The sequence below is a fragment of the Leptodactylus fuscus genome, chromosome 9 (assembly GCF_031893055.1).
Source record: "Leptodactylus fuscus isolate aLepFus1 chromosome 9, aLepFus1.hap2, whole genome shotgun sequence".
In the NCBI taxonomy this organism is placed as follows: Eukaryota; Metazoa; Chordata; class Amphibia; order Anura; family Leptodactylidae; genus Leptodactylus; species Leptodactylus fuscus.
Window position 1 is genome coordinate 20,275,676 of NC_134273.1, and position 143,829 is coordinate 20,419,504.

Here is a 143,829-nt window from a genome sequence, read left to right on the forward strand (position 1 = left end):
GCGCTGCAGGAAAAACTGATGTGTTGCCGCCGGGGTTTTTCCCGCAGCGCTTTTTGCTTTGTCTTGCTACATGGGGCTTTAGGCTGACGCTAGGTTCACACTAGCGTTCGGCAGTCCGTTCTCAGCTTTCCGTCTTCTGCATGTAGAAGACAGAAAGCTGTCAGACCGGGTGCGGCGGTGTGCGTTTTATGCTCTCCGCCGCAAAACTGTTTAACCGCTAAGGACAGATGAGTATTCTTTTTTTATTTATTTGTTTTTTTATTTTACACCTCCCTCCCACCACATGAGTTGCTCCAATTCCTGGACAACCACTTTAAAGGATTTATCCATCTTTCTAATATTGATGGTCTGTCCTTAGGATAGGCCATCAATATTACATCTGCGATGATACAACAGCCAGGACCTCTGCAGATCAGCTTTTCCAGGACACTTCAGCTACGGGTAATGGTAACATTTCTAGGAGCCATGCTGTTCACTTGCCATACAGGCTGTAGCAGTAGGTATATGTAGTGCGCATGGTATAGTGCGTGAGTAGCATGGCTCCCAACATGTTATTACCTTTAACCGCCCTGTCTCGGTACCGCTGATCTGCAGGGTCCTGGCGGTGGGCCCCTAGAAACAATTCCACTGGTGGGCCCTAGACATCCCAGTCCGACCCTGCCCTGGTCTATCCTATAGATAAGTAATGGGTATTTAAAAAGATCCATTTGCGGTCAGACAACCCCTTTAATAACTGTGCACTTTTTTAGTGTTTTTTTGTACTTATGGTAGTTTAAGAGCCCTGTTTTAATATGTTATCAAAATGATTTTCTTGCTGTATTTTCATGACAAATAGAATTAATCACCTTTTTCAGAATGTTTTCCTTTATCAGTTTTATTTGACATACCGTATTTTCCGGACTATAAGGCGCACATAAAATACTTCGATTTCCTCAGAAATCGAAAGTGCGCCTTATAGTCCGGTGCGCCTTATATAAGGCTTGAAGCGGCGGCACGCGAGGAGTTAAGCGGCGGCACGCGAGGAGTTAAGCGGCGGCCGCCGGCAAAGTCTGCATGCCGCTTCCATACATTGCAATGGGAGCGCGCTATTCAAATAGTATTCGTTCATCTCTAACTATTTGAATAGCGCGCTCTCATTGTAATGTATGGAAGCGGCATGCAGACTTTGCCGGCGGCCGCTGCTTAAAGAGATTCTACTAGAGATGAGCGAGTACTGTTCGGATCAGCCGATCCGAACAGTACTCGCTCAACTCTAGATTCTACCATTAAAAGAACCTCTTCCCCCTAACCACGTCGGAATAGCCTTAAAAGACTATTCGTCTCTTACCTTTCCCATAGCCAGCGCCGCCTTCTCCCTGAGCTGTGTTCGCGCCTTCCGTGTCGTCTTCTTTGGGCCTCATGGATGACGCATGCGCAGTCGGCTCTGGCTGCGAGAGCCTGTTAGAGCCGACTGCGCATGCGTCATCCATGAGGCCCAAAGAAGACAGAGACGGAGCTGCGGAAGAAGGCGGCGCTGGCTATGGTAAAAAGGTAAGGAGATTATTCCGACGTGATCAAGAAGGAAGTTCTTTAACTCCTCGTGTGCCGAGCGCTTCCATTCATTTCAATGGAAGCGTACCATTGAAATGAATAGAAGCGGCTGGCACGCGGGGGGTTAAGCGGCCGCCAGCAAAGTCTGCCGGCCGCCGCTTTCAATCATATAAGGCGCACCGGACAGCGCTGCGCCTTGTAGTCCGGTGCGCCTTATATATGGACCTAGGCAGGACTATAAGGCGCTCATGGGTAATGCGCCTTATAGTCCGGTGTGCCTTATAGTCCGCAAAATACGGTAAATGGTACTTCTATTTTTTTTCCAGATTAACACCAAACTAAAGTATTAAAATTGGTTTGCTTTGATGTGTAGGTTATTTTGATACAGTATATAATACGGGTTCCCACATGTAACTGCTTTTTAAGCAGACAGGGTCACCGTCTTTTGGGTCCCCATGTCGACCTGAAGGACCAAAACACGAACGCTAGTGTGAACCTATTGTCAAAGCTGCAGCAACTCAATGCTTTCAAGAAGAGAAACATTTGTAGATACAATAAGAACAACATATGAAGTCAGAGAGCAGAACCCCTGGGTGCCCCCACCATTGCACCTTCTATCAACACCAGAAGTGTCGCTGTAAACAATCAGGAATTTAACTGTGAATGAGATGTGTATAAAACACGGCCCACCCAGAAACAGCTTACATACACAGAGATAAGTGTTTGGAAAACTGCAGAGCGCAAAAGGAAACATTTACATACTGAGGACAGACGCAAGTGCTGGATCCGAGGCTGAACGGAACATGGATGATACCTGTGTGTCGCCCATGACTTCATTAACAGTAAGTCCAGGCCGCAATATGGGCAGATATAGGACTTGTGCCAAGTTTTTCTCCTTACACACACCTATGATAATACACGGGGGTTTATATGGGACCATTCCAATATCACAACATCCAAAATCATAACCAGCACACTGATAATGCACACAGTCATGTGTATGGAGCCTGAGATGGAACATGTAAATTGTTGTGACTGTCCCTATCACCGCCATTACCAAATAAGCAAAGGAAATGTGCACACAACATTACAGTACAGTGTTGGCCAAAAGTATTGGCACCCCTGCAATTCTGTCAGATAATACTCGTGTTCTTCCAGAAAATGACTGCAAGCACAAACTCTTTGGTAATATCTTCATTTATTTTACTTGCAATGAAAAAAACACAAAAGAGAATGAAAAAAAAAAAGCCAAATCATTAATCATTTTACACAAAACTCCAAAAATGGGCCGGACAGAAGTATTGGCCCCCTCAGCCTAATACTTGGTAGCACAACCTTTAGACACAATAACTGCGAACAACCGCTTCCGCTAACCAGCAATGAGTTTCTTACAAGGCTCTGCTGGAATTTTAGACCATTCTTCTTTGGCAAACTGCTCCAGGTCCAACCTGAGATGTGAAGGGGGCCTTCTCCAAACTGCCATCAAGAGATCTCTACCCCACCGGTGTTCTATGGGATTCAGGGCTGGACTCATTGCTGCCACTTTACAAGTCTCCAGGGCTTTCTCTCACCACCATTTTCTAGTGCTGACCTGAAGTGTGTTTTGGGTCATTGTCCTGCAACCCCAAAACATCAGGGACCCTCCGCCATGTTTGACTGTAGGGACCGTGTTCTTTTCTTTGAAGGCCTCTTTTTTTCCTGTAAACTCTATGTTGAGGCCTTTTCCTACTTTTGTCTCATCTGACCAGAGAACATTCTTCCAAAACGTTTTTGGCTTTCTCAGGTAAGTTTTGGCAAACTCCAGCCTGGCTTTTTTATGTCTCTGGGTAAGAAGTGGGGTCTTCCTGGGTCTCCTACCATACAGTCCCTTTCATTCAGACGCCGACAGATAGTACGGGGTGACGCTGTTGTACCCTCGGACTGCAGGGCAGCTTGAACTTGTTTGGATGTTAGTCTGTTACACAAATTAGAGAAGCATCACATATTTTTTTTCAAACAGCCCAATACTTTTGTCCACCCCCTTTTTTATGTTTGGTGTGGAATTATATCCAATTTGGCTTTTTGACAATTCTTTTTGTGGTTTTCCATTGAAGATAAATTAACTGAAGATAATAATAATATGAAAGAATTTGTGATTGCAATCATTTTCTGGAAGAAAATCAGTATTATCTGACAGAATTGCAGGGGTGCCAATACTTTTGGCCAACACTGTAATCTTTTTACTTGATAACGTGTAGGCCTCAACTATACACCCTATGCAATCTATCCCGCTACCCCAATCTCTTGTATAACTCACCTCGTGCATTATTAATAATAACAAAAGAACAATTGTGGTTTCTTTCTATCTGTTAACAAAAAATTATACTTATACTGAAAAGTCTTCTCTTTCTGTTTCTATGACAGAGCGTTCTATAAGGACATAATTCTAGATAAGGCCGTGTGCACACGACTGTATTCTGTCCAGGAATTGCTGTCTACATTTCTTAGGCTGAGCACAGCTGTTTGTATTGTAGTGGCAGGGGTGCAGCTACTGGGGTGCAGTTGCTACCAAGCTTAGGAATCCCAAAAGTCCATTCTGCCATATAAAACATAAATATATCTCTCTGGACCAGACATTATCTCTCTGTTGGCCAGGGTTCCAGAATGTTTAGCGGCCGTAGCCTCCTTTCTCTCCTCCCGCTTTCTCAAACTCAACATGGAGAAAACAGAATTCATCATCTTCGACCCACCTTGTACGGCCCCCCACTTGACCCATCTATCAAAGTTAATGTACCCATGCTTACCCCTGTCCCACGGGTCCGTTGCCTTGGGATAACCCTGGACTATGACCTATCCTTCAAGTCAGACGTTCAAACCCTCAACACCTCCTGCCGCCTCCAACTCAAGAACATCCATCGAATCCTTGCTATACAAATAAACATTAATAATTCATAATAAATATCCTTAAAGGGGATTGTCCAGGCTGTATTTTTTTTAAATTAGTCTGGAGGAGGTGAAACAAAACCCCACATACTCACCTGCCCCCAGTGATCCAGAGTCCTCCCAGCGTGGTTCGATCCTGATGCTCTGCTGACTTCTTTTGCGGATGTGATCGCCAGCCATGACATCCCATGTCCCTTCCCAGTCAGTCTCAGCAGTCAAGTGTTTGTTTTTTTCACCTTCCCCAAGCTAATGAAAAAAAATATATATATTTAACCTGACATTAAGGCTGAAGCCTCGTTCTGTGGAAACTCTGCTTTTTTTTTTTTGTTCAGATTTTGCTGTAGTTTTTTGATCTACAGCTAGGATTGGGTTGAGTAGAAGGTAGAAGTGCAATAACTTCCTATATATTTCCCATTCTTATTGAAGCCATTATTGGATTTGGATAAAAAGACAAAAAAAAAACCACAGCATAATCTGCAACAAAAAAGCTGTTTTTCCGCAACGTATGGCCTCTGCCTAAAGGGGTTTTACGGGACTAAAATATTGATGGCTTATCCTTAGGATATGTCATCAATATCTTATTGGCATGGGTCTGACACTTGGGATTTCTGCCGATCATCTGTTTCATGAGGCAGCAGCATTCACAAGAGCAGTGTCCTCCTTTAAGTGCCAAAAATGTTCATAGGTTGCTTGGTATAACTGTAGCTCAGTCCCATTCAAGAGGGAAGGTATTTACCTGTCTGTCCCATCATTCTTTGGTTCTGACATCCCTACTTGACCCTGTCACTTTCCATGTCTGTTTTGCATCCATTTTGCATGCTACGTTTTTCTTGTTTTGATGGCCAAATGTTATCCATTTGGCATCTGTTTATAGCAGTCTGTAAAACAAACGGATGAACTTTAGGTTTCTGCCTTTTTTGACCCAACCCACTGTTCGTTTTGGATCCACTAAAAAATGGATCTATTGATTTCTATTGGGCCTGTTTTGCTGTCAAAAGAGATAAAGTCAGGCCTCGTTCACATCTGCGATTGATATTCCGTTCGGGGGAGTCTGCATGGGGACCCCCCTGAACGGAATACCAAATGCATTTGCAAGTGGTGAGCAGTGAAAGCACACGGTTTCCCATAGACTATAATGGGGTCCGTGTGCTTGCCGCGAGATCCGCGCAGGGAACATGCGGACAGGAAAGTACTTCACAATCTTTCCCCTCTGCATGACTCGTGCAGAGATCTCGCGGCAAGCACAGGGACCCCATTATAGTCTACGGGAAACCGTGTGCTTTCACTGCTCTCCACTTGCAAATGCGTTTGGTACTCCCTGAACAGATTACCAAACGCAGAGTGAACCAAGGTTCAGAGCAAGTCAGGTTTTTTGGTGGCTAGGATAAATGGCTGTACAATGCAAGTTGCAAAAAAGTTAATAAGGCCTTAGGCTCACACTTGTGCTAGGCTCTCTATCAATCTGGTCCATCCAGGGGTCCTGAATGATGTAGGGCCCGTTTGCAAAAACAGAGGTTCCCTGCAAACATCATAGACTATAATGGGGTCCCCCGGGTTTCTGCTATTTTTAGACTGAAACCGTGCAGGACTCTCTGTCCGCTGATTTTTGAGAGTCTGTGGTGAAGTCTCTTACACAAATGTGAACCTAGCCTTAGCGTGATGGATTGGTTGTTAAACTATATAACATTTTTTAAGTTTTTTAATTTTTTTTTTTATTGTGGTAAAACATAATCCACACGATATAAGTATGGCATATACTATATACACTATATAAGTATGGTATTGTTGTAATGGCGGTATAATGTCCAAAAGAAAGCCTCTAAATTAATGACAGAATTGGGATTATTTATAGGACATTAATCGTAATTAAAAAAAAATACAACTCGCCATGCACAAGAACAAGCCGTCCTATGGCGATGTTGACAAAACGATAAAAAAAAGTGTGCCTCTTGTGTGGTGGGGTGTTGGAGGGTAAATGTTAGTCAGGCCTCACTGTATATAGCTATATGCCTGTATATATCTATATACAGACGAGGTTCATGTGATTAGATGACTTTAACGTTAAACCGAATGTAGTTTTTAGCAAACAATGCATCTTTATTAGTATTTCTACACACACGCACGCCAAGCGCCGCCATCTTCCCTCCCCAAAGCCCGCCAAAACCATTCCTGTCAGGAAGTGGCGCGGTCACGTGACTTTTCGTCCGCCGTCGCGAGATTTCCTCAGCCAGCCGTGGGAGGATTCTCCCCCGGCTCTCGCGAGATCTGACGTCGCGGGGTTACGAGCGAGGACTCTGGGCGCCATCTTCTCTCTGCCCTCACACACGGCGCGGCGACTCACACACGGATCACCAAGGCTGCGAGCTGCGCTGATATGGCAGACTATTCTACCGTACCACCACCCAACTCGGGCTCCGGCGGGGCCGTCAATGACGCCTTTAAGGACGCGCTACAGAGAGCGAGACAGGTGAGCGCGGGACTGGGAGCGAGGGCGAGCGGAGACGGGAAGAGGCCCGGGCCAGGCCGCAAGGGTGAAAGCAGGCCGCCATAGGAGTAGTGTGTGGGCCGTGCCTGCTCCATGCTGTATCGGGGGGAGGGGAGACCTGTGCCTACACACATATAATATATAATTAATATAATGTGTGTATATATATATATATATATATATGTGTGTGTGTATATATATATATATATATATATATACACACACACACATTCTGTGAGGTGACTATATCCAGATACAGTAATGTACGTGTAATAGATGGGGCCTGTTTACTCATCCTTTTGCAGACAAAAACCTATAGTGCAATACTTAAAATAATATAGTTATAATATACAATTTTATTTTTGTATACACTTGAGTATAAGCCGAATTTTTGAGCACAGTTTTTGTGCTGAAAAAGCTCCCCTCGGCTTATACTTAAGTCAAGAATTTTTTTTTTTTATTTTTTCTTGGGGGGGAGGGGGGGTCTATGACCAGCCGCAGTGGTAATGTATAGAATCTCCCATAAAATATTGAAGGAAAAAAAGCTTTAAAAATATATAAATAAAAGTTGTAAATCCCTCCTTTCCCTAGAATATATATAAAGGTAGAAAATGACTGAAACACATAAGGTATCCCTGTGTCTGACAGTGCCCGGTCTACTGAATATAGGGGATCTGCAGTGCTCCTGTTCCATCGGGAAGGGGTTAACAGATCCCCCTATATTCAGCCAGGCTGAATTCCAAGTGGGGGAGAAAAAAAAAAAACAGTCCTCAAGCTCGGGGAAGGGGCAGACAGACAACCAAAACACCCCCTCCCCTTCCCCAGCACCTACTGTACCTAAAAACCATTTTAATTTTTTAAATTTTCCAGTAGCTGCTGCATTCCACCCCCCAGGCTTATACTCGAGTCAATATGTTTCCCAGTTTTTTGTGGTAAAATTAAGGGGGGGTCGGCTTATACTCTAGTATATACGGGTATGTGTATATATTTTCTTTTAATATTTTTTATATGTATAGTGTGAATTTTCTGGAGCACGTGTGCTTATGTGATCCCTTTGTCTCTTGGCTGAGGGACAAGGCATCACGTCATCACTATGGTGGGGTTATAGTGTAAAGGTTTTCCTGAATTTTATTAAGACTTGATACTCCCCATATACAAGGTCTCCAGGAAACCTTTTTCTTTTTCTAAACCTCTCTGGGCCTTTAGATACCACGCCTGGGTCATGTGATGGGCGGTTTTGCTTCCTTTCCCCCACTATTTACTTGTAGTATGGGGGCCTTCACTAAAGTATTGTTTCCTCTATAGTACTTACCTGTGAATGAGAGGATTTGGAGCGCAACCTAGGGTGAATACTTGCTCCATCATCTAAAAACCTTTGGACCAAGCAAGTTTTAAGACACCCCCCCCCCCCCCCCCTAGACAACCCCTTTAAGGCTAAAGGTCCACGTTGGGGAAACGCAGCTTTTTTTGTTGCAGATTTTGCTGCGTTTTTTCGAGCCAAAGGCAGGAGTAGATTGAGCAGAGCATAGAATTATAAGAACTACCTACATGTTTCCCGTTCCTTTTGTAGCCATTTTTGGCATTGGCTCAAAAAACCCCATCAAAATCTGCAACAAAAAAAAAGCTGCGTTTCCGCAATGTGGGGCTTTAGCCTAAACCTTGAGGGACTCCCAGTGTTTGGAACTTGGGCCTACAGTTTTGGAGTTCCAGTTGCTATTCCTGTTATCTATTTCATGCTGACGTTGGTATTCAGAGGAATAAGTGACAGGAAATCCCAAATCCTCCATGTCCGCTATGTTCTCTACAAATGTACTGCAGAAACACTAAAGGGCACATCTTATTAAATGGCATTTAGTGACAGTTTTTGTTGCTTGTTCAATTCTTCTGCCGCCTTTATACTGTCTGCGAAGAGCACGTTGTGGGTAGGGCCATCTGCCATTGTAGATTTGCTATAGTTTATGCCAGGTTTTTGGCGTAAATGATGCCTGAAATCTCTGCCAGCTATGAGCTGGTGTAGGTGTACTATGCTGCCTTGTAGATCTGGCGAATCTTCCAGCGGTGCAAGATTAACCCCTACTCTGCTAATCCAGCCCAGAGGTCCATGTATGATTTTTAATGAGCCATGCACATACAAACTGGTCCTTTAACATGATGGTTGTATGTCTGTGAAACTATAACGTGCAATAGACAATAGGCATCACTGGAAATATCCGCTATAAATATCCCACCACCCCCCTCCCCAGTAAGCTCACTGGACCTCTGCTCAGAATGTGGGGTCCGATTTCTAGTGAGGCTTTGTTCTTAGTTTCAGTGCGCCAACTCCAACACCACCTGTCGTACCTCTTCTCTGTCGGGTCTGCCGTGGCAAAAATGCTGCAAGTAAACAGTACATGGAACAGGGGGGGGGGGGGGCAGATGTGCTTTGTTGCAGGCTGCATTAGCATTATGCTGAAAATCACTTGTCCTCTGCAACCTATTTGAAACGTCAGAACGTTTTTGTCTGGGTTTCCCTTTATGTAGTGCATGCCCCTGTATTACAAGAATAGGAATAGCGCCATGAAATGTCCTAGAAAGTTAGCACTGTATGAAGTGAATGCTTATATACAGTTGTTTGATCATCGATATCACTATGGGATTGTAAAGGATTTTGGTTTGAACCATCCTTTTCATGGGGTCCTTGACAATAAATAGCTCGGTGTCCCTCAGTGACCAGTTGAAATCCTTCTTTTTCCATTGCTTCGTACCAAGTCAACTCAATGTAGCTTTCAACTGCGGAAAGTACCCGCTTCATGTAGCTGTTATCTGTAGTGATGACCAGTCATCCTATTGGGCCAATTTATCTCACTGGCTGCTAAAAAGGTTACTCCGTATTAGTTACTTAATTTCCCTTTTGCAGTACAAGAACAATTAGTGTTCAGTTTCCCCCCCACCACCACAGGAAAAGGGAAGTCTTACTCAGTGCTATACAAATCAATAGGCTGTCTGTTTAATGGCGGGCAGGCTCGGTCCACCAGAGTAAGAGGTGCTCTTTGTGGCAGAAGTGAGGGCTATTGACTCAGAATAAAAAATGTTCACTTTGGGAAACACGTTTTCATGTACAACGTCTTTAACCGCCTTCTGTTTCCCCCCCACAGATTGCTGCAAAAATTGGCGGTGATGCTGGGCCACCAGCAGTTAACACCAATGATTATGGCTTTGCCGGGCAAAAGAGGCCACTAGATGACGGAGGTGCGTTTGTAGATGAGGAACTTGCTTCATATTCACGTAGGTTAATACAATGGGTTGGTACAAAGGAAGTCTTTGGTACTGTATTTGATTTCTTTCAATCTCACCTGATGTATATAGACTTCCTGCTCACTTTCTTGTCTGTGCTGTTATTTCTTCTCACTGATGTCCTGAGGTCTTCATATACGAATGCTTTCATGTATGGAGTGTTTTTTTTCATCTTATATTGTGTTGTATTATGTTTTGAATCTTGGTGTAAAAAAAAAAGTTTCTAAAGCTGATATTAACGCTGAACTTCTTGTTGTACGGTATATTGCCTGTCTTGTATATTTTAAAGACCTGTTTTTCTCCCATTTTGTTGCCAATTTAATAAGAGAAAATTGTATCCCTTGTTTAGATCAACCAGAAGCAAAGAAAGTTGCTCCTACTAATGACTGTAAGTAGTAAATGTCTGCAGGTAAAGAGGAATTAGTATTTATTTAATGATTCATCTAATAAAAACTTTCCCCTTTCTTTAAAGCGTTCCAACCATCGATGCCACCCATGCACCAGCAACAGAGGTGAGTTGTATGACCCTGCAGGTTATTCTCAAATAAACGTATGGGATTGTAGGGTTATAGATTGGACTGATGTCTTCATCCAACCTCATCTACTATGTAACTTTGTAAATGCTTCTGCATGTGAAGAGATTCAAGTTGTATACCGTAGTATGATGATCAAATCATTTCAGCTTCCCATGACAAAAGAAAGCTCTTTTTTTGACAATAGAACATAGTAACTCATCTGTGATTTAAAAGGGTTTTCAGAACCTTTTTAATTGATGACGTACCCTGAGACCCTCAATCCCTCCTTATGCATCATCTGGTTGAAGCTGTAACAGCGCTCCCTTAGCGCTGCTTCGTCTACAAGCCATATCCCATTCATTGGGCTCATCTTGGTGAGTGTGCTGAGTTTTAATACCAAGCACAATCACCATACCAATGTACAACACTGCGCTTGGTAAGAGGTCGCAGCCTTATAAACATCTTATTAGCCGGGAGCCTGGAGGTCAGACCTCTGCTGATCTTTAATTGATGGCCTATCCTTAGAATGGGTAATCAATTATAAATGCCGGAAACCTCTTTGAGGGGCAGGTTCACATCTGCGCCCCGGTCTCCGCTTTCAGGTTTCTGTCTACTGCCGACAGGAGACGGAAATCGGCAGTCACCTTTCACACCCTTTCATTTGAATGAAACCCACAAAGACCGGGCGCAGGTGTGAACCTGCCCTAAGACATTTTAAAGTTTTTAATTATTTTTGGTGGCAGGTTTTTAAAATCTGTTTGGTTTTTTTTCAGGGCTGTTTTAACAGAAGAGTACAAGGTTCCAGATGGAATGGTTGGATTCAGTAAGTAGGCTATAATGTCATTCTTTGCTTTAAGGGTTTGTGTGGCCTACATAGTTTTCACAAAGCTACGACTTCCCCCTCCCCCCTGATGATGTGTTTTTTTCCTCTTTTTAGTAATTGGCAGAGGTGGTGAACAGATATCACGCATTCAGCAAGAATCTGGTTGCAAGATTCAAATAGCTCCAGGTAAGTTTATTTCTTCAGAACTCTTCAAAACCGGTTAGTGCTTTAGGTGAAGCCTTTTCCTAGAGTCTTGATGCTTTTTCATGAGAAAACACTCCTATTAAGTTGGATACTATTAAAAATAGAGGCGGCTGCAAATTATCATCTAGGATTAGGGAACTGTAAATGGCTTTACGCCCAGAATTGCTTTAGGATAGAAATTTTTCTTGCATGAAACCAAATGACAAGAAATAAGCAGCGGGAAGAGAAAAGGCCGAGGCACTTGCAAGGAAATATACAACTCCTTAGTGCTTGAAAGTTTGGTGCGTGTTTATAAAAGTGTTGCTTTCTGTACAGCAGAGTAGCAGTTGCCCATAATAAATATACAGTTTTAGTCAGTGTGAAGGGACCTCTAATGCTTTGTGGTTACGTCCTGCTGAATAATCGCAGTGTTTTACAATACTTGCAAAATGGATGGGATTCATGCAAATCCCCCCTCCACTTTGTGGAAAAAAAATCGCAGCGCGGAAATGATGCAACTTCCAAAACCGGTGCGGTTTTCAAAATCGCTGCATGTCAATTATATCTACGGGAACACCGGCGGCTTCCCTGTTGATATAATGGTAACAAAGTCAGCGGAGGAAAACTTCATGAACTTTCTGTTCACAGCGCTGCGGGAAGAACCACAATGCGTTCACGTCGCGGTTGTACCCGCAGTGCTTTAGCGCTGCGTCTCCGGCCCGTGGGGCCGTAGCCTAAAGAAGACCTTTCATGTTCTCCGGCACATGTTTTATATATTGCCAGAAAGCCAATGGTTCATTGAATTCAGTGCACAGTCGTCTTTCCAGTTGTGTGCCCCGGGGCTGCAGATATCGGTGCCATTAGCTTTGGCACTGATATCTCCCCACTATCTGAAAGATGTTCCTGATAGTCTAGCTGGGCTGTGAGGAACACCCCCCGACAGCACTGGTCCATAGCCCTGTATATATAAAACCGCATGTGCAGGGCCTCTATTTTATTACTGCTACAACTCTGAGCATTATTACATTTCTAAACAGGTAATCTGTTTTCTGTGGTGTAATCAAATTTGATGTTTCCTATCTATTTAATATTTTTTACTTTTAGGTTTTACCCTATTCCTTATATTGCTTTGGCACATTAATAAATAGAACATTGTGTTTCCTATTTCAGATAGTGGTGGTATGCCAGACAGGTCCTGCATGTTAACAGGCACCCCTGATTCTGTTCAGTAAGTAAAATGCCTTCTGACTTATTATGTCCATTTCATTGAGAGTCTTAAAAGTAATGGTTTTATTTTCCCCCTTCAAAGAGCTGCAAAGAGATTACTAGATCAGATAGTGGAAAAGGGAAGGCCTACACCTTACCATCACGGAGACGGGCCAGGAAATACAGTTCAGGAGATCATGATTCCTGCCAGTAAGGCTGGTTTGGTTATTGGAAAAGGTGGCGAGACAATTAAGCAGTTGCAGGTACGCCGGTATACTGGTAGTCCATATTTTATTAGATGATTTTTAGACTTTGATTAACCTTTACTGTATAATTCATAACAGGAGCGTGCAGGGGTTAAAATGGTGATGATTCAGGATGGACCTCAAAACACAGGAGCAGACAAGCCATTGAGAATTACCGGGGATCCATACAAAGTACAGGTAAGAAACTGAAAATCTAAATCAACCTAGATCAGGGGTAGGGAGCGTACGGCTCTCCAGATGTTGCAAAACTACAACTCCCAGCATGTATGCTGTGCTCTGCTGTTCTCGGAACTCCCATGGAAGTGAATGGAGCATGTTGGGAGTTGTAGTTTCACAGCAGCTGGAGAGCCGAAGGTTCCCTACCCCTGAGCTAGATAATGTTTAACATGTGGATGCAGGTGTTAATGATTTTATTCATTTTTTTCTCCCTCTGTACAGCAAGCAAAAGATATGGTATTAGAATTAATACGTGATCAAGGAGGTTTCAGGGAAGCAAGAAATGAGTACGGTTCAAGAATAGGTGGCAATGAAGGAATAGATGTAAGTATGCTTTATATTTACTTCAGGGTAAAACATGAAGGAGGGATCTAAAGGAGTTGCGAGACATGTGTGATACAGTCTGACAGGTCACCCTGTTATTGACTTTTAGCCCCTGAACAAAATGGGTGCGGGTCTCTAAGGCAGCATATCGTAAGACGCTGGAAATTATGCTTTTGGCTAAGTCCACACATTACAAAAACACTGTTTTTGGCCTTTGTGGGGGAAAATTGGACTTTTACAGTCGCTGAAGTCAGTGTGATTTCACTTAATCTCATCCACACATTGCTAAAAAGAAAAAAAAAATTAAATTCTGTGAAAATGAAACATAATCTTACCTGTAGAGACTGGGTTTTTCCACCATAGACTTGTAGGAAGGTGAAAATGCAAGCGGCTTCTGCAATACTTTAACCCTTTCCCGACATCCGCCGTAATAGTACGGCGCATGTCGGGTTTTTAACTATGGCGGCCGTCATAGATGCCGGGTGTCTACTGTGTTACCCCAGACCGATCGGAGGCATTAACCTCTCCGGCCCTGTGGTCAAAGGCGCCATTTTCCTGGCGGCGCATGGGCTCTGCCATTTTGCCGGTAATCGCCGGCACCTGGAGCAAGCGCCAGGGCTGACGTCACGTTTCCATGACAGCCGGGAGCCTTGGCTTGTCTGCAGTGATTTCCTTTTGCAGGCTGGTCTATGCACCCTGCAAAAGAAATGATGATTTTTTTGCAATGCATTAGTAAATGCAAAAAAAAAAAAAAAGTAAAAAAAATATTTTTTTTTAAAAAGTATTAAAAATTGAACTCACCCCCCTTCCCTAGAACAGATATAAAAGTAGTTAAATACTGTGAAACACATACATGTTCGGTATCCCTGTGTCCGAAATCGCCCGTTCTACAAATCTATAAAAATATTTTTCCTGTTCGGTAAACGCTGCAGCGGGAAAAATAGTCAAAAGTGCCAAACCACCGTTTTTTCACTGTTTTAATTCTGATAAAAATTTTTTATTAAAAGTGATCAAAGCAATAGCATTTCCCAAAAATGGTAGAACTAAAAAGTACACCTGGTCCCGCAAAATAAGATGTCCTATGCATCCCTGTACGTGGTAGTATAAAAAAATTAGGGCTGTCAGAATATGGCGACTTTTAGAAAAAAAAAAAAAAAAGTAACAGTTTTGGATTTTTTTTTAAGGGGTTAAAATGTATTAAAACCATATAAATTTGGTATCCCTGGAATCGTACCGAAACACAGAATACAGGGGACATGTCATTTTGGCTGCACAGTGAACGCCGTAAAACCGAAGAACCTGTAAGAAAGCTGCAGAAATTCATTTTTTCTTCAAATTCACCCCAAATTCAAATTCACCCCATTCTGAATTTTTTCCAGTATACCAGTACATTATACAGAATAATTAATGGCGGCATCATGAAGAAAAATTTGTCCCGCAAAGATTAAGACCTCATATTGCTCTGGGAGCGGAGAAATAAAAAAGTTATGGAGTTTAGAAGGAGGGCAGTCAAAAACGAAAATCAAAAAATGCCATCGGCGGGAAGGGGTTAAATAATAAAAAAAAAATCACTAAATGTTTTACATTGGGTAATCGTTGCATATATCTTTCAGGTCCCAATACCGCGCTTTGCAGTAGGAATTGTAATAGGCAGAAACGGTGAAATGATCAAGAAAATCCAGAACGATGCTGGTGTTAGGATACAGTTTAAACCAGGTATGTGAATTTCTGGGCATTGATCGGGTTACTTGGCGTGTGCAGGTTTTCTAACAGACATTCACTGTTGCAGATGATGGATCAACTCCAGAAAGAATAGCACAGATAAGTGGTCCTCCGGACAGGTGTCAGCATGCAGCCGAGATCATAACAGACTTGCTACGAAGTGTTCAGGTTTGTCTTTTTCTTTTCCTTTTTATTTATATTTTTTGTTTTGGAACTATTTTAACAAGAAATGAAACTCGTTTCTGCAATATGAAAAAAGGCTCAGGTTGTGCATGCGAGACAAAAGTAAACATGTCAGAAGAAAAAGTAGCCTAGCTAGTAATCTGTTTGGGGAGTCCGCATGGGGACCCCAACAGAATACCGAACGCATTGGCAAGCGGTGAGCTTATGAGAGCACACAGACCCCATAGACTATCATGGGGTCCGTATGCTTTCCGCGTGGTGACAGAAAAGTACTTCATGATCTACTTTCATGTCTGCATGACTCATCTGGGCAGTACACGGACCCCTTTATAGTCTATGGAGTCCGTTTGCTTTCCACTTGTCAATTCGTTCGGTATCCCGTTCGGGGGTCCCCATGAGGACTCCCTGAACAGATTACCCAACACAGATGTGAACCAGGCATCACAGTTTTGTGTTGGCCATTGCTTAGACCTCTGCAGTTGGTATTTAAATGTTCAGTATTTGCAAATTGTCAGAATCAATCTAATTTACTTTGTGTTTCTTTTTGTATTACTTCAGTCTGGAAATGGTGGTGGTCCTGGTCCAGGAGGAAGGGGAAGGGGCAGAGGACAAGGAAACTGGAACATGGGCCCTCCAGGCGGACTTCAAGAATTCAATTTCTTTGTCCTGACAGTAAAAACTGGACTGATAATTGGAAAAGGTTTTGCTCTATTTTTAAATCTAATTTTTTTTTTTTTTTTAATTGACTTCTATAATGTTTTAGTGCCCCGTTAAAGAGCCTCTCCTTTACTACACTTCCTATTTTTGCAGACACAGCTACCCATGTAACATAGTTGCATTGTACCATGGAGTATAATTTCAGTAAGAAGAGACTTTATAGTGCCGGGGGTGTAATATAATGTTTATTGAAACTATACAGGGAGCTGCGGCAGCACTCGGACCCTTCCGCGTAGACTGTACAGCAAGAAATCTCTTCCTCGGTCTAGTTTTTTAGCCAGTGGCCTGTCCATGTCCTCTTTTTAAATTCTACTATAACATGGGTTTGATGTCATTTGTGCACTTTTTTTTACAGGTGGTGAAACTATTAAGAGCATAAGCCAACAGTCTGGAGCCAGGATAGAGCTGCAGAGGAACCCTCCGCCAAATTCCGACCCAAACATGAAGTTATTTACTATTCGTGGATCTCCACAGCAAATAGATTATGCAAGGCAACTTATTGAAGAGAAGATCGGGGTAAGTAAAATGCTAGAAGTGTTAACCAGACTGCAGGGGAAGATTGTAGAGTTTGTGATGAATAATGCGTTTGGGTGTTTGCTAAATCATCTTTTATTTTGTTAGGGTCCAGTAAATCCATTAGGTCCTCCAGTTCCTCATGGCCCTCCAGGTGGTGTCCCTGGACCCCATGGACCTCCAGGACCCCCTGGCCCTGGTGCACCAATGGGACCCTACAATCCTCCACCATACACCCCTGGCCCCCCAGGACCAGCACCACAGTAAGTACATTACCGTTTGGTGCTTCTAATAGATTCTGGTTCATGGATTTTGTGTATATTCACTTAGATTTGTTCTATTCCTTATCTCAGTGGTCCTCCTCAACCATACGCCCCTCAGGGCTGGGGAAATGCATACCCACACTGGCAGCAACCGGCTCCAGCAGATCCAAGTAAGTTGTGTCCAGTGATTGTATGTTCTCCCCATCCCCCCCTCCCCTTTCTATCGAACAGTAAATCTTGGGATGGACACAATACATTGTGTGTAAAATGACACAAATAGGTCTGTGCTTGACATGCACTAACTAGGATCCTCTGTGTTCGCTTAAGTTTGAGTTGTCTTTGGGGGCAGTGGTGGAAATATAATTTACTGCATGTGCTTCATTGCTGTGATCATGACTTTTTTTTTTTTTCTTTTTTTCCCTCCCCTTCTCCTGAGTGTCATGTGTGATCATAATGCTTCATTTGGTGGATACTGGCAGCTGTTGACATGTTTCTTAACATGCTTCAATGCCATCCATTTATGAGCATGGTTTTTGGTTGTTTTTTTTTTTTTTTTTTTTATTAAACACAACTTATTAGGTCCTCTCTCTATTGCTATAAGCCTTCCTTCTCTATCCATTGTTCTGATGCAGAGTTTCTGCAGTTCAGTGATAACCAACCTATTGAAGGTTACCAAGAAAATCATCTTTTAGATTTCCCCAACTTTTTTTTTTTCTTGTCCTGCCTATAAAAGTTGCAATAAATTTAGCGGTGCTTGTATACCAAAGGGAACTTTTAATTTCCAGAGCTGCCTTTGACAATTCTTGAATATCTGTTATGGTCAGGGCAGACCAGAGTAGAGGCCAATGTTGGATGGTGTGAGTAAAAAGTTACCGCTTTAGGCCAGGGGCCCCATGTAGCAAAAAACATGGCGTTTTACAGTCCTGCAGAAAAATACACTCAGTATGGAAATGTCGCTGGTTTCCCCATAGGCATAATGGAAGCAGAAAGCGCTCCAGGAAACAACAGGTTAAATTGCCGCCATGTTTTTTGTTTTTTTTCTGCAGCGCTTTTTTGCCGTGGCCCGCTACATGCAAAAGACCATGTGCATGTAGCTAGGCAGTGATTCATGGCATGGATGGCACATAGATGACATCTGGGTGTTGCCTGTGCCTCCACTGCCCCATTCTCAGCTGTCAAAGAGCTAAGGCCGTATTCACGGGCCCGGGATAACACAGGGGCGTTTGTATGTGGCCATAGAAATGAATGGGTAAGTGTGTAAGCCGTGCAAAAACACGGTTTGCACACAGTTGTGTGCATGGAGCCGAAGTAAGTTTTACTGTTTGTCTGTCCGTGACGGTTAAGACATTTAGGAAGGTGTCAGACTATGGAAAAACAGGATCATGGTTAGGGCTTCCGACTCCGCTCAGTTTTTATATCCGTAAATGTCTGAACTTTATTCAGATTAAAGCAGCATACTGTCTCATGAAGACCTCACGTTCTTATATTGCTGCAGTTTTATTTCCCGGCCAGCAGCTGTTGTATGCCTAGATCCAGTTTGCATCAGGGTTGTAATGTTGGGAGATGGGGGGGGGGGAAATAACTCCGGTTTGCAAACAAACTTATGTCTCTTAAAAATGATTGATATTGTATAATATATGCAGAATCTTTTGCATATTTACTTGCATAGGATTTCCATTGAAAGCTCCTTTTCGAAATTAAAGGCGCTTTAGTTCTTCTGTCTGACCCTGACTGTCAGCCATTTATAAAGGAGTCAGTGGTTTGGGCTATTTGCTCCACATCCCTGGTTCACACTGGATGCATTTACTTGCTGACCATTAAACGTACGGCTGAGCAGAAGCTGCTCTCCATTGTGGTATATAGTGAGGGTCGATGACCAGGATACCGGGGGCCCAGTTCTGACAAAATTACTTTAGCTTTACGTGGCTAGAGGGGTGGGTGGTTTGGCAAGTTTATGTAGACAGACTGCTATTCTTCGGTACACTATAAGAGTGTGATGTTTAATTTCTTAGGTAAAGCAGGAACAGACCCCAATTCTGCAGCTTGGGCAGCTTATTATGCTCACTATTACCAACAGCAAGCACCCCAACCACCTGCAGCTCCATCTGCTGGACCAACTACAAACCAAACTAATGGACAAGGTAGCAAAACCTCCTTAACTCCTCCTTTTTTTTTTTTTTTTTTTTTTTAATTTATTTTTTTTCCTCCTCCTAACTGGCCTTAGTGCGCTGAAGTCCTGTCCCGTCACACAAATCTCTCACTTAATTTCTACTGTCACAAGAATCTTTTAGTCTGAGCAATAACATTCCTGGTATAGGCATCCTAAGGATTGCCTAGGGATCGCCCCCTTTTTAGGTGGCATGTTGACCTTTTTGCACACACCTTACATGCTTTGCATGCACTCATGTGGGACCCTTAACTGCTCCTTTATTTTTTTTTTGATTTTTCACTCAAACGTTCTTGTTGTTTTTCCTGCAACTTATCTTGGTCTAATGCTTTTTATTTAGTCGATCCCCCAGCTGCCTCCCAGACCGGACAGGTGGACTACACAAAAGCTTGGGAAGAGTATTACAAAAAAATGGGTATGTGATAAGTGCGGCTACATGTCAGTTTGCAGTTATGTTGGAAGACTTGGTTCTGACATTTTATTCCTTAATCTAAAGTTTTATTGCTTTTAAACGTAAAAAAATAATTTTTTTCTTCCTTTAAATCTACTTAGGTCAACAAGCACCTCCACAAGATTACTCCAAAGCATGGGAAGAATATTATAAAAAGCAAGGCAAGTATATTGTACAACAAATGGCTTTTTGATACGGACACAATAGAATTAAAGAGATTCTGTCATTTAAAACATGTTAGCATGTAGGAGTAGCCTTTATAAAGTTATTCGCCTCTTACCTTAATCTTGAAGATCTGCCCCGTCATTTTTGAATTTTGCTTCATTGTGCTCTGAGCACAGCGTTGTCATCCTTTCTTCTGCTCCACCATTCTCCGCTTCTTACAGGAGACCACCCCAAAATGGCCAACGGAACTGCCGACTGCACGTATCCGTCGGCCAATTTGTGGTGGTTTTTTACACGCATGCCCCCTCTGCTTTCTGAGCATGATAAAGAAAAATTCAAAAACGGCAGCGTGGACCTTGAAGATAAAGGCGATAGATGTATAGCCCTTTTAGTTTAAGACTTATTTTTTTAATGATAGAGGACCTTTCATGGGTTTGGGCACAGGCAGTTCTATATACTGCTGGAAAGCCGACAGTGCGCTGAATTCAGCGCACTGTCGACTTTCCCGATCTGTGCCCCAGGTAAAGAGCTATCGGTGCCGGTACCGTAGTACTGCTCACAGTACTGGCCCATAGACGAGTACTATCAGGAGGGAAGAAGGACGTTCCTGACAGGCGTTCCTCCCCGCTCACACTGTACGGTGCGATAGGAACTGCTGTGGAGAAGGATGTTCCTGACAGACTGTCAAGAACGCCCTTCTGACTGTAAAGCGCGACGGTGCCGGGACTGATAGCTCTTTACCCGGGGCACAAATCAGGAAAATCGACACTGTGCTGAATTCGGCGCACTGTCGGCTTTCCAGCAGTATATAGAACTGCATGTGCTTAAAGTCATGAAATTTCCTCTTTAAGGGCTAGTTCACATGGGGCAAGTTGGCAGCGGATTTTAACGCGGAATCTGCCTCAAAATCCGCTGCTCCCATTGACTTCAATGGGAGCCGGTCGCTTCTTTTTTTCCCACTGGGTAGTAGCGGGGAAGAAAGCGAGCTGCCCTATTGTTCAGCGGTACGAGGCTCCGGTCCATTCATTTGGGCCTAATCCATCGTGGAATGCCGTGACAATGTGTACATGCACAACTAACCCATGTGAACTAGCCCTAATTGCTTGATGGTCATAAACTTGGGCTGGGTCTAAATCTGCACTGTCTGTCCAGTGTAAATCCATCTGAAATTTCCAGATGCAAAGTTCCGCAAACCCAGCTTTTTATACAGTCTTGTATGTAAAAATTCCATAAATCCATATTTATTTATTTTGGTAATTATCAGGACAAACGGTTCCAGCTGCAGGTGCTGCTCCCCCTGCTGGTCAAGCAGATTACAGTGCGGCCTGGGCAGAGTACTACAGACAGCAAGCTGCCTATTATGCTCAGACAAGTCCACAAGCGATGCCGCAGCACCCACCTGCACCACAGGTAGGAAGTTGAAAATAAATATATATCAGATTGTCTATCTATATATTTGGGGAAATCTATTCTACCCTTGCAAAAAAAAAATATATATCCTACTGTAAAGCTTTCCTGTTCAGCACAATGTTTGTGTGATGACATTTTCCCCTTTTCAGGGCAAATGAAAAACATTACAGGAAGCCGCCAACCATTTTTGTTAACCCCTTTCTCCTTAGGGTCTCTCCTGAGTTGGCTTCCTTTACCAAGGAATTTCTCGTTTAACACTTTGTGTATCTCTTATGTATTTCCTCTGCACAGGGCCAATAATGCGAAGTGGACAGTACAGTATTTGCTTCATTGTGTTGGGGAAAACCTTTGTTAAATGTTTGGATGCAGACGCCTTGATGAAGATCTTAATTGTTTTTTTTTTTTGTTTGGTTTAAAAAAAAAAAAAAATGTTTTTTGAAAAAAAAAATGTACATAAACTCTCACTACTGACGGATAGGAGGCTCTTTCTGTGTAGAAACGAAGACTTGGTTTGTTTTTAGTAATTTAGTGTAGATGTACACATTCCAGCAAATGTATTTGCAACTATTATGTGGTCAATGCTTTGTGATACAAATGTACTTTTTTCAATGTATACTTTATCACTTTTAAAACAACAAAAAACAAAAATTGCCTGTTTTGTGCTTTACAATAAATAATATGAAACCTCCTGTGTCGGTAAGTTGGATATATGTGAGTATTTAAATGCAATCCTGTTTTATGAATTCTTTGCAAAGGACAACCTGCATAGGAAAAGCCTGAATTTTTTTTTTTTTTTTTTTTTACAACAGAAAATGATTGTTCGCTCTGTTTTTTTTTTTTTTTTTTTTTTGACTTCTCAGTTTGTTTTATTATGACCTTAGACAGCATAACCTATATTTTTTGCCTCTGCTTGCATGTATATAACTTTATAGCAGACAGATTTGTGACCACTTGTTCAGACCTTTAAAGTTGTCTCTCCATACCAGTTTACATTTTATGCGCCTGTTTTGTTTTTTCTTGATTTTTGTTTTTTTCATAAATTGACTTATTTACTTACTGACTGTGTGCTGTTCTATTATTTTTTTTTTTATTTTATAACGTAGTAACCAGTTTTATAGAGTTCTTCCATATTCCTATGAAGCAATGAATCTCGAAATTGTGATTTTAGCACAGTACATTGAACTTTGGGGCTGCAGGCTTAGTGTAAATGTGTCTTCACTTGTTGCATTACTGTGTCCTATGGGTAGTCCAGTGCTTTTCTATCGAGTTAGCCATTGTTGTGTATAACAATAGCTCCTGTCGTGCTCCCTCTATACGCACTGTAAGTATTACACATGTTCTGTACTCATTTATATACAGTGCTGTATATTATATCCCACCACTGTGGCTATCTATTTTTTTGTAGGTAAGTATCTTATCTATATGTGGGATTAGCTTCAGAAGGAATGAACCTATTTGAGAATGTAAAACCTACTTAAGACCCTGTGCACACTGCCTTCAAGTCCTAGATTCTGCGTAGGCTGGGAAATGGCTAATGATGTATGTCATAGGGCTTCATCCACACCCTTGACGTGCATGAGTATTTTCCCTTGAACAGTTGTCTACTGTGAAAAAAATCAAAATAGTAATGAGCCCATGGGCAGCCATTTGTTATAGGGTGGCGTATGTCGAATATATACGTCACTCAAATATATAAGGCTGGAGCAGTGTGCACAGAGTTGTCTGGGGAAACTGTAACTGATAACCTAGCAGTAAGGCACCATGAATTATACTTGGAATATATATATAATTTTTGTTTTTGTTGGTCCATTGCATTGTCTGTTTTGACCTTTGCATTCGTAAAAAATGAAGAACTAGTTTATTTGGCAATGTATTCTCTATATAATTCTCTTTTTTGTTTTTACCTGCCTTTGACTTCTCCACTTCTGTCTATGAAACAGGTGGGGGGCATTGAATGACATTCTGCATGACATATTTTTGTCTTGATTAAAGTCACCCGTTTATTGCTATATACCGTTCAGATTCCGTTTCTGACCTTTACAATTGGAGGCTGTCTAATTCATTTCAGGTCAAAAATTTCTATATAGTTGGAAAGAGTTGAAATATTATTACATCAGTGCCTACCCTGATCCTTCCACCTTAGGTTCTGCTGCACAATATGTCAGGTAAGCACAACCTAAGGAAGCAAAACTCGCATTAACATGTTGTCCCATATGTAAGGTTTGTGCTTTTCTTTGCCAAAATCTGCTCCACCATAAAAAAAAAAAAAATGTCTATGGACTCACGTGTTATGTTTTTATTAGGGAGGTTTTGTTTTTTTTTATTTTCTGCAGACATTGTTTTACCTTGTAGCCCAAGCACGTCATGTTTTCTCGCTAGCTTTTCTCTATGCACTTGTGACGCTGACAATACACGATGGCAGACTTCTGGGTTTTTATAATAACTGTCGACTGAGCCAAGTATGATCTTTGTTGTTGCATTTTATTTTCTGAGATCATTTGTTTCGTAAATCCTGAAACAAAATGTAAAACCTGTACGTCTTAAAGAAAGTTTCAAAAATCCTGCCTTCATTTTCACACACAGTGCTGAAGATGCTGCAAATGGTAGCTCTTAATATCAGGTCCTGAGGTAGTTCCCACCCATAAGGAGGAATCCTTTCTGTGTATGCCATTGGTGAGCCGATGAGCATGGACCTAGAAGGGCTCATGTAGAAGGTAACACCCGTAATAATGCATTATAGCGCAGTCTGTTCTGTGATCACTGTTGATGCTTTTTTTTTTCAACTGATTCTTTTATTTTTTTTGCCCTTGAAGTTAATACTTTTGTGCCGTAGTGTTCATATTGTCATCATTCTGTAGATTGTATGAGCCTGATATTATCTGAGGGTATATAGGACTGTTGTAATCTATTTCTGGAGTGCTCAGCCTTTGATTATATTGCTTTGAGGGGGGTGGGAGTCAATTGTTTTTCCTTTTGTCCACTATTCTGTGTATAAGTAACAGTAGGGGATCTCCGTATTTGACTCTTGACACACAATAGGACTGTAATATTAAGAAATGCATTATTTATGCAAGAATGATATACTGTTTATGAAGCTAAAATTGCATCTTTATACAAGTGATCCGTATGAATGACACATTTTATTTATTTTTTGTTTTAAATGGAACCTGTTACCTGGTTTGGGAACCTTAAACCAACAGCATATCTTTATGCTGCTACGGTGTGGAACACCAGACCTAGTATTCTTGGTCCCGTTCATTACTCCGACTTACCTGCGAGTGCTGGATTTCAGTTTTAGCTCCTTCCGACACTTGCGCTTCATACCCTTGAATCAAAGAACCATCACGTAGTAGTAAGGTTATACCATCCTGGGCTCAGAAAATTGGCGGAGAGAGAAATCCTTCACGAAGGATTTTTATATCCACTGGTCACAGTATAAAACAGCGGACCCAATTATAGTCTGTGGGGCCTGCTATTTTAGAGTCTTACGGGTTCCCTGGCAGATCTTAACCAACTAAGAGTATGGCACAAGCGTGAACCTAGCCTTAACTTGTCAATGGAGCAACAGATTGGTGGGGGGGGGGGATCAAGATTACTAGGTTTGGGATCCTAATCCAGCCAGCATAAGTCATTCTGCTGATTTAAAGGGGTTATACAGGACTAGAAGTCATGGCTGCTTCCTTGCAGAGATCTGCAGATTCTCACGCCTGTCACATGGCCATGGTGCGGAGCAGTCCTGTTCATTTGAATCCTGGTTGAAAGGGGTTATCCATGAATGGAGTTCTGGATAACCCCCTTATGGATCCCAACCTGGTGACTTTCTCTTTTAATGTAGCTGTTTTTTTTTCAAATTTACAAGAGAAATGCACAGTAATGTTATCTTTCCTCCTCTGATACACTGCCCTTCCGAAAAGACAAAAGTAATCCTAAAGTTTTGTTTGGGCATCCAGTATAACCTGGAGAATAATCCTCTTACAGGAGGCCCATAAACAGCAGCCTATACCGTACTCTCTGGATGTGTCCGCTGTTGTCTCAGTATCTCCAAGAAATAATTCTGGACCATCTTTTCTCGTATATCTTTATACTGCTCTCTTATTCCTCTTGAGTATTTCAGTCTGACCGGACAGTGTTATCAGGTAGGGACAAACCTCGAAGTGGCAACACAGTTTTTAATTTATTTCCAGGAGGAATAACAGCGCAATGTAGTAATGGAGAGCTTTGAGGAAAGTTACGGCTCCTCTAAGATAACTGGGTCCCAATGTCCGTATTTGAGGCCAGAACTTGCATTCTTCATAGGAGTACATTGGTTATAGATACAGCTGATTCCTTTATATGGGATAGCAGCCATCGTACAGTCTTACTACTGGTTTTCTTGTTGGTATTACTTTTAAGGCCTGTTAAATCTTTATAGAAGACCTTTCATGTGTTTGGGCACAGGCAGTTCTATATACTGCTGGAAAGCTGACAGTGTGCTGAATTCAACGCATTGTCGGCTTTCACGATCTGTGCCCCGGGTGAAGGCTATCGGTACTGTAGCTCTTCACAGACAGAAGGGCGTTCCTGACAGTGTCCTCCTTCACAGCAGCGCCTATAGCTCACAGTGCTGACCCATAGACGAGTACTGTCATGAGGGGAGGGGGCGTTCCTCCCCGCTCAGACTGTACAGCGCTATAGGTGCTGCTGGGAAGGAGGACGTTTCCTGACACTGTCAGGAACGCCTTTCTGACTGTGAAGAGCTACAGTACCGATGGCCTTCACCCGGGGAACAGATCGGGAAAGCCGATGGCTTTTCAGCGGTATATAAAACTGCCTGTGCCCAAGCCCATGAAAGGTCCTCTGTAAGCTCTCTGACTTGCCTATGCAATGTATAACTTCTATATTTAAGTACTTGTTTTGTATCCTCTTAAGGATCGGCCATGAGCACTGGCTCCAGTCCCAATGTCTATTCGGTTTAGTATCCATTCCCACCCTCTTGCTTCTTTGTAACAGATCTGTCTTTTCTACATAAGTAACAATGTAACTTTTGCAGTAAATCTAAAGTTGTAAGGGTTTTGATTTTTTTTTGTGTGTGTGTGGAGGGAGGGGGGTTGTCCCAAACTGCAGCCTTTCATTCTGCTTTCTGTACCAAAGCTAGAAGTAGATGTAGAAGGGAAGTTGGGAAGTACATTCGGAAGTACGATGGAAGACCCGGTACTTCACCTTTCTACTGGATCCAGTTTTGGCTCACAAAGCAGTGATATTTTGTTGTAAAAGTTCAGGCAGTACATAATGATTAAAAAAAAAATGCTGAGTAGGGAAAGTTGATCATAGGGGTCATGTATGTGTAATGGGATATTAAGGGGAACACGATAATGTCTGGTAGAAGAGGGTCAGAGGAGATCGATTCGGTAAGAAGTTATCCCTCCTATGTCCTCCATGACCTGAGGCATCGCTTACAACAAGGGGCGTTCTTGAGAACAGCAAAATTTAGGATGAGGGATAAATTGCTGAACAGTGGGGGGTTAGGTCATGGGGACCCTAATCAAACCTGAGAGGTGGATGCAGAATGCCCTCCATTCTCTTATAATCGCGGTGCAGCTCTGATGGAGATCTCTGCAGCTCCTGTCGAAAGGAATGGACCTTCTGCATCATAAGCAACCTTCACAATGGAGATGAAACCGCCTGGTCTCAGCCGTCAGACTCCCAATGGATCAGCAATTTTAAGGTTTTTTTTTTTTTTTTTTTTTTTTTCATTCCCTACGTAGGACAAGCACATGATAGTGATGTAGTTTTTATTTCTCCTGCAGCCTTCCATACATAACATTGACATTGCTTGTCTTGTTCCATTATTGTAGGTGTCAGTGTTTGGCACTGCTAAATATTAATAGGCTAGGCTACGCTTTAGGATCCATATTATGGCTGCAGGACCCCTGACTCCTCTCCAACCAAACTGTGAATGCTCTGTAGAGCCATGGTGGGATTGGTGCACACACTAAAATCTCATTTTAGGCTCGGCGGTAACTTGTAGAGAATGACTTAACACGCCGCCCAGGTTTCTTAGGTCCAGTATATAGCAGCTTTTTAAAGACAGTATTTTCTGTGAGCCAATGGGACTTTTAGCTTTAGCCTATTGGTTACGATTTTCTCCTTGCCATGCAATGTGATCTTTAGATTGCCAGACTTGCTGCTTTACCTCTTACATTTGTCACCATGCCCTGTACGTTGTGGTCAGCAGTTTCCTGTCTCCCGATCCTGTAATTTACTAACCCGGTAATGTATTTTAGTTTTTTGCTGTGATTTGCTAACACCTAATAGTGTCGTTTCTGTGTGTGGGGGGAGGGGGTATCTTTTACCATTGACAAATGTGCTGTCACATAAACATGTCCTACTCGTGAGACGCATTTCTGACGCACAATGTTCCCTTCGGAAGATACTGGTCCGTGTGTAAAGAAGACTGACGCCAGTATCTTGTTAAAAGCCAGTGTCCTAGTCAGCAGTCGTATGGATGGAGGTAAACCCGTAGTTGACACACAAATGTTTTAAGTTTGTGCTTTTACCAGAAAAAAAAGTTGATTTTTCAGAAAGTGTAAAATTCATCTTGACTGTATTTCTTAAAGACAATAGAACGTGATTAGTTTTCTGGTTGTTTGGTTTCCTGTCAATGCTTTTTTTTTTTTTTTTTTGAGGATTTTCTGGGTCAGGGTTTTTCTTCCGTTTATATAAATACCATGTCTAGTAGCATGATCTAATATTGCATTTGATTAGTGTTTTTAATCCTACGCTAACATTTTGGGAAGGCACAGGCTCGTTCAGACCGCTTTCAACGTTGCTGTGTTATGGGTGAACCCTGTCCCCACTATGGAAACGACACTGCAAGTTCTTGACGTTAGTTGCGTCCGCAGGCATAATGGCGCAACCTTACTGCGGTCTGGATTGGGCCTGGACCATGCTACTTGAGTCCCAACGTTTTGTATAATGTTATGTACAAGGATCATTATCTTTCAGTGTTGAACTAAATGTCCATATACATTAGGCTAATGATGAAAATGGCCGATTTCAACCAAACATGTGAGTGAAATTTACCAATCTCTTCTAGTTGACGCACTGTGATCTCCATTGTGTAGTCTGACGAGAGAACTTTTCATCCGTGATTAATCTTTCATGTAAGGGAGTTATGCCATGAAACCCATTCATTTTTGTTGAAGGACAGATAATAAATTGCTGATCTTTGGGGGAAGGTCTGACCACTAAGGGCGGGTTCACACCTGCGCCCCGGTCTCCGCGTTCAGGTTTCCGTCGTCTGCCTGAGAAACTGGACAGGAGACGGAAACTGGCATTCTCTTTTTCAATCCCGTTCATTGGAATGGGTTTACAAAGTGTCCGCCCGTGAGCGTTTTGTATTCTCCGCCACAAAACCATTTTTTTTTTTTAACCAGACACAGTCGTACATGCAGGACTAAAAAGAAACTTTCGCCGCGGAGACCACAAAACGCCCACGGTCAAAGACTGTCTGCCGGATTTCCATCTCCTGTCGGCAGAAGACGGAAACTGAAAGCGAAGACCGGGCGCACATGTGAACCCGCCCTTAGGATATGCGTATACAGCTGAATCCCTGGTAGACGTATATACGTCCCCACAACCTTTCACCTTAGTGGTAGCGTCAGAGATGGCCAAAGCACAGCACTCCCCCCATTCCCAAGATCGGTGGGGGTCTTGGCAGTCGCCCCCTCTGATCAGGAATTTTATTCATCCTCTACCCTGTTGATACATTTTTCATGACATAATGCCGATGCAATTGAACATGTCTAGTGTAATGGCCGCATCTCTGAAACAATGGATCGCTTGTTCAACCATCAATGTGTATGGCTGCCCTTTAGACTGGAGCTTTATTTATCATTTTTTAATCCAATGTATAAAATGTACATACATACGGTGAGTCAAGTCAGGAGTCCATGTCGTATCGAATATCTTACATGCTGGTTTTAATTGACCATAGTGTTCCATGGAGCGCAGGTCAGACATTGGGAGCCTCAGGAAGTATATATTACTAAGGGTGTGTGTATCTAGGCAGCCGAGCTGTAACCCAGTTAGCAATTGTAGTTCTGTATATATCTAGTGTATGGCCTGACCTTCTTTGTTTATGGACTTGTTTGGGACTTTCCATTGATGGCCTATTCATAGCCCGACACTGAGCATGCTCACTTCTTCCTGACCAGTGTGGTCCTGGGGTTTAGACCTCCTACCGATAGGCCATTGATAGAATATCCTCGACAACTCCCTTTAGGATAAAACTTAGCTGTGCTTCGCTTGTAAAGCGCAAGCCGACCGTGTGCTTGAGTTGTAGTTATCACTTAAAGGGCTGATGCATAGGGGAACCATTCTTCTGATAGGCTAACAATCCTTACCGTAAGGCGGGGACTTCTGAATTTGCTATTTGTGACGTTTCTTTTCCTAAGTCCTAACTTTTTAACCTTAAAATAAATTGAGAAACCACATTTGTATTTCAATTTGCTCATGTATCCCTGAAAAATGTATCTTCCATTTTTATTTTTTTTTGCTGTATGCAACATTGTACTCAATAAACCTGAATATGTTGTCATTTTGTTGTTGTATTTGACTCCTTTCTTGTCTGCTGTCGGGACTTGGTATTAGTGAAGCGATTTTATATTTGCACTTTTCAATCGCTGCAGCATCGCCTGATCTTTAGAGAGTCTGTCAGTGGAGTCCAGCATAGCAAGCAAGCAAGCGGTATCGATCCATTCAGAGGACAGAAAAACTGATTTAGGTGACGTGCAGAGCATTGATGTGCTGATAGATTTGCTTTAACAATAGATATTGCAGGGGGTTGATATATACTATGGAAGGATGAGAGAGATAGATACTGTAGAGGGATGAGGAGACTTATCAGCAGTAACTGCACTTGAAGATTGATTATTATATATTTTTATTCCCATTGTGCAGCTCATGCTGCTTTATCCTCCAGGACGTCCTGGTACCAGAGTTGGTAATCGCAGAGAGAACAGACTTTCCCAACAGGTCCCCAAGACATCAGATGACACAACGGAAGAATAGGAATAAGGAAGTACTCGCTGAATTCTAGGTACATAGTGAAATAAAAATCATAGGACGATTGCTGTAAAGTTTAGACAAATTCTTTATTAGCAAATTGAATCGAAATACTAAAGAATAAGAAGTTGGCAGAAGTTACTTCTCAACATATTTCCCATAGAAAAGTCAGGTTGTGACCTACAAAGGCAACTTAATCCGCTATAAAATACTGCTGTTCTTTACATGGTGCAGGTTTTTCTTTTTCCTGTACAGCCCTCGCCTCACCGTTCAGCCTATAGTCTCAGTGCAGCAATGCATGCAATCTAACGCCAGTACTACAGGAATGGCAGATTAATGCACGGGCGCATCTTGGCGTGTCTTGGCCCACTGAAGGAAGACTGGTTGCAGAGAGGGTCAGAAGGAAGTCTCCAGTTAAAGCAGGATGTTAATAGTCATCAGCTAGAGCAAGAAAAGAGAGCAGAGTAAGAGAAGAGACCCAGCGGGTTAGAAACCATGCAACCAATTCCTAAAGCACTAACTCTTACTTTCAATGCTGAGGATGCAACTGCTGGCAGCCGTGCCCCTGCTGTTCACTACTTTACACATATATTCCCCTTCATCTTCTGGAAAGGTTTCAGGTAGGTAAAGACAGTACGTTTCTCCCCTCTCAATGTACTGATAGTCTTCACAGTCCTGCAACATCTCCCCTTCAAACCACCAGGTTACTTCAGGTTTGGGCTCTCCAGTAATTTTAACTGTAAACCTTACAGGTTCTCCGTCTACGACAGACATGTTCTTTAAGGGTTTCTTAAACCAAGGGGCCCCAGAGCGTGCAAGATCTTCTTCCTCATATTGGGAACCATTGACACTTGCTTCCTCCTCTTCATCATCATCTTTTTTCTGTAAGAAATAGGCATCAGTTGTCATGGACTGAAACGTTATAGGCTTCATTGTACACGGTTATATTTATAGCGCAAGTCCTATATCATATGGCAACGGAGCAGCCAAATACCCTCAGGCTATGCATTTGTGTGTGTTCCTGAATCTTCAGATCTGTGAGAGCTGCACATGGGTGATATTCATGTCACATACACAAACCCAATCCTCAAATCTGACCGGAATAGTGGCTGTTCTGAGTTTTGGCTATGGGCTTATGGACCTGTGATTATACAGTCCTATGTAAGGAGCCATAAGGTCTGGGGACCGATCAGAGGCATTAGAGCTGGTTGTCTACTGCTTAGAAGTGAACAGTGAGTGCTGGGAGATGGAAGTGCACAACTGCTGGAGTGTCAAAGGTTGTCCATCCCTATAGTGACCTTCGGGTTGATCCCACTTTGGTTTAACAACCTTTGACAATCTTCAACTCTTGGCCTTCTCGGCTGGTTTCAGGACTCAGTAGTGAGAAGAGCTGAGAGTTGTAGCTGTGGTGCTAAAGGCTGCCGATCCCTGCTCATCATTCTTTATTTTTAGAGTTGAAAAACCTTTTACATGTGAAGCAACCTCACAAATGAGAATTTCTGCAAGGATGGTTAGTTTCCACCAGTAAGGTCAATAATATATGAAAGCCAACTTTTTTTTTTTGTCAGTGCAAAAATTGTAATTTTAAAAGAACATATGGTAATAGTATGGATCCATAACACAAGACTCCCATATACCTAATCTCACTTTTATCCTCCCTCACCTTGTTTAATATTGCCTTTAGAGAGAATATGCTATAGTATGGGTCACCATAGAACAAGGATTATTCACAACTGCCTGGCATTTAAAAGAAAAAAAAAAGGCTTTGACACATTACATTGCCCATCTCCATGAGCCCTTGATATTCATTGACCTTAACCCTCGTTCACATCTGAGTTTGGGGAGTCTGTATGGAGACTACTGAACGCATTTACAAGTGGTGTGCAGTGAAAGCACACGGATCCTATAGACTATAATGGGGTCCGTGTGCTTGCCACGAGATCTCCGCATGAATCATGCGGACAGGAAAGTAGATTGTGAAGTGCTTTCCTGTCCGCATGTTCCCTGCGGAGATCTGACGGCAAGCACACGGGCCCCATTATCGTCTTTGGGGTCCATGTGCTTTCACTGCACAGCGCTTGCAGTTGCGTTTGGTACTCCATTCTGGGGAGGGTCCCCATGCAGACTCCCCCTAACGGAAAACCAACGCAGATGTGAACGAGCGGTTAGCTGTATATGTTGATGTAGCCCAAATAATGGAGTAATTCCCATTTCAGCAACTGTCTGCAAAAATGGGAATAACTACTTCTTACGGGAACTGTTTTATAGGGTGTTGTGGCAACAAATTTTTTTTAAAAAAACATCCTAATACCGTATATACTCGAGTATAAGCTGACTTTTTCGCCACATTTTTCATGTTTATAAAGCTCTCCTCGGCTTATACACAAGTCAGGGTCCAAGGAGCACAGAAAACTGGAAGGGGGGAGGTCCTTTAGTGCTACTGCTCTGTGATTGGCTTGTCATGAGGTCACGTGACTGTGATGTCATCAAAGGTCTTGTAGCCACTGGTATGTAACGTCTGCAGATAAGATTGAGTCTAAATCCTAGTAGCTCCGCCCACACCAGAGTCCGATCACATGGTCATGACGTCATCAGAGGTCCTTTAGCCCACTAGTATTTAGCATCTACCCTGCAGATGAGTGGCCGGGATTCATTGTGTCTTATGGAAGATGTCTGTTGTATGGAGGAGAGGAAGCTGCAGTAACGTGACACACAGGGACCTTCCTTTAGTTACTCTGCCTATTAATGTCAGGCATTTGGGGTTATTAATTTAGTTTCAGTAACACCACTTGCCTCATATTAATTACAGTTAACCCCATCATGTCCCTCATATTAACCCCTGTGTGCCCCATATAAGGGTTACTAATATGTGAGACACATGAGGGTACTAATGAAGGACCTTAGGCACGCAGGGGGTTAATGTGAGGGACATGATGGGGTTAACTGCTATTACGATGAGGCACCTGGAGTTACTAAGCTGCAATGCATATGACCAGACTTTTTATCTGCAATGGTGGATTCTCCCCCTCCCTCCCTCGAGTCAATAAGTTTTCCCAGCTTTTCGTGGTAAAATTCGGCTTACACTCAAGTATATACGGCATGTTAAATTTAAAATATGAAAATTCCTGTTTTTTTGGGGGGATTTTGTTACCTACAACACAGTATTGTGTATAGCTATATGATATATCCGACGTTGGATTAGGCCATGATCCCCTAGAGAATAAGGGCTCGTTCACATCTGCGTTGTCCTCTCCGTTGTGCAGGTTTCCGTTTCCTGCATAAAACAGAGCAGGATACGGAAACCTGCAGGAGGCTTTCTCACCCATTCATTTGAATGGGTGAGAAAGCTGTCCGGCCGTGAGCGGTAGTGAGCGTTTTGCGCTCTCCGCCGCGAAACCGGGTTTTATAATCCGGACACAGAGTCGGACATGCAGTACTCTGTGTCCGGATTAAAAAATCCGGTTTCGCGGCGGAGAGCATAAAACACTCACCGCCGGACCCGGTCTGTGCCTTGCGTCTTCTGGCATGCAGAAGACGGAAAGCACAGAACGGAAGGCTGAACGGAGGTGTGAACCTAGCGTAACACTGCAGAGTACAGTATTTCTATATGGCTATGGTTTTGTACCTTCTGTAGCGCTGCATCTATTTCCTTCTGTTCAAACTGCATTCTTAGGAGTTTCTGCTCCTCGATTCGTCTTTGTTCTTCCTCTTCCCGGGCTTTCGCCATCTGTTCAAATCGAGCCTTCATATTCACCTTGTGTGAGAATGGGGCATGGCTTCTGGCTACTGGTCGTACATCAACCTCGTCTTCCTGCAATAGAGAACGGCCCATGTAAGTAAAGGGATTAGACCGCGCAGCCGTTTCGCCAGCCCAACCCCATAGCACTGACCTCTTGGAAATGTTCGGCTTCTCTCTCCTTCAGCTCCTCATCCATGGCTTTTCTCCTTAACCTCTCCTCTTCTACTTTTCTTTGTACTTCCTCCTCAGACAGTTTTCCAATTTTCTCAAATTTACTTTTCAAGTTTTTGGCTTGGATGGATCCGGTGCGTTTCAGTTTTATCAGTTCTTCATATTCTGTGCTTAACACCTCATAGCTTTCATTTATTTCTTCCTGCTCCAAAAGAGAAAATGTTATGAGTCAGGCTGAGCAAATACAGCGACGTAGATCAGACGTTCCCTATTGGGAAACAAGTTGCAAATGACTATTATAATTTTTCTTACAATTGGTCTTAGAAATTTTGCAGTTCACAAGGATGTCTAAAGGTTGTGTTACTGCTTCACATCCCAAAGAAATAAAAAGTACTCAAAACCGCATACATACCCCAAACTGTGATCAATAACAACTACACATTGATTCACAGGAAAAAAACAAACTATAGGTGTCAGTTTTTAATTTAAGTTAAAAAAAAAACCTACAAATTTAGTATCAATGTGATCACACTAACCCACATAATAAAGACAACACCATTTTTACTGTACACATTCAGATTTCGTCAGCTCTGACGCCTGCACAGTCTTGCCTTACGGCCTCGAAAATATGGCCACCGGCCGGCATGCGCAGTCGGCTCTACCAGTGTCTTGCTGGCAGAGCAGACTGTGCAGGCGTTAGAGCTGACGAAGAAGGTGTCGCTGGAGCCTGTTCTCGGGCAGCAGTGGTGACACCCCCATCACCGTTTAAGCGCTGGGGCCTACCTTCATTGCTATGGAGAACTCATTAGTATACCGGTAAAAAACGGTATTTCTAAGTAACGGCGTGGCGGAGACCACGTCAAAAGGTAAGAGACGAATAGCCTTTCTAAAGGCTATTCCGACGTCTACACAAAACAGTGTTTTAGTGGTAGAATCCCTTTAAGAAAGGCTATTATTCTCCTACCTTTAGATATCTTTTCCGTGCTGCCGTTCAGTAGAAATCCGGGTTTTCTTCGGTATGCAAATGAGTTCTCTTGCAGCACCAGGGGCGGTCTCCAATGCTGCAAGAGAAATCTCCAGCGACGCCTCCATCTTCTGGAACGCCCTCTCCCTGTGTCTTCTTCCATCTTGGGTTTCAATCTTCTAGGCTTTGGGCAGAGCCAACTGAGCATGCCCAGGCCACAAGAGAATGGCCGCTTACACAGTAAGCTGGTGTAAGCGGCCATTTTCTTGTGGCCTGAGCATGTGCAGTTGGCTCTGCCTGAAGCCTAGAAGATTGAACCCCAGGACGGAAGAAGACACAGGGAGAGGGCGTTCCAGAAGAAGATGGAAGCGGCGTTGGAGAGTTCTCTTGCAGCATTGGATGCCCTCAGTGCTGTTTGAGCGCCGGGGACCGCCCCAGTGCTGTGAGAGAACTCATTTGCATACCGAAGAAAACCCGGATTTCTACAGAATGGCGGTGCGGAGAAGACATCTAAAAGTAAGAGAAGAATAGCCTTAAGGCTATTCCTACGTGTTAGAAAAAAACGCTATCCAATTATAGGATCCCTTTAAATAGGACTTAAGCTGCAGTAACTCAGTTCTACCACTATACAGAGAATGGCGCTGTCTGCTTCTTGATCCATTCCCTGTGAATTAGCTTCAGAAAAAAGGTGTTTGGTGAGGGGGCCGGGTGTCAGATCCCCACTCATCTGATATTAATATCCTATTCTTAGACTAGTTCGTCAATATTTGTAGCCCGGAAAACTTCAAATCTTCCACATCCGGGTAAATTGCTCATTTTCTTCCTTTTGTCCGTCTCTAAATCAAAGAGCACCTACACTTTATCATTAAAAAAGAAGAAAAGTTCTTTTACCCCCACCCTGTCATGTAAAGATTTTTCTCTACAGACTGGTTCAGTAAATGTCCCACCTCTCCCATTTCCTGTCGTAACTGAGCAAACTCTTGCTTCTCAAGTTCCAGCTTTTGTTTTCTTTCCTCTTCTTTTAATCTCTTTTCTTCCTCCATTTTCTGTTTGAGACGTTCCTCAAAATTGATTTCCAGTTTGCCTGGGGCCAGAGACTCTTGAGAAGTGGGTTTGCTTAGTGGTAGGCCTTCCTCGTCTGGTTCCTGGGGAAGAAAATTAATACGACTTGTCATTTATACAGCAGAGACGCGGATGAAGGTTTGAAGAAGGCAATGGAAGATACTCAGAGGAAAGTCTGCACCGAGGTTAGCTGTCCCTGAAGAAATCACCTGTGTGTACAGCAGGATGACCGGAAATAGTATATGATATACATACCTGATTATAATGTTACTGTGAAGGGTTGTTTAGCTGGATGCGATAACTGCAAATACTACAACTACTCTGTATAGTTGGGAAAGTAGTTCTGAACTATTGCAGAAGGCCTAAGGTCATAATCGTGTCACATAGCTGCATTACAAGGATCCCCTGCAGTTCAAGGGAACTAAACAGGGTTTTCGATTTTCTTACAGGGAGTCTGTCTCCAGAACTCAACTCTACGAATAGATAGATAAGGGCTAGTTCATACGGAGATATTTGGACTGCCTCAGGTTCCAGTCCAAAAGCCGGGTAGCCGCGACTGAAAGCTGGTGCACTGCATCAGCATCCAGCCATGCACTCCGCTCTGGAATAGGCCCAATGAATGGGCCTAGTCCGGAAGAGGGAGCGTCTCCGGAGGAGGCGACTCGGCCTGAAGAATGAGCACCTCGCTTCTTTTTTTCCGGGAACCGGAAGAAACGGCTCCCAGAAAAAACTCCTGAGTGGCTCCCATTGATTTCAATGGGCGCCGTCTTTTTGGTTAGGGTTTTGAGGCGGATACGGCCTCAAAATCCTGACCAAAAATCTCTGTGTGAACTTACCCTTAGGGTCAACGAAACAGTGTTTTCCCCCTTTGTGCCAAGATATTGCTGCTTTTATCAATATGCTTATGAGTTGTTTGGAGCAATGAGGGTGTTGCACTTACCTCTTTGGAGCAATGGCAATACCCCTCATTGCTTATTTTACGTATTGACAAAAGCAGCGATATCTCGACAACAGAGGCAGCAATTCCCAAGAGGGAAAACACTTTAATTCAGGTGAGTCTAAGCTATATATCTGCAAGGCTGGGTTGTGATGACAGGCTCCCTTTAAAAAAACACGGCGTCTTAGTCCTGCACCATAAAACACATGCTACAATGATGCCTAAACCTCTACATTGGCAATGCTATGGCGGTATGACACCCAGCTGGGGCCCCCCTCCACAGTAACATGAGGAATACTTGTCTAGCATCCTAGATTGCAAAACCAGATATGTTTTACCAAAACTAGTACAGTTAGCAACTACACATATACTATCTCAATACATATGGAATGTGCTTTATGCAAAAATCGTTCAGCTTAAATAACCTTGAGATTTTTGCACCCCCTCATTGCCGCTGTAAAAGTTGGAAAATGTATATCTTAGAGGAGCATGAGACCTAGAAATAGTGATATTAGAAGGCAGAAGGAATAGGAACATTTTTAGTAATTTTTTTTCTATTTGTTAATCACTAAAGTGATGTAAATTAGTGAGTTAATGTAAGAAATTGACCTTGGGTGAACATATCTTACTTTGCATGCGTCACAACTGTCCAGGTGAGAACACTCCATATCCTGAAGAATATTATCTTGGCCTGGGCTCTTAAAAATAATTTGGAAATTGGTTGTTTGGACAATGAAACAAAAGGATTCCAAATTTGTCACCAAAAATAAAAGATTAGGTCGCCCCGGTAAATTCTCCATGATGACAAAGACTTGTTTACCAGTTTTATTACATTTCATAGAATGTTATTGTGCAGACTCACGCATGACAATCTAAAGTCTGTCCTTCAATGAAGATGCAATGCTTGGAGGGTCAAGGTAAGCACACCACTTTTTTCCCCCCCCCCTAAATATTTTAGGATCAGAAATCCATTAACATATCAAGACCAGTGTTTCTCAAACTTTAAGCCTAAATAATGACAGACCTCAATGAAGACCTCCCATACCTGCCTCAAATATCAGATTCAATACCACCCTTGGTGTTCAGTTAACTTTCGTTTTTTTACATAACATCATATGAGTCTATCTCCCTTCTTTGCCTTAGCTTTTAACAAACTTTGCATAAATCAATGGTACAAGTACAATAAGAGTACAGAGTGAGCAGGAGCTGAGGAGAGACAGAAACTTCCCGTTCTGCTCCTGGAGCCTCTGTCTCTCCTCTTTCTCAGCTCCTGCTCACTCTGTACTCTTATTGGACTTGTACCATTGATATATGCAAAGTTTATTAAAAGCTAAGGTAAAGAAAGAGGTGGATAAAGCACTTGGGGTGAAATAGAAACTTACCGTTCTGCTCCTGGAGCCTCTATTTCACCCCAAGTGCTTTAACCACCTCTTTCTTTACCTTAGCTTTTAATAAACTTTGCATAAATCAAGGGTACAAGTACAATAAGAGTACGGACTGAGCAAGAGCAGAGAAAGAGGAGAAACAGACGCTCCAGAAGCAGAATGAGAAGTTTCTATCTCACCCCAAGTGCTTTATTCACCTCCATCAATGTCCTTCATGACTCTGTTGACCCGGACAATGTTGGGAACTTACTAGAAACTACATACAATTCCCAAAAAGTGAGAGGAGAATGACTAGGTGATTACTGTTGCCTATATTTATAATGGACACAGGGAAGAAAACTGACTGGTAATGGGAGTGAAAGGTGCATGCAATGTGTTTTGGATGTTGCAGGCAGAAAACAAAGGAATCGTATGGCAATGCCCTGGATCCTGTGCAAAAGTAGTGCTGTTAGGGATGAAGCAAGGGGGGGGGGGGAAGAGTATATTTTTGGGGGTGTAAATGGTGCAAAGTAGTTAAAATCTCTGTGGATCTTGCCTCCCTGTCAAACCATATTGAAAAATCCCTTGCCATAAAAGAACTCCAAATTCTATTCTAATTATAAAAGTGTCCAAAGTCTATTGTTTTTTGGGTGACAAAAAAAGGACATAGATATAGATGGGTGAAGTGTGATTTCCTTTATATAAAAGCTCAAAAAAATCCCTAAAATCCTGACTTAGAATCACTGGTCTAGAGTAATGCTATACGATTCACACCTGGGTAATGTATCTGATATCTAGAGAGGCCAGTCTATGCCACATTTGTATTATTTATATGATCACCTGAGACTTACAAAATAAATGGGGGTCATCTGGTAGGGCTCCTCTAATACACCTCACATCTTCCCATAAATAAGGACTCTAGTATACGGATAGGCAACCTTCAGCTCTCCAGCTGCTGTGAAACTACAACTCCCAACTTGCTCCATTCACTTCCATGGGAGTTCAAAGAACAGCAGAGCAAGTATGCATGCTGGGGGTTGTAGTTTTACAACAGCTGTAGTTTTAGGTTGCCTACCCCTGCTCTAGAAGTTTGGATAGTAATACATGTAAATTTAAGGACGTTCTTTTGGAACATAAACTACCACTAGTCCCATATATATGATGGTTGAAATCAAATCAGAGTTAGGGCTCGTTCACATCTGCGGCCCGGCACTCCGTACTTAGGTTTCCGTTTCCTGCCTAAAACACAGGCAGGATACGGAAACCTGCAGGAGTCTCTCTCACCCATTCATTTGAATGGGTGAGAGAGATGTCCGGCCGTGCGCGGCGGTGAGCGTTTTAGGCTCTCCGCCGCGAAACCGGGTTTTATAATCCGGACACAGAGTCGGACATGCAGTACTCTGTGTCCGGATAAAAAAACCCGGTTTCGCGGCGGAGAGCCTAAAACGCTCACCGCCGCGCACGGTCGGACCCGGTCTATGGTTTCCGTCTTCTGGCATGCAGAAGACGGAAACCATAGAACGGAGACCCCAAACGCAGGTGTGAACCCAGCGTCAGGGGTTTTCCAGGACCAGAATATGGACGGTCTAACACAGCACCCAAAACGATCAGCTGATAGAAGGGGCTCCAATACCCGTCCTTGTTTACCAGACAAAGTTCTGTACTTTGTGTAACACTTGTATCTTGTAATATATCTTAGTACTATTTACTAGAATCGGATGGGGTTGCGATAAGTTATATCAGGTGCAGCCACTATTATAAACCATAGAGCTGTGCTTGGTAAACAAAGAAGTGCAGTGGTTTCTTCATTCAACTCATTGGTGGGAACTGTGGGAGTTAGACCACCATCAACCTTATATTTTCTGGTCCTGGAAAGTCACTGCAACACCTAAGATAAATCTTGGTTATAAGTCATTTTAGGCCAAGGCCCCAGGTTGCAGAAATATAATGTTTTTTATTGTTGCAGATTTTGCAATCCACAGCCAGGATTGGATTGAGCAGAAGTAGAAGTATAAGAACTTCCTATAGATTTCCCATTGTAGCCATTTTTGGCTTTGGCTCAAAAAAAACCACAGCAAAATCTGCACCAAAAGAAGCTGCATTTCCACAACGTGGGACCTCAGCATTATTGGGTATTCTGGAATACAGTGTGTCGGGGATACAAACATACCATGTTCTTTCTAGCTTCGGCAAACTGCTTCCTCTCCTCCTCGAGCCTCTTTCGAGCCTCCTCCTCCGCTCTTCTGTGCTCTGCTTCTCGTCTCTGTTTTTCCAGTTCTTCAAAGCTCAACTTCAGTTTTCCAGGGGTAAGATGTTCTTTTTGGAGTTCAAGCCTCTCTTCATCATCATCATCTTCATTGTTGGAAGCCTGCATTACAAAAGTTATATGCTTAGAACCTCTATGTGTTCACATCAGGCCCCGGAAACCATCAGTCCTGCATCTCTACTAAGGGGAAAACGCTGGTTATTTTACTTATGCGTGAACTTGCTCACATAGGAAAATACAGGAATTGGTCACCAAATAGATCTATTTATCCAGCACAGTCATGCTAAATCTACTCATATTGGTCCCTGTACCCAGGGGGGCTCACGGTCTAATTTTCCTCTTAGGCATACACGCACACTATAGACCAGTTTATACAATCGCAAGTTAACCTATATATATATATATATATATATATATATATATATATATATAATTTTTTTGGAAGTGCAAGAATCCCAGACAACCAACAGAAAACTCATGCAAGCACAGGGAGAACATGCACGCCTTGCTTCAATTGGGGTTGACCTAAAAGCTACCACTGGGATTCCTAAATCTTAAAGGGGTTTTCACACTGATGACCTATCCACAGTATATGATCTGTGGTGGTTCCAACACCCAGACCCCACACAGATCAGCTGGTATAGCAGCCTCTAGGTGCCTGAAGCTGCTGGTGGACAAGAAGCTACAATTCCCCAGAACCTATGCTGCTACAACAGCTGATCTGTGCAGGGTCGGTTGTCATCAGTATAGAAAATCCATTTGGGCTAGAAAACCCCATTAACCTAAACTTGCGTACAACCCTTTTCTGATCGGTATTTTGCACTAAAAAAATATAACGTTTCATATACATTAGATTGCTTCTTTTTGATACTTCAACTTGTGTATACTTGTTTTTCATTAAAATAGCTGACCATAGTTTGTGCAAAATTCCTGCTTTTGATATAGGGGGCCTATGAGTTCACTAGGACTATTTACCATCCAATGTTAAAGGTTATTGGTGAATCTATACTTTTACAAATGGATATTGAATTGAACTAGTCCATTATCTAGAGAGAGTTGGATTTGGCTAGCGATGCCATCCTGCCCGGAAGAAAAAGGAAATTCATGCAGGATGGGGGAACATAGAAGGAAACGTTCTCCAAAGACTACACTACCATGCTCTTTCTGGCTTCCGCAAATGCTCTTTTTTCTTCTTCTATCCTCCTCCTCGCTTCCTCCTCTGCTCTCATCCTCTCCTCCTCTTTTCTCTGTTTTTCTAACTCCTCAAAACTCAACTTGAGTTTGCCAGGACGTAATTCTTCTTTGTACGCGTTAAAGTTCTTCTCTTCGTCTTCATCGTCGTTATTGACCTTTAGGAAATAGATGCTGAGAAGTTACATCTCTTCATGGTTAAATCACTTCTCAATGTCATTAAACTGGTTTCTTAGTGTTAAAGGCAAGCTAAGGATCTTGCAGGCCATTCATGCAGGTGGTACCTGTGGAAGGTGACATTACTAGGGTTGCAAAAAAGAAATGGTAAAAATTAGGTTCCTGCGGAGGGGAAGGTTGGTGGTGAGGAGTGCCCAGAAAACCAAGAAATACACACCATAAGTGAACTTATATAAGTGGTTTATAGTTACCATAGTTCAATAAATATTAGTAACTCTACTTAAGGTGTCTCCTTTACAAAATGAGATCTTTCCCTGGTTTCCTCTGGGACCATAAATTGATGACTTTGCTGAAATACTGGGCCGTCTCTGGACATCCTTTGGTTTTCAGATTAGCCCAGGGAACATTGGCTGGTCTACAAAAACCCCTACAGCAACAGGGATAAAACAGTATCTCGTTCCCCCTACACTTATATCAATGGCCTCTTACCTAGCTAACCAGTACCCTGCTCTGCACGAATAAGGGAACAGCTGCCCTTTCCTTCTCGAGAAGACTTGGGTATAGTTTATTTCTCATGTTATGTTGCAAGACCTGTTAAACCATTGACTTAAAGGATAGCTATCCAATAGGGGGCACTAGCGAGGCAGTTTTCTTCCTCTTGGATCTTAGAGAAGAGGTCATTTGTATACTCTTTATCCCGGAGAGCACTAAGGCTCATGCTATGCCAGAAGGAGTAACAATACTCTGCTATGACTTGACTAGAAACTATTAGGGCTAGTTCACACAGAGTTCCACGTGTACATATTCCCTCACGGCATTCAGCGATGGATTGGGCCCAAATGAATGGGCCGGAGTGGCAAGATAGGGCAGCTCACTCCTTTTTTTCCACTACTAGCTAGCGGAAAAAAGAAGCGAGCGGCTCCCATTGAAGTCAATGGGAGCAGCGGATTTCGAGGCGGATTCCGCCTCAAAATCCGCTGCCAACTTGCCCCGTGTCAACTAGCCCTTACCAGACGGCACATTGACCATTTTAACTTTGAGAGAGGGTGGGCGGATTTTTATTAAATGGAATACTTTACAAGAAGCCCAGGAAATGTTTGCCCTGATGGTCACTACTTTATATCATGAAGAATTTCATGAAACACTATAACACTATGTATAAACTGTTGATTTTAGGTGTAGCCTTTGTCCAAATTCAAGAACCTTGAAATTTAGGATGAAGCTTATAAGGACAAGTCAAGAACTGAAACAAAAGGGCAAATGGTCAAACGTATAAGTTTCTCAGATGAATTTGGGAATGGACAATTATGAGGAATAAGCCACCTTAAAACATGTAATAATAATATTGGTGGTCAGTAGGAATAGGGGTGTGGGGGGACAAAGAACTTAATAGTTAAGGACAGTTATTACCACATGTTGCCTCGCTTCCTCAAAGGCTCGCCTCTCTGCCTCTAACCGTTGGCGAGCCTCCTCCTCTGCATGCTTCTTCTGTTGCTCTTGCCTTTGTTTTTCTAGCTCTTCGAAGGTTAATTTTAGTTTTCCAGGAGTCACTTGCTCCTTGCTCTTCTTGTCCTGAGTCTCTGTTTCATCCTTCGAAAAGAAGACGGGTAGGCAGATGGTGTTTATTACATCTTATCATTTCAGTTCTAAAATGTGAAGTTCTTCTTAACAGGACACGACAAAGACATAACCTCAAGGAGTTGGAATTTTCCTCTATTATTTCCCTACGATTGACGTCTAAATCAGATTATAGCCATACTTCTATCGGAGGAACTGGGGTTATGATGACCCAAAACGCCAGCATCTAGACATTACCATAGCCGTGGAACGTCTCTTAGATTCTCGGAATGACTTCCTATGCTCATCATATCTTCTCTTTTTTTCTTCTTCACGTCTTTTTCTTTCATGTTCTTCCCTTTCTTTCTCCAAGTCTTCGAAGTTGACGTTAATTTTTCCCGGCGATCTGACTGGCTTTACTGTTGTGATGTCTACCTCTACTTCTTCTGTTCCTTCCTGTTCAAAATAGACACTTGGCTTGGTTAGTGGATATTCTAGCTTACTATCTATTGTGAAAAGGAAACCCGTGTGCCAAAATGCCATAAACTATTTCTGTGAAAGAAGAAGGTAAGTTGAAACTAAAGAAAGTTATGACAGAACCAGATACCTCAATTCTAAAATTACATCATCAATGTATTGAAAAATTTCCTCATCGGCAAGATCTGAAACTTCAAGAGACTTCAATGATCTTATATGGAAAACTTTTAGGTTTCTTGAGTGGACAGAGCAAGCTCTATTTCCATCTCCCTGTTCCAAAAATCCATTTAATATATGGTCCCCAGATAGGGGACGTATCAGATATTAAACTGATAAGAACAGATACTACACTTGATCTTAGCAAAAAAAACGAAAAACGGTTTCTCGAGATCTGTCCTGTTGTTGGATTTCGACATGTCTGGTCCCTAGTTCTGCTGGGAGATGCTTGTTTTTTCTTTCCATTGGGTAGTTGGGTGAACAGCTAACCCGAATTTATGGCACAAACCATTGAAAAACAAGACTTTTTGGAAAAAAACAAAATACTAAGATTATTACATTATTCTGTTCAGATATTTAAAATCTAAAGGCAAATTCATCCTTTAAAATCTGACAATTTCCTTTTGGCTATCATATATTTGATGATGAAAACCTATGCTAAGCATGGCCAGTCATGGCTTTCTGAGATTATTTTAAGATGGGTTCAGTTATCACAGCAGACCATGACGCATCTGCTGTTTTTCAGAATTCAGAAGTAAACTGCTCTCGAAAACCGCAATGATAATTTTTTTTTAAAGAGATCCTATCATTAAAACACATTTTTGGGGCCTAACATGTAGGAATAGCCTTAAGAAAGGCTATTCTTCCCCTACCTTTAGATGTCTTATCCGCACCGCTGTTCGATATAAATCCCAGTTTTCGTCAGTATGCAAATGAGTTCTCTATATAGAGAACTCTCTAGCACTGCCTCTATCTTCTCCAGGAATGGCCTCTTCACGCATCTTCTTCTGGCGCAGGTGGTCAAACTTCTAGGCCTCGGCAGAGCAGACTGCGCATGCCCGCAGCCACAAAAAAATGTAAACGGCCATTTTCTTGTGGCCCGTAGGTATGTTCAGTCAGTGAGTTGACCACCAGTGCCAGAAGAAGATGGAGGCTTTGCTGGAGAGTTCTCTCGCAGCATTGGGGACGCCCCCAGGGCTGTTTGAGCGCTGGTGCCCGCCCACAGTGCTGCGAGAGAACTCATTTACATATCGACGGAAACCGTGATTTATACTAAATGGTGGCGCGGAGAAGACATCTAAAGGTAGGAGAAGAATAGCCTTTCTTAAAGCTATTCCTACGTGTTAGTCACAAAAAATTGTGTTTTAATGATAGGATCCCTTTAAGTAAATAACAAATCTACTAAATATAACAACTTTGCATTATGTTATACCAGGTGAACTACTTTACGTATCCAGGATGGAGGCCTAAAAATAAAATGTACTATTATCTATTCTGGAAAAACAAGCTTCTCCCCACTGCATTACGTGAGTATTAGTGAAGATGATGATAGAAGGAGAAAAAAAAAAGGATAGAAATTTGAGTTAAATAAATTTCTCATTACCTCCATTTCCGAGTCACTTCCATCACAGTTAATGTCCTCAATCTAGTAAATGAGAATTTTTATATTGTCAAGCTGTTTGCCTTTTAAAATTATTTAAAAAAAATACTGATGCTTGGATCCTCAAAAATGAATATTTAGCTTGAAGAACAGGAGGGGGAAAAGTCACCTAAAAACAAATTCTGCAAGAAAATGTTGGATGTCTCCTGAAAAGAAAAGATTGGAGTCTCTAGAGATGCTTTGGCGCAGTCCAAGATGGCTCCTGCAAACCCTTGTGCATTAATAATAGGCAAGGAATCCAACACTTATCAGACTGTATCATAGCTTAATTTACTTTGCTTCCAATATGGAATAAGAACCTGCAGACCAGTGTCTCGTTCAGTGTCCACGACTTGATACTTGGTAAGGTTTATGGAATATTGTGACCTTGTAGTAATAGACAACTTTTTGAGGTAGTTGTTTAGCCTTCGTGTGAGGTTAACCATTAGGGTGGAGTAATAACCATGATGAGGGTAGTCATATGGGTTATGGCACTCGGGAATGAGGCTATGACAATAATGATAGACATAGTGGTGGGGTTCTGACAGACTGAAGCTATGCTCACATCTATGTCAGGGTGTCTGTTGTTCTGGTCCATTGGAGCACCAAGACAATAGTCCGCTAAAATAGCAGAAACTTATGGAGTCCGACAGACCCCATTGATTATAATTGAGCCTGTTGGCACTGCATGAAAAGGTTGGGCGTGTGTGCGTGATGTTTTTGGCTGACGATTTTAGGCAAACACAGACATGAAGAAAGATATAATGAGTATAGTTTATTTGTCTTTGGCAGCGACTTTCTCCTCTCTCTTACTACACATACACCACTCCAGGTTTCAGACCCTCACAGATCATATACCAATGACCACAGAATAGGTCACCAGTATGACAAATTAATCTTGGGCCAGCAAACCCCTTTAACTGATTGCCACAATAAATGCAGGGCTGCTTTAACCATAGGTGCAACGGTGCAGCAGCATCGGGCCCTATAGTTGTGGGGGGGGGGGGGGGGCCTCAGCTGCCCTAGATCAAGCGGAACAGTCCCATATTTTGGGTGATGTCCTGCTGTTCCAGACGGCACACAGTGGAGCTATTAGCTCTGTGCTCCATTATTCAGCCTTCAGATACTAATGTCCGCAGCAGAGAATCACAATGGGCCCTGAGCCGCAGACATTACAGTCGAATTCTTCAGGGCCATGGGAAGTCAGTGAGTTTTTTTTTTTTTTTTTTTAAGGTAAAATTAGTGCTTGAGGGAGGCAGGAGAAATTAAGTTATGGGTGGGCACTGGGGGCCCACTTTCAAAAAGTTTGCAATGCATTTAAAGGGCCCTGGAATAAATGGAATGCCTATTTGCATATTCTTATCATCTCGTAATAATGGACTGCTAGAAGATTGATATAGAACCAGCCTATAGGGTGAAACATTCGACTTCCACCAGAGTTTAGCGCACTTACTTCAGCTTTCTTGGCCAGTTCACGCTGAATTTTCCTCTTCTCCTTCAAATCTTGCTCGAGCCTCCGTTTCCTCTCTTCTTCCATCCTTTTTCTCTCTTCATCTTGCCTTTGTTTTTCCATTTCTGCAAACTTTCCTTTAACTGTTCCTACAATCCAAATAGATCTGTGCATGAGTGACATCCATTACCATGTACCTAGGAATTATCCAGATATACACCATATTGGACTGAGCAAACAGCTCTGCAAAGGGGGATTTACTTACTGGATGAAGGTCCCTAAAGACTGACAGCTAGCAGAGATCTTGAAAACTATGACGAGTTGATACAAAAAGTATGACTAACCCTTGTTTTAAGGGGATATCTTCACTCCTTAGGGAGAGACCACCATATAGGTGTGTGGAGACTTATTAAGCCTTTAGCACTCCACTTTGCAAGGGACCATGGGAAGAATATGCAAATCTGTCTTCCATGATGTAATTAGGAAGTCAGGTGCCTCAGTGATATAGCCCAATAAAGGCTGCTAAACAAAGGCCTCTTGGAAGGTAAAGCATGATGTTAAAGGGAGCAGCCTTTATTGGGCTATCTCACTGAGATTCTGTCTTCCTAATTACATAACGGAAGACAGGCTTGCACATTCCAGTGAGCGCCCTCTATTGGTTTGCAACACTGAGGCACCTGACTTCCTAATTACATCATGGAAGACAGATTTTCATATTCTTCCCATAACCCCTGTTTTCTGAAACATAAATTCCTTTTAAAGTCAGTATAGGATCTATTTCTGTACTCATCTCATATACAGAAGTCTATGGAGAAGAGGGGCAACACGGTGGCTCAGTGGTTAGCACTGCAGCCTTGCAGCATTGACGTCCTGGGTTCTAATCTACATTAAAAAAAAAAGTCTATGGAGAAGGGAAGAGGCTGTTAATTGATTTATCATGAGGATACAGTGTTAAAAAGAGCTCTCTCACAGTGCAGCAGAGTTTAGCAGCTGCAGTTATTTGTGTGATTTTTCCAGCAGGCCTCCCTTCTCCATAGACTTCTATGTAAGGAAAAAAAAAAAGTTATTCATCCTTATAAGTGGAGAAGGAAACAGATTTCTTGAATAAGACATGTTACAAAGTTTCTTATATTTGCCTGTACTATACATATATGATAAGTTATATATATAATTGGACGTACGTTTAGGCTGGCCATAGGTGTAGGACTATTACAAATCCTACAGATTTTACCATTGGATACTATACAATATTTCTTTTAGGATTTTCAAATATTGGGTTCTGCAATCTGTTCAGAACTCTTTGTGTTTCAGATTTTTTTTCCTCTTTTTAGTGCTAAACACTACAATATTGGAGCATTTAGTTTTATTATCCATTAAAATGTCATCTTTGGCAAAGCATATGCGCAATATTTTCACACTACAGACACCGTGCATGGTAAATATCATTTGGCAAATACGTTTTTATATTATGTGTCCCTTTCCAGCTTGGCAAATACTCCCAATGCTCTCTGTATTGCAATCTTGGCCAGATTAGGCATGCTTAATTTCAATAAGTGACCACTAGGGGGAGATCAAGTTACACATATAGAAAAAGGAGGTGAACAAAAAAAAAATGAAATATATTGATATTGTTTTATTCGACTTACCCGTGAGCTTTGGGACATATCCTTTTTCCACCTGTTTTGGCTGATTTTCTTCTTCATCATCGGACGCTAATAATTCTTTTATCTGGTGGTAAAGAACAAGAAGTATTAGACCATAATGCTATACACAGATGTTCACGGACAAGATAAAAGTAAATGAACCCAGTCTTGTGAATATCAGGGAATAGGCATTGCTTGGTATATGTAACACTTTCTGGTAAGTGTATTGTCAGTGGCGTAAATATCGTGGTAGCAGCTGTCACAGGGCCCGACACCTTAGGGGGCCCCCTCACTAGTTAATATGACAAAAAATAAATAAACAATAAATTTTACTTTTTGAGGCCCGAGGCCACCTGAGGTGTCAGGTTCCGGGCGGTGGAGAGCCTCAGCAGCGTGAGTCCTGACAGTGGGGGAAGGCAGGAGACATCGTGCAGGAAGAAGATAGTGCCGGGATGGAGTGAGCAACGCTGAGGACTTATGGAGAGTGAGTGCAGACTGGTGAGTTTAACCCATGTGTGCAGGGAAGGCTGTCAGCACACAGTACTAGGGATGAAGGGGTTATTACAGTACTTAATACTGTGCTACAGGGGCCACTATAGGGCATAACACTGTGTACAGGGGCCACTATAGGGTATAATACTGTATACAGAAGCCACTATAGGGCATAATACTGTATACAGGAGCCACTATAGGGTATAATACTGTGCTACAGGGGCCATTATAGGGTATAATACTGTATACAGGGGCCACTATAGGGTATAATACTGTATACAGGAGCCACTATAGGGTATAATACTGTATACAGGAGCCACTATAGGGTATAATACTGTGTACAGGAGCCACTATAGGGTATAATACTGTGTACAGGGGCCACTATAGGGTATAATACTGTATACAGGAGCCACTATAGGGTATAATACTTTATACAGGAGCCACTATAGGGTATAATACTGTATACAGGAGCCACTATAGGGTATAATAGTGCAGGCAGGAACACGAGGGAAAAGGGGAGGTCAGTCAGGTCTTTGGAGGGGGGGCCCCCCAATATTCCTAGTTATACCACTATGTATTGTATACTATACACAACATTATAAGGCTGTGTTCACATTTGCATTGGAAGTTCTGCAAAAAAAACCAACATGCAGTCCTGTTTTGCCCAGTAAAAATAATAGGAACCCTTTATAGTCCGTAGCACCCTTTACACAACATTGGCGTCCATCATGTGATGGATCCAGCCCTGCCCTTATTTTTGTTACAGTGTGAACAGAACCTAAAGGCTAACACTCAAGCCAGTCAATCCACAGCAGCACAGAGAACCTCTTGCTTGCGCTTGTTCCAGATCCTCTCTCTGTTGTACTGCTCTTTCCTCCGCTGTTTCTCCTCCGTGCTTCTTCTTTGGCTCCGATCCTCTCTGGCTTTCTGCATGGCTTCAAACTTATTCATTACATCTCCCTTGCCAAGTTTGGGGACGTAGGTTTTTTGGACAGGTTTAGATGTAGAAAGCAGAATCTTGAAGATGAGAAAAACAGGAAAGGAGCGTGACAGATATCGAGGAAGAAAAATAGACAGAAGAAAGTAAAGACAGAAAGTGAGCTGCATTTTCCAGAGCAGGTTATTGGTATGAGGCGAAGGCCCCGCGTAGGAGCCGCAGACAATAAAACGCAATGGAAACGCATCACAGTTTTTCACAAAGTTTTCCTCTGCAGACTTTCTGCCCCTGTTACACCTACACAGAAAACGCCGGCTTCTCCGTAGGTATAATTTACATGCTGCAATTTAATTAACCTTTATGGCCTTCTACATGTCAGCTGAACAGACATGCACACTTGGCTCAACCCACCATGCCTGTGTTATCAGTGGACCAGGGAAGCAAACTTCTGCTAGACACCTGTGACTGTGAATTACAGCCCTTCAGAACAAAGGATGACAGGGACCCTTCTTACCTTAATTTGTCAGTAGAAGTTGGTATATCCCTTTACATATTAAATTGATTAGGCCAGTGATGGCGAACCTTTTAGAGACCGAGTGCCCAAACTGCAACCCAAAACCCACTAATTTATCACAAAGTGGAAATTTAACCTTAATAATGTGTGGATCCACAATTACGGACTTGCAAAATATGGTCATGTGAATGGGGCTTTATAGAGCTTTCTGCTCCACTGTGAACCCCACACAGTCCAAACTGCTTCACAGTGACCCCTACACAGTACAATCTGCTCTGCAGTAGCCCCCACACAGTATAATCTGCTCCACAGTGACCCCTACACAGTATAATCTATTCCATAGTGGCCTTCACACAGTATAATCTGCTCCACAGTAGCTCCCACATAGTATAATCTGTTCCATAGTGACCTCCACACAGTATAATCTGCTGCACGGTGACCTCCCAGCAGTATAATCTGCTGCACAATGACCTCCCAGCAGTATAATCTGCTGCACAGTGGCCTCCACGCAGTATAATCTGTTCCACAGTGGCCCCCACACAGTATAATCTGCTGCACAGTGACCCCCTACACAGTACAATCTGCTGCACAGTGACCCCCACTCAGTATAATCTGTTCCACAGTGGCCCCCACACAGTATAATCTGCTGCACAGTGATCCCCACTCAGTATAATCTGTTCCACAGTGGCCCCCACACAGTATAATCTGCTGCACAGTGATCCCCACACAGTATAATCTGCTCCACAGTGGCCCCCACACAGTATAATCTATTCCACAGATGGGTGCCCAAAGAGAGGGCTCAGAGTGCCACCTCTGGCACCCATGCCATAGGTTCGCCATCACAGGCCATATTAGATCCTATAGGTGACCATGACTAGCACATCAAATACTTATTTAACTCTTTCCTTCACAGAACCATTGTTAAGATATTACGGTCTAAAAGCTTATTATAGCATTACATTACATTACATTAAATGGCATTGTTACCACCTAATATTGTCGTTCCTCTGTTATTCCTCCTATAAATCTATCCATAAATTGACTGAGTGTTACTAGTTATGGAGATTCCCTATAGTCGGATGTTATTCAACCAGTGCTGACTGCACCATTCTATGTAGGGATATGGCAAAAAGAGTGGTAACACCTAGCTGTCAGGGAATTCGTAAATTTACAGTAGGAATAATTTAGGAACGGCACAATGCAGTCAGAAGAAACATGCATTGGAATTGTTATTTCATGAAAAATGTAAATCTATACTGAAACAGACGTTATGACGGATACCTCTATTTATTTTTATGCAGGTGATTTGGAGCCATGTATCAGAAATACAGCTCACATATAGCGGGACATGGTAGGTCGGAAGTGGCAAAGATTTCTATCCTAACTGGTGTGAGTTATAATAAACCTCACCCTGCACATATTCACACAATGTGGCGGGCGAGGATTGGCGCTCATGACGCACATTTGGCATAAGAAAGGGCCTTGTACTCACGTGTACATCAACATCATCACGCAAGTGGTTTTTAGCTTATAGTACAGAGACAAATGTTTGTATAATAAAACAGTCGTACAATTCTCCAATATATTCTCCAATCTGCTTGCTGTCATTGATTCTATTCTTACTGCCAACGGATAAAAATCAGTCCATGGTCATATGATATACGGTTTATAGCCATGTGATATACGGTTTATAGTCATGTGATATACGGTTTATAGCCATGTGATATACGGTTTATAGCCATGTGATATACGGTTTATAGTCATGTGATATACGGTTTATAGCCATGTGATATACGGTTTATAGCCATGTGATATACGGTTTATAGTCATGTGATATACGGTTTATAGCCATGTGATATACGGTTTATAGCCATGTGATATACGGTTTATAGTCATGTGATATACAGTTCATAGCCATGTGTTAAATGAATCATAGCCATGTGATATACGGTTCATAGCCACGTGATATACGGTTCATAGTCACATGATGGATGGTTCATAGCCACGTGATATACGGTTCTTAGTCATGTGATATATGATTCATAGCCATGTGATAAACAGTTCATAGCAATGTGATATACACAGAAACAGACCATGTCCTTAACATGTGAATGACTGGGAAGGAATAGTTGGCATGTGACTACCCTAGTAATAGTGGTCTCACCTATACAACAGAATATATAACACACAATCATACATCATACATCAATAATACACCTACCTCAGTCTTTTGGGCCACGTCATTCATGATTATTTTCCCTTCCCTGCTGTTCCCCCGTAAATCAGATTTCTTTCAAATTCAACCTAAAATTGAAAACCTTTATTAACATTTTTTTTTATTATACAGGTAATCCCAAATCATGAAATGGACATGTCATAATTCACCACGTAATGATTCTCTGGGTAGCCAGAGGCTGGCGAAGGAGCTGGAAGAGACTTAACATTTCTTAACATGCAAGCTCATTTATGGGTAAGATGTCCAATATGTAAACTGGCCATGCCAAAATAGAGACAGGATGTATATTAGAAAGTTACAGCTCATCCCAATGGTTTCCTGAAATATAGCCAAGCCACAAAAACCTGCAGAAAATTGAAAAATAATTGCATGTAGTACCGCTTGTGGCCACTGGGAGTATATATCTGCCATTAAGACTGGTATATAATACTCAGTATATGACAATATGTTATTTTATGCATAAAGTACTCAATAATAAATACAAAATTCTCATTTTATGTCATAGAAGATGGAAATGCACGGCGTGTCTGCTGTTTCACTCTCCTGGATTCCTTTTGAAGGCACTTGGCTCATTGTGAAGCATTAATGAAGAGACAGGACTGAATCTAGGAATGAGGAACCGAGCAGAGAAAGAGATAAAGATACGGCCAAGAATTTATGTCTGCATCACAAGGGGCCCTGCGGAAAGTTCTAGCAATGATGGACGCACGCTGCAGAACCTGATAAGTCTGACCTGTTTTTACATTTCATAGCTGAATGTGTTTTACTTGCCAATAGCAACAAAATGGGCTCTATATTATGTTACACGTCGTAAGGAAAACCAAAAATACGCAGGGGTTAGAGAGCTAAAAATTACATTTTTATATATTTTACCGTTATTATAGTAATTATAGGTATATATACAATTATACACATTTTATAAATATATCTTTATGTATCAAATTTTAAAATAATATTTTTAGCATTCTATCGTTTGCATTATCTTTCATCAGACTACACTAACTGAGGTTCATTCACAGCAGACTGGGTTGGGCTGTACTCCAAAAAAAAAAAAAAAAAGGGACAAGATTGGACGTTCCCTGACACCACTCTTAACATGGTGGCATCTCTAAGGCCGAGGTCACACGGGGTATTTTGGTCAGGATTTTGAGGCCGTATCCGCCTCAAAATCCTAACCAAAAAGACAGCTCCCATTGAAATCAATGGGACCCGCCTAGTCGTTTGTTCCGGCTCCAGGAAAAAAGAAGTGACATGCTCCTTCTTCAGGAGGAGTCGCCTAGCGAATCAGCCTGAAGTCACTCCCTCCTCCTGACTAGGCCCCTTCATTTGGGCCTAATCACTGGCATCCAGTTGCAGCTACTGGTATTTTGGACCAGAACCTGAGGCGGCTTCCGCTTCAGGTTCTGGACCTGAAAACCCCGTGTGAACCCAGCCTAAATCTAGCCAGAGAGTGGCGGATTATAACATGGCCTTTATGGGTGTTCTCCGTGGGCTCATGGCTACTCAACTTTCACAAATGTATGCCACTTAGATGTGGCGCTAAAATGTATTTATTTTGCCTACTTCTACAGTGCCATCATATTCTACTGCGCTTACAGATATACCGGCACGACCAGTCTTCCCATAAGCAAAGGGGCTGCATCATGGTGACTGCCTTCTCCTGGCATAGTGGCGGAGCCTGCCGCTCTTTTACAGTGAAGTCTCCCTCCATTAAAAATATCTTCTGCAGCTCCACTCATCTCATCTCTGGGTTCGCAGCATCCCCGGTGTATCTATTGCATGCACAATTTATAAACCCAACCTAACACTGGGAATTGATGAAGAATAGGGTTGAGCAATCGGGATAGGGAAAGATCGGATTCCAATCGGCGATCGAGTAAATTTCATGATCACAATCGGAATTCCGACCTGATCTTTTCCAGCGGGATAGAGATCGGAGGTTATCTCAAGATCGGCTCAACCCCTAAAAGTGACTTTTCCCATAGAGAAGCATTGACTAGGGTTGAGGATCGGGATCAGAAAAGATCTGATTATGATCGGCAATTGAGCAAATTTCACGATCAAGATCAGCTGGAAAATGATCAGAAATCGGATTTTAAAATGGAGAATTGATGGAGAATGAGCATTCACCTGATAATTCATTTAAGAGGCCCTAAAAACGTAATCCTGGTGGGTGGGGTGGGGGGGGTCATAGTCTTTATTTAGTCCGGGGCCCATCTTAGTCCGCCCCTGGATATAGATATTACAGGAATAGACTATCATTATGGTATCGAGACATTGCTTCCTGACACTGGTTAAAGAGAACCTTTCATGTCCTCATAGATGTGCAGTATTATATACCACTGAATTCAGCGCCCTGTCGGCCTTCCCGGTATGTGCCCCTGTACTGGAGATGTCGGTGTCGTCAGTTTCGGCACGGATATTTCTCCACTATCAGTAAGGCTGGCCTTACAGCTCAGCGTCATCGCCTCCTTCATTCTGTATACACTCACCGGCCACTTTATTAGGTACACCATGCTAGTAACGGGTTGGACCCTCTTTTGCCTTCAGAACTGCCTCAATTCTTCGTGGCATAGATTCAACAAGGTGCTGGAAGCAATCCTCAGAGATTTTGGTCCATATTGACGTCATGGCATCACACAGTTGCCGCAGATTTGTCGGCTGCACATCCATGATGCGAATCTCCCATTCCACCACATCCCAAAGATGCTCTATTGGATTGAGATCTGGTGACTGTGGAGGCCATTGGAGTACAGTGAACTCATTGTCATGTTCAAGAAACCAGTCTGAGATGATTCCAGCTTTATGACATGGCATTGCATTATCCTGCTGAAAGTAGCCATCAGATGTTGGGTACATTGTGGTCATAAAGGGATGGACATGGTCAGCAACAATACTCAGGTAGGCTTTGGTGTTGCAACGATGCTCAATTGGTACCAAGGGGCCCAAAGAGTGCCAAGAAAATATTCCCCACACCATGACACCACCACCCTGAACCGTTGATACAAGGCAGGATGGATCCATGCTTTCATGTTGTTGACGCCAAATTCTGACCCTACCATCCGAATGTCGCAGCAGAAATCGAGACTCATCAGACCAGGCAACGTTTTTCCAATCTTCAATTGTCCAATGTCGATGAGCTTGTGCAAATTGTAGCCTCAGTTTCCTGTTCTTAGCTGAAAGGAGTGGCACCCGGTGTGGTCTTCTGCTGCTGTAGCCCATCTGCCTCAAAGTTCGACGTACTGTGCGTTCAGAGATGCTCTTCTGGCTACCTTGGTTGTAACGGGTGGCTATTTGAGTCACTGTTGCCTTTCTATCAGCTCGAACCAGTCTGGCCATTCTCCTCTGACCTCTGGCATCAACAACGCATTTCCGCCCACAGAACTGCCGCTCACTGGATGTTTTTTCTTTTTCGGACCATTCTCTGTAAACCCTAGAGATGGTTGTGCGTGAAAATCCCAGTAGATCAGCAGTTTCTGAAATACTCAGACCAGCCCTTCTGGCACCAACAACCATGCCACGTTCAAAGGCACTCAAATCACCTTTCTTCCCCATACTGATGCTCAGTTTGAACTGCAGGAGATTGTCTTGACCATGTCTACATGCCTAAATGCACTGAGTTGCCGCCATGTGATTGGCTGATTAGAAATTAAGTGTTTAACGAGCAGTTGGACAGGTGTACCTAATAAAGTGGCCGGTGAGTGTATATCACTACTATTTTTCCAACTGTGTGGAATAGAGCCGTCTATTACTGAATACCATACACAGGCATCCCACAAAACGTACACTGCACAGTATAAACACAGAAAGGGTAAGATCTGCTGCCATATGGCTTTACCAATGGTATACAATACTGTGCAAAAGCTTTAGGCAGGTGCTGAAAAAATGCTGCAAGGCTGGAATGTATTCAGAAATAGAAGGGTTAATGGTTTATTTTTATCAATTAACAAAATGAAGTGAATGAAGAAACGAGTAAATCTCCTCAATGTTTGGTGTGACCTTTGCCCTTTGCCTTCTCGGTACTTACAGACAGTTTTTGGCAGAACTCGGCAAAGGAGGTTGTCCCCACCATCTTGGAGAACTAAGCTCAGATCTCCTGTGGATGCAGGCTTGTCCAATCTGTCTGTCTCTTCAAGTCATGCCAGACAGACTGGATGATGTTGTGATAAGGATCTGTGGGGGCCGGACCATCACTTCCAGGACTCCTCCTCTGAAGGGCAAAGGTCACACCGAATATTGATGGGATTTACTTTTTTCTCCATTCACTTCATTTTGTTAATTGACAAAAATAAACTATTAACCCTTCTATTTCTGAAACCATTCTTAACATGCAGTATTTTTTAACACCTACCTAAAACTTTTGCACAACATTGTATGTTGATCTCCCATTATTTGGAGTGCAGAAGTCTGTGGTGGTCATCCCTTGTAATACACTGAAACTCCAGAAATAGAACACGTACAATTGCACAAATACAGCAAAAGCATTGAAGCTGAATATTCAGAACCTCTTCCCAGAACACAATGACATTTACTGTCCAAACTGAACACGCCATGAGAGACAACATCCAATGGCAACCAGCCGAAAAGGCAAAGCCAAAACTCCTTTGGGCTCTCGCTCTTGACTGAGGTTCTAAAATCCTATATTTGGCTTTGTAAATGAGATCACAAGACCATTAGTTAGATTCCCAAAACGACTGTCCCATGTCATCATTTGTTATGGTTTTATTTAGAGAAACAAAATTTGTAACTAGATGGGGGTTCACCAAAAAAACATCCCATGGGTGCAGGAAACAGCGTAGAGCACAGCAACGAAATCCCCGGCCTGTGCTTTATGCCCTTCTAAAGCAGCAGGTTGGGGTTGTCTGTCCTTGTACAGGGTTTGTCCTGGTATAATATAAGAGCAATAAGCCAGTCAGATGTCCAACCAAGTCTGCGCCCCTCCCTCCACACAAGGAAACTGCAGCATCATATCCCCTCCTCCTCACCAGATCAGTTTTCTGTGTGTGAACCTGACCTTAAACTACCCCTTTCCTTAGGCACTGTTGGGTGCTTGGAGCAGACCATCCTTCTCTCCTATAAGGGAGAGTTTGGGTGGTAATATTCCCGATTATAATACCCGATTTTATTTATCGACCTGCTATAGAAATATGGGTTACTATGTTGTATCTGCTGTGTGATGAGATTTCCCATCTTCAGTAACAATAAATTCTAACATTTCTCCTCTTTTTCTGCACCAGTAGAATCCATAAGCCGGACATTTCCTGCCATTCACTGCAAACCTTGAATTCCTGCGTTATCTCACCAGATTCCTGTCCTCTGACAATCTCATCACTCCGACACTTTTATAGCACTTGCCGTTGCTATTATCGGTGTTGTAAACTATTTTTAATATACCGGTAGTTCATACTGATATAGGAGAGCTGAATGTGTCGTGTAAGTATTCCAGGCCGCATTGGAACAAAACATGGTCTATGTGCAATTCTACATAAAAAAAAAACAAACCAAAAAAACAATACACTAACTGTATAACTAAATTATTTGTGGCAAATGATAATCTCGGCTCTGCTACATTTTAGTCATCAGTTCTGTCACTAGGATAAGATGTCGGGTACCTCAGTAGTGAAACCTATGTGCATGTAGATCAGGGGTAGGCAACCTTTGGACACTCCAGCTGTTGCAAAACTACAACTCCCAGCATGCCTACTTGTTCTACTGTTCTTGGAACTCCCATGGAAGTGAATGGAGCATGCTGGGAGTTGTAGTTTCATAGCAGCTGGAGAGCCGAAGGTTCCCTATCCCTGATATAGATGATACAACATCAATCCACCTCATGCTCGGCTCACACCCATGTCGGTGTTTCCATTCTGGTTCATCAGAGGACCAGAAAAATGGAAAAAGGATTTCATGACTGACACAAACCGCGTCCCAGGGACCTCATTCATTATAATAGAGGCATCGGATGTCCGTCCTTTGTAACTGAAATCACCAGCTAAAAAAGTTGGGCTTGCAGTACTGATTTCTGATGGATCTCCAACCCAGATATGAACCCAGCCCAAGATGGCAAAGCCTCTGGGTCAATGTTAGGCCCCCGACTTTTATAGCAATCCACCAGCACTCTGTTTTTACATTGCAAGGGGACCGATGGAGTGACAGAGATTCTTCTTCCCTCTGTCTAACCACTTAGATGTCAAGGTAAATAACTAAGGGGTTAAATGGCCAGGATCAGACCTAGTATGCAGGGAAAACATAGTATTACATGGCAGCTGTTCAGCTGAATGGCTGTCCATATAATACAAGGTTTACCTGCCAGAATGGAAGATGCTTGCACCTGGCTCATACAGTGGGGGTCTCTGGTGGACCTTATTGGACATATGGACAGAGGGACCATATGGACAACCCCTTTATTACAACAATCCCCTAGTAATAGGCCTGTCACAAGGTGTCCCATTACTGAGACCGTCATTGATCTGTAGGATAACCAAGTGTTTAATTCCCCTGCAGCGCCACCACTGGGTAAACAAAGCATTTACAGTCTTGATTGACTTCAGTGGGCTGGCCATGTAATTTATGGACATGCTGGGTCCTCCAGGAAAAGAGACACTCTTTGTATCTGCTGTCTACTCTGGCTAATATATCCGTATCCTGAATGGCGGCCCCTCTTCTCTGCTGAGCTGATGGTTCCTAGTAGACAACGTTAATTCCCAATGATGTAAAAAGCCGTGTGTCTATTCTCAGCTGTTGTTGTTTTTTCCCCTAACTCCTAGGAACACTTGATCACTGGAGACGCTGTATACATTGTAACAGGAGGACTGCTCATGTGAGTAATACTTCATACCCAGAACAAGTACACTTGATCATAGTCTTACATGGCACACACCACACACTTTTTTTTTTTTTTTTTGTAGATTGTGAGCCCCATATAGTGATCACAATGTACATTTTTTTCCTATCACTATGTCTTTGTAGAATGGGAGGAAAGCCACGTAAACACAGGGAGAACATACAAACTCCTTGCAGATGTTGTTCCTGGCGGAATCCAAACCCAGGACTCCAGCGCTGCAAGGCTACAGTGCTAACCACTGAGTCACCATGTTGCCCATCACACCACACAATTGATATACATCACACCTCCAAAATAACTGGACCAGATGAAGGCTGTCATACAGTTCTGTCATACTTTATAAATGGAGCATTCACGACCCAGCATAATCCGACCATTGGATTAGGCCATAATACAATTCTATTATACTATGGACATAAAACACTACAACCAGTAGGCAAGGCCATAATACAGTTTTGTTGTCTTCTATACATTGAACACCCTGGGGCATGACCAAAACTATAGTTCTTATATTCTCTGTACTTAGAATACGATCTGACCACTGGACACACCCCGAAATTTTATCCCACATGCTGCAGGGGCCACCCAATGGATTGCCGCATACCTATGAGCTGTATAAACTAAATATACCGTCATCACTTCTAGGACTACTTAGCTTACACATCAATACCCAATATCTCCGGGAGGGCATAGTGGCTTATGGGGTCAGCAGTTACATGTCTGCCTCTCTATTTAGGAATGACACCATACTACATGAATGTCACAGTACCTCATCGGGTCACTACTACCGCCATGTCCACATCAAAGACACATTGGCCCAGATTTACTAATAGTTAGACAGTGTAAACTTAGGCAGCCTGAAAATACGCCAGAATATTTTGACACTAGTTTGGCACATTGTGGTGCATTAAGCCATGACCCTTTTTTCTGATATTGCACCCCCACATGTATAACAAGTCAAAATAATTTGGTTTTATTCTTATTTTGAAGATTTTTTCATACCTGCCTAAGGCCGGGGCCCCATGGGCCGTAAATGCCGTGATTTGGCCGCGTGGGAAAAATCGCGCCGTTTTACAATACTTGCAAAGTGGATGGAGAAAAAATAGCGGTTTTGAAAATCATAGCATGTCAATTATATCTACGGAAACGCCGGCGGCTTTCCCATAGATATAATTGTAACAGAAAGTCTGCGGAGGAAAACTCTGAACTTTCTGTTCAAAGCGCTGCGGGAAGAACCGCGATGCTCAATATAAGAAGTAGGGTGGCAATACTAAATGCATACAGGCAATATAACACGGGATTATAGGGTAAACTTCCTGCACCTCACTGGTGGTGCTCACAGTCTGCAAAAGTCCAAATACAGTCCATGGAAGAAAAATAGAAAGAACTGGGCCCTCACCGTGTGAAGTGTGCGGTAAAAAATCCAATCTTTATTTCAAAAATCCATTTTAAAACATTTGCAATGCGTTCACGCCGCGGTTGTTCCCACAGCACTTTAGCGCAGCGGTTCCAGCCCCTGGGGCCTTAGCCTTAAACTTTTGAACAGCATTGTGTGTAATATATCGTTAATGCCACATATTGTCGCGATCTGGGCAAGTAGTATAGACAGCGTCCAAACAACTAGTGTCATAAAGAAACCAGGTAAAGTGTCATAGTTCGCTCAGATACATATATCATGTATAACATAGCGGACAGGAACCCAACTACTCTTTTAGCATATTTTTAAGATTGGTTGTCAAATTTCTTGTTCAACCCTGCAATTATTATTCAAAGACAGTGCCACATCGGTCCACAGGCTGTATGTGGTATTGCAGCTAAGCTTCATTCACTATAATGGAAATAAGCTGCAATACCAGGTGCAAGTTACAGACAAGTGCGGTGCAATTTCTAAAAGAAAGCAGCCATAGTGTTTTGTTTTTTTTCTTATTCTGGACAACCCCTTAGAGATAGAAAAGGCTTTTCATTTCCTCTTGTCTGCTGTGCAGTTCACCCCTGGACCCCAAATCTTACAAGGTAAGCAATATTCTCTTACTGGATATTACAGTCTTGGTATTAGAGAATAAAGTATACAGAAAGAAAACCAAGTCCCCAGGACCAGATGATTTACACCCTAGAGTCCTGAAAGAGATAGCAGAGGAAATAACAGAACCCCTTGCTATAATCTTCGGTAAGTCATGGGAAACAGGAGTGGTCCCTTTAGATTGGAAAAGGGCAAATGTTGTCCCCATCTACAAAAAGGGGAAAAGGGACGATCCAGGAAATTACAGGCCGGTAAGTCTGACCTCGATAGCAGGAAAAATCTTTGAGCAAATTGTCAAGGAACATTTACTTCGGTACCTGGATGGGAAGGCATTAATTAACCAGAGCCAGCACGGCTTTAGGACCAATAAATCTTGTCAGACTAACCTGATTTCCTTCTACAACAAAATCACTGAATGGTTGGACCAAGGGAATGCCGTGGACATAGTATATCTTGACTTCAGTAAGGCATTTGATAAAGTATCACATAACCTTCTTATTGAAAAAATGATTAAGTATGGCTTTGACAAAAAATCAGTTAGGTGGATTCACAACTGGCTTAATGATCGGGCACAACGAGTAATACTAAATGGCTACACATCGAACTGGAAGAAAGTCAAAAGCGGGGTGCCGCAGGGCTCTGTTCTGGGCCCAGTACTTTTTAATATCTTTATAAATGATCTGGACGATGGAATTATTGGGGAACTCATAAAATTTGCAGATGATACGAAGATAGGAGGAATAGCCAACACTAGAGAGGAGAGAGAGTGTATTCAAAAGGACTTAGACACACTGGAACAATGGGCTGAGGCGAACAAAATGGTATTTAACAGGGACAAATGCAAAGTTCTACATCTGGGTAACAGAAATGTAAAAAACATATATAGTATGGGAGGAATAGAACTAAGTGATAGCATAGGGGAAAAGGACTTGGGCATAATAGTAGATCACAAATTCAACATGAGCCAACAGTGCGGTGCTGCTGCAAAAAAGGCTAATAAAATTCTGGGATGTATTAAGACAAGCATTGAATCTAGATCAAGAGAGGTCATTATTCCGCTGTACTCTTCCCTGGTCAGACCACACCTGGAATACTGTGTACAGTTCTGGGCGCCTCAATTCAAGAAAGACATCGATATATTGGAGCAAGTCCAGAGAAGAGCAACCAAAATGGTGGAAGGTCTGCAAACCATGTCCTATGAGGAGCGGCTAAAAGAACTGGGACTGTTTAGTTTGCAGAAGAGAAGGCTGAGGGGAGATTTAATAGCAGTCTACAAATATCTGAAAGGTAGTCACAGTGCAGAGGGATCTCCCCTATTCTCATTAGCGCAAGGAAGTACAAGAAGCAATGGGATCAAACTAAAGGGAAAGAGAAACAGATTAGACATTAGGAAAAACTTTCTGACAGTGAGGGTAGTGAGAGAGTGGAATAGGCTGCCACGGGAGGTGGTGGGCGCTCCATCAATGGAAATCTTCAAGCGGAATCTGGATAAACATATAGCTGGAATGATTTAGGAAAACCTGCACTCGCAGGGGGTTGGACCCGATGGCCCTTGAGGTCCCTTCCAACTCTACCATAAGAATAAGAAAGAATAGCCAAACTTTAGCCACGTTGCATTCATGTTCTGGTTCCAACTTTATAAAAAAAAAATAAAAAATACAGATCCTGTTATTGGCACAAAACATAAGGTATCGGCTGCCAAGGGGAGCATGTAACACATACACGAGTCTGCATTGGGGCGTAGAATAAACATTGAAATATCAATGTATAAAAGATATGATCGTCGCCTGAATTCTCCCCAATGATTTATTTATATGCGAAAAAAAAACAAAAAAATTTGGTGCATGTCATTATTGTGAGTCTATACAAGAAGCTAAAAGTGTATAGAAGGGTCTAGAAAAAACAGAAGCTGTGGGGAGGGGGACGGGGGGTCTCAGCTGTGTGAGGCTGAAAATAGCCAAACTGTACATTGCTGCCTGTGCTGATCTACAGTCTCTCAGACAGGGCAGCGGGCCAGGACAAGCGGCAGCCAGGGCCTCCTCTCATGGGACGGCAGAGAAAAAGCGCAATTAAATTATTAACGTGGTTCAGCAGGTCTACTGGACGTATTCGATAAGCCTGGCGAGTGCCGAAAATTTACAACCCGCAGAAAACAATACAGGAACAATAAACACACATAGAATATATGGCCGTATGTAAGGCCAGGGCTACACGAGGACAAGGGCGATAGATATTGTGAGGCTTGGGCTGGTACACGGCGTCACGTTTCAGGACAAATGATTAAAAATGCGTAAAATGTGAAATATTGAGGCCAAAGACAATGTAAAAGATGGAATAATCCAACATTCTAGAATAAGATCAACCCCGACAAGGAGTTGTGGGAGAGAGCTGCAGCAAAACCATGGTCATGGATTGCCCTTGGGGAAGACAGTAAAAAAGTGACCGTGTGACTACTGCAAAAATTACGACTGACTGCGTCAGAGGGTTTGTAATACGAAGTCTATTCCCATAGTGAACAACTGGAGGCTTATTTTTTTTTTACTTTTGCAATTCCCATAGAGCCCTAAGCTTTCATTCCTGGAGTCTTCTGGGTTCATTATCTCTATAGGATTGAACAGTATGAAAGGGCTTGTACAGGATTTAGGAACTACTCCATATCTACCAAAGGGTTGGATGGGGTTTTGAGGCTCAGCATCCTCTTTAATGCAACTTAGCTGCAGTACCAGACATAACCTTTTGGTTAAGTTCTGCAAGGAGCCATGTTTTCATAATTCTGTGCAATCCCTTTAAAGAGAACTAAACTCTTAGGGTAAGTTCACATTGGGTTTTTTGGTCTGGAGCCTGAGGAGGAGGCCGCCTCAGGTTCCGGACCAAAATATGGGTAGCTGCTCTGGATTAGGCCCAAATGATTGGGCCTAGTCGGGAAGGAGTGTCTTCAAGCGGATTTGCCTCGCGACAAAGAATGAGCATGTTGCTTTCCTTTTTCCGGGAGCTGGAACAAACGGCTCCCGGAAAAAAGGACTGACCGGCTCCCATTAGCCACAAAATGGACTTAAAAAAATAGACGTTGAATCCATGAGGCCGGAATAATAGACAATAGGACTTTATTCACAATACATTAAAAAAAAAATAAAAAATGGAGACCTGTATACACCCGCTGACTTTCATTATTCAGAAAACGGTTGTGTGATGGACGTTTAAAAAACAAATATGTATATTCTTGCACGAGGCCTTATCACAAGGGTAAAGGAACATTCATAAAAATAAGATGAACACCATTTTAATAAAATATTAATGATAAATAAATTACAATTTTTAAAACATTGACGTGTAATTTGGTTTTAGAAAAAAAAACAAAAACTGCCACTTGTCAGCAGATGTCTTAACACAACAAGATGACTGGTACTTACCTTCTGAATCACCCATCTCTCCGGTGCTCAGTGTCCTCATTGGTGTTTATTGATGAGGTCATGTCGCTGGCACGCGACCACTGCGGTCAATCACTGGTCTTAGTGGTGTACTGGTAAAGATCAGTGATGGGCTGCAGACCTGTCAGCAAACACCAATGTGGGCCAACGGGATTCAGAAGGTAAGTACCACTTGGTTCTTATTTTAAAGACATCCGATACCTCTGCCCAGTTTCTTTCTGAAACCGAAAAATCACTTAATCCGGAAAAAGTGACAGTCTAAGATCTTGTCATCTAAATATAAGTCCTCTTCTATATAGCCATGTTATGAATGTATGTTGTACATATCCAAACTATGGGCCTACACTGTAACTCACAGAACGCCAGTTCTATGCCCTGTATGTTCTGTGTTTTGCCTCCTTTGCTGGCCTATAGAATACAATGGCAGAATCAGTTTTCCAATTATTCTCTCCAACTTGTCAAAAGCCAAAAATGTGACAATGCATCCTGGTAGGCAGCGAGACACAAAAATGTTCTCCCCTGTAACTTCTTTAGTGCTCCAGTACATGTAGGAAAAAGGTGTCAGAGGTGGGACGGAGTAAAAGCAAAAGTGCAAATAAGTAATAGTTATAAGCTGAATGATCGTTTAGGCCGACTGTACCCATAAACCTGCATACATAAACATAAATATTTAGCATATACCAATAATAAATATGGTGGTGGGGGTGGAGAATGTTCCAAGCATAGGTGGCGCCCCCTTCATCCTCTGGAAGACAAGAGGAGCACCAACCTTATATCATATAACAGATGCTGGGGGAGTGACAATCGATCCTCAGAGGGCAGACAGATCACCAAAAAAACATCAATGTTCATGGCTTTAATGGAGCCGCATGTTATACTGTTTCCCTTGCTCTTGCGTAGACTGCAGGTGATGGAGTTAAATAAACGGTTAATTTTACTGTCCCAGTATAAGGGGGGGCAATGACAGGAGCGGCAGCTGTCACCTGTTCTAAGAACTCATCCCATGTCCAGAGACATTGCACAGACTCTGCAGTATCTGACCCTGTCCAGCCTTGCCCTTGGCAAACTTTTGATATAAAGCCTGGAAATCTATATTCAGTATACATACGTTGCGCAATCTACGTTGCGTTAACGTGACCAGCTGTCCGCACCACATATGTAAGACCCAGCATGTGAATAGGACGACCCTGCTTATTAATAACACCGCCATACCATCTGCATTAAAACAGACCAGAGGTTCCCACCAAGGGAAAACAAATATAAATTTTGTGTTTTCTTTGGGAGTTTGTTTTATGGATTACAAATAATTGAATTTTTAACCACAAACCAAGCTCAAGTGACTAAACCCAGACAATCCAAAATTGTATACAATCTGCACAGAATTGTTACAAAGTGCACTAAAAATTTCAGAGGATAAAGACCCCATCAACATGGGCTTCAACAGGGCTGGCCCAGGGCAACAAGCAAGGTAGCACCAAAAATATTCACGTAATCCGTCATTTCCGCTCACGTAACACTGCCATACCATTACATAGCGCCAAAACAATACTGATATATACAGCCCATAGAATATCACCAAATAATATGCTGCCCGTGAATAATAAAATACCATAAAATACTGCGTCTTAATTCCCAAAATAATCACCCATAATACCAGGTAGGTCTAGTTTTCCCCGAGTGTTCATTTCCTAGACAATTGCCACCTCCTAAAATTAGTTCTTCTGGCAAAAACCCACCAGGACAATGACCCTTATCTCTTCCCCTGATAGGATCAGAAGTTGCCGATCTTTAGTCCTGTGACTTTAGTGGCAAGTTTTGGGTCAGGAACCTACACCCAGGGGGGAGAATGGCATCATTGCACTGGGCCACATGGCGGGGAAGGATTGTGGCCTATCACAGGTGTGCCATTGATCACTAGGATGCTAGTTACTGAACAGTGGCTGTCATGTACTGCATTCTGTATGTGAAATGGGTGAAACTTTTTTTTTTGTTTTTATAAAAACAAAAAGTTTGTGCCCCCACTATCTTATACCTGAGCTACCACTAATCCCGAGTCCAGTAATAAGACACTACAGTCTCTGTTCTCGTAGCCAGTGTCTGATCTACATAGAGATTGAGAAAAATTTTGCTTGCCCAAGTGCCCAAACTTGATATGGTTTCCTCTATTGGCGCTTAATACACAATAAGACAGACGAAGGCGCTGCCAGATCTCCAGAGACTTCTCAAACTTTCTCTAAGTCCATACAATTGACATTGAGGAGACCCAGACAGAAGGCGAAACGTTATCAGAAGACGTCCAAGAAGGATTCCGATCATTAATCATTTCCAAAGCTCCTTAAAATTGTGAAGAATCCTTACAGGCGGAAAATTATGAATTCTCCACCATAAGCAGGGACCCTTGGCATGCTGAGACTTTTAGTTCTAACACAAGAACCCCATGTGCCCCTGTTTGCATTAGAAGTCTTACCTTGCTCAGTGCCCTGCAGAGGGTCTAGACAAGGAAATCAGTATTCCTGGAGAGCTGTCCTGCTGCTGTGCCAGGCCGGGTACCCTGCGATGTCTGGCCCCCGGGCTGTCTTGTAGAATAGATGAACGCTACACTCTAGTCCAGTCTGAGCTCTTCTGCTCCTCTCATCAGACTGGATGCAGTTTGGCTGCTGTTACTCCCAGCCTGTGAGTTTCCATAAAAGTCCTGCTTGTCAGGTCATCTACCACATTCCAGACAATCCAAAAGCAGCTCTCAGCTGTTGAGCACTCAAATGTTCCCAGTGCGACCCCCTGCACGGGAAACCACACTTCATTCTTGAGCCATGAATGAGGAGAGAGATAAATGGGGTTCGGTCTAGAAGGAGTTAATTCTTATTCAATTTTTTTTTTTTTTTTTGCAGGATGAAGGGACGGTTGTCGAGATCTGTGGCGCTGTCACCTTAGAGGTAAGGCAGGTCTTATGGATTCTGGGTTCCTCCACGTCATAAATGAAGCTTCCTCTCAGAATCACCAATGTAGCTTAACTAGTAATTCCACGACAAACATTTATTATCATACCGCTTCATTGTCCTCAGTTATCTAATCACAAAAGACAACGAAAGCCAACGGGGCAGATTCATGATGTTTTCTGGCATACAAGGCATAAAAAGTCACAATGGTTTTTCGCCCATTGATGGTTTGTGCAATAAAATTGAGGGGTTTTTTTTGTTACTGCTGCGCCACCTTCAACATGGCAGGTATGAGGGTACGAGAATCACACTACAAACTCACTCTGCCGCAGAAAGTCGGCTTAGCTCTGCTACATCTATTATTCAGTTGTTTTGAATTCCCCATGCACACAAAGCCGCATGCATGGCGTTTGTACGGCAGCATACAGAGCCATAGGCATTCGCTGTGCCGCCATATGGTACCTACGGGTCACATCATATCTCCCCTCTTAAAAGTATTAACATGTCACATATCTCCCCTCTTAAATATTTTGCTATGTGGTACACAATGAAACATGCGGAGGTTATTTTTCATAAGAATCTATGAGAAAAAAAAAAAATCCAATTCTGTGTGTCCTACCCTGTTTCCCCGAAAATAAGACAGGTCATATATTTCAGAAGAGAATTTAATATATTTCATAATATTTTCGGGGGATGTCTTATACAGCGGCTGGAGCGCCGGCATGACTGCCGGTTGTAGGTGGTCCAGGGGGTGAAGGGGGGATGTCTTATTTGGGGGGAAACAGGGTAAGACATTATAGGTACAGTATTGGTGTCTACAGAACGCTGAGTTGTATTATGAATCCATACAAGACAATGGTGTATACAAAGCCTAACTTGTTGAATTTTGCCACAACCAATGCACTCGGGGATTGCAACTTCAGCAACAGTCTGCAAAATAGGCCCAATATGGAGAATATTTTCACATATTTTGAAGCAACGCGATGGGGCGACCAGACACTTATCCCCTGTTCTGTGAATGTGTCCATAGCCACACAACGCCTCTAATATCAACATCCAATTAGACCCTTTTACTGTCAAGTGGGTGGACCCAGCTGTCCGCTCCTGCCTAGGACCACCCACTTGACAGTAAGGAGCCCAATCATCATATTGGGTTGTGAAAAGAGCAGCAATTGCTCAGGAACGATGAGGGCTAAAGAAAAAATTCCAACTATAATGGTATCAATGGAGCCATGAATGGCCCTGTGTAATGATAGCAATGTATCAGGTGTTATTTATGTGAAGTTCTGATATAACTGTATCGGATCTTCACACATCGCGCGGTAAATACTCAGGTTCCCTACCTGTATTTAAGAGAATAGATTCATTCCAATTTTGGTAAATAATCGCAGTCCTCTTTTTACAACGTGACTTTATTTAATTACGAAAACATAGGAATATATATATACCGTATATACACGCCAACTGCATTTCTCCTCATCGGTACAAACGTTCTACAAGACAGACGTGAAAATAGAGGTGAATATATTTCATATAAACATTCAGCTGAAAACTGCAAATCTGGGTAAAAAGAGTAAAATATCAAAACAAGATCAGCTCAGAAATACAGTGTCGCTTCAGCTTTCATCTAGTTGTGCTCTGTAGTCTGCAAATATTCAATTCTGCATCTTTAATATGTTTTTTTTTAGGTTTTCATTTTTCAGCAAATTTTTACTTTACACAACACACAAAGGAATATCAGGATGGAAACTGTCAGCATGTAAGTTATCTGCTGCGGAGATCAGAATAACGCTGTGTATGGATTTTAAAGGGGCGGCCCAGGGAGACTTATTTAGCTTACGTTCTCTGGGTTTTTGCTTGTTTCGATACCAAGGGGTTTTGGGCTGGTTCCGACCGCAGGTGGTCATGTGATCAGAACCAGCACCTGGCCCTGGGGTCGCTCTGATTCCTTCGTCCTCTCCATTTTCAGTGCTATGGGGGCTGGTAGACTATAGTAAAGCCATCTCCATAGCATAGGTCACTACAGGAGGACAGGGAGGCAGATCGGGGGCTTCATGCTGGTTCTGATGACATGACCCTGGGTCGGAACCAGCAGTTAGAGCATCAGAAGAACCTGGTTACTTAAGGGGCGAATGAGAGCCATTCAGATCAAGACGTCACTTAACAGAGACCCAAAAGATCCGTCAGCAGCAACCACCATGAAATATTTAGCATTTGCTGACTACAGAGCCAATTCTCATCAAAGGTGAAGCTTTAGTGTAATGAAACCTCTTCACACGGAGAGAAATAGGATATAGAATGTCATCCATGTCATCCTAACATAACCAGGCCTCATGCATACAATCTAGTCAAGTCACAAAGAGGAGGTTGCCCCCCCCAAAATTCAACATTTTTTTTTTGTTTGAAAATAGTGATCGGATTGGCTGATCTTAGAGACACTTCCCCTTTTAATACATGAGGCCTATATAGTGCAGACATGTTATATGGAGCATATAAAGGGCAACTATCCCCAACATTAGACAACATCTGGCTGCGCTGTATTTGCCCCCTCCAGGTTCATTGGATATTCCAATTAAAATACATTCATACCCTAATAAATATATACCCTGTCCAATTCTACTCTTGGTCATATATGTCCTGGGACATCTATGTGACATTCAGTACGGGCTGCCAATAGTGCTCTCACTAGGGTTGTCACCCCCTATACGGAGTAGTACCTCAATGACTACCAATGATATCGGGGCGTGCAAGCACTCTCAGAAACACCCCAAATTTACAGAAAGACAGCCCCTTTGCCGTCCAGTTCCCAGGACATTTTGGCCAATATCATTACTGTTGGCATGCATGATGACTGTCTCTATATACACGGTCATAAATCTACACTTTCTCCAGTTTCCGGGATAGTCGCCCTTTAAGCTCACACAGCTTCAGACACAGTTCAGTAACTGAAGTACAAGACAAGGCCACGGTACGTTACCATTCACACAACAGTCTATAGATAGTAGATATACGGTAGTATTGATTGTTTAGCGACTCCATTCACACCGGTCACATAAATATTGTGCATGTAATAAATAAAAAGTGCACTCGGCTTCATACCCAGCAGTTAATACCTGGACACGGAAAATGCCTGGTTATATGTTACTCTGGCGCCTTGTCGGCAGTCAGACCGCTCTGGGCCACGCTTATAGGGCCTATAAAGTCCATCAGCATTGATAGATATCCCCATGACTATACGGATATATATACTGGCCGCCATAATATGTGCAGAAATAGTCTGCTATAATGTAGATCTCCAAAGTCCAGAGCACATCTAATAAACCACATACTATAAGAACAGTCCTGTGTGTATTGCAGATACATAACAGTCTCCTTGAAGGGCTGGACTACTGGGCACCCCCAAAATACAGTCCATATGCCCCATTATAGCCTAATAGCAATAACGTACACTGCTCGTACGTTATGGAGGCAGCCATTTTGAGGACTTTCATGACAACAGATAAAGATAACACAGTATGCATATTCAGGTGCACGCAACATGTTTAGGAACTCAATAGTTCAAACATGGTATTGTTAATAAAGTTTATTGAAACAACCACCCTGGGCCTAAATAAAGGAGTACTGAGGTCTCCGCTAACTTGCTGATCGGTGAATGACTGTGTTCTGGGCCCTCTATGATCACAAAAGTGTAGTATTTGCACCCCAGTGGTTAGAAATGTGCACCCCCGGCTCCATTCATCTTAATAGGCCTGCCAAATTACATGGGTGCGCTATCTCTGACAATCCAATCTACATAAGGCCCTTGCGAGGTTGAGATTTTCAATAAACTTTATTAACAATAAACCTTTTGCACTAATGAGATCCTGGAAGGCAAAACCAGTACAGGATGAATATTACAGCCATCCAGATTTCAGCCCTGAAAGGATCTTGTCCTCAGAGATGTATATATTTATAGCTTGTCGAATGGTTACCTTTGTTGTGCATATGTTCTACTTAAAGGGAGTGTGTCACAAAGACCCCAGCATATCACCCCAGCCCTGCAGATAGATAGGTTAGGGTCACTAGACCCCAGCATATCACCCCAGCCCTGCAGATAGATAGGTTAGGGTCACTAGACCCCAGCATATCACCCAAGCCCTGCAGATAGGTTACAAGCAGTGTTTTCCCCTTGTGAATCGCTGCCTCCATTGCAGAGATATCACCATTTTTGTCAATATGCAAATTAGCTCTTTGGAGCAACGAGGGCATTGTCATTGCTCCAAGGAGGTAAGTGGTTTAATTCAGGTGAGCCTTACCTATTTATCTGCGGGGCTGGTGGCAGACTTCCTTAAAGGGATACTATCATTGTATACCCTTTTTTTTCTGACTAACACGTAGGAATAGCCTTAAGAAAGGCTATTCTTCTCCTACTGAGTAAGCGGCCATTTTTTTGTGTCTCTGCCCGAGGCCTAGAAGATTGAAACCCAGGACAGAAGAAGACGCAGGGAGAGGGTGCTCCAGAAGAAGATGGAGGCGGCGCTGGAGAGTTCTCCCGCAGTATTGGGGACGCCCCCAGTGCTGCGAGAGAACTCATTTGCATACGGAAGAAAACCAGGATTTCTACCGAACCGCGACACGGAGAAGACATCTAAAGGTAGGAGAAGAATAGCCTTTCTTAAGGCTATTCCTACATGTTAGTCAGAAAAAAAGGGTATCCAATGATAGGATCCCTTTAATATAGGAATGGAAGTGTAACGATAATAAATGCTGCACACCCGTGATAAACAGCAGGACTCGCTGCCAGACTGTGCCATAAAGTGCAATAATCTGTGACACTATATCAACCACATACATACAAACATAGTTACATGGTATATACAACATGTAAACCAGGTCAAGGCAACCTACGGCTCTCCAACCTTCTTTAATGGACAGATCTCGGCATACTCTTGAGGCAGAATGGATGCAGGGACTTGTAGTTCAAGAAGAGCTGGAGTGCTGCGGGTTGCTTACCTTTGATGTAAACAGCAAATCTTGGTCTTATTGTCTGCGACCACCTCCCTGAGCACCAAGTAAACTGATGTCTACGAGGTGTACTATAAGCAGCCCTCATTCAAGGCCACCACATATTCCAATAGTTGGCAGGACAGAGCATAAAACACCTCGGGGCCCGCACAGTGGATGCAGCCATTTTCTGGAATGGACTGATATTCACAAGGAACCCTTAAAATGGCCACCTTCACTGTGCGAAGTGACATGGGTAGAGGAAATATAACAACAAAAATAGCTTATTATTGTAAAAAGACATTTATAACAAATTGTAATGGAGTCAGCAAAGTGCGGGATGACTAAACCATATCAGACAGAGGTACCAAGTCCAGAGGAGGTGATACAGGCAGTTTAGGAAAACCAGTAAAAGACAGGACCAAAAATATCCAGATCTTTTCTGGTGCATCTTCACACGTCAGGGAACTTGCACTTATATATGCCTAAAGTACAACTGTAGCAAATAAAATGGGTGCCAGTGCCTGTGGAAGAAACCCATCCTAGAATGTAACTACGGAAGTATACATGCTGCTTGAGACCTGCAGGGGGCAGAGTTGGAGCACCCCTGCCCTGACTACGCCCTCCAGAGGTCTCAAGGAGCACATAACCCATCCTACTTGGTCTAGGACAAGGTTATCACACACAATGTCCATTTCATTGACTACAGTTGTACTTTCCTAGGCAAAACAACCTTCTATATCTAGCTAAGGTTATTAAAGGGGTTCTTTTTAGACTGACATGCTCGGGGGAATTTAGATGCTCTACCGAGGGGTTCCAGGCTGGTTCTGACCCTGGGTCATGAGACTGGAATCAGCACCTGCGCCCTCGGTCTGTCCACCTTCTCCCGTGTTCACTGCTATGTACCTATACTATAAGGGCTGGCAGACTATAGTATAGCAACCCACATAGTACAGAAGTGACCCGGAGAAAGTGCTGGTTCTGATCACACAATCCAGGGTCAGAACTTACCCAGAACCACTAGGTAATCCATATAAACCAGTCTAAAAAGACTCCCTGGAGAAACCATTTAGGGCATGCATTAGTGCTAGTATCCTGATTTATTACTGCTATTATTATTATTATTAATAACAATACTTTTTTTTTTTTTTAAAGAAAACATTTTTTTTGCATTTTCCAGAGAACTGAACTCCTTTAAGATCAAATATTCCACCTTGATAAACTTGGGCTGCACCATCAACAAAGTGCCGAGGCAACCAAAGGGCAGAGTGTAGAGGAGCCGTTCCCCATATATTGTTATGTGGCAAAGATAACGGCCGAGGGGTGCAAAATTAAGTGCAAATAGTCCAGGAATTCTTAAGCATCAGCTCTAAGCTAAGGAACACTAAAATAAAAAAGTGGCAAACATTACATGGGTGTACAAATGTGAGTGGTAAAATACACTGACTGAATACAGTCCGGTCTCCGCTTTGCAGGTTTCCGTCTTCTGCCCGAGAAACTGGACAAGAGATGGAAACTGGCGGTCAGTTTTCGAACACATACACTAGAATTTTGCAAAGGGACCACCTGTGAGCATTTTATGCCTGTCCAAGGCGAAACCGTTTCTTTTTAACCGGACACAAAGTCGGACATGCAGGACTATGAGTCCGGTTAAAAAAACCAGGCTCGCCGCGGAGAGGCAGAAGACGCTCACGAGCAGTCACTGGCTGCAGAGTTTCCGTCTCCTGTCCAGTTTCTCAGGCAGAAGACGAAAACCCACAAAGTAGAGACCGGGCACAGGTGTGAACCGGCCCTAAGTAAAAGTTCACAAGGCACCACGACCTGCAACAAAAAAATCCATTGTGGAAATCTTCTTGTCATTCAAAAGATTACCTACTCCCACTCACTCAATGAGGGGCTCAGGTGGAATCTGCCGAGGATTGAGGCTTCTTTTTTGGCTAGTTGATTTTTATTTTAAAGTTAGCGGAAAAAGAAGTGTCTGCCTCCCATTGAAATGACTGAGAAGTGGATTCCACTGCAAAAAGTCTGCCATGTGAGCTTACAGTAAAAGAAAAGCCTACAATTTCATATGGGGAGTGTGTGTGTGTGTGTGTGTGTGGGGGGGGGGCTATTTTGGCACAGAAAATGGACTGTTTGAGTAGATTCGGCAATGCTGTTAAATGGGGAAGAACGGGATTAAGAGGAATATTCCACCACAAACATTTATGGCATTTCAATAACATGTCTTGTGTCCCCCCCCCCTTTGATAGGGTAGACATTGGGGTACATGCCCGAGCACTTTCCAGTACACGCTATGGGCAATACAGACAATCAGCTATGTCCATATCTCCTATAGAAAATAATGGATAATATCCATCTATGAGCACTCCTTCCTGTGTGCACACGGGGACACGGGACCTACATTTTTAGGATTATGGGCGAGACCAGTCATCTGGACACACTGGTGACAGTCACTTTGCGAAAGTAATAGTGAATGTAGCCCAGACTTATATATGATAACACTCTCACAATGGCTGCCGGTAGGGGTGCAGGTCACAGGCGCCTTAACTGTGATTTAGGTGACCAGTTGTAAGAGGCAGATATCTATGGGACTGGGCACAAGTGGCCTTTGTAGAGTCCGCTTCCACGTACAGCCCAAGCGACGTTGTGCGTTGATAAATATTTAGCAAAATGTCTTCCGACAAACTTTCCACGCTGGAATACCGAACCTTCTCCAAGTCAAAGATGTCTTTAAGGAAGTGCAAGATTTGATCCTATGTGTAAGGGAGACCAAAAGGAAATTAGTCAGTCTCAGGAGGGATGTCGTAGGGGAGGTAATCCAGTTTTTCCAGAGACAAAGAAAATAAGAACTTTAACCACTTAGAAAGGAAAATTCATATTTACGGTGCACATGTGCCTCTACCTTATAACAGCAGCACAGCTCATGGAGCGAGTTTTTGGGTGCAAGGAATCCCCAGGCCAAAACTGGACATATCTGTTCACCGACGGCATAAAAATGAGCAAAAAATCCATCTGGTGACTAAAAAGTAAAGAAGATAAAGTTACAGTCCTTGGAAGTAGTGATAGAAACACATTGCATTTATCTCAAACAGAATTCAGTGACTTTAGTAAAAGTTGCAGGAAGACGCACGGACACTGGTACAAAGTCACCCACAGGTAGACTGTAAACCTGTCACTGCAACACAGCAAGGAAATATTACAGCTCCTACTGGAAACAGCCTTCCTCGGACAACCCTTTAAGGACCAGTCAGGTGTAATTTGTGGCTCTCATTTCCTGCCGTCTTTGGCAGGAGTCTGGGGACATAAAATCCTTTTCAGCTGCCTCTTATTCACGACAAGATCTGAGTGTTCTTTGAGGTTCTCCGGTTACCACAATTCTGCATACAACATGGGAGACAACTGCTGTCTACACGGATTCAGTCTTGTTAACCTAAGTGCAGTAACAGGACAGGCCAGTTTACAACTCCCGAAAACTGACATAACTTTGCGTAATAGTACTTTTTGGCGCAACGGATCCAGTCACGGATACAGTTGTCGCTGTGGTCGCTATTATTCCTATTTTCCACACTAACACGCTCCCTTGGTTAGTGGAGGTAAGTACTGCTGACTTCATATCCGACCAACGCAAGAGAGGTTCACCCTGATGAAGAGCATTCCTGTGGGTGACTCCAACGAAACTCCACTTCCAGTTGCTCAGTGCATCACAAATATTGTTATAACTTTGGGTACTTTCCTTATTTTGTATTAATCACAAAGTCGCTGGGGGGTGTCAGGGGTATGGGGAACCAAAAGACCCCCTAAAACCTCCCCGTGAATAGAGCTCTGATCGCTCGTGTGATCAGTGCTCCAGTCACTTATATGGGGCTGCCAGGGCTGTAATGTCCAGCAGTGTCTGCAGCCCCACAGAAGTGAATAGAGTGCCAGTCACACATACAGGCGCTCCATTCACAAGGAGGCTTTAAGGGGGTCCTCCGGGTCACTGGGGGAACTGATAATTGAACCCATAATCCCTGTCCTGTGCATAGGGGATAACTATTCATAATGGCTTAACTCCTTTTCTGCTGAGCCATACACATAAGATATGTCTTGGCCGAAGCTGCTGCTTTTGGCTGCCCATCTGATGTTTATGGGGTCTTCTTATTCTCCTCCAAAAACGTATATTGGGGACAAGAGGGGAAATGTATATGGAGGAGCCGGAAGAGATAGCAGTAGCCTGGCCAGACGCTATCTAAAGTGTATGGCTGGCTTTAGGTGTGTACAGATTTCTGGCCTCTGGATGTACAAGAATCCTCTGGTCCTCTGACAGCAAGTAGAGACACCATTGAAACTACTAAGTATATTAGAAAGTTGGAGCCCTTTAGTTGCATAATACCGCTCTGATGGTGGTTTTTTTTGTCCATTATATTTGCAAGGTATTATACATTTATAGGCATAGCAGAGGACCTAAGCACCTCGATGGCGGCCTATTCTTACAAAATGGAGCTGTTGTATGACCATGTGAATTAGCAATAATGCCACAGCAGATGGAAAGAAGATAAAATTTAGGTTTGCTGTCCCTTTAAATAACAGTCAGCTGACAGCGGTGTTACAGTGGGGCTGATGGAGACAACAGATGGGTAGTCAGGTGACAGCTGAGAACAACAATGGTAGTAGTGACCGAGGATGGTGGTCAGCTGTGGGCAGCAGGGAGTCCGCTCACACAGGTCCTGTCCTCCTACTACACTAAGACCTAAGAAAAGTCACAGCAGTCTATTACAGTGGTCATATAAAGGTGTCAGCACGTAATAAAGACACTTAAAGAAGCCATGTCATGTTTAGGACTCACTGATTGATTCTCAATTAAAGGGATCCTATCATTGGATACAAGCCCACGGCCACAAGAAAATGGCCGCTTACACAGCTTACTGTGTAAGCGGTCATTTCGTTATGGCCGCGGGCATGCGCAGTTGGCTCTGCCCGAGGACAGATGGCAGAGCCGACTGCGCATGCCTAGAAGATTGAAACCCAAGTCGGAAGAAGACATAGGGAGAGGGCAGTCCAGAAAAAGATAGAGGCGTCGCTGGAGAGTTCTGTCGCAGCATTGGCGACGCCCCCAGTGCTGTTTGAGTGCTGCGGACCGCCCCCAGTGCTGCTAGAGAACTCATTTGCATACCGAAGAAAACCCTGATTTGTACCGAACGGTGAAGACACCTAAGTGTAGGAGAAGAATAGCCTTTCTTAAGGCTATTCCTAGGTGTTAGTCAGAAAAAAAAGGGTATCCAATGATAAGATCCCTTTAAGTTCAATGGTCCTTCCCAACAATGGCAGCGAGAAGAACTACACATGTCCCAGAAGCATCGCTCATGAAACGGCCACTTACCTTCATCTGTTGTTTCTTCTGCTTGAGAACTGACCAACAGCTGGAGGTGACAGCCTGGGGACAAAAAGAGCGACACATGCAACGGAGCGCAACAACTGAAGAAACAACAAAACTAAATATACACAAGGAATAATGAAAAGACAAACTAGTAAAAAGTGGAGAAAAAGAGAAGAAAACACCCAAGACAGATCTATCTACAGTATAGTACACTGCCTTATATCCAGATAATGAGTCTGTATATTCCAGATAAGATATCTCACAGTTCATGAAAAAGATCTCTATGACTCTATCTATCTATCTATCTATCTATCTATCTATCTATCTATCTATCTATCTATCTATCTATCTATCTATCTATCATATATGGGTTCCTCCCAACTCTCCCTTACTATTAATGTCACGGGAGATTTGGATTGGACAACTGGAATTCAACTACCTGACCCTTTTGTTCTTGCAAAAATTAAGTGGTGTCAGAGTTGTCGGGACGCAGCCTCGTCCCCTCTACCATTCAGTGCATTCAGTCTAAGTGTGCATGTGTATGTAAGACAAAGGTCCAGTAAATGGCTATCTTAACCTTAAAAATTGAGACACCTGATGGAACGTGCTGAGTTCACATAATACAATCACATGACTGCATCATCGGCGCGTGCGGGCGTCACACACCAATCACAAAAACCTGCCGCAGTGCTCGGGTGCTCCTGTAAGTTGTGGCTGTAGTGGTCAGGGCAGGGCTGCAACTTGTCAAGTGTGAATAATCTTTTTAAGGGTGTGGGAAATCCCAACAGTAAGGCAGTGCGGAAACCAAAATTTTCACTGCTTCTGTGTAAGCAGAATTTGTTCACAGGGGTTGTCACAATGCAGCTTCTGTGACTGCTCCAAGAAAACAATGTCTGCTGTCACCGGTGTTTCCTGAAGACTTGTCAGTGGGAAATTCCAATAATGACATTATAACAGGCAATTGCTCATCATGCAATTCCCTAATAGGTGTGAAAGGCTTGGGGCAGGAGGTCCCCTTTAAGTGGAGTCAGGCTGGGAAGGAATGAGAGCTGCAGATAATTGAAGACACTGGTCTGGCTCTCGGCAGATGTCTCTATGGTGCTCGCTCTCCGCCTGGATGTTTTGCTGCTTCTGTTGTGCGGAGTTCTGTGCCAAATGGAGCGCATTAGAAGATCATTCCAATGGAAAATAGAGGAATGTGGAGGAAGCCATACGATACGTTTTTTTTTTTTTCCTGAAAGTTTCTAATGCCAAACATGAAATAGTTTAGTCAGGCTCAGTAATTTGCCCAAATATGGACTCAAAAGAGTAATGTAAGGATAGAGAGGGCAGATACGTTATTGTTAGCAGCACAAAGCCATGTCCCTGCTCCGGCGATCGCTCCCAAGTCTTGTACAGATTGCAATAATAATTACAATCCGGCACATGGCGGCAGTGAGGCCCAGATTCCTTCCTGCTGTTGTATACAAATAATACCGCAGGGATCAGTGGGGATTGCACTGCATAGTTTGGGGTTTATGTGCTGCCGGGGGAGGGGGGTGTTTTTACTTGGGATTTATTACTATTATTATTTGTTGCAGGAAAAGAGTGTCCGGGCTGATCATTGGCGGACATACCATTGGTGCAGCTGCACCCGGTAGGTTAGGGGGACCTATCACCTTGGCAAATATAGCAAAAAACAATGACAAGTCATTGGAAAAAACATTTTTCATTGTTTTTCGTTGTCTTCTGTGATATTGCTCTGCAGCAGTTTCACCAACTGCAGAAGTTGGGGGTTAACTCCGCTCCATGTGTACGTGAATGTACCCCAACAGAAAAACTGCCCTAGCCACAGCAACCAGCTAACGCCAAATACACAAAGGATCAGAACAATGGCCTGTAAAACTAATATAACAGACGTAGATGGAGCACATCCTATCTGCATTGGTCATCAATCACGGTAATGTAAAAAACAAGATGGAGACCTTTTTCTTGTTATTTTTTTTAGATACATGTAGGACTTTATCTTCTATCTTAAAAGAAAACGGACAAGACAGACTGAAGCTTCATTGTAGTGAATGACGACAGATGTAGAACATGCTCCATCTGCATCCGTCATTGTATTAGTTTTTCAATCCGTTGTTCTGATTCAATAATGGATCAGAGCATGGTAGCTCAGTGGTTAGCACTGCAGCCTTGCAGCGCTGGAGTCCTGGGTTTGAATCCTGCCAGGAACAACATCTGCAAGGAGTTTGTAGGTTCTCCCCATGTTTGCGTGGATTTCCTCCCATTCTACAAAGAAATACTGATAGGGAAAAAAATGTACATTGTGATCCCTAGTCACTGCTATGGGACTGCAATCTCCTGCTGTGGTAGGGGAGAAGTGTTTGGAATGGACGACCCCTTTATCAACCTTTCTCACATTGTGTTCATGTTAACAGAGGTAAAATGTCTCTCTCTGGGGTACGTTGTACTATTGGGGTCTCTCCAGTACTTATATCCTGGGTATATCGGGGGCAGGTTCCCTTTAACAGAGGCCCATCTAGTACAATGGACAACTTAGTGTTTCCAGTATGCTCTATAGGGCCTGCACATGTATCCCCAACTGAAAGGAGGTGGGGGGAAGGGTCCAGCTACAAAAGAACTACAAGTCCCAGTATGCAGACTGTTTCCACAGAAGCTTATTTCGCTATCAGCCCGCTCTGCTCTAGGTCAGACGTTGCGCTGACAGCTCGCTGCCAGATCTGTTAAAGCATAGCCCAGATATGTCAGCTCTTTATCTGCAGCCACCTCCATACTTGGACTGACAAGGCTGCTATCAGTAATGGTCTGCAGACACCGCTCGCCGCCTCCTATAAATAGCCAATACTCACGGTTTCTTTGAAGGAGGAGTTTAACCAGCGGTTCTTTACAACATTCTGGATCGATAATGGCGGATTCTCCAAATCTTCTAAAGAGTCCATCACAATGAAGTCCAAGAAGATATCGTAAAAATTCATATTCTTCACCTACATGGTGGACAATGTGGTTATCATCACCTGGAACACCATGGCCATGTACTTATTTCTGATAATCTAGAATTGTGTAACATCGAATACTATAGACTATCCTGAAGAGTCATTTATATTTGCTCCAGGTGCTTGTCTGATAATCCGGAATATTTCATAGCCCCGCACATGTTGTAGTCTGTGTGTACTGGAGCAAAGAGCACTCGTCATGCTGAAGCTGTCATAACCTGCCCCGATGGCCAAAATCATTAAATGGGTTGTGCTGTAAAGGACACAACCTTTATCCACAGGATCGGGGGATAAGTGTCTGATAGTCGCGGGCCCGACTGCTGAGTCCCCCAGTGATGAGGAAAAATCTCCTTGTGAATGGAGTACCAGTGCACTTGTGTGACTAACACTCCATTCAATTGGGCCTACAGCCCAATAGAAGTGAATGGAGCCCTGGTCATACTCCATTCACAAGGAAGCTTTAAGAGGACTCTGGTTCCCCCGTTCTCCTCATCGCTGGGGCACCCAGCGGTCACTAAGCAATCCTATGGATAGGGGATAAGTCTCCTTAACTGCACAACCCCTTTAAGGCTATGATGACCTGCTCCTATGGCTAGCATCAGTGTAATATGATCATTTGTTTACAGGTCCAGGACTTACCCCTCGTCCAAGCAGCTCATTTTCCATGATGGACCAAGAATCTGGATTGTTCAGAAAGTCCATCATCTCAGAATAAGCGGCTTCAAACTTCCTCGGATTCTACAAATCACATCAGAGCACTGAATACACATGTTACATCTCCAGAGTTGGCCTCTGGATCAGAAATACTAAGCACTGGACTAAGGGAGTCTGTCAATAGGCAACTCGATATCAAACCAGCCACAGTGCAATGTAGGAGACCCTTTCCATGAAATGCAAATGAGGCTCAAGTGCAATGGGGGCGTATCAGAGACTACATTGCTCTGGCATAACTTTTACCTTATTTACATATTTCTAAAGACTTTTTAAAGGAAATTGAGAACATACAGAACTGAAGGTATGATAGAGCTCAGTGTAATGTCCTCTACAATGACTCCTAATTTATAGGATGAATTTAAAAAAAAAATGACAATAACAAGTGACATAAGAAATGAGGCACCAAAAGCCTCAGGCCTCACTACGTGGAGGTATATACAGGTGTATTAAATAACATGTAGATGAGCATGCTTGCCTCCATTGAGACCATGACAACATACCTTTTTAGCCTTGATAATCACAGATGATAAGACTTTTCTACCAACGTCCATCAAAAAGTCTCTGTTTTCAGCTTTTGAAAGTATCATCTGCAAAAGGAAATGGCATGGTGATCGGATCAGACCAGCAGGGATCCATGGTGGCCAGATCAGACCGGCAGGAAGCCATGGTGGCCAGATCAGACCGGCAGGGAGCCATGGTGGCCCGATCCCCTCTAGATCAGCCCAGGCCCCTGCTTGTCCATAGACAAATCACTGCTTCCCACTAGATCAATACAAACCTCTCCTAAAATACTCTGTGCTGCTGTAGACAAACATACTACCGCCTCCTATCACATGAGCGCACACCTCTTCTGAATTACCTGGTGCTGCCGAGATAAATTGACAGGTTACTGCCTGCAACACCATGAGCACAGGTCTGATCGATCAGCACACTGTTCACTGAAATACTCTGTTCTGCTACAGATACATAGACCAGCTGCTGCCTCCCACAAGATCTGCACACTCCTCCGCTGCTAACATCTTCAAGTTGCAGAGTGTATGTGAAGAAAAACTATCACATTCTTCAGACATCCATTAACCCTACATCAACTTACAAAGCTGGACAATAGTTTACCTGGAAAGCCTGGCGAATGCAGTGAAGCTTCGCAAGAAAATCGCTGTCGCCTCCGCACTCCAGCAAGTCGGTCCTACAGAAGCCATATAAATCAATGGGATTAAGCACAAGCACACAGATCAATGGTGTCTGCACCAAAACAGATCCATTGCAGAATGTCTGGACTTACCTGAGCGCTCTGCAGTATATCCTCCCCTCCTCTGCTAGCAGCATGGCTTCCTCATAGAGAGGACAGGGGTAGAGAGACTGTAAGCCGCCGGGGCCCCTCATGTCCCTGTGCTCTGTGAGCTGTGAGGAGCAGAACATAGACATTATATTAAAACAGTCCTGTCTTCTCTACTGTATTTAGAAGGTAGAGTTTATTAAAGAAGTAACTGTTTCTTCACTTATTTACCTCATTCTGCTACAATAGAGGTCTATGGAGAGGGGAGTGGTTCTAAATCAGACTCTACAGCCCTGCCTCAAAGTGGAGAGACCTCTACACTACAGAGAGACTGTTCTCTTTCACAACACAGCCGAGTTATTACTATTCAGCCTTCTCCTGGAAGAAATGACTCATTTAATGCTGCGGACAATCTCATATCTCTGTCTCTCTCCTCCTTCTCTCTCCATAGACTTTATTGTAAGCGGACACTGTTTGTGTACAGAGTACAGGACACAATCACTCAGATAAGAAGACACAAGAATGAGCAAACTCTGATTTCCATATTGGATTGTTTCTGCTACATGCAGATCCACTTGTTTTGTGCTGTAAATTACAGCAGAACTGCAGCAAATTCCCCACATCTGAACATGGTCCTATTGTAGTGATCTAGGAGGAGACCACCAACAATCGCCCATATAAGAGGAGGAATTCCAGTCCCTGACCCACACAATATAATATCCTCCATGGCAAGTCTCATGACCAATGGATACAGAGAAGGTAATAACTTGGCAATAAAATGTGAGGCCGTTTATCCTACAGCCCCGATGTATATACTGACCATATTCTCAGGCACTTATGATTTATGTCATCCAGAAGCCAGAACTACAGACTGTTTCCTTCCAATATTTATGTCTCTAGTCTCGGATCCCAGTCGCGCTCAAGACTCTTGGCTGACTTTCCAGAAATAAGCAACATCTAAACATCTGATGTTTAGATTACAAGCCCGATGCTAATCCATCAAATTAACCCATGGATTATCTCACTCCGCAGAAGATCCATACCAGACAGTAAGGTATCGGGAATGTCCTACACTGATCCTGTCACAAGGACGGGCCCTCTAGGATACCAAACTGATGGGTGTAACTGTACCCACTAAATGTATATCAACCCAGAAAAGGGGGCGACATTCACCATGGTCATAGTAACACCGGTTGTACTGGTTGTCACCTAGATTTGCCAGCTGCAAACTTGAAAGAACAAGAGAACCTAAAGGCTTCATGCACACGTCCAAGGGTACAGTTTACGGGTCTTCTTATCTGTGTTTCGATGCTCCATTCGGATATTTTTAGAACAGGTCATAGAACTATTGGCATAGTGCCGGACTGCACATTTGGTCGTGTCCATGAAGCTTTGGAGATACTGTGGTTTATTCTGGAAATGTGATGACCAGTTCTGTACCTATACCCTAATAGGCCAATTTTAAGGAACCCAGTGTGAGATCTGAAAGAGCTCTGTATCCAAGGCGTAGTGTTGTGAATCTTTAGTACAGTGCTGTGAAGTATTGTGGGACTCTATCCATATGAATGATTTCTCTGCTGGATGGAGGTATCTGATATCTAGATATAAACCAACTATAAGGCCTCATGTACGACCAAGCGTGCCACCTGATGCTCCGTTCCGAGGTTTATAGAGCAGGTCCTATCCTGCTGCACGACATTGCAAACCAATGGGACTCGGATGTCATCTGAGTGAGTTCTGCTATAAAATCAACCACCACTTGGTCCTAGGCATGAGCCCTAATAGACAGTATAAAATACACCATTCTCTAGTGACCTATTATACTAGAACCGATCACACGGATCCTAATCTGGATCACTGATCGCCGAGCATTCTCTCTGAGGTCACGGCTTAGTACTATAATGCTATAATATATATTATTATTAGGACAGATGAGGGTAACACCATAAATAAATGATTTGTGGTTCCTCCCTTGAACAGCTGTTCTCTAGCTGTAAAACTCCAGCACATGGATGGTGGACATTCTCCAGCTGGCCGGCTCTTGGTCTGGGCTCCAGTATAATATTCAAGGGGTTTTCCAGGACTTCAATACTGATGGCCTATTCTTACATCCCAGATCAGGGGACCAACTGCAAGAACCCCTGACAATGGCTAAAGGGCTGCAGTAGTTCGGTCACATTCAAATTAAAGGGGTTGCCGGATCCCAAATGGAATAGTCATAATGAGGACCTGTCTACAGGATAAGTTATCACTTTGGGATCTTTTGTGGTCTAACATCCTGACCCCGCACAGATTATTTTCTCTAGTAACCTTCAGGTACCAGGCATTCAAGTAATAGGCGCAGCGCTATATAGTGGATGGGGCTGCTGTGCCACTACCTAATCCACAAATATGCGGAGACTAGAAGACGATCTGTGTGGATTAGGGTGTCGGACCTCAGACCTATAGTGTAAGACAGGTCATCGATTTGAGGCCGCACAACCCCTTTAATAGAAAGTGACACGATAAGACAAACCCATCTGTGACTTGCACCGAGTTGCAATACCAGGCATAACCACTACTAAACGTAGAGCACTGTGTCTGGTAAACAATGGAGTGGGTGCAGCATTGGCTGGACCCCAGTATCTAAAAAAACCAAAGTGTCTTAGTTGCCTATCACCATGAACCAATCAGAGCGTAGCTTTCATTTCCAATAGTGCTCTGGAAAAATGAAAGCTACAATGTGATTGGTTGCTAAGGGCAACAGACAGTTTTTCTTTAAGGACAAGTTCACAATGTGGTTTTGGAGCATTTTTTAACCTCAAAATCTGCCGCAGTGATGAAAGCGGCCTGTCCTGTCACACCGCAGACTCAGCGTCTGGCACTATAGACGGGTTTCTGCCACGGTTTCTACAGGGACTCGTCAGATTTTCTGAGGAGTATCGAAGTATATTTACATACACATATACACGACATCCCATTTACTGAGGCATCTCCTTACTGCAAGTGAACCACTACGTAGTAGTTCACACATCAGAACCCCAGCTAGTCTACGTCCTTATACGCCATATAATCTGCATATAGACAGCCCTTTTAAATCTTTTTTTTACAGTTCGGGTGTTCACCTCAGCCTTATTCTCTATACCCACCCAGTCTATACATCCCCCTCTGGCCCCGGCTTCCTCAGCCATGTCTATTCTCCAGCTGCCAGTAGCAACTGACATCTAAGACATCGGAGCATGCTCTGTAGCCTGAACCACTTCTTATTGGGTCAGGCTTGTTTACTGCCATTTTTTAGTGATGTTTTTAATGTTCCAAGTAATTATCTATCTTTAATAAAATCATCCAGATCTGCAATTCCAACTCTTGCCACTAACCCAAAAATAGTTTGCAACTTTCTGTCTCCTGAGCCATAACACAATGGTCTGGAGCAGATCTTATTGAATTGTATGGGAGAGGTTTTTTTTTAGGCCTATAGAGGTCAATGCACAGGAGGGGGGGGGGGGGTAGTAGATAAGCTGTGACCACCATATGGATGGATTCTGTGCCCTATCTACATATACATAATAGCTATGATCATCAGTGTGCTGTAAGTGAGGTGACTGCCACCTCCATCTTCTTCAGGAACGGCCTCTCCACGCGTCTTCTTCTGGCGCAGGCGGTCAAACTTGTAGGCCTCGGGCCACAAGAAAATGGCTGCTTACTTACTGTGTAAGCAGCCATTTTTCTTGTGGCTGCAGGCATGCGCAGTTAGCTCTGCCCGAGGCCTACAAGGTTGACCCCCCTGTGCATTGGAAGAAGATGGAGGCGGCGCTGGAGAGTTCTCTCGCAGCATTGGGGATGCCCCCAGTGCTGTTTGAGCGCTGGGTCCCGCCCCCAGTGCTGCGAGAGAACTCCTTTGCATACCAATGAAAACCGGGATTTATACCAAACGATGGCACAGAGAAGACATCGAAAGGTAGGAGAAGAATAGTCTTTCTTAAGGCTATTCTTACGTGTTAGTCACAAAAAAATTGCTTTTTAATGATAGGATCCCTTTAACATAAAACATGATGTAAAAAAAAAAAAATTTCTGGCAACACATTTTTCAACATTGGGGTCATGGGAAGTAACAACCTAAACAAATCTGCACTAAGGTCAGGGAGTCTCATAAATTCCAGTATAGTCATTGTGTATATTGGTAGACATGGTGATGAGGGCTCTCCACCTAAATGTATGCCAGAAAAATCTGATTATTAATGCCGAAACCTCACTATTATTTCCGTGGTAAACAGATTTCTGCAAAAATACATTTAGGTGGAAAAAAATCTCCAGGAAACGACAGCACCACGTTCACTTCAGTCCACAATATGTTGCAGATTCTTCCATGTGAATCCTACTCCAGCTGTGGCTATATGGGCAGTCACTTATACGCATGGAGATATTTTGAGATCCTGAAACATTTCGGAACAGCTGAATTCTTCAGCAAATGCTTTCCCTAAAAAAATTCCTCGAAATCCGGAGAGTGGAAGGAAGGGAGAGGATGAAAGGGTCTGGTTTCAAGTTCAACTACTATATATTTTATTACATTGTTAGTCTAGAGGAGGGGGCCTATTATTATTGTCACATTCACATTGCAATGATTCCTGCTCGGGGCGGGGACGGAAGCTATACGTTATATACCAAGAAGGACGTGGAAGAGATTTACAACTCATAAAAGTCAGTGAATTCGAATTAACGTATATCATAGGGGTTTTGGAGTCACTGCTCATGGGGCTCCATCATTGTGGCAGTATTATAATACACCATGTAATTGGGCACAGGTGCTATACAGTAACCCCTCCCCCCCTGCTTACCTCCGTGGCAGACATGAAAGAGTCGTTTGAAGCGATGCTTAATGTGTCTCTCATCCCGAAATCGCCTCCATTATCCATCAAGGTGACGTCTGTGTCTTTATCTTCAAAAAGAATACAGCATGAAAAATAGCCGATTATTTATTACATCAGTAATTCTTTGCACTGAAACATAAGAACGTGGCGGAAGACCTTCACTGTAATCTTATCAGAGGCTGAAGTACAGGTGTCCAGTGCCTGTGTCCCTCTGATAACCCTTCCTGGCCCTGTGACCTAGCGACTCAATTGTGTCACAGGGTCACTGATGAGTTCATTGTGGTAGAAAAAATGAAAACCGGACTCCGATTGGTTGATACGAAACCCGGTGTCCATGAGACAACACCGAGCTCAAATGGTATAGATCCAGGAAGAGTTATCCTGAGGATAAGCCATAAGGCCTCGCTCGCACTGGGTACGGGACCGCGTATTTTGGTCCCGATTTTGATGCGTCAGAATAGGACCAAAATGCGCCTGTCGCGGCTTCCTGCTCCGGAGTAGGCCCAAATAAATGGGCCTAGTCCGGAGGGTGCTGTCGCAAGGCGGACGCCGGGCTGAATCAGCCGCGGAATCCGCCTGAAGAAAGGGCAGCTCGCTTCTTTTTTCCGTGAGCTGGAACATTCCGCTTACGGAAAAAAGGACGCTAACGGTCTACACAGACCTCTATTGTGAGGGGGCGGATTCTGAGGTGGATTCGGCGACAGAATCCGCCCCCTCTTGCCCCGTGTGAACGAGTTCTAAATACGAATCCATTATAGGATGGTGTCTGGTTGCTATACATGGGACGGAGCTTTTTGCTGGCCCTGTACAGTGTAGAAGACCAACACTGGAAGTGACTCATCTAAACGGTCCAGAGGCGACTGTCACCCCCCCATGATCAGCCTATCCTGAGACAATCCCTTTAAACAGATAAAAGGGAACACACTGGAACGGATTCATTATGGCAAAAATTACCACTAGCAAGGAGCGGATATGGATTTGTCTTTAGGCGCATGTGCCAGGTACATGCGCCTAATTTATGATGAAATGTGGGAAACAAAACATTACTTCGCCATGGGAATTATCACAGCAGTACAGAGTATTACAGCAGATGAATGTCATGTTAGCAAGGAAGGCATGATAAACTGCAATTAAAGGATTAAAGGGATTTGAAAGCTCATCCCCTTAGTGATAGTTGTCTTCCTCCAGTGTTGTTCCTGATCTCACTTTCGTCACATTATCACAGTGTGACCTGACTTTTCTGGCATGGATTGCTGTGTAAATATGCGGCCTCTCTGCTGCCCACAGATACTATGGAGAACCCCTATAGGAACTCAGATTCATCAACATCCCATCCCCTGTTCTTCTGTGATAATGCCTCCCCGCTTCTCACGTAATCTGCTCTCTATCGCCCCCTCTTAGTCAGGTCACCATGCCCGGTGTTATTAGCAGCAGTCGATGCAACTTCCAGGACCTTTACACTGAGGATAAGCCAGGAAACAGACATACAGTATATACAGGTACTAGACAGCGGCGACAGCATCAGCAATAGCAGGTTTTATACCTCAGTGACTACAAAAACAAATAGAAAAGGTGAGACGTCCCTTTAAGTGCTTTCAAGCCTCCTAGTACTTTCTTGGTGCCAGTTCAGCTTTGGGCAGAGTATTCTGGCACCCCTCATTGGCAGCAGCCATCTCGTACAAGTCCAAATTTCAATCTGTTATTAATTAGATTTTAAACTCGCTTAAGAAAACTGAACATTCTGGATCCTTGTTTCTTTGAACAGCAGATAAGTGCACACCACAGGATCTGGTGACACATACACACACAAAGTCCTAAGTAGGTTTCCAGTCAGTCTCCTTCCCCTCTAGCAGCCATAAGTAATCAGTAATAGACTATCAGTCGTCTTTGCCCCCTAGGAGTTGTATATAGAAGCCACAGTAAACAGGCCTAAATATTGCCCATGTTCTTTTCCAGCCAGTCTCCTTACCCCTCTGGCAGCCATAAATATAGTACTACGGTGTAAGTAAGTTCCTGGGCAGCAGTCTCTCTATTCTGGTAGCCATTAGTATAGTCCCCGTGTCTCCAATAAGTTCCTAGTCAGTCTCTTTCCCTCTGCTTCTGGTAAATATAGTAAGTTACCCAGTCAGTCCCCACTACCTCTACCTGCAGTAAATGTAGTGTCCCCAGTCAAGCCTCCCAGTCAGTCTCCTTCCTCCTTCAGCTGCCTAAACATATAATCCCCCAATAATTCTCCAGTCAGTCTCCTTCTCCCTCTGGCAGCTTTAAGTATAATACCCAATAAGTTTCCCTGCAGATAGTAATTTTGCCACGGACAATTAATCGTACTTGCTTGCTCACAAAAGTCAGTCCTCCTGTGCGGTCTTCACAACTTTGCTGTATATTGCTCTGGTCCTTCTCTGACAACCAGGGTAAAAGCAATCTGTATAGGTGACTGAGCATGCCTGTCCACCAGCACTTAGCTTCCTAGGTGGATGTGCACAATGCTATACATTTTGAACACTAGGTGGCACCAAACAAAAACAAATGTCGTACTATTAATGTATGTAATTGGTAAATCTTGTTCATTTCTCAGACTACGCAATAAATATATTTCCTGATAGGACATCCCCTTTAAGGACCGTACTATAACATACCCACAGACACATCTGGGCTATATATTCTTCACCACTAAGATTTCCAACCTGCGTCTCCACCAGGATGTTCAGAAATCTTAGACTCCGGCAGCCGTCAGATGACTCAGGGAAATATTACTTTTCAGTGTGATGAATATTTTTAGTAATATTAAACCAGGGGCATAAATCAGAATATTGTTTCCTCTGTGGCCGAGGGATTTCATGGACTTGTATGGTGAATGAGATGTTAGTTTGACCCTCTGGATCGCTTCCATTCTTTTGAGCCTTGAGACCGGTTCTGGGTAGAACACAATAATACATCATGATGTCTCCAGCTCAGACATTACACGCAGGAGTCTGCTTTACCTCCGCCAGCCGCCGGATCCGACGACTTACCAGGATGACATTGAATTAAACATACACGACTTACCTAGAATACTGAGTATTACTGCGCTGAATTATATACTGCCCCCTCCCCCACATTATGCTGCTCTGAAGACGACTGTAGATATGACCATCAGATTCAGGCCTAGGTGTTAGACCCTGCACCGCACTGACTGGTTTCACAGTCTCTAGTCGTAGACAGGGTCAGAAGCAGCTTCGATCCCATTCAAGTAACAGCCACAGATCTGTAGCCTTGTCCTCCTATAGCGGTGGCTCCGGAGTAGTTACATACTTGTACAGATATCATACGTTTCCATAACCATGAATGCTACTTTTATCTAAAAAGACATCTAATCCTTTTTTTGTAGGAGTCAGCTCTGACTAGCTCTTGGGTAGGCTATTCCACCGATTCACAGACCTTACATCATAGAACAAGCTCCTGGGATAGACTATTCTACAAATTCAAAGACCTTACAGTACAGAACAAGCTCCTGGGATAGGCTATTCTACAGATTCAAAGACCTTACAGTATAGAACAAGTTCCTGGGCAGGCTATTCCACAGATTCACAGACCTTACATCATAGAACCAGCTCCTGGGGTAGGCTATTCCACAGATTTACAAACCTTACATCATAGAACCAGCTCCTGGGATAGGCTATTCTACAGATTCGCAGAACTTACACTGAAGAAGCCTTGTCAGCTCTGGAGATTAAAGGGGTTATACAGTTATCAAACATGATCTGCAAATACACCCATAGCAGTGCTAAACACACTGCTCCCTTGTGCACCCTTTGCTTCACTTCATTTTACTTGCTGCTCCTTGTATTATTGTTAGTTACATCTAGTGAATCTGTGAACAAACTACAATTCCCATTATGCATCTACCTTGCCTCACTCTCTGTGTACCTCTCCATTCTCCCCTCCAATGAACTCACAGGTAATATAAATCACTTCCAAATCTGAGGTCACATGATGCTGTGATGTTTTATTTGGATGCTCCCTCACGTGACTACTGAGGCCAATCAGCGGCTTCAGCAAAACTCCGGAAGAGACTTGCCGGAGCAGAACCGGGACGCGCAGGACAGGTGAGCATGCATTGTTTTTTATTTTATTTTTGTCTGGACAACCCCTTTAAGACACTTTAGTCTCATCAAAGTGGGTTTATGGGTTTAGTCCCATAAAAGTGAATACAGCGGTCGTAACACATGCACCCCAGTGATCTAGTGCTCTATGTCTATGGGACGCTCCGGGATAGCCATGATGACAGGGTTCCATCCATCAGACGCTCATATGAATAGAGGAGACGAGTTATTAGTGGGAAAGCCCTTTTAACAGACTGATCTCATGTAGGAAGCTGCCAAGAGTGACACGTCTTGTGGTATCTTAAGTAGGATTCAATCATTCTCAGTATATTTATATCGCCCACATAAGCCGACATCTCTGCGGCAGATCATTTCTATCCACTGTAAACACACAGGATTCACCTCCTTGGTATCGCAGCTTATTCAATGATTCACAATTCAGAGTCACAGATAGGTTAGTCTTATGATGTCACTTTCTATGAAATGGGCTTTCTGGCCCCAAATCCAATTTTCATCCTGATGACCTATCCACAGGATTGGCTATTTGTATGTGATCTGTGGGGAGTCCGACACCTAGAGCCCGTACAGATCATATGTTCTATCAGCGGCCGGGTGCTGAAAGCTGCTGGTGGACGGGTACCTGGATGACGAGCGTGGGGTCTCGATGTCGGACCCCCTGCAGATCACATATTGATGACCGATCCTGTGCATAGGTCATACTATGAAAATTCGATTTGGGGGACTGAAAACCCTTTTGATATGGCAGAAAAGCCATATGAAATAAAACAATGGTGAACACTCGGAACAAGAAAGATACTTGCTTTGAGTGTGAACCAAAATATCATCCCCCTAGGCCAGTTCTGGCATAACGGGATCGATAAATCTCCCCCAGTACGTGTAAATTATGGCACACAAGTGACACGCAGAAAAGCCGCACGCCATCACATGATCACAGTGAATCAATGAGTTTGACTATGTGTAATCCGTCCAATGTGACATTTCTATGAACTGAACAACAATCCACGTGATCGCTATGGCCGTAAATTCTAGCTCACAGCCCCATGAACGCAGGGTGAAAGCAGGCTGCTCACAAGTGTCTGAGTAATAGGGGCAGGTGGAAGACAGAGGTGGCATCAAGCTATCAGGAGCCTAAATTTAACTTGAGGGTGGCTGGTGACAAAACTCTGCTGCGAGGCGTCATGTCATATTTTGTGCTGTGGTTCATGGGCACACAGATAATGTGGTCAACAGATGTGTATATGAAGTGTCGCGGGGACCCCAATATGCAGAACCAACAAAGTAACTGGGTGACACTTAAGTAGTGGGTCGCAGAAAAAATGGGGGAAGCTTAGGGTGTACCTAAACATATTCAGAGAGAGGGGCAGGCGCTGTACAAGGGGGGGGGATTTACTAACCCATCTATGGCAGTTTTCTAATGTGAATAGTCGCACATCTTTGGTGCACAGACCTTTATTGAGTCAAAGAAGAGCCTCGCTGTTCTTTTTGCATCCTGCTCACCAATTTTTACAAAAGTGGTCCTATTTCTGTCTGCTTTGCATACTGAGGTCATCCATGTGCTGTCCATGACGTTCGATCAAGGACCATGGTCGTGTGCACGTCGCCTTAGACGGATGTGCAGAATGCCAGCCTTAATAAATGTTCCCCATTGCCCATCCCCATGGCTTTGCTGTCCTTCTCCCACTGTTCACTCCATCTCCTGATCCCACCCAGTGTACCACAGGTTGCCAAATCACACCATAGCTCTCCACCCTACATCCTCATAGTGCCACCACTCCCAATTCCCCTGCCCCAAAAGAAGACGCCGTTCCCGAAGAAGATAGAGGAGTCACTGGAGATTCCTCTTGCAGCATTGGGGACACCCCCTATGCTGTTTGAGCGCTGGGGACCGCCTCCAGTGCTGCGAGAGAACTCATTTGCATACTGTCGAAAACCGGTATTTCTACCGAACGGCGGCGCGGAGAAGACCTCTAAAGGTAAGAGATGAATAGCCTTTCTCAAGGCTATTCCTACGTGTCAACGACAAAAAATTTGATTTTAATGGTAGAATGCCTTTACGTGGGAGAACATAGGACCTGCCTCTCCATTCCTATAAGGAACACAGGACCCCCGTTATTGTGATCGGTGCGATCCCCAACAGTAACACAGGGATCACTTATACTGTGGATGAAGGATAACTTGTGAACTTGGTCCAGGTAATAAGATTATCAGTTATGGGGCCTTGGTAGACTGTGGTTATTATAGTTGATGACATCACATGACTTAGGGGTCACATACCAATAATAAGCACTATGAGTCCTATTTACTAGTCACCCCGATGAGTCTGATCAATGGGAATGTTCAGTCTATGAGCTGTCACAATACATCTTCCATAGGTGCAGCATGAGAGTATATATATAACTCGCCATTCCAAGCAGATGCACTATCTGGGGTTATATATAGGACATGTTGTCAGCTGTTAGTATTTTAGGAGGACCTGGAGAGTGTAACCTCCCCCACCCTCCAGTACAGCACGTGAGAAAATTCTTCCCATATGCTGGAACAATGGCTGGTTCACACACAAATAGGGATCAAAGGTCCAGACGAAACCTTATGGTTGTGTCCATACAGTGTGTACGGCGTCTGATACATCACTCCTAATACACATATGCACAATGCAGAGCGAACTGCAGCATAAGAGTTCTCCAGTTCACATCCCCTACCCCAGACTAAACATGTGAATGGGCATTAACACTTTCCAGACTCCATTAGGAGATTCCTGGCTGGTTCTCCGTCGTCTCGGGATGATGAAGAGCAGCATTTACTCTAATACAACATGACGGCTATGGGAAGAATTTATAGGAGAGCGAACGCAGATATTGGCTGGAGCGGGAAGGAGATTTTATCTCTGCCATGGACGTCGATGAGCTCTGTGCAAAAAGCAGAGTCCATCGGTTCAGCAGATTCTACACTGTTACCAACAATATGATAGGAAGGGGTTATCCCAGAAGTGTCACTGGTGGTCCCAACACTAACTGAAAAAGGGGGTCTTATGTCCCTCTCTTTTAATGGAGCTGTAGTCAGACATGTACTCTTGGATCCATAATATTCTCACAGACCTCGATTGGAGCAGCAGTGCAAATAGGGATCAGAGGATCCCAATTCTCATGATCAGTGGGGGGACCCCAGAAATCACACTTAGAAGTCTGAGAACTTAGGACTCTGGAAAATCCCTTCAAATATTATTTGCCAGTGTTTTACCATAAGCACTTCTTTAAGCATACGTAACCTTTCCTAAAATGGTGTGTATATATACATATATATGTATGTCCGTACAATGAATGTACATGAGGGGCAGCATAATTTCTGTCCATTATATGACTTGTATGACAGTTTCTCCCTCCGCAGATCCATCTCTAATTTTCTGTTCCCCCTGACTGACTGCTATGATGTCTGCCATACACTGAACCAAAGAACGTGATCGTATAGGACAATATAGAAAACTACTGATCAGCTCTAATGTGAATAAAGCACTTAGGGCAAGATAGAAACTTCCTATTTAGCTGCAGCAGTCTCTCTAGTTGCCTCTGTCTCTTCTCTGTTACTCAGTTCTTGCTCATTCCTCTATAGACTTTGTGCAGGAAGATGGATCTAATCTGTCTGGTTTAAACTCACAACCAAACCATGGAATATTTTCTACAGTCATCAATTAGATTTTAGGATGGAAATAATGCAGATTGACTAGAACATCCTTACTCTGAAACACACTGTGCTGCTGTGAACATTATGAAATTCTCAGTGGTTACGTTTTCTGCTCAGGTTAAAGGGGCCCCATTCTAGTGTTTCACTGATTCTGTTTCAATGCTGCCTGGGTCACTATTGGTCTTTACTTCCTGCCGTTTCTGGATACACAGGAAATGCCCACTTGGCTAATGACGGGCCACAGCAGTGACCGGACTAAGACAGTGGTTGGCTGAGCAGGAAGTTCCAGGCATTTCCTGTGTGCTAAGAGGCCTCAGGACGTATAGGCCATAAGGGACCCTGGAAGATCCTGAACCGGCACCCTGAGGGGTATCATTTTTTTTAAAATTAGGATCCCATTCTCAGCAGTTTTAATATAATTTAATTCTCTGGAAATTTAAATTAAATTAAATTTAAAAATTTAATTTTAATTTAATTCTCTGGAAAATTCATGTAAAGTGGTTAGAAGGATACCCAAATGAGAAAGCCCAAGATTATAATCTGCTCTGACCTATCACCCATCATAGTGCTGACCGTACACCCATCAGTGCGCTGCCCATACACCCATCATAGCGCTGACCATACACCCATCATAGCGCTGACCATACACCCCTCATAGCGCTGACCATACACCCATCATACCGCTGCCCATACGCCCATCATAGCGCTGCCCATACACCCATCATAGCGCTGACCATACACCCATCATAGACAGACTAATAACTTCTTACCAATGTCATTAGCCAATGATGCTGGATCAGAAGCTCCAAGCGAGGCCTCAAATTCCTCCTGGAGGCGGTACGCACGCTGCAGCAAAGATTCCAGTTTATGGATGAATTCAGCGCTTATGATGTCCTAGAATGAAACATTTATAGAGGATTATATTCCAGCACCAGGAATAGCCATACACAACTACCCCCCAACATGTATGCCTGTGCTGTTCCTCCGTTACCAGCTGAAGGGGTGTGTCCCTACATACTCTGAGGCTGTCCAATCACAACTGGCACGCCCCTTTTGACAAGGGAAATGGTAACGCCCAGTTGTCAATTTATTCATAAATTTCCAGTAGGCACAAAACAGAAGAAGCATATTCCAGAATTGTTATGGGGAATACAAGTATTTACTAAAAGAGATAGGTCAGAATTGTATATTTAATAGGGGAGGGTCCTTAATAAAGTATGTTAAAGAGGCACTCCGAGCTTTATAATTGATAACCTATCCCGGATGTGACACCTGATCAGATGTTTAACCATTTCCCAAGCCGAGCACCATAAATTTATATAATGATTTTCTTGGTATCGCAGCTCAAACCAACATGGGACAGGTCATGTGATCAAAGAACGTGACCCATGAAGTAGCAGCGGCGTTCAAGAGCTGATCTGTGGAGGTCCTGGGTGTCAGACCCCCAAGGTGGTTCTCCTAAGAATAGGTATCAATTGGAAAATCCAAGCAAAACCCCTTTAAGGTTCCCTTCTCTGCCTAGGTATTTGTATATACATGGTACCTCCACATTTTCTTCAGCAATGGCATCTCCAGCTCCCATTCTGATGGATCCGCAGTTCGCCTCATCTTCCGCCTGCCTATTTCGGAAAGACAGGGCTTGTTCCCACCTTCGTAGCGCCTCTTCAAATAATTCCATTCCTTAACCAAAATTAAATACATACATATTTTCAGGCATGCTTTAGAACTTGTGCGCTCTCTTGCATGTTGCATACTACTTTACTATTCAATTTAACTGAAGAATGCCCCCTAGTGGCTAATCCGTGGTACTGCACTGAATGGAAAATCTACAACACCCAGCATGCACTGACAGCCTGCAGCACAAGGTGATTGTGACAATTGCTATATTGGTACAACATGGGAGTAATGCAGATAAAGAGGGTCTCTGTATATCTGACCAAGCCCTGTATACTCCTTTATCCAGAGAGTCAGGAAAGCAGCTGCTGGTCCGGCAATTAATCCAGATAGGAAAAGCAGATGCTGACCCCAACCCGTCAAACAGCAGAGGGGCTGGGCAGAAAGCCATCCGTAAACAAGCCCCGGAAATGGACTCTTCACATCAGCGCAGGTTTAGTGTCAGGGATTTTCTCTGCCCTTATCCACCTACTTACTGACATTTATAAATACCCTGACAAGTGACTATGGCCCTACACATCCTGGCACTGCCCAACTGCTGAACGCCCAGTTGTTACTATATTCACACATTTTCAATAGGAATAACAGAGGAACCGCGTCACAAAGTTACAGGAAAAGATGCTTCTTCCCAAATTGTTATATTACATGGAACACACGTCTTCACTACATCAGACATGTCAGGAGAGGAGGCCGATTCTCTTTAAGGCTGAGGCCCCACGTTGCAGAAATGCAGCTTTTTCTGTTGCAGATTTTGCCGTGTTTTAGTAGTGGATTGAGCAGAAGGGAGAAGTATAAGAAATTCCTCTATATTTCCCATTCCTTTTGGAGCCATAATTGACTTTGGCTCAAAAAAACGCAACAAATCAGCAAAAAAAAAAAAATCTGCGTTTCCGTAAAGTAAGGCCTTAGCCTAAGGCTGGGGCCCCACGGGACGTAAACACCGCCATTTGCCCGCAGCGGAGACGTTTTACAGTGCAAGCAAAGGGGATGAGATTCACGCGAATCCCATGCCCACTTTGCAGAAAAAAAGGAGCGCAGACACGTTGCGATTTGCAAAGGCGTTGCGGCTTTGCAAATCGCAGCTTGTCAATTATATCTATGGAAACACTGGCGGCTTTCCTGTAGATATAATGTTAAGAGAAACTCTGCAGAGGAAAACTCTTGTGAACTTTCTCTTAAAAGCACTGCGGAAAGAACTGCAATGCATTCACACAGCGGTTCTTTCTGCAGCGCTTTAGTGTTGCGATTACGGCCCATGGGGCCCTAGCCCAAAGAGAATCTTTCTCCAACTCCACCAATTTCAACTCTGCAATCCTTCCATAGGTTCTGCTCCACTGACTCCAGCAAAGTTGGATTTTTCAAAGTCCCGCCATTCCTGAGTAATCAATACTGATCAATTTAGCACTTAAAAGGCTACTTATGCTCTCTTGTCAGGTGGTCATAGAATCTCTGCTCCAGCCCAGGACCACCCACCTGACAGTAGAGAGAATAATTAGCATATTAAGCGCTGAAACTTAATCATAAACATACCGTAATACCTTTGTTATTTATATCACTTTGAAAGATTTAGAGAACTCAATTTAGTCTTATGTTAATGAGGCAATTGGTGCACTGGGGACAGGCCTTCATCTCCCTGGAGCATTGCTACCATGTCACCCCATGTGATGAGACCTGATTCTACTGTAAGGACAGGGCTCCCAGGGCTGAAGACCCGCTTTCAATGTTGTTTTTCTCCAAATCAACAAACGTGACCTACATAACAGAGCTATGGTGTTTATCAGTGTATGTGCTTTGTAACACAGAACGTGCTTGGGAGAGGTGATAGACTCCCTTTAACTTTATCAACCAATGCCAGGTAGCAGCTGCTAAAGGACATAAAATCATGTGACGTGCGAAAAGCAGCTGGATAAACTGGGCTAATGTGGGTTCAAAAAAGGATAACTTAGGTAATGGGTGGACCACACAGTTTATTATTACACTTGGGGATGTCTCCTCTGATCCCATTACAGTCTATCATCAATAAAGGAGACAATTCTTTACTGTAAGACGGTAGAATTGATTGGTGCTCCATACTAGGGTTCTCCTCCTCCGCTTACCCATCAGATAGAGGTTCTCTGGTGTGGTGACCGGGATATTGACAAGCTTAATGTCCTCTTCTTCCCCTTTATCCCAGGCATTGGGGTTCATACAAGAACAGCTCTGACATGAGTTCACACTTCGAACCTAAATCGCAAAACAAAAATATCGGGACAAATTTATCAATAGAAGTCCGAGACCTTTCTGTCTAGATTTATGGGCCAAGTTACCCCCTATCCACAAGAGAACTGGGGAGTTTTGCACCCCAGGTTTGCCTGGAGTTGTTGGTTGGACAGTGTATGATGCTCACTTGGATCTCCAGAGATGGCCATAGCACTGCCTTTGGCTAACTCTGGTGGGTCCCAGGTGAACGAATAAAGAGGTGTCCAACCAGCTGCTCCATCCAAAACTGGGGGGCAGAACACAATATTTCTTGTAATCATTGGGGTCCCACTGCTGGATAGGGGGTAACTTGCTGAGACAAGACAACAACAGAACATGCAAAGGGGCCATAACTTCTACCCATTTTGAAGTCCACTCCCACTAAATTTATCAAGTATGCACGGAGACCGCCCATGAAATTTGCGCCATTTTCAGTGTACTTACAACACATGGGCCATGAAAAAAAAAAAAAAAAACTTACCGAGGCCAGGCTCTGCACGGACCCTGAATATTTACTGTTCAGTCCTCCATTAAGATATAGCTGGGAACCCTTCTCCTTCAATGACGTCAGGGACAGGGTCAGATTCTGCCGACTACTGGAACAGCTGGACCCTGCAGTACAGACACGGAGCGGCCATTCATCACACTGCCCATGTGTAACCCAGACCACATACCCATGATCCGCTCTATCCCATATAACACATGATGGACGTGATCTATACATTACATCTATCCTGGCAATGGAGGACGTGACGGTACGAGCTCTTGGCAGATGTTAAGGAGAACCCTGCTCATTCCCGTCTTCTTATGGACTGCAACTTCATGACCTTTTCTTATTTGTACACCTATCATGGCGTCGTCCTAGCCCTGTTCTAGATTTAGTTCTCCAAGATGAGCACCTTTAAACAACATGACAGTGCCCGACCGCAAACAATTCTGATAGTCATGCATGGACAAGGCCAGTATACTGCTCCTGAAATACTCTGTGCTGCTAAGGACCACTACTTCCTTAATTCTTGCAACCTCCCACTTGTTTGTTTTGTCCTCCTCAAATCATGACATTACCCGTGTCATATGCATGGGCAATGCTTGAACAAGAAAAGCCAAGTCTTCTTCTAAAATACTCTGTGCTGCTGTGGACCATGCTCCTTCACTATCTACTGTAAATCTAGGCCTGTGACCAGCCCTCTGGTATCCATTCCCTGATCTAACCCGACATTGCCACCCTGTCCTCACTAATACAACTACAACACTGAACAAGATCAGCACAACCCTCTCCTGAAATACTCTGTGCTGCTCTATTACAATCCATGTATGTGAGCTCACCTTTCTCCGAGGCGGCATTCTTGGTACAGTCCAATAGGAGATTACTGGGCTCCCAGGTAGGAACTTGGCTTTTTTTCTTCCCTCGTCTTCTCCTAAAGTGACGAGCCAGAAATATAATGGAGACCGTGCTGACAGCAGTGACCGCAAAGATTTTCTTCAGTCCGGGGTAAGACTTTAGCTGCGAGGCATAAAAATGTATAAAACACCGGAAAGATTATCTGTAGATTGTTTTTTATCATTTTTTTTAATATTAAAAAATAACCAATAAAAAAACCCCGAAACATCCGAACCTGTGAGAGCGTGTTGTAAAAGGACAAAGGAAAATCCATGACACGCAAGGCGGCCATCTTGAGGGGGTGCGGCGTCTCCGTCATTGTGTCTTGTAATGAGGCCATACATTTCCCGTATCCTCTTCTAAAGGAAAAAAAAAATAGTATACAAAAAAAAAATGGCCTACACGTAGCAACGTACACCCGCTACCAAGGCAGGGGTTAATTTATGGGAAGTGACAGGCTACATAAAAATGGACTCTATGACAATATGGATTCTTTTGCCCTATGCACATTTTCAGTGAAAATGGTGGTAGAACAGCGCCTCCTGATGGTAGGACAGTTCTTACTCTATACCTGCAATGTATTCATGTAAAACAGTGGGGCAGTTTGAGGTGCAGGTCACTATTATATCAATGGCAGGGGTATAGCTATAGGTGGTGCAGGGGTAGCAGTCACTACCGGGCCCTGGAGGCTGAGGGGGCCTAAAGGCCTCTGTACAGTATATTAATAGACCAGTATCATACATAACACGTGTAGATTTTGCTTTAAGGCCCAGAGTTATGCCTCTGGTCACTGGGGTCCATAACAATACTGGCTGTGTAGACGCGATGCGATGATGTCACATCGCGTCTACAACTGTGTGCGAGAGAGAGAGGCGCGGAGAGAGTGGCGGGGGAACGAGGAGAAGGTAAGTGTAATGTGTACACTGAGGTGGAACGTGAAACTGGGGGCAGATGAAGGAGAGGACGGCATAACACTGGGGGCAGAGATGGGGGGACATGAATCTGGGGGCAGAGATGGAGGGACATGAATCTGGGGGCAGAGATGGAGGGACATGAATCTGGGGGCAGAGATGGAGGGACATGAATCTGGGGGCAGAGATGGAGGGACATGAATCTGGGGGTAGAGATGGGGGGACATGAATCTGGGGGCAGAGATGGAGGGACATGAATCTGGGGGCAGAGATGGAGGGACATGAATCTGGGGGCAGAGATGGAGGGACATGAATCTTGGGGCAGAGATGGAGGGACATGAATGTGGGGGCAGAGATGGAGGGACATGAATCTGGGGGCAGAGATGGAGGGACATGAATCTTGGGGCAGAGATGGAGGGACATGAATGTGGGGGCAGAGATGGAGGGACATGAATGTGGGGGCAGAGATGGAGGGACATGAATCTGGGGGCAGAGATGGAGGGACATGAATCTGGGGGCAGATGAAGGGTGTATATGAAACAGGGGGAGAGATAGAGGGGGGGGACATATAATTTACGGGTGACTGTAGGATTATACTGTGTGCGGGCACATGAAAAATTTATGAGAATGGGCGAAGTCAACACAAAAGTGGGCGGCCAAATTTGCCGCAGCGCGCTGCACATTTTGTCCCTCTTTCGGGTCTTCAAAAGTTGGGAGGTATGTACAGATATTATAGAGCGAGGGTTGTATACTCCGCTATCATACAGACATTATATAGCGAGGGTTGTATACTCCGCCCTAATACAGACATTATATAGCGAGGGTTGTATACTCCGCCATAATACAGACATTACAATACACCCTCATTACTGAGCACTCAGGTTTGTGGTACAATTATTACTTTTAGCAATAATCTCCATATATCTTTATATTCTGGTCATAACACAATTGCCCCATCTACAATACGGGGTAAATGTTCCTAGAACGGCTCCTTTTGGCTTGTACAGTTTTTGCAGTAAATTTTGCTTTTTTTCTATATTTTTTTAAAAAATGTTACACAAAAAACTGCTTCAGAACCTTGGTGTAAATGCACACAGGTTTTGCAGCCTGTATTGGTGCAGCTTTCTGGCACAGTGACGGGCGCTGCTGAAAGTGTCTTTCACGCTGACTCGATCTGCATGATCACACATGACGGCCTTAGGCTTTATTCACTGTGAAACATTCCATTTTTGCAACTACGTATCACATATTTTGCATTAATTTCCGGCCGCCTGACTTTGACGTCTGTTTATCATCTATTCAGAAAAAAAAACAATTCCTAAGTTTTTTTTAACCCTTTCATTTTTAAGGGCCACCAGTGCAGATGTGAATGAGTCGTGACGTTTCTGTTTATTTCTGCTGTGTGGGCATACGGTGGAATTTTCTGCACTTGTTCCCTTTATCTGAATAGCGTTGTAGGAGTTCATGCACCTGCTGCAGATTCAAGCCCATCCACATGTATAAAGCCTCGTTCACATCTGTGCTGGTATTCCATTCGGTGGAGTCCACATGGGGACCCCCCAAACAGACTACCGAACGCGTTTGCAAGTGGTGTGCAGTGAAAGCACACAGACCCCATAGACTATAATGGGGGTCCGTGTGCTTGCCGCGAGATCTCTGCAGGGAACATGCGGACAGGAAAGTACTTCACAATCTACTTTCCCATCCACATGACTCGTACGGAGAACTCACGGCAAGCACACGGACCCCATTATAGTCTATAGGGTCCATGTGCTTTCACTGCATACCGCTTGCAAATGCGTTCAGCAGTCCGTTCAGGGGGGGGGGGGTCGGTATATATTTTTCTGCAGCAGCTTGACCTGCAAGAATCTCCCAGCCATGGACATGCTGTGGGCTTACAGTCTGCAGCATTAGTCACTTTGCCCTGTTTTAGGATGTGCTCTCCGTCATTCAGGTCCGCTAAAATATAACCCCATAGTCTGCTCATTGTCCATCAGGTTTATATTGAAACGGACAAATGCCCTCCGTACTGGACTTTTCTCTCCCCCGATTGTGTACGGTTTCTGCGGCGAAGTCGCAGACGTGAACCTAGCCTTAGTCACAACATGTAGATGAAATTTCAATCATTTTCATCCACCACACTGCCAATATTTTTATATTTTTTCAGTACTCTCCTGTACATCCAAAGTGTATTAGGATGATTTCTGGTTCACAAATATAATGCCACAATGACAGTAAGGACTGGCACAGAGCAATATATAGGAAAATGCAACTCTTCAAAACAAATGCATGGGCTAGATAAAGCTAAATGGCTATAGATCAGAAGTGGACATACATGGTATATCTATGGGACTGCCTGGCATATTGCACATATGTACACATGATCTATAAGAACATGCACTATACGTAATGTAACATATACAAGTGAATAGAAGGATATGCTGCCCCCTGTCAGTGCAGGACGGTCAGACCAGGTGACTGCGCCCTGTCCCTCCAGGCTGTGCAGTATAGGAGAGTCTGTACCAGCATGGATCACATACCTGCTATACACCAGCTGCCTTCCCCAGCACTGATGGATTCTGGAGAGGAGGAGGAGGAGGAGGGGCAGGGACTGCTTCCGGGGAAGGGGCTGCTCATCTTGTAGCATGGTGGAGATGCTGAGATACAGGGGAGCTGTCTGACTGCGGTTCCGTCTAGATTGGAGTTGCTGTAGGGAGAAACTACTAGAATCAACTCCAATAACTGGCCAAGAGAGACATTGTATATGTATATGATTATCAATGAGAATATAGGAAATACACATTCCTGGACATAGATACATATATATATATATATATATATATATATATATATATATATATATGTATAGATATCCTATTAATATTATAAATGTGAAATGTTTGTGGGTTTGTGTGTTTGGATGTTTGTTCCTCAATCACGCAAAACCCGCTCCACCGATTTGGCTGAAATTTTCCACAAACATAGTTACTACACTGGATTGCGCAATAGGCTATTTTTCGTCACAATAGCGCACATACGTTTTTCCCAGGACCCCCACAAAACCCAAACTCACATCACTATCTCTGCAATCTCACACACTTTAGACCATAGCAAACCACATAATTCATATTACCCTCTACAGCAGAGGTCAGCAACCCCTGGCACACGTGCCAAGAGTGGCACTCCTGCCATATTTCACTGGCACACCAGCAGCACAGGACCTGCAAGAGTTAAATGAAGTCGGAGCGTCCCTCCAGTGCTCTGCTAGAGCTGAGGCATAAGGACACTCCCCTTCTCTCACTGCCCTCCAATGAGAGGGGTGCAGGAAGCCCAGGGGGTGGAGCTTAATCGCTCAGGTCTGTGTAGGTGGTTTCTTGTTAAACTCCCTCCTAAATTGTCTTTGCACTTCTACTGCGTTTTCATACTTCCAGTAGCATTTTAGAATAAATTTCCTTTCTTCAAAGTCAAGTCTGTATGCCATAACTCGGTTTAATGGGTTCAGTCTGTAAAGAAAGAATAAATAATTGAGTTATCAGCTTCTAAAATGTGTATACATTTTTTTGGGAACCCTGTATATGCGCGCATATATACATATATATATATATATATATATATATATATACAGGGTGTCCAAAAAAAATGCACGCGCACATGTGCGCGGATGTCCCATATATAAGCGCTTGCATACATATACAGGGTGTCCCAAAAAAACTGTGCAAGCACATGTGCGTGGGTGTCCCACATATATATGAGCGCATATATATGCACATGTGCGCGCACACTTTTTTGGGACACCCAGAATATATGCGAGCACCCTGTATATATATATATATATATATATATATATATATATATATATATGTATATCTGAGAGGTCAGAGCCAGAATCAGTGTGAGAGGTCAGAGCCAGAATCAGTATGAGAGGTCAGAGCCAGAATCAGTATGAGAGGTCAGAGCCAGAAGCAGAAGGAAAGGTCAGAACTGGAATCAGTATGAGAGGTCAGAGCCGGAATCAGTATGAGAGGTCAGAGCCAGAATCAGTATGAGAGGTCAGAGCCGGAATCAGTATGAGAGGTCAGAGCCGGAATCAGTATGAGAGGTCAGAGCCGGAATCAGTCTGAGAGGTCAGAGCCAGAAGCAGTATGAGACGTCAGAGCCAGAATCAGTGTGAGAGGTCAGAGCCAGAATCAGTATGAGAGGTCAGAGCCAGAAGCAGTATGAGAGGTCAGAGCCAGAATCAGTCTAAAAGGTCAGAGCCAGAATCAGTCTGAAAGGTCAGAGCCAGAATCAGTATGAGAGTTCAGAGCCAGAATCAGTATGAGAGTTCAGAACCGGAATCAGAATGAGAGGTCAGAACCGGAATCAGTCTGAGAGGTCAGAGCCAGAATCAGTCTGAGAGGTCAGAGCCAGAATCAGTCTAAGAGGTCAGAGCCAGAATCAGTATGAGAGGTCAGAGCCGGAATCAGTATGAGAGGTCAGAGCCGGAATCAGTATGAGAGATCAGAGCTGGAATCAGTATGAGAGGTCAGAGCCAGAATCAGTATGAGAGGTCAGAGCCAGAATCAGTCTGAAAGGTCAGAGCCAGAATCAGTATGAGAGATCAGAGCCAGAATCAGTATGAGTGGTCAGAGCCGGAATCAGTATGAGAGGTCAGAGCAAGAATCAGTATGAAAGGTCAGAGCCAGAATCAGTATGAGAGGTCAGAGCCAGAATCAGTCTGAGAGGTCAGAGCCAGAATCAGTATGAGAGATCAGAGCCAGAATCAGTATGAGAGATCAGAGCCGGAATCAGTATGAGAGATCAGAGCCAGAATCAGTATGAGAGGTCAGAGCCAGAATCAGTATGAGAGGTCAGAGCCAGAATCAGTCTGAGAGGTCAGAGCCAGAATCAGTCTGAGAGGTCAGAGCCAGAATCAGTATGAGAGATCAGAGCCAGAATCAGTATGAGAGATCAGAGCCGGAATCAGTATGAGAGATCAGAGCCAGAATCAGTATGAGAGGTCAGAGCCAGAATCAGTATGAGAGGTCAGAGCCAGAATCAGTCTGAGAGGTCAGAGCCAGAATCAGTCTGAGAGGTCAGAGCCAGAATCAGTCTGAGAGGTCAGAGCCAGAATCAGTCTGAGAGGTCAGAGCCAGAATCAGTATGAGAGGTCAGAGCCAGAATAAGGATGAGAGGTCAGAGCCAGAATGAGTCTGAGAGGTCAGAGCCAGAATCAGTACAAGAGATCAGAGCCAGAATCAGTATGAGAGGTCAGAGCCGGAATCAGACTGAGAGGTCAGAGCCAGAATCAGTATGAGAGTTCAGAACCGGAATCAGTATGAGAGGTCAGAGCCGGAATCAGTCTGAGAGGTCAGAGCCAGAATCAGTCTGAGAGGTCAGAGCCAGAATCAGTCTGAGAGGTCAGAGCCAGAATCAGTATGAGAGGTCAGAGCCAGAATCAGTATGAGAGGTCAAAGTCAGAAGCAGAATGAAAGGTCAGAACTGGAATCAGTATGAGAGGAAACAGCCAGAATCAGTATAAGAGGTCAGAGCCGGAATCAGTATGAGAGGTCAGAGCCGGAATCAGTATGAGAGGTCAGAGCCGGAATCAGACTGAGAGGTCAGAGCCGGAATCAGTCTGAGAGGTCAGAGCCAGAAGCAGTGTGAGACGTCAGAGCCAGAATCAGTATGAGAGGTCAGAGCCAGAATCAGTCTGAAAGGTCAGAGCCAGAATCAGTCTGAAAGGTCAGAGCCAGAATCAGTCTGAAAGGTCAGAGCCAGAATCAGTATGAGAGATCAGAGCCAGAATCAGTATGAGAGGTCAGAGCCCCAATCAGACTGAGAGGTCAGAGCCAGAATCAGACTGAGAGGTCAGAGCCAGATTTAGTATGAGAGGTCAGAGCCAGAATCAGTCTGAGAGGTCATAGCCAGAATCAGTTTGAAAGGTCAGAGCCAGAATCAGTCTGAGAGGTCAGAGCAAGAATCAGTATGAGAGATCAGAGCCAGAATCAGTATGAGAGATAAGAGCCAGAATCAGACTGAGAGGTCAGAGCCAGAATCTGTCTGAGAGGTCAGAGCCAGAATCAGTAAGAGAGATCAGAGCCAGAATCAGTCTGAAAGGTCAGAGCCAGAATCAGTATGAGAGATCAGAGCCAGAATCAGTATGAGAGGTCAGAGCCAGAATCAGTTTGAGAGGTCAGAGCCAGAATCAGGATAAGAGGTCAGAGCCAGAATCAGTCTGAGAGGTCAGAGCCAGAATCAGTACGAGAGATCAGAGCCACAATCAGTATGAGAGGTCAGAGCCGGAAACAGACTGAGAGGTCAGAGCCAGAATCAGTATGAGAGATCAGAGCCAGAATCAGTCTGAGAGTTCAGAGCCGGAATCAGTATGAGCGGTCAGAGCCAGAATCAGTCTGAGAGGTCAGAGCCAGAATCAGTCTGAGAGGTCAGAGCCAGAATCAGTCTGAGAGGTCAGAGCCAGAATCAGTCTGAGAGGTCAGAGCCAGAATCAGTCTGAGAGGTCAGAGCCAGAATCAGTATGAGAGGTCAGAGCCAGAATAAGGATGAGAGGTCAGAGCCAGAATGAGTCTGAGAGGTCAGAGCCAGAATCAGTACAAGAGATCAGAGCCAGAATCAGTATGAGAGGTCAGAGCCGGAATCAGACTAAGAGGTCAGAGCCAGAATCAGTATGAGAGTTCAGAGCCGGAATCAGTATGAGAGGTCAGAGCCGGAATCAGTCTGAGAGGTCAGAGCCAGAATCAGTCTGAGAGGTCAGAGCCAGAATCAGTCTGAGAGGTCAGAGCCAGAATCAGTATGAGAGGTCAGAGCCAGAATCAGTATGAGAGGTCAAAGTCAGAAGCAGAATGAAAGGTCAGAAATGGAATCAGTATGAGAGGAAACAGCCAGAATCAGTATGAGAGTTCAGAGCCGGAATCAGACTGAGAGGTCAGAGCCAGAAGCAGTATGAGACGTCAGAGCCAGAATCAGTGTGAGAGGTCAGAGCCAGAATCAGTATGAGAGGTCAGAGCCAGAAGCAGTATGAGAGGTCAGAGCCAGAATCAGTCTAAGAGGTCAGAGCCAGAATCAGTCTGAAAGGTCAGAGCCAAAATCAGTCTGAGAGATCAGAGCCAGAATCAGTATGAGAGTTCAGAGCCAGAATCAGTATGAGAGTTCAGAACCGGAATCAGAATGAGGGGACAGAACCGGAATCAGTCTGAGAGGTCAGAGCCAGAATCAGTCTGAGAGGTCAGAGCCAGAATCAGTCTAAGAGGTCAGAGCCAGAATCAGTATGAGAGGTCAGAGCCGGAATCAGTATGAGAGGTCAGAGCCGGAATCAGTATGAGAGATCAGAGCTGGAATCAGTATGAGAGGTCAGAGCCAGAATCAGTATGAGAGGTCAGAGCCAGATCAGTCTGAAAGGTCAGAGCCAGAATCAGTATGAGAGATCAGAGCCAGAATCAGTATGAGTGGTCAGAGCCGGAATCAGTATGAGAGGTGAGAGCAAGAATCAGTATGAAAGGTCAGAGCCAGAATCAGTATGAGAGGTCAGAGCCAGAATCAGTCTGAGAGGTCAGAGCCAGAATCAGTATGAGAGCTCAGAGCCCCAATCAGACTGAGAGGTCAGAGCCAGAATCAGACTGAGAGGTCAGAGCCAGATTTAGTATGAGAGGTCAGAGCCAGAATCAGTCTGAGAGGTCATAGCCAGAATCAGTTTGAAAGGTCAGAGCCAGAATCAGTCTGAGAGGTCAGAGCAAGAATCAGTATGAGAGATCAGAGCCAGAATCAGTATGAGAGATAAGAGCCAGAATCAGACTGAGAGGTCAGAGCCAGAATCTGTCTGAGAGGTCAGAGCCAGAATCAGTAAGAGAGATCAGAGCCAGAATCAGTCTGAAAGGTCAGAGCCAGAATCAGTATGAGAGGTCAGAGCCAGAATCAGGATGAGAGGTCAGAGCCAGAATCAGTTTGAGAGGTCAGAGCCAGAATCAGGATGAGAGGTCAGAGCCAGAATCAGTCTGAGAGGTCAGAGCCAGAATCAGTACGAGAGATCAGAGCCACAATCAGTATGAGAGGTCAGAGCCGGAAACAGACTGAGAGGTCAGAGCCAGAATCAGTATGAGAGATCAGAGCCAGAATCAGTCTGAGAGTTCAGAGCCGGAATCAGTATGAAAGGTCAGAGCCAGAATCAGTATGAGAGGTCAGAGCCAGAATCAGTCTGAGAGGTCAGAGCCAGAATCAGTATGAGAGGTCAGAGCCAGAATCAGTCTGAAAGGTCAGAGCCAGAATCAGTATGAGAGATCAGAGCCAGAATCAGTATGAGAGTTCAGAGCCAGAATCAGTATGAGAGTTCAGAACCGGAATCAGAATGAGAGGTCAGAACCGGAATCAGTCTGAGAGGTCAGAGCCAGAATCAGTCTGAGAGGTCAGAGCCAGAATCAGTCTAAGAGGTCAGAGCCAGAATCAGTATGAGAGGTCAGAGCCGGAATCAGTATGAGAGGTCAGAGCCGGAATCAGTATGAGAGATCAGAGCTGGAATCAGTATGAGAGGTCAGAGCCAGAATCAGTATGAGAGGTCAGAGCCAGAATCAGTCTGAAAGGTCAGAGCCAGAATCAGTATGAGAGATCAGAGCCAGAATCAGTATGAGTGGTCAGAGCCGGAATCAGTATGAGAGGTCAGAGCAAGAATCAGTATGAAAGGTCAGAGCCAGAATCAGTATGAGAGGTCAGAGCCAGAATCAGTCTGAGAGGTCAGAGCCAGAATCAGTATGAGAGATCAGAGCCAGAATCAGTATGAGAGATCAGAGCCGGAATCAGTATGAGAGATCAGAGCCAGAATCAGTATGAGAGGTCAGAGCCAGAATCAGTATGAGAGGTCAGAGCCAGAATCAGTCTGAGAGGTCAGAGCCAGAATCAGTCTGAGAGGTCAGAGCCAGAATCAGTATGAGAGATCAGAGCCAGAATCAGTATGAGAGATCAGAGCCGGAATCAGTATGAGAGATCAGAGCCAGAATCAGTATGAGAGGTCAGAGCCAGAATCAGTATGAGAGGTCAGAGCCAGAATCAGTCTGAGAGGTCAGAGCCAGAATCAGTCTGAGAGGTCAGAGCCAGAATCAGTCTGAGAGGTCAGAGCCAGAATCTGTCTGAGAGGTCAGAGCCAGAATCAGTATGAGAGGTCAGAGCCAGAATAAGGATGAGAGGTCAGAGCCAGAATGAGTCTGAGAGGTCAGAGCCAGAATCAGTACAAGAGATCAGAGCCAGAATCAGTATGAGAGGTCAGAGCCGGAATCAGACTGAGAGGTCAGAGCCAGAATCAGTATGAGAGTTCAGAACCGGAATCAGTATGAGAGGTCAGAGCCGGAATCAGTCTGAGAGGTCAGAGCCAGAATCAGTCTGAGAGGTCAGAGCCAGAATCAGTCTGAGAGGTCAGAGCCAGAATCAGTATGAGAGGTCAGAGCCAGAATCAGTATGAGAGGTCAAAGTCAGAAGCAGAATGAAAGGTCAGAACTGGAATCAGTATGAGAGGAAACAGCCAGAATCAGTATAAGAGGTCAGAGCCGGAATCAGTATGAGAGGTCAGAGCCGGAATCAGTATGAGAGGTCAGAGCCGGAATCAGACTGAGAGGTCAGAGCCGGAATCAGTCTGAGAGGTCAGAGCCAGAAGCAGTGTGAGACGTCAGAGCCAGAATCAGTATGAGAGGTCAGAGCCAGAATCAGTCTGAAAGGTCAGAGCCAGAATCAGTCTGAAAGGTCAGAGCCAGAATCAGTCTGAAAGGTCAGAGCCAGAATCAGTATGAGAGATCAGAGCCAGAATCAGTATGAGAGGTCAGAGCCCCAATCAGACTGAGAGGTCAGAGCCAGAATCAGACTGAGAGGTCAGAGCCAGATTTAGTATGAGAGGTCAGAGCCAGAATCAGTCTGAGGGGTCATAGCCAGAATCAGTTTGAAAGGTCAGAGCCAGAATCAGTCTGAGAGGTCAGAGCAAGAATCAGTATGAGAGATCAGAGCCAGAATCAGTATGAGAGATAAGAGCCAGAATCAGACTGAGAGGTCAGAGCCAGAATCTGTCTGAGAGGTCAGAGCCAGAATCAGTAAGAGAGATCAGAGCCAGAATCAGTCTGAAAGGTCAGAGCCAGAATCAGTATGAGAGATCAGAGCCAAAATCAGTATGAGAGGTCAGAGCCAGAATCAGTTTGAGAGGTCAGAGCCAGAATCAGGATAAGAGGTCAGAGCCAGAATCAGTCTGAGAGGTCAGAGCCAGAATCAGTACGAGAGATCAGAGCCACAATCAGTATGAGAGGTCAGAGCCGGAAACAGACTGAGAGGTCAGAGCCAGAATCAGTATGAGAGATCAGAGCCAGAATCAGTCTGAGAGTTCAGAGCCGGAATCAGTATGAGCGGTCAGAGCCAGAATCAGTCTGAGAGGTCAGAGCCAGAATCAGTCTGAGAGGTCAGAGCCAGAATCAGTCTGAGAGGTCAGAGCCAGAATCAGTCTGAGAGGTCAGAGCCAGAATCAGTCTGAGAGGTCAGAGCCAGAATCAGTATGAGAGGTCAGAGCCAGAATAAGGATGAGAGGTCAGAGCCAGAATGAGTCTGAGAGGTCAGAGCCAGAATCAGTACAAGAGATCAGAGCCAGAATCAGTATGAGAGGTCAGAGCCGGAATCAGACTGAGAGGTCAGAGCCAGAATCAGTATGAGAGTTCAGAGCCGGAATCAGTATGAGAGGTCAGAGCCGGAATCAGTCTGAGAGGTCAGAGCCAGAATCAGTCTGAGAGGTCAGAGCCAGAATCAGTCTGAGAGGTCAGAGCCAGAATCAGTATGAGAGGTCAGAGCCAGAATCAGTATGAGAGGTCAAAGTCAGAAGCAGAATGAAAGGTCAGAAATGGAATCAGTATGAGAGGAAACAGCCAGAATCAGTATGAGAGTTCAGAGCCGGAATCAGACTGAGAGGTCAGAGCCAGAAGCAGTATGAGACGTCAGAGCCAGAATCAGTGTGAGAGGTCAGAGCCATAATCAGTATGAGAGGTCAGAGCCAGAAGCAGTATGAGAGGTCAGAGCCAGAATCAGTCTGAAAGGTCAGAGCCAGAATCAGTATGAGAGATCAGAGCCAGAATCAGTATGAGAGTTCAGAGCCAGAATCAGTATGAGAGTTCAGAACCGGAATCAGAATGAGAGGACAGAACCGGAATCAGTCTGAGAGGTCAGAGCCAGAATCAGTCTGAGAGGTCAGAGCCAGATTCAGTCTAAGAGGTCAGAGCCAGAATCAGTATGAGAGGTCAGAGCCGGAATCAGTATGAGAGGTCAGAGCCGGAATCAGTATGAGAGATCAGAGCTGGAATCAGTATGAGAGGTCAGAGCCAGAATCAGTATGAGAGGTCAGAGCCAGATCAGTCTGAAAGGTCAGAGCCAGAATCAGTATGAGAGATCAGAGCCAGAATCAGTATGAGTGGTCAGAGCCGGAATCAGTATGAGAGGTCAGAGCAAGAATCAGTATGAAAGGTCAGAGCCAGAATCAGTATGAGAGGTCAGAGCCAGAATCAGTCTGAGAGGTCAGAGCCAGAATCAGTATGAGAGATCAGAGCCAGAATCAGTATGAGAGATCAGAGCCGGAATCAGTATGAGAGATCAGAGCCAGAATCAGTATGAGAGGTCAGAGCCAGAATCAGTATGAGAGGTCAGAGCCAGAATCAGTCTGAGAGGTCAGAGCCAGAATCAGTCTGAGAGGTCAGAGCCAGAATCAGTCTGAGAGGTCAGAGCCAGAATCAGTATGAGAGGTCAGAGCCAGAATAAGGATGAGAGGTCAGAGCCAGAATGAGTCTGAGAGGTCAGAGCCAGAATCAGTACAAGAGATCAGAGCCAGAATCAGTATGAGAGGTCAGAGCCGGAATCAGACTGAGAGGTCAGAGCCAGAATCAGTATGAGAGTTCAGAACCGGAATCAGTATGAGAGGTCAGAGCCGGAATCAGTCTGAGAGGTCAGAGCCAGAATCAGTCTGAGAAGTCAGAGCCAGAATCAGTCTGAGAGGTCAGAGCCAGAATCAGTATGAGAGGTCATAGTCAGAAGCAGAATGAAAGGTCAGAACTGGAATCAGTATGAGAGGAAACAGCCAGAATCAGTATAAGAGGTCAGAGCCGGAATCAGTATGAGAGGTCAGAGCCGGAATCAGTATGAGAGATAAGAGCCAGAATCAGACTGAGAGGTCAGAGCCAGAATCTGTCTGAGAGGTCAGAGCCAGAATCAGTAAGAGAGATCAGAGCCAGAATCAGTCTGAAAGGTCAGAGCCAGAATCAGTATGAGAGATCAGAGCCAGAATCAGGATGAGAGGTCAGAGCCAGAATCAGTTTGAGAGGTCAGAGCCAGAATCAGGATGAGAGGTCAGAGCCAGAATCAGTCTGAGAGGTCAGAGCCAGAATCAGTACGAGAGATCAGAGCCACAATCAGTATGAGAGGTCAGAGCCGGAAACAGACTGAGAGGTCAGAGCCAGAATCAGTATGAGAGATCAGAGCCAGAATCAGTCTGAGAGTTCAGAGCCGGAATCAGTATGAGCGGTCAGAGCCAGAATCAGTCTGAGAGGTCAGAGCCAGAATCAGTCTGAGAGGTCAGAGCCAGAATCAGTCTGAGAGGTCAGAGCCAGAATCAGTCTGAGAGGTCAGAGCCAGAATCAGTCTGAGAGGTCAGAGCCAGAATCAGTATGAGAGGTCAGAGCCAGAATAAGGATGAGAGGTCAGAGCCAGAATGAGTCTGAGAGGTCAGAGCCAGAATCAGTACAAGAGATCAGAGCCAGAATCAGTATGAGAGGTCAGAGCCGGAATCAGACTGAGAGGTCAGAGCCAGAATCAGTATGAGAGTTCAGAGCCGGAATCAGTATGAGAGGTCAGAGCCGGAATCAGTCTGAGAGGTCAGAGCCAGAATCAGTCTGAGAGGTCAGAGCCAGAATCAGTCTGAGAGGTCAGAGCCAGAATCAGTATGAGAGGTCAGAGCCAGAATCAGTATGAGAGGTCAAAGTCAGAAGCAGAATGAAAGGTCAGAACTGGAATCAGTATGAGAGGAAACAGCCAGAATCAGTATGAGAGGTCAGAGCCGGAATCAGACTGAGAGGTCAGAGCCGGAATCAGTATGAGAGGTCAGAGCCGGAATCAGACTGAGAGGTCAGAGCCGGAATCAGTCTGAGAGGTCAGAGCCAGAAGCAGTGTGAGACGTCAGAGCCAGAATCAGTATGAGAGGTCAGAGCCAGAATCAGTCTGAAAGGTCAGAGCCAGAATCAGTCTGAAAGGTCAGAGCCAGAATCAGTCTGAAAGGTCAGAGCCAGAATCAGTATGAGAGATCAGAGCCAGAATCAGTATGAGAGGTCAGAGCCCCAATCAGACTGAGAGGTCAGAGCCAGAATCAGACTGAGAGGTCAGAGCCAGATTTAGTATGAGAGGTCAGAGCCAGAATCAGTCTGAGAGGTCATAGCCAGAATCAGTTTGAAAGGTCAGAGCCAGAATCAGTCTGAGAGGTCAGAGCAAGAATCAGTATGAGAGATCAGAGCCAGAATCAGTATGAGAGATAAGAGCCAGAATCAGACTGAGAGGTCAGAGCCAGAATCTGTCTGAGAGGTCAGAGCCAGAATCAGTAAGAGAGATCAGAGCCAGAATCAGTCTGAAAGGTCAGAGCCAGAATCAGTATGAGAGATCAGAGCCAGAATCAGTATGAGAGGTCAGAGCCAGAATCAGTTTGAGAGGTCAGAGCCAGAATCAGGATGAGAGGTCAGAGCCAGAATCAGTCTGAGAGGTCAGAGCCAGAATCAGTACGAGAGATCAGAGCCACAATCAGTATGAGAGGTCAGAGCCGGAAACAGACTGAGAGGTCAGAGCCAGAATCAGTATGAGAGATCAGAGCCAGAATCAGTCTGAGAGTTCAGAGCCGGAATCAGTATGAGCGGTCAGAGCCAGAATCAGTCTGAGAGGTCAGAGCCAGAATCAGTCTGAGAGGTCAGAGCCAGAATCAGTCTGAGAGGTCAGAGCCAGAATCAGTCTGAGAGGTCAGAGCCAGAATCAGTCTGAGAGGTCAGAGCCAGAATCAGTATGAGAGGTCAGAGCCAGAATAAGGATGAGAGGTCAGAGCCAGAATGAGTCTGAGAGGTCAGAGCCAGAATCAGTACAAGAGATCAGAGCCAGAATCAGTATGAGAGGTCAGAGCCGGAATCAGACTGAGAGGTCAGAGCCAGAATCAGTATGAGAGTTCAGAGCCGGAATCAGTATGAGAGGTCAGAGCCGGAATCAGTCTGAGAGGTCAGAGCCAGAATCAGTCTGAGAGGTCAGAGCCAGAATCAGTCTGAGAGGTCAGAGCCAGAATCAGTATGAGAGGTCAGAGCCAGAATCAGTATGAGAGGTCAAAGTCAGAAGCAGAATGAAAGGTCAGAACTGGAATCAGTATGAGAGGAAACAGCCAGAATCAGTATGAGAGGTCAGAGCCGGAATCAGTATGAGAGGTCAGAGCCAGAATCAGTATGAGAGGTCAGAGCCGGAATCAGACTGAGAGGTCAGAGCCGGAATCAGTCTGAGAGGTCAGAGCCAGAAGCAGTGTGAGACGTCAGAGCCAGAATCAGTATGAGAGGTCAGAGCCAGAATCAGTCTGAAAGGTCAGAGCCAGAATCAGTCTGAAAGGTCAGAGCCAGAATCAGTCTGAAAGGTCAGAGCCAGAATCAGTATGAGAGATCAGAGCCAGAATCAGTATGAGAGGTCAGAGCCCCAATCAGACTGAGAGGTCAGAGCCAGAATCAGACTGAGAGGTCAGAGCCAGATTTAGTATGAGAGGTCAGAGCCAGAATCAGTCTGAGAGGTCATAGCCAGAATCAGTTTGAAAGGTCAGAGCCAGAATCAGTCTGAGAGGTCAGAGCAAGAATCAGTATGAGAGATCAGAGCCAGAATCAGTATGAGAGATAAGAGCCAGAATCAGACTGAGAGGTCAGAGCCAGAATCTGTCTGAGAGGTCAGAGCCAGAATCAGTAAGAGAGATCAGAGCCAGAATCAGTCTGAAAGGTCAGAGCCAGAATCAGTATGAGAGATCAGAGCCAGAATCAGTCTGAGAGGTCAGAGCCAGAATCAGTTTGAGAGGTCAGAGCCAGAATCAGGATGAGAGGTCAGAGCCAGAATCAGTCTGAGAGGTCAGAGCCAGAATCAGTACGAGAGATCAGAGCCACAATCAGTATGAGAGGTCAGAGCCAGAATCAGTATGAGAGATCAGAGCCAGAATCAGTCTGAGATTTCAGAGCCGGAATCAGTATGAGCGGTCAGAGCCAGAATCAGTCTGAGAGGTCAGAGCCAGAATCAGTCTGAGAGGTCATAGCCAGAATCAGTCTGAGAGGTCAGAGCCAGAATCAGTCTGAGAGGTCAGAGCCAGAATCAGTCTGAGAGGTCAAAGCCAGAATCAGTATGAGAGGTCAGAGCCAGAATCAGGATGAGAGGTCAGAGCCAGAATCAGTCTGAGAGGTCAGAGCCAGAATCAGTACAAGAGATCAGAGCCAGAATCAGTATAAAAGTTCAGAGCCAGAATCAGACTGAGAGGTCAGAGCCAGAATCAGTATGAGAGTTCAGAGCCGGAATCAGTATGAGAGGTCAGAGCCAGAATAAGTCTGAGAGGTGAGAGCCAGAATCAGTCTGAGAGGTCAGAGCCAGAATCAGTCTGAGAGGTCAGAGCCAGAATCAGTATGAGAGGTCAGAGCCAGAATCAGTATGAGAGGTCAGAGTCAGAAGCAGAATGAAAGATCAGAACTGGAATCAGTATGAGAGGTCAGAGCCAGAATCAGTATGAGAGGTCAGAGCCGGAATCAGTATGAGAGGTCAGAGCCGGAATCAGTATGAGAGGTCAGAGCCGGAATCAGACTGAGAGGTCAAAGCCGGAATCAGTCTGAGAGGTCAGAGCCAGAAGCAGTGTGAGACGTCAGAGCCAGAATCAGTATGAGAGGTCAGAGCCAGAATCAGTATCAGAGGTCAGAGCCAGAATCAGTCTGAAAGGTCAGAGCCAGAATCAGTCTGAAAGGTCAGAGCCAGAATCAGTCTGAAAGGTCAGAGCCAGAATCAGTATGAGAGATCAGAGCCAGAATCAGTATGAGAGGTAAGAGCCCCAATCAGACTGAGAGGTCAGAGCCAGAATCAGACTGAGAGGTCAGAGCCAGATTTAGTATGAGAGGTCAGAGCCAGAATCAGTCTGAGAGGTCATAGCCAGAATCAGTCTGAAAGGTCAGAGCCAGAATCAGACTGAGAGGTCAGAGCCAGAATCAGAATGAGAGATCAGAGCCAGAATCAGTATGAGAGATAAGAGCGAGAATCAGACTGAGCGGTCAGAGCCACAATCAGTATGAGAGGTCAGAGCCAGAATCTGTATGAGAGGTCAGAGCCAGAATCTGTATGAGAGGTCAGAGCCAGAATCAGTAATAAAGATCAGAGCCAGAATCAGTCTGAGAGGTCAGAGTCAGAATTAGTATGAGAGGTCAGAGCCAGAATCAGACAGAGAGGTCAGAGCCAGAATCAGTATGAGAGATCAGAGCCAGAATCAGACTGAGAGGTCAGAGCCAGATTTAGTATGAGAGGTCAGAGCCAGAATCTGTCTGAGAGGTCAGAGCCAGAATCAGTAAGAGACATCAGAGCCAGAATCAGTCTGAAAGGTCAGAGCCAGAATCAGTATGAGAGATCAGAGCCAGAATCAGTATGAGAGGTCAGCCAGAATCACTATGAGAGGTCAGAGCCAGAATCAGTATGAGAGGTCAGAGCCAGAATCAGTCTGAGAGGTCAGAGCCAGAATCAGTACGAGAGATCAGAGCCAGAATCAGTATGAGAGGTCAGAGCCAGAATCAGTCTGAGAGCTCAGAGCCAGAATCAGTCTGAGAGGTCAGAGCCAGAATCAGTCTGAGAGGTCAGAGCCGGAATCAGTATGAGAGATCAGAGCCAGAATCAGTATGAGAGGTCAGAGCCGGAATCAGTATGAGAGGTCAGAGCAAGAATCAGTATGAAAGGTCAGAGCCAGAATCAGTATGAGAGGTAAGAGCCAGAATCAGTCTGAGAGGTCAGAGCCAGAATCAGTCTGAGAGGTCAGAGCCAGAATCAGTCTGAGAGGTCAGAGCCAGAATCAGTCTGAGAGGTCAGAGCCAGAATCAGTACGAGAGATCAGAGCCAGAATCAGTATGAGAGATCAGAGCCAGAATCAGTATGAGAGGTCAGAGCCAGAAGCAGGATGAGAGGTCAGAGCCAGAATCAGTCTGAGAGGTCAGAGCCAGAATCAGACTGAGAGGTCAGAGCCAGAATCAGTCTGAGAGCTCAGAGCCAGAATCAGTCTGAGAGGTAAGAGCCAGAATCAGTCTGAGAGGTCAGAGCCGGAATCAGTATGAGAGGTCAGAGCCAGAATCAGTATGAGAGGTCAGAGCCAGAATCAGTCTGAAAGGTCAGAGCCAGAATCAGTATGAGAGATCAGAGCCAGAATCAGTATGAGAGGTTAGAGCCGGAATCAGTATGAGAGGTCAGAGCAAGAATCAGTATGAAAGGTCAGAGCCAGAATCAGTATGAGAGGTAAGAGCCAGAATCAGTTTGAGAGGTCAGAGCCAGAATCAGTCTGAGAGGTAAGAGCCAGAATCAGTCTGAGAGGTCAGAGCCAGAATCAGTATGAGAGGTCAGAGCCGGATTCAGACTGAGAGGTCAGAGCCAGAATCAGTCTGAGAGGTCAGAGCCAGAATTAGTCTGAGAGGTCAGAGCCAGAATCAGTATGAGAGTTCAGAGCCGGAATAAGTATAAGCGGTCAGAGCCAGAATCAGTCTGAGAGGTCAGAGCCAGAATCAGTCTGAGAGGTCAGAGCCAGAATCAGTCTGAGAGGTCAGTACCAGAATCATTATGAGAGGTTAGAGCCAGAATCAGTATGAGAGGTCAGAGCCAGAAGCAGAATGAAAGGTCAGAACTGGAATCAGTATGAGAGGTCAGAGCCGGAATCAGTATGAGAGGTCAGAGCTGGAATCAGTATGAGAGGTCAGAGCCGGAATCAGACTGAGAGGTCAGAGCCGGAATCAGTCTGAGAGGTCAGAGCCAGAATCAGTCTGAAAGGTCAGAGCCAGAATCAGACTGAGAGGTCAGAGCCAGAATCAGTATGAGAGATCAGAGCCAGAATCAGTATGAGAGATAAGAGCCAGAATGAGACTGAGAGGTCAGAGCCAGATTTAGCATGAGAGGTCAGAGCCTGAACCTGTCTAAGAGGTCAGAGCCAGAATCAGTAAGAGAGATCAGAGCCAGAATCAATATGAAAGATCAGAGCCAGAATCAGTATGAGAGATCAGAGCCAGAATCAGTATGAGAGGTCAGAGCCAGAATCAGTATGAGAGGTCAGAGCCAGAATCAGGATGAGAGGTCAGAACCAGAATCAGGATGAGAGGTCAGAGCCAGAATCAGTCTGAGAGGTCAGAGTCAGAATCAGTACGAGAGATCAGAGCCAGAATCAGTATGAGCGGTAAGAGCCGGAATCAGACTGAGGGGTCAGAGCCAGAATCAGTATGAGAGATCAGAGCCAGAGTCAGTATGAGAGTTCAGAGCCGGAATCAGTATGAGCGGTCAGAGCCAGAATCAGTCTGAGAGATCAGAGCCAGAATCAGTATGAGAGGTCAGAGCCAGAATCAGTCTGAGAGATCAGAGCCAGAATCAGTCTGAGAGGTCAGAGCCAGAATCAGTGTGAGAGGTCAGAGCCAGAATCAGTGTGAGAGGTCAGAGCCAGAATCATTGTGAGAGGTCAGAGCCAGAATCAGTATGAGAGGTCAGAGCCAGAATCAGTATGAGAGATCAGAGCCGAAATCAATATGAGAGGACAGAGCCAGAATCAGTATGAGAGGTCAGAGCCAGAATCAGTCTGAAAGGTCAGAGCCAGAATCAGTATGAGAGATCAGAGCCAGAATCAGTATGAGAGGTCAGAGCCAGAATCAGTATGAGAGGTCAGAGCAAGAATCAGTATGAAAGGTCAGAGCCAGAATCAGTATGAGAGGTCAGAGCCAGAATCAGTCTGAGAGGTCAGAGCCAGAATCAGTATGAGAGGTCAGAGTCAGAATCAGTATGAGAGATCAGAGCCGGAATCAGTATGAGAGGTCAGAGCCAGAATCAGTATGAGAGGTCAGAGCCAGAATCAGTACGAAACGTCAGAGCCAGAATCAGTATGAGAGATCAGAGCCAGAATCAGTATGAGAGGTCAGAGCGAGAATTAGTTTGAGAGGTCAGAGCCAGAATCAGTCTGAGAGGTCAGAGCCAGAATCAGTATGAGAGGTCAGAGCCAGAATCAGTATGAGAGGTCAGAGCCAGAATAAGGATGAGAGGTCAGAGCCAGAATCAGTCTGAGAAATCAGAGACAGAATCAGTACGAGAGATCAGAGCCACAATCAGTATGAGCGGTAAGAGCCGGAATCAGACTAAGAGGTCAGAGCCAGAATCAGTATGAGAGTTCAGAGCCAGAATCAGTATGAGAGGTCAGAGCCAGAATCAGTCTGAGAGATCAGAGCGAGAATAAGTCTGAGAGGTCAGAGCCAGAATCAGTCTGAGAGATCAGAGCCAGAATCTGTCTGAGAGGTCAGAGCTGGAATCAGTAAGAGAGATCAGAGCCAGAATCAGTCTGAAAGGTCAGAGCCAGAATCAGTATGAGAGATCAGAGCCAGAATCAGTATGAGAGGTCAGAGCCAGAATCAGTATGAGAGATCACAGCCAGAATCAGTCTGAAAGGTCAGAGCCAGAATCAGTAGGAGAGGTCAGAGCCGGAATCAGTATGAGAGGTCAGAGCCAGAATCAGTCTGAGAGGTTAGAGCCAGAATCAGTATGAGAGATCAGAGCCAGAGTCAGTATGAGAGGTCAGAGCCAGAATCAGTATGAGAGATCACAGCCAGAATCAGTCTGAAAGGTCAGAGCCAGAATCAGTATGAGAGGTCAAAGCCGGAATCAGTATGAGAGGTCAGAGCCAGAATCAGTATGAGAGGTCAGAGCCAGAATCAGTCTGAGAGGTCAGAGCCAGAATCAGTATGAGAGATCAGAGCCAGAATCAGTATGTAAGATAAGAGCCAGAATGAGACTGAGAGGTCAGAGCCAGATTTAGTATGAGAGGTCAGAGCCAGAACCTGTCTAAGAGGTCAGAGCCAGAATCAGTATGAGAGGTCAGAGCCGGAATCAGTATGAGAGTTCAGAGCCGGAATCCGTATGAGAGGTCAGAGCCGGAATAAGACTGAGAGGTCAGAGCCGGAATCAGTCTGAGAGGTCAGAACCAGAAGCAGTGTGAGACGTCAGAGCCAGAATCAGTCTGAGACGTCAGAGCCAGAATCAGTATGAGAGGTCAGAGCCAGAATCAGTCTGAAAGGTCAGAGCCCGAATCAGTCTGAAAGGTCAGAGCCAGAATCAGTCTGAAAGGTCAGAGCCAGAATCAGTATGAGAGATCAGAGCCAGAATCAGTATGAGAGGTCAGAGCCCCAATCAGACTGAGAGGTCAGAGCCAGAATCAGACTGAGAGGTCACAGCCAGAATCAGTATGAGAGGTCAGAGCTAGAATCAGTCTGAGAGGTCAGAGCCAGAATCAGTATGAGAGATCAGAGCCAGAATCAGTATGTAAGATAAGAGCCAGAATGAGACTGAGAGGTCAGAGCCAGATTTAGTATGAGAGGTCAGAGCCAGAACCTGTCTAAGAGGTCAGAGCCAGAATCAGTATGAGAGGTCAGAGCCGGAATCAGTATGAGAGTTCAGAGCCGGAATCCGTATGAGAGGTCAGAGCCGGAATAAGACTGAGAGGTCAGAGCCGGAATCAGTCTGAGAGGTCAGAACCAGAAGCAGTGTGAGACGTCAGAGCCAGAATCAGTCTGAGACGTCAGAGCCAGAATCAGTATGAGAGGTCAGAGCCAGAATCAGTCTGAAAGGTCAGAGCCAGAATCAGTCTGAAAGGTCAGAGCCAGAATCAGTCTGAAAGGTCAGAGCCAGAATCAGTATGAGAGATCAGAGCCAGAATCAGTATGAGAGGTCAGAGCCCCAATCAGACTGAGAGGTCAGAGCCAGAATCAGACTGAGAAGTCACAGCCAGAATCAGTATGAGAGGTCAGAGCTAGAATCAGTCTGAGAGGTCAGAGCCAGAATCAGTCTGAAAGGTCAGAGCCAGAATCAGACTGAGAGGTCAGAGCCAGAATCAGTATGAGAGATCAGAGCCAGAATCAGTATGAGAGGTCAGAGCCCCAATCAGACTGAGAGGTCAGAGCCAGAATCAGACTGAGAGGTCAGAGCCAGAATCAGTATGAGAGGTCAGAGCCAGAATCAGTCTGAGAGGTCAGAGACAGAATCAGTCTTCAAGGTCAGAGCCAGAATCAGACTGAGAGGTCAGAGCCAGAATCAATCTGAAAGATCAGAGCCAGAATCAGTATGAGAGGTCAGAGCCAGAATCAGTATGAGAGGTCAGAGCCAGAATCAGGATGAGAGGTCAGAGCCAGAATCAGTCTGAGAGGTCAGAGCCAGAATCAGTACGAGAGATCAGAGCCAGAATCAGTATGAGCGGTAAGAGCCGGAATCAGACTGAGAGGTCAGAGCCAGAATCAGTATGAGAGATCAGAGCCAGAGTCAGTATGAGAGTTCAGAGCCGGAATCAGTATGAGCGGTCAGAGCCAGAATCAGTCTGAGAGGTCAGAGCCAGAATCAGTCTGAGAGGTCAGAGCCAGAATCAGTCTGAGAGATCAGAGCCAGAATCAGTCTGAGAGGTCAGAGCCAGAATCAGTGTGAGAGGTCAGAGCCAGAATCATTGTGAGAGGTCAGAGCCAGAATCAGTATGAGAGGTCAGAGCCAGAATCAGTATGAGAGATCAGAGCCGAAATCAATATGAGAGGACAGAGCCAGAATCAGTATGAGAGGTCAGAGCCAGAATCAGTCTAAAAGGTCAGAGCCAGAATCAGTATGAGAGATCAGAGCCAGAATCAGTATGAGAGGTCAGAGCCAGAATCAGTATGAGAGGTCAGAGCAAGAATCAGTATGAAAGGTCAGAGCCAGAATCAGTATGAGAGGTCAGAGCCAGAATCAGTCTGAGAGGTCAGAGCCAGAATCAGTATGAGAGGTCAGAGTCAGAATCAGTATGAGAGATCAGAGCCGGAATCAGTATGAGAGGTCAGAGCCAGAATCAGTATGAAACGTCAGAGCCAGAATCAGTATGAGAGATCAGAGCCAGAATCAGTATGAGAGGTCAGAGCGAGAATTAGTTTGAGAGGTCAGAGCCAGAATCAGTCTGAGAGGTCAGAGCCAGAATCAGTCTGAGAGGTCAGAGCCAGAATCAGTATGAGAGGTCAGAGCCAGAATAAGGATGAGAGGTCAGAGCCAGAATCAGTCTGAGAGGTCAGAGCCAGAATCAGTACGAGAGATCAGAGCCAGAATCAGTATGAGCGGTAAGAGCCGGAATCAGACTGAGAGGTCAGAGCCAGAATCAGTATGAGAGTTCAGAGCCAGAATCAGTATGAGAGGTCAGAGCCAGAATCAGTCTGAGAGGTCAGAGCCAGAATCAGTCTGAGAGGTCAGAGCCAGAATCAGTCTGAGAGGTCAGAGCGAGAATCAGTATGAGAGGTCAGAGTCAGAAGCAGAATGAAAGGTCAGAACTGGAATCAGTATGAGAGGTCAGAGCCAGAATCAGTATAAGAGGTCAGAGCCGGAATCAGTCTGAGAGGTCAGAGCGAGAATAAGTCTGAGAGGTCAGAGCCAGAATCAGTCTGAGAGATCAGAGCCAGAATCAGTATGATAGGTCAGAGCCAGAATCAGTATGAGAGATCACAGCCAGAATCAGTCTGAAAGGTCAGAGCCAGAATCAGTATGAGAGGTCAGAGCCAGAATCAGTATGAGAGATCACAGCCAGAATCAGTCTGAAAGGTCAGAGCCAGAATCAGTATGAGAGGTCAGAGCCGGAATCAGTATGAGAGGTCAGAGCCAGAATCAGTATGAGAGGTCAGAGCCAGAATCAGTCTGAGAGGTCAGAGCCAGAATCAGTATGGGAGATCAGAGCCAGAATTAGCATGAGAGATCAGAGCCGGAATCAGTATGAGAGGTCAGAGCCAGAATCAGTATGAGAGGTCAGAGCCGGAATCAGACTGAGGGGTCAGTGCCAGAATCAGTATGAGAGTTCAGAGCCGGAATCAGTATGAGAGGTCAGAGCCAAAATCAGTAAGAGACATTAGAGCCAGAATCAGTCTGAAAGGTCAGAGCCAGAATCAATATGAGAGATCAGAGGCAGAATCAGTATGAGAGGTCAGAGCCAGAATCAGGATGAGAGGTATGAGCCAGAATCAGTATGAGAAGTCAGAGCCAGAATCAGTATGAGAGGTCAGAGCCAGAATCAGTATGAGAGTTCAGAGCCGGAATAAGTATAAGCGGTCAGAGCCAGAATCAGTCTGAGAGGTCAGAGCCAGAATCAGTCTGAGAGGTCAGAGCCAGTATCAGTCTGAAAGGTCAGTGCCAGAATCATTATGAGAGGTTAGAGCCGGAATCAGTATGAGAGGTCAGAGCCAGAAGCAGAAAGAAAGGTCAGAGCCGGAATCAGTATGAGAGGTCAGAGCCGGAATCAGACTGAGAGGTCAGAGCCGGAATCAGTCTGAGAGGTCAGAGCCAGAAGCAGTGTGGGACGTCAGAGCCAGAATCAGTATGAGAGGTCAGAGCCAGAATCAGTATGAGAGTTCAGAGCCGGAATCAGTATGAGAGGTCAGAGCCGGAATCAGTATGAGAGGTCAGAGCCAGAATCAGGATGAGAGGTCAGAGCCAGAATCAGTCTGAGAGGTAAGAGCCAGAATCAGTACGAGAGATCAGAGCCAGAATCAGTATGAGAGGTCAGAGCCGGAATCAGACTGAGAGGTCAGAGCCGGAATCAGTATGAGCAGTCAGAGCCAGAATCAGTCTGAGAGGTCAGAGCCAGAATCAGTCTGAGAGGTCAGAGCTAGAATCAGTATGAGAGTTCAGAGCCGGAATCAGTATAAGCGGTCAGAGCCAGAATCAGTCTGAGAGGTCAGAGCCAGAATCAGTCTGAGAGGTCATAGCCAGAATCAGTCTGAGAGGTCAGTGCCAGAATCAGTATGAGAGGTTAGAGCCGGAATCAGTATGAGAGGTCAGAGCCAGAAGCAGAATGAAAGGTCAGAACTGGAATCAGTATGAGAGGTCAGAGCCAGAATCAGTATGAGAGGTCAGAGCCGGAATCGGTATGAGAGTTTAGAGCCGGAATCCGTATGAGAGGTCAGAGCCGGAATCAGACTGAGAGGTCAGAGCCGGAATCAGTCTGAGAGGTCAGAACCAGAAGCAGTGTGAGACGTCGGAGCCAGAATCAGTCTGAGACGTCAGAGCCAGAATCAGTATGAGAGGTCAGAGCCAGAATCAGTCTGAAAGGTCAGAGCCAGAATCAGTCTGAAAGGTCAGAGCCAGAAACAGTCTGAAAGGTCAGAGCCAGAATCAGTATGAGAGATCAGAGCCAGAATCAGTATGAGAGGTCAGAGCCCCAATCAGACTGAGAGGTAAGAGCAAGAATCAGACTGAGAGGTCAGAGCCAGAATCAGTATGAGAGGTCAGAGCCAGAATCAGTCTGAGAGGTCAGAGCCAGAATCAGTCTGAAAGGTCAGAGCCAGAATCAGACTGAGAGGTCAGAGCCAGAATCAGTATGAGAGATCAGAGCCAGAATCAGTATGAGAGGTCAGAGCCAGAATCAGTCTGAGAGGTCAGAGCCAGAATCAGTCTGAAAGGTCAGAGCCAGAATCAGTCTGAAAGGTCAGAGCCAGAATCAGACTGAGAGGTCAGAGCCAGAATCAGTATGAGAGATTAGAGCCAGAATCAGTATGAGAGGTCAGAGCCCCAATCAGACTGAGAGGTCAGAGCCAGAATCAGACTGAGAGGTCAGAGCCAGAATCAGTATGAGAGGTCAGAGCCAGAATCAGTCTGAGAGGTCAGAGCCAAAATCAGTCTGAAAGGTCAGAGCCAGAATCAGTATGAGAGATCAGAGCCAGAATCAGTATGAGAGATAAGAGCCAGAATGAGACTGAGAGGTCAGAGCCAGATTTAGTATGAGAGGTCAGAGCCAGAACCTGTCTAAGAGGTCAGAGCCAGAATCAGTATGAGAGGTCAGAGCCGGAATCAGTATGAGAGTTCAGAGCCGGAATCCGTATGAGAGGTCAGAGCCGGAATCAGACTGAGAGGTCAGAGCCGGAATCAGTCTGAGGTCAGAACCAGAAGCAGTGTGAGACGTCAGAGCCAGAATCAGTCTGGGACGTCAGAGCCAGAATCAGTATGAGAGGTCAGAGCCTGAATCAGTCTGAGAGGTCAGAGCCAGAATCAGTCTGAAAGGTCAGAGCCAGAATCAGTCTGAAAGGTCAGAGCCAGAATCAGTATGAGAGATCAGAGCCAAAATCAGTATGAGATGTCAGAGCCCCAATCAGACTGAGAGGTCAGAGCCAGAATCAGACTGAGAGGTCAGAGCCAGAATCAGTATGAGAGGTCAGAGCCAGAATCAGTCTGAGAGGTCAGAGCCAGAATCAGTCTGAAAGTTCAGAGCCAGAATCAGACTGAGAGGTCAGAGCCAGAATCAGTATGAGAGATCAGAGCCAGAATCAGTCTGAGAGGTCAGAGCCCCAATCAGACTGAGAGGTCAGAGCCAGAATCAGACTGAGAGGTCAGAGCCAGAATCAGTATGAGAGGTCAGAGCCAGAATCAGTCTGAGAGGTCAGAGCCAGAATCAGTCTGAAAGGTCAGAGCCAGAATCAGTATGAGAGATCAGAGCCAGAATCAGTATGAGAGGTCAGATCCGGAATCAGTATGAGAGGTCAGAGCAAGAATCAGTATGAAAGGTCAGAGCCGGAATCAGTATGAGAGGTCAGAGCAAGAATCAGTATGAAAGGTCAGAGCCAGAATCAGTATGAGAGGTCAGAGCCAGAATCAGTCTGAGAGGTCAGAGCCAGAATCAGTATGAGAGGTCAGAATCAGAATCAGTATGAGAGATCAGAGCCGGAATCAGTATGAGAGGTCAGAGCCAGAATCAGTACGAAAGGTCAGAGCCGGAATCAGTATGAGAGGTCAGAGCCGGAATCAGTATGAGAGGTCAGAGCCAGAATCAGTCTGAGAGGTCAGAGCCAGAATCAGTATGAGAGGTCAGAATCAGAATCAGTATGAGATATCAGAGCCGGAATCAGTATGAGAGGTCAGAGCCAGAATCAGTATGAGAGGTCAGAGCCAGAATCAGTACGAAAGGTCAGAGCCAGAATCAGTATGAGAGATCAGAGCCAGAATCAGTATGAGAGGTCAGAGCGAGAATTAGTTTGAGAGGTCAGAGCCAGAATCAGTCTGAGAGGTCAGAGCCAGAATCAGTCTGAGAGGTCAGAGCCAGAATCAGTATGAGAGGTCAGAGCCAGAATCAGTCTGAGAGGTCAGAGCCAGAATCAGTACGAGAGATCAGATCCAGAATCAGTATGAGCGGTAAGAGCCGGAATCAGACTGAGAGGTCAGAGCCAGAATCAGTATGAGAGTTCAGAGCCGGAATCAGTATGAGAGGTCAAAGCCAGAATCAGTCTGAGAGGTCAGAGCCAGAATCAGTCTGAGAGGTCAGAGCCAGAATCAGTCTGAGAGGTCAGAGCAAGAATCAGTATGAGAGGTCAGATTCAGAAGCAGAATGAAAGGTCAGAACTGGAATCAGTATGAGAGGTCAGAGCCAGAATCAGTATGAGAGGTCAGAGCCGGAATCAGTCTGAGAGGTCAGAGCGAGAATAAGTCTGAGAGGTCAGAACCAGAATTAGTCTGAGAGATCAGAGCCAGAATCTGTCTGAGAGGTCAGAGCTAGAATCAGTAAGAGAGATCAGAGCCAGAATCAGTCTGAAAGGTCAGAGCCAGAATCAGTATGAGAGATCAGAGCCAGAATCAGTATGAGAGTTTAGAGCCAGAATCAGTATGAGAGATCACAGCCAGAATCAGTCTGAAAGGTCAGAGCCAGAATCAATATGAGAGGTCAGAGCCGGAATCAGTATGAGAGGTCAGAGCCAGAATCAGTCTGAGAGGTCAGAGCCAGAATCAGTATGAGAGATCAGAGCCAGAATCAGTATGAGAGATCAGAGCCGGAATCAGTATGAGAGGTCAGAGCCAGAATCAGTATGAGAGGTCAGAGCCAGAATCAGTCTGAAAGGTCAGAGCCAGAATCAGTACGAGAGATCAGAGCCAGAATCAGTATGAGAGGTCAGAGCCGGAATCAGTCTGAGAGGTCAGAGCCAGAATCAGTCTGAGAGGTCAGAGCCAGAATCAGTACGAGAGATCAGAGCCAGAATCAGTCTGAGAGGTCAGAGCCAGAATCAGTACGAGAGATCAGAGCCAGAATCAGTCTGAGAGATCAGAGCCAAAATCAGTATGAGAGATCAGAGCCAGAATCAGTATGAGAGGTCAGAGCCAGAATCAGTCTGAGAGGTCAGAGCCAGAATCAGTCTGAAAGGTCAGAGCCAGAATCAGTACGAGAGATCAGAGCCAGAATCAGTATGAGAGGTCAGAGCCGGAATCAGTCTGAGAGGTCAGAGCCAGAATCAGTCTGAGAGGTCAGAGCCAGAATCAGTACGAGAGATCAGAGCCAGAATCAGTCTGAGAGGTCAGAGCCAGAATCAGTCTGAGAGGTCAGAGCCAGAATCAGTATGAGAGGTCAGAGTCAGAAGCAGAATGAAAGGTCAGAACTGGAATCTGTATGAGAGGTCAGAGCCAGAGTCAGTATGAGAGGTCAGAGCCGGAATCAGTCTGAGAGGTCAGAGCCAGAATCAGTCTGAGAGGTCAGAGCCAGAATCAGTACGAGAGATCAGAGCCAGAATCAGTAAGAGAGATCAGAGCCAGAATCAGTCTAAAAGATCAGAGCCAGAATCAGGATGAGAGGTCAGAGCCAGAATCAGTCTGAGAGGTCAGAGCCAGAATCAGTATGAGAGATCAGAGCCAGAATCAGTCTGAGAGGTCAGAGCCAGAATCAGTACGAGAGATCAGAGCCAGAATCAGTATGAGAGGTCAGAGCCGGAATCAGACTGAGAGGTTAGAGACAGAATCAGTATGAGAGTTCAGAGCCGGAATCAGTATGAGAGGTCAGAGCCAGAATCAGTCTGAGAGGTCAGAGCCAGAATCAGTCTGAGAGGTCAGAGCCAGAATCAGTCTGAGAGGTCAGAGCCAGAATCAGTATGAGAGGTCAGAGTCAGAAGCAGAATGAAAGGTCAGAACTGGAATCAGTATGAGAGGTCAGAGCCAGAGTCAGTATGAGAGGTCAGAGCCGGAATCAGTCTGACAGGTCAGAGCCAGAATCAGTCTGAGAGGTCAGAGCCAGAATCAGTCTGAGAGATCAGAGCCAGAATCTGTCTGAGAGGTCAGAGCCAGAATCAGTAAGAGAGATCAGAGCCAGAATCAGTCTGAAAGGTCAGAGCCATAATCAGGATGAGAGGTCAGAGCCAGAATCAGTCTGAGAGGTCAGAGCCAGAATCAGTACGAGAGATCAGAGCCAGAATCAGTATGAGAGGTCAGAGCCGGAATCAGACTGAGAGGTCAGAGCCAGAATCAGTATGAGAGTTCAGAGCCGGAATCAGTATGAGAGGTCAGAGCCAGAATCAGTCTGAGAGGTCAGAGCCAGAATCAGTATGAGAGTTCAGAGCCGGAATCAGTATGAGAGGTCAGAGCCAGAATCAGTCTGAGAGGTCAGAGCCAGAATCAGTCTGAGAGGTCAGAGCCAGAATCAGTCTGAGAGGTCAGAGCAAGAATCAGTATGAGAGGTCAGAGTCAGAATCAGAATGAAAGGTCAGAACTGGAATCAGTATGAGAGGTCAGAGCCAGAATCAGTATGAGAGGTCAGAGCCGGAATCAGTCTGAGAGGTCAGAGCGAGAATCAGTCTGAGAGGTCAGAGCCAGAATCAGTCTGAAAGGTCAGAGCCAGAATCAGGATGAGAGGTCAGAGCCGGAATCAGTCTGAGAGGTCAGAGCGAGAATCAGTCTGAAAGGTCAGAGCCAGAATCAGTCTGAGAGATCAGAGCCAGAATCTGTCTGAGAGATCAGAGCCAGAATCAGTAAGAGAGATCAGAGCCAGAATCAGTCTGAAAGGTCAGAGCCAGAATCAGTATGAGAGATCAGAGCCAGAATCAGTATGAGAGTTTAGAGCCAGAATCAGTATGAGAGATCACAGCCAGAATCAGTCTGAAAGGTCAGAGCCAGAATCAGTATGAGAGGTCAGAGCCGGAATCAGTATGAGAGGTCAGAGCCAGAATCAGTATGAGAGGTCAGAGCCAGAATCAGTCTGAGAGGTCAGAGCCAGAATCAGTATGAGAGATCAGAGCCAGAATCAGTATGAGAGATCAGAGCCGGAATCAGTATGAGAGGTCAGAGCCAGAATAAGTATGAGAGGTCAGAGCCAGAATCAGTCTGAAAGGTCAGAGCCAGAATCAGTATGAGAGATCAGAGCCAGAATCAGTATGAGAGGTCAGAGCCAGAATCAGTCTGAGAGGTCAGAGCCAGAATCAGTACGAGAGATCAGAGCCAGAATCAGTAAGAGAGGTCAGAGCCGGAATCAGACTGAGAGGTCAGAGCCAGAATCAGTATGAGAGTTCAGAGCCGGAATCAGTATGAGAGGTCAGAGCCAGAATCAGTCTGAGAGGTCAGAGCCAGAATCAGTATGAGAGTTCAGAGCCGGAATCAGTATGAGAGGTCAGAGCCAGAATCAGTCTGAGAGGTCAGAGCCAGAATCAGTCTGAGAGGTCAGAGCCAGAATCAGTCTGAGAGGTCAGAGCAAGAATCAGTATGAGAGGTCAGAGTCAGAATCAGAATGAAAGGTCAGAACTGGAATCAGTATGAGAGGTCAGAGCCAGAATCAGTATGAGAGGTCAGAGCCGGAATCAGTCTGAGAGGTCAGAGCTAGAATCAGTCTGAGAGGTCAGAGCCAGAATCAGTCTGAAAGGTCAGAGCCAGAATCAGGATGAGAGGTCAGAGCCAGAATCAGTCTGAGAGATCAGAGCCAGAATCAGTACGAGAGATCAGAGCCAGAATCAGTATGAGAGGTCAGAGCCGGAATCAGACTGAGAGGTCAGAGCCAGAATCAGTATGAGAGTTCAGAGCCGGAATCAGTATGAGAGGTCAGAGCCAGAATCAGTCTAAGAGTTCAGAGCCGGAATCAGTATGAGAGGTCAGAGCCAGAATCAGTCTGAGAGGTCAGAGCCAGAATCAGTCTGAGAGGTCAGAGCCAGAATCAGTCTGAGAGGTCAGAGCAAGAATCAGTATGAGAGGTCAGATTCAGAAGCAGAATGAAAGGTCAGAACTGGAATCAGTATGAGAGGTCAGAGCCAGAATCAGTATGAGAGGTCAGAGCCGGAATCAGTCTGAGAGGTCAGAGCGAGAATAAGTCTGAGAGGTCAGAGCCAGAATCAGTCTGAGAGATCAGAGCCAGAATATGTCTGAGAGGTCAGAGCTAGAATCAGTAAGAGAGATCAGAGCCAGAATCAGTCTGAAAGGTCAGAGCCAGAATCAGTATGAGAGATCAGAGCGAGAATAAGTCTGAGAGGTCAGAGCCAGAATCAGTCTGAGAGATCAGAGCCAGAATATGTCTGAGAGGTCAGAGCTAGAATCAGTAAGAGAGATCAGAGCCAGAATCAGTCTGAAAGGTCAGAGCCAGAATCAATATGAGAGGTCAGAGCCGGAATCAGTATGAGAGGTCAGAGCCGGAATCAGACTGAGAGGTCAAAGCCGGAATAAGTCTGAGAGGTCAGAGCCAGAAGCAGTAAGAGAGATCAGAGCCAGAATCAGTCTGAAAGGTCAGAGCCAGAATCAGTATGAGAGATCAGAGCCAGAATCAGTATGAGAGTTTAGAGCCAGAATCAGTATGAGAGATCACAGCCAGAATCAGTCTGAAAGGTCAGAGCCAGAATCAGTATGAGAGGTCAGAGCCGGAATCAGTATGAGAGGTCAGAGCCAGAATCAGTATGAGAGGTCAGAGCCGGAATCAGTATGAGAGGTCAGAGCCAGAATCAGTATGAGAGGTCAGAGCCAGAATCAGTCTGAGAGGTCAGAGCCAGAATCAGTCTGAGAGATCAGAGCCAGAATCAGTATGAGAGATCAGAACAGGAATCAGTATGAGAGGTCAGAGCCAGAATAAGTATGAGAGGTCAGAGCCAGAATCAGTCTGAAAGGTCAGAGCCAGAATCAGTATGAGAGATCAGAGCCAGAATCAGTATGAGAGGTCAGAGCCAGAATCAGTCTGAGAGGTCAGAGCCAGAATCAGTACGAGAGATCAGAGCCAGAATCAGTAAGAGAGGTCAGAGCCGGAATCAGACTGAGAGGTCAGAGCCAGAATCAGTATGAGAGTTCAGAGCCGGAATCAGTATGAGAGGTCAGAGCCAGAATCAGTCTGAGAGGTCAGAGCCAGAATCAGTATGAGAGTTCAGAGCCGGAATCAGTATGAGAGGTCAGAGCCAGAATCAGTCTGAAAGGTCAGAGCCAGAATCAGTATGAGAGGTCAGAGCCGGAATCAGTATGAGAGGTCAGAGCCAGAATCAGTATGAGAGGTCAGAGCCAGAATCAGTATGAGAGATCAGAGCCAGAATCAGTATGAGAGATCAGAGCCGGAATCAGTATGAGAGGTCAGAGCCAGAATAAGTATGAGAGGTCAGAGCCAGAATCAGTCTGAAAGGTCAGAGCCAGAATCAGTATGAGAGATCAGAGCCAGAATCAGTATGAGAGGTCAGAGCCAGAATCAGTCTGAGAGGTCAGAGCCAGAATCAGTACGAGAGATCAGAGCCAGAATCAGTAAGAGAGGTCAGAGCCGGAATCAGACTGAGAGGTCAGAGCCAGAATCAGTATGAGAGTTCAGAGCCGGAATCAGTATGAGAGGTCAGAGCCAGAATCAGTCTGAGAGGTCAGAGCCAGAATCAGTATGAGAGTTCAGAGCCGGAATCAGTATGAGAGGTCAGAGCCAGAATCAGTCTGAGAGGTCAGAGCCAGAATCAGTCTGAGAGGTCAGAGCCAGAATCAGTCTGAGAGGTCAGAGCAAGAATCAGTATGAGAGGTCAGAGTCAGAATCAGAATGAAAGGTCAGAACTGGAATCAGTATGAGAGGTCAGAGCCAGAATCAGTATGAGAGGTCAGAGCCGGAATCAGTCTGAGAGGTCAGAGCGAGAATCAGTCTGAGAGGTCAGAGCCAGAATCAGTCTGAAAGGTCAGAGCCAGAATCAGGATGAGAGGTCAGAGCCAGAATCAGTCTGAGAGGTCAGAGCCAGAATCAGTACGAGAGATCAGAGCCAGAATCAGTATGAGAGGTCAGAGCCGGAATCAGACTGAGAGGTCAGAGCCAGAATCAGTATGAGAGTTCAGAGCCGGAATCAGTATGAGAGGTCAGAGCCAGAATCAGTCTGAGAGGTCAGTGCCAGAATCAGTATGAGAGTTCAGAGCCGGAATCAGTATGAGAGGTCAGAGCCAGAATCAGTCTGAGAGGTCAGAGCCAGAATCAGTCTGAGAGGTCAGAGCCAGAATCAGTCTGAGAGGTCAGAGCAAGAATCAGTATGAGAGGTCAGATTCAGAAGCAGAATGAAAGGTCAGAACTGGAATCAGTATGAGAGGTCAGAGCCAGAATCAGTATGAGAGGTCAGAGCCGGAATCAGTCTGAGAGGTCAGAGCGAGAATAAGTCTGAGAGGTCAGAGCCAGAATCAGTCTGACAGATCAGAGCCAGAATCTGTCTGAGAGGTCAGAGCTAGAATCAGTAAGAGAGATCAGAGCCAGAATCAGTCTGAAAGGTCAGAGCCAGAATCAGTATGAGAGATCAGAGCCAGAATCAGTATGAGAGTTTAGAGCCAGAATCAGTATGAGAGATCACAGCCAGAATCAGTCTGAAAGGTCAGAGCCAGAATCAATATGAGAGGTCAGAGCCGGAATCAGTATGAGAGGTCAGAGCCGGAATCAGACTGAGAGGTCAAAGCCGGAATCAGTCTGAGAGGTCAGAGCCAGAAGCAGTGTGAGACGTCAGAGCCAGAATCAGTATGAGAGGTCAGAGCCAGAATCAGTATCAGAGGTCAGAGCCAGAATCAGTCTGAAAGGTCAGAGCCAGAATCAGTCTGAAAGGTCAGAGCCAGAATCAGTCTGAAAGGTCAGAGCCAGAATCAGTATGAGAGATCAGAGCCCCAATCAGACTGAGAGGTCAGAGCCAGAATCAGACTGAGAGGTCAGAGCCAGAATCAGACTGAGAGGTCAGAGCCAGATTTAGTATGAGAGGTCAGAGCCAGAATCAGTCTGAGAGGTCATAGCCAGAATCAGTCTGAAAGGTCAGAGCCAGAATCAGACTGAGAGGTCAGAGCCAGAATCAGAATGAGAGATCAGAGCCAGAATCAGTATGAGAGATAAGAGCGAGAATCAGACTGAGAGGTCAGAGCCACAATCAGTATGAGAGGTCAGAGCCAGAATCAGTATGAGAGATCAGAGCCAGAATCAGTATGAGAGATCAGAGCCGGAATCAGTATGAGAGGTCAGAGCCAGAATAAGTATGAGAGGTCAGAGCCAGAATCAGTCTGAAAGGTCAGAGCCAGAATTAGTACGAGAGATCAGAGCCAGAATCAGTAAGAGAGGTCAGAGCCGGAATCAGACTGAGAGGTCAGAGCCAGAATCAGTATGAGAGTTCAGAGTCGGAATCAGTATGAGAGGTCAGAGCCAGAATCAGTCTGAGAGGTCAGAGCCAGAATCAGTATGAGAGTTCAGAGCCGGAATCAGTATGAGAGGTCAGAGCCAGAATCAGTCTGAGAGGTCAGAGCCAGAATCAGTCTGAGAGGTCAGAGCCAGAATCAGTCTGAGAGGTCAGAGCAAGAATCAGTATGAGAGGTCAGAGTCAGAATCAGAATGAAAGGTCAGAACTGGAATCAGTATGAGCGGTCAGAGCCAGAATCAGTATGAGAGGTCAGAGCCGGAATCAGTCTGAGAGGTCAGAGCGAGAATCAGTCTGAGAGGTCAGAGCCAGAATCAGTCTGAAAGGTCAGAGCCAGAATCAGGATGAGAGGTCAGAGCCAGAATCAGTCTGAGAGGTCAGAGCCAGAATCAGTACGAGAGATCAGAGCCAGAATCAGTATGAGAGGTCAGAGCCGGAATCAGACTGAGAGGTCAGAGCCAGAATCAGTATGAGAGTTCAGAGCCGGAATCAGTATGAGAGGTCAGAGCCAGAATCAGTCTGAGAGGTCAGAGCCAGAATCAGTCTGAGAGGTCAGAGCCAGAATCAGTCTGAGAGGTCAGAGCAAGAATCAGTATGAGAGGTCAGATTCAGAAGCAGAATGAAAGGTCAGAACTGGAATCAGTATGAGAGGTCAGAGCCAGAATCAGTATGAGAGGTCAGAGCCGGAATCAGTCTGAGAGGTCAGAGCGAGAATAAGTCTGAGAGGTCAGAGCCAGAATCAGTCTGAGAGATCAGAGCCAGAATCTGTCTGAGAGGTCAGAGCTAGAATCAGTAAGAGAGATCAGAGCCAGAATCAGTCTGAAAGGTCAGAGCCAGAATCAGTATGAGAGATCAGAGCCAGAATCAGTATGAGAGTTTAGAGCCAGAATCAGTATGAGAGATCACAGCCAGAATCAGTCTGAAAGGTCAGAGCCAGAATCAATATGAGAGGTCAGAGCCGGAATCAGTATCAGAGGTCAGAGCCGGAATCAGACTGAGAGGTCAGAGCCAGAATCAGTATGAGAGATCAGAGCCAGAATCAGTATGAGAGTTTAGAGCCAGAATCAGTATGAGAGGTCAGAGCCGGAATCAGAATGAGAGGTCAGAGCCAGAATCAGTATGAGAGGTCAGAGCCAGAATCAGTCTGAGAGGTCAGAGCCAGAATCAGTATGAGAGATCAGAGCCAGAATCAGTATGAGAGTTTAGAGCCAGAATCAGTATGAGAGGTCAGAGCCGGAATCAGTATGAGAGGTCAGAGCCAGAATCAGTATGAGAGGTCAGAGCCAGAATCAGTCTGAGAGGTCAGAGCCAGAATCAGTATGAGAGATCACAGCCAGAATCAGTCTGAAAGGTCAGAGCCAGAATCAGTATGAGAGGTCAGAGCCGGAATCAGTATGAGAGGTCAGAGCCAGAATCAGTATGAGAGGTCAGAGCCAGAATCATTTTGAGAGGTCAGAGCCAGAATCAGTATGAGAGATCAGAGCCAGAATCAGTATGAGAGATCAGAGCCGGAATCAGTATGAGAGGTCAGAGCCAGAATAAGTATGAGAGGTCAGAGCCAGAATCAGTCTGAAAGGTCAGAGCCAGAATCAGTATGAGAGATCAGAGCCAGAATCAGTATGAGAGGTCAGAGCCAGAATCAGTCTGAGAGGTCAGAGCCAGAATCAGTACGAGAGATCAGAGCCAGAATCAGTAAGAGAGGTCAGAGCCGGAATCAGACTGAGAGGTCAGAGCCAGAATCAGTATGAGAGTTCAGAGCCGGAATCAGTATGAGAGGTCAGAGCCAGAATCAGTCTGAGAGGTCAGAGCCAGAATCAGTATGAGAGTTCAGAGCCGGAATCAGTATGAGAGGTCAGAGCCAGAATCAGTCTGAGAGGTCAGAGCCAGAATCAGTCTGAGAGGTCAGAGCCAGAATCAGTCTGAGAGGTCAGAGCAAGAATCAGTATGAGAGGTCAGATTCAGAAGCAGAATGAAAGGTCAGAACTGGAATCAGTATGAGAGGTCAGAGCCAGAATCAGTATGAGAGGTCAGAGCCGGAATCAGTCTGAGAGGTCAGAGCGAGAATAAGTCTGAGAGGTCAGAGCCAGAATCAGTCTGAGAGATCAGAGCCAGAATCTGTCTGAGAGGTCAGAGCTAGAATCAGTAAGAGAGATCAGAGCCAGAATCAGTCTGAAAGGTCAGAGCCAGAATCAGTATGAGAGATCAGAGCCAGAATCAGTATGAGAGTTTAGAGCCAGAATCAGTATGTGAGATCACAGCCAGAATCAGTCTGAAAGGTCAGAGCCAGAATCAGTATGAGAGGTCAGAGCCGGAATCAGTATGAGAGGTCAGAGCCAGAATCAGTATGAGAGGTCAGAGCCAGAATCAGTATGAGAGATCAGAGCCGGAATCAGTATGAGAGGTCAGAGCCAGAATAAGTATGAGAGGTCAGAGCCAGAATCAGTCTGAAAGGTCAGAGCCAGAATCAGTATGAGAGATCAGAGCCAGAATCAGTATGAGAGGTCAGAGCCAGAATCAGTCTGAGAGGTCAGAGCCAGAATCAGTACGAGAGATCAGAGCCAGAATCAGTAAGAGAGGTCAGAGCCGGAATCAGACTGAGAGGTCAGAGCCAGAATCAGTATGAGAGTTCAGAGCCGGAATCAGTATGAGAGGTCAGAGCCAGAATCAGTCTGAGAGGTTAGAGCCAGAATCAGTATGAGAGTTCAGAGCCGGAATCAGTATGAGAGGTCAGAGCCAGAATCAGTCTGAAAGGTCAGAGCCAGAATCAGTATGAGAGGTCAGAGCCGGAATCAGTATGAGAGGTCAGAGCCAGAATCAGTATGAGAGGTCAGAGCCAGAATCAGTCTGAGAGGTCAGAGCCAGAATCAGTATGAGAGATCACAGCCAGAATCAGTCTGAAAGGTCAGAGCCAGAATCAGTATGAGAGGTCAGAGCCGGAATCAGTATGAGAGATCAGAGCCAGAATCAGTATGAGAGGTCAGAGCCAGAATCAGTCTGAGAGGTCAGAGCCAGAATCAGTATGAGAGATCAGAGCCAGAATCAGTATGAGAGATCAGAGCCGGAATCAGTATGAGAGGTCAGAGCCAGAATAAGTATGAGAGGTCAGAGCCAGAATCAGTCTGAAAGGTCAGAGCCAGAATCAGTATGAGAGATCAGAGCCAGAATCAGTATGAGAGGTCAGAGCCAGAATCAGTCTGAGAGGTCAGAGCCAGAATCAGTACGAGAGATCAGAGCCAGAATCAGTAAGAGAGGTCAGAGCCGGAATCAGACTGAGAGGTCAGAGCCAGAATCAGTATGAGAGTTCAGAGCCGGAATCAGTATGAGAGGTCAGAGCCAGAATCAGTCTGAGAGGTCAGAGCCAGAATCAGTATGAGAGTTCAGAGCCGGAATCAGTATGAGAGGTCAGAGCCAGAATCAGTCTGAGAGGTCAGAGCCAGAATCAGTCTGAGAGGTCAGAGCCAGAATCAGTCTGAGAGGTCAGAGCAAGAATCAGTATGAGAGGTCAGAGTCAGAATCAGAATGAAAGGTCAGAACTGGAATCAGTATGAGAGGTCAGAGCCAGAATCAGTATGAGAGGTCAGAGCCGGAATCAGTCTGAGAGGTCAGAGCGAGAATCAGTCTGAGAGGTCAGAGCCAGAATCAGTCTGAAAGGTCAGAGCCAGAATCAGGATGAGAGGTCAGAGCCAGAATCAGTCTGAGAGGTCAGAGCCAGAATCAGTACGAGAGATAAGAGCCAGAATCAGTATGAGAGGTCAGAGCCGGAATCAGACTGAGAGGTCAGAGCCAGAATCAGTATGAGAGTTCAGAGCCGGAATCAGTATGAGAGGTCAGAGCCAGAATCAGTCTGAGAGGTCAGAGCCAGAATCAGTATGAGAGGTCAGAGCCGGAATCAGTATGAGAGGTCAGAGCCGGAATCAGTATGAGAGGTCAGAGCCAGAATCAGTATGAGAGGTCAGAGCCAGAATCAGTATGAGAGATCAGAGCCGGAATCAGTATGAGAGGTCAGAGCCAGAATAAGTATGAGAGGTCAGAGCCAGAATCAGTCTGAAAGGTCAGAGCCAGAATCAGTATGAGAGATCAGAGCCAGAATCAGTATGAGAGGTCAGAGCCAGAATCAGTCTGAGAGGTCAGAGCCAGAATCAGTACGAGAGATCAGAGCCAGAATCAGTAAGAGAGGTCAGAGCCGGAATCAGACTGAGAGGTCAGAGCCAGAATCAGTATGAGAGTTCAGAGCCGGAATCAGTATGAGAGGTCAGAGCCAGAATCAGTCTGAGAGGTTAGAGCCAGAATCAGTATGAGAGTTCAGAGCCGGAATCAGTATGAGAGGTCAGAGCCAGAATCAGTCTGAAAGGTCAGAGCCAGAATCAGTATGAGAGGTCAGAGCCGGAATCAGTATGAGAGGTCAGAGCCAGAATCAGTATGAGAGGTCAGAGCCAGAATCAGTCTGAGAGGTCAGAGCCAGAATCAGTATGAGAGATCACAGCCAGAATCAGTCTGAAAGGTCAGAGCCAGAATCAGTATGAGAGGTCAGAGCCGGAATCAGTATGAGAGGTCAGAGCCAGAATCAGTATGAGAGGTCAGAGCCAGAATCAGTCTGAGAGGTCAGAGCCAGAATCAGTATGAGAGATCAGAGCCAGAATCAGTATGAGAGATCAGAGCCGGAATCAGTATGAGAGGTCAGAGCCAGAATAAGTATGAGAGGTCAGAGCCAGAATCAGTCTGAAAGGTCAGAGCCAGAATCAGTATGAGAGATCAGAGCCAGAATCAGTATGAGAGGTCAGAGCCAGAATCAGTCTGAGAGGTCAGAGCCAGAATCAGTACGAGAGATCAGAGCCAGAATCAGTAAGAGAGGTCAGAGCCGGAATCAGACTGAGAGGTCAGAGCCAGAATCAGTATGAGAGTTCAGAGCCGGAATCAGTATGAGAGGTCAGAGCCAGAATCAGTCTGAGAGGTCAGAGCCAGAATCAGTATGAGAGTTCAGAGCCGGAATCAGTATGAGAGGTCAGAGCCAGAATCAGTCTGAGAGGTCAGAGCCAGAATCAGTCTGAGAGGTCAGAGCCAGAATCAGTCTGAGAGGTCAGAGCAAGAATCAGTATGAGAGGTCAGAGTCAGAATCAGAATGAAAGGTCAGAACTGGAATCAGTATGAGAGGTCAGAGCCAGAATCAGTATGAGAGGTCAGAGCCGGAATCAGTCTGAGAGGTCAGAGCGAGAATCAGTCTGAGAGGTCAGAGCCAGAATCAGTCTGAAAGGTCAGAGCCAGAATCAGGATGAGAGGTCAGAGCCAGAATCAGTCTGAGAGGTCAGAGCCAGAATCAGTACGAGAGATCAGAGCCAGAATCAGTATGAGAGGTCAGAGCCGGAATCAGACTGAGAGGTCAGAGCCAGAATCAGTATGAGAGTTCAGAGCCGGAATCAGTATGAGAGGTCAGAGCCAGAATCAGTCTGAGAGGTCAGAGCCAGAATCAGTATGAGAGTTCAGAGCCGGAATCAGTATGAGAGGTCAGAGCCGGAATCAGTATGAGAGGTCAGAGCCAGAATCAGTCTGAGAGGTCAGAGCCAGAATCAGTCTGAGAGGGCAGAGCCAGAATCAGTCTGAGAGGTCAGAGCAAGAATCAGTATGAGAGGTCAGATTCAGAAGCAGAATGAAAGGTCAGAACTGGAATCAGTATGAGAGGTCAGAGCCAGAATCAGTATGAGAGGTCAGAGCCGGAATCAGTATGAGAGGTCAGAGCGAGAATAAGTCTGAAAGGTCAGAGCCAGAATCAGACTGAGAGATCAGAGCCAGAATCTGTCTGATAGGTCAGAGCTAGAATCAGTAAGAGAGATCAGAGCCAGAATCAGTCTGAAAGGTCAGAGCCAGAATCAGTATGAGAGATCAGAGCCAGAATCAGTATGAGAGTTTAGAGCCAGAATCAGTATGAGAGATCACAGCCAGAATCAGTCTGAAAGGTCAGAGCCAGAATCAATATGAGAGGTCAGAGCGGAATCAGTATGAGAAGTCAGAGCCGGAATCAGACTGAGAGGTCAAAGCCGGAATCAGTCTGAGAGGTCAGAACCAGAAGCAGTGTGAGACGTCAGAGCCAGAATTAGTATGAGAGGTCAGAGCCAGAATCAGTATCAGAGGTCAGAGCCAGAATCAGTCTGAAAGGTCAGAGCCAGAATCAGTCTGAAAGGTCAGAGCCAGAATCAGTCTGAAAGGTCAGAGCCAGAATCAGTATGAGAGATCAGAGCCAGAATCAGTATGAGAGGTAAGAGCCCCAATCAGACTGAGAGGTCAGAGCCAGAATCAGACTGAGAGGTCAGAGCCAGATTTAGTATGAGAGGTCAGAGCCAGAATCAGTCTGAGAGGTCATAGCCAGAATCAGTCTGAAAGGTCAGAGCCAGAATCAGACTGAGAGGTCAGAGCCAGAATCAGAATGAGAGATCAGAGCCAGAATCAGTATGAGAGATAAGAGCGAGAATCAGACTGAGAGGTCAGAGCCACAATCAGTATGAGAGGTCAGAGCCAGAATCTGTATGAGAGGTCAGAGCCAGAATCAGTAATAAAGATCAGAGCCAGAATCAGTCTGAGAGGTCAGAGCCAGAATTAGTATGAGAGGTCAGAGCCAGAATCAGACAGAGAGGTCAGAGCCAGAATCAGTATGAGAGTTTCAGAGCCAGAATCAGACTGAGAGGTCAGAGCCAGATTTAGTATGAGAGGTCAGAGCCAGAATCTGTCTGAGAGGTCAGAGCAAGAATCAGTAAGAGACATCAGAGCCAGAATCAGTCTGAAAGGTCAGAGCCAGAATCAGTATGAGAGATTAGAGCCAGAATCAGTATGAGAGGTCAGCCAGAATCAGTATGAGAGGTCAGAGCCAGAATCAGTATGAGAGGTCAGAGCCAGAATCAGTCTGAGAGGTCAGAGCCAGAATCAGTACGAGAGATCAGAGCCAGAATCAGTATGAGAGGTCAGAGCCGGAATCAGTATGAGAGGTCAGAGCCAGAATCAGTCTGAGAGCTCAGAGCCAGAATCAGTCTGAGAGCTCAGAGCCAGAATCAGTCTGAGAGGTCAGAGCCAGAATCAGTCTGAGAGCTCAGAGCCAGAATCAGTCTGAGAGGTCAGAGCCAGAATCAGTCTGAGAGGTCAGAGCCGGAATCAGTATGAGAGATCAGAGCCAGAATCAGTATGAGAGGTCAGAGCCGTAATCAGTATGAGAGGTCAGAGCAAGAATCAATATGAAAGGTCAGAGCCAGAATCAGTATGAGAGGTAAGAGCCAGAATCAGTCTGAGAGGTAAGAGCCAGAATCAGTCTGAGAGGTCAGAGCCAGAATCAGTATGAGAGATCAGAGCCGGAATCAGTATGAGAGGTCAGAGTCAGAATCAGTATGAGAGGTCAGAGCCAGAATCAGTCTGAAAGGTCAGAGCCAGAATCAGTATGAGAGATCAGAGCAAGAATCAGTCTGAGAGGTCAGAGCCAGAATCAGTCTGAGAGGTCAGAGCCAGAATCAGTCTGAGAGGTCAGAGCCAGAATCAGTACGAGAGATCAGAGCCAGAATCAGTATGAGAGATCAGAGCCAGAATCAGTATGAGAGGTCAGAGCCAGAAGCAGGATGAGAGGTCAGAGCCAGAATCAATCTGAGAGGTCAGAGCCAGAAT

General features: G+C 44.6%; 3 protein-coding genes and 1 pseudogene across 15 annotated transcripts; 1 reads left to right on the forward strand and 3 right to left on the reverse strand.

The window, feature by feature from the left end:
• The first annotated feature begins 6,732 nt into the window (after positions 1-6,732).
• FUBP1 (far upstream element binding protein 1) lies at positions 6,733-22,137 on the forward strand. 4 transcript variants are annotated; one of them, XM_075287050.1, is made up of 21 exons: positions 6,733-6,919; positions 10,072-10,201; positions 10,560-10,598; positions 10,683-10,722; positions 11,499-11,548; positions 11,663-11,734; positions 12,902-12,959; positions 13,041-13,200; positions 13,282-13,380; positions 13,642-13,743; positions 15,357-15,459; positions 15,533-15,633; positions 16,207-16,348; positions 16,721-16,881; positions 16,987-17,141; positions 17,232-17,311; positions 19,154-19,282; positions 19,649-19,723; positions 19,861-19,920; positions 21,189-21,334; positions 21,626-22,137. In XM_075287050.1, exons 1-21 carry the CDS (start codon positions 6,827-6,829, stop codon positions 21,632-21,634), a joined length of 2,004 nt encoding a protein of 667 aa, XP_075143151.1. In that variant the 5' UTR covers positions 6,733-6,826; the 3' UTR covers positions 21,635-22,137. The 4 variants fall into 4 exon arrangements, with proteins under 4 accessions (XP_075143151.1, XP_075143152.1, XP_075143153.1 ...); XM_075287051.1 differs by having other exon boundaries at positions 10,072-10,165; XM_075287052.1 differs by lacking the exon at positions 19,154-19,282.
• An 8,312-nt stretch (positions 22,138-30,449) lies between these two features.
• On the reverse strand, positions 30,450-68,136 carry NEXN (nexilin F-actin binding protein). 10 transcript variants are annotated; one of them, XM_075287040.1, is made up of 15 exons: positions 67,949-68,136; positions 53,178-53,260; positions 50,331-50,522; positions 49,017-49,098; positions 47,374-47,519; positions 45,885-45,926; positions 44,066-44,263; positions 43,664-43,840; positions 42,037-42,231; positions 40,787-40,984; positions 36,201-36,398; positions 34,270-34,491; positions 34,005-34,190; positions 30,907-31,261; positions 30,450-30,820 (listed from the first exon to the last, which is right to left on the reverse strand). In XM_075287040.1, the coding sequence occupies exons 2-15, from the start codon at positions 53,202-53,204 to the stop codon at positions 30,807-30,809; spliced, it is 2,232 nt and encodes a 743-aa protein (XP_075143141.1). In that variant the 5' UTR covers positions 53,205-53,260; positions 67,949-68,136; the 3' UTR covers positions 30,450-30,806. The 10 variants fall into 10 exon arrangements, with proteins under 10 accessions (XP_075143141.1, XP_075143140.1, XP_075143145.1 ...); XM_075287039.1 differs by having other exon boundaries at positions 43,661-43,840; XM_075287044.1 differs by lacking the exon at positions 50,331-50,522 and having other exon boundaries at positions 43,661-43,840.
• Positions 44,465-44,665, reverse strand: LOC142218992 (U2 spliceosomal RNA; annotated as a pseudogene).
• Positions 68,137-75,537: 7,401 nt separating the features above from the next.
• MIGA1 (mitoguardin 1) lies at positions 75,538-105,144 on the reverse strand. Its single transcript, XM_075287114.1, has 16 exons — positions 105,115-105,144; positions 101,899-102,022; positions 101,609-101,786; positions 100,764-100,894; positions 100,141-100,267; positions 97,914-98,050; positions 97,141-97,264; positions 88,557-88,657; positions 83,749-83,867; positions 83,580-83,652; positions 82,967-83,053; positions 82,392-82,490; positions 81,609-81,743; positions 78,760-78,813; positions 76,303-76,419; positions 75,538-76,153 (listed from the first exon to the last, which is right to left on the reverse strand). The coding sequence occupies exons 2-16, from the start codon at positions 102,001-102,003 to the stop codon at positions 75,944-75,946; spliced, it is 1,797 nt and encodes a 598-aa protein (XP_075143215.1). The 5' UTR covers positions 102,004-102,022; positions 105,115-105,144; the 3' UTR covers positions 75,538-75,943.
• Between the last annotated feature and the right edge of the window lie 38,685 nt (positions 105,145-143,829).

What these genes read in the sequence shown, in the direction of transcription:
- FUBP1 (XM_075287050.1), top strand. Translation starts at nt 6,827, where the DNA reads ATGGCAGACTATTCTACCGTACCACCACCCAACTCGGGCTCCGGCGGG. An exon ending in CCCATGCACCAGCAACAGAG is followed by an intron (nt 10,723 to 11,498) that starts GTGAGTTGTATG and finishes GTTTTTTTTCAG; the next exon opens with GGCTGTTTTAACAGAAGAGT. An exon ending in ACCGGCTCCAGCAGATCCAA is followed by an intron (nt 17,312 to 19,153) that starts GTAAGTTGTGTC and finishes TTAATTTCTTAG; the next exon opens with GTAAAGCAGGAACAGACCCC.
- NEXN (XM_075287039.1), bottom strand. Translation starts at nt 53,204, where the DNA reads ATGAATGACGTGGCCCAAAAGACTGAG. An exon ending in AGGAAGCGAGGCAACATGTG is followed by an intron (nt 42,232 to 43,660) that starts GTAATAACTGTC and finishes TATTTCCTAAAG; the next exon opens with GTCAATAACGACGATGAAGA. An exon ending in TAGATGCAGCGCTACAGAAG is followed by an intron (nt 31,262 to 34,004) that starts GTACAAAACCAT and finishes TATTTCTTACAG; the next exon opens with AAAAAAGATGATGATGAAGA.
- MIGA1 (XM_075287114.1), bottom strand. Translation starts at nt 102,003, where the DNA reads ATGGCCTCATTACAAGACACAATGACGGAGACGCCGCACCCCCTCAAG. An exon ending in GCATTCGCCAGGCTTTCCAG is followed by an intron (nt 83,054 to 83,579) that starts GTAAACTATTGT and finishes TTCCTTTTGCAG; the next exon opens with ATGATACTTTCAAAAGCTGA. An exon ending in AGAAGAAACAACAGATGAAG is followed by an intron (nt 76,420 to 78,759) that starts GTAAGTGGCCGT and finishes TTTACTTTTTAG; the next exon opens with TCACCAGATGGATTTTTTGC.